The sequence below is a fragment of the Haliotis cracherodii genome, unplaced genomic scaffold (assembly GCF_022045235.1).
Source record: "Haliotis cracherodii isolate W230 unplaced genomic scaffold, xgHalCrac1.p SCAF_14, whole genome shotgun sequence".
Classification (NCBI taxonomy): domain Eukaryota; kingdom Metazoa; phylum Mollusca; class Gastropoda; order Lepetellida; family Haliotidae; genus Haliotis; species Haliotis cracherodii.
This window is the reverse complement of record NW_027266269.1, coordinates 30,046,679-30,190,857: the sequence shown is the minus strand read 5'-3', so window position 1 is coordinate 30,190,857 and position 144,179 is coordinate 30,046,679. Positions and strand designations below refer to the sequence as shown.

Here is a 144,179-nt window from a genome sequence, read left to right as displayed (position 1 = left end):
CCTGTAATTATAAAACCTTTAGTTTAAGGTTTTCATATCAGCTGGTGTACAATATATGTCAAACAAACCGTCCACAAGGAGAGCAAATGACATCATGTGGAATTTTATCATTGATAACTATTCTGCTGTCCCTTGGATCTTCCTCGCAATGTGAGCCTATTTCCTTCATATTGGCCTCATAGACTACAAATACAGTCTGACCGCCTCCGTGGTGTTGTGGTAGAGCGGCCGCCCAGAGAGCGGAAGGTCCGGGGTTCGATCCCAAGCCGCGTCATACCAAAAGACGTTAAAAGATGGTACTTGTTGTTACCCTGTCTGGCGCTCAGCATTAAGGGGCTAAAACAAGGACTGGTCGGCTCGGAGGCAGTATACTGTGTCAGAATGGGGTATTCATGTTAAACTGCGGCATGGTATCTCAGTGAGCTAGCACTATAAATTGGCATCAGTCTGGACTTTTACAAGCAGCCACACAAACACACACACGTACATGCACATGGCTATATAAGTGCAATAATCTTGGACGCGACGTTAAACCCCGTTTCACCTCACCTCACCTCACCTCACCTCACCTCACCTCACCTCACATATACAGTCTGGTCTAAAAGCTGCAATAAAACAAAAGTTTTGTCTAACTTAGCCACTTCTTTTTCCGAGTACAGGAAGCTGAAAAAGACACAAGATGTATGCACTAAATCTATATTTTTTTTAAAATATATCTCACACAAAATCATCCTATCACAGCTGCCAGATCTCTCAATCTGCATTCAATCTTTCTCTACAAAAGCTGCTGGCCGAACGACAGATTCTTATTTAGTACAGAAGAACCTGTAGACTGGAGCCGGTGTCCCGGTATAAACTCTCCCCCGTACAAATTCTCCCCCCGGAGAGTTTATACCGGTACAGACTCTCCCCCGGAGAATCTGTTCTGAAATAAAATCTCCCCCGGGCGGATATATTTCGCGCCCCCCTCAGTATAAAGTCTCCCCCCTGATTATTCGGTTTGTTGCAATGTCTTTAAGTACTATATTCTTTAAATAGATATCTCGCTGTCAGAGGTGTAGAGTATGTTCATTCTGAAACCAGTTTGGACTTCTTCAATGAAAGCAGTAAATCTGTTTAATCGGTAAATCTTATAATAGAAGTAAAAGCTTATCCAGGCAGCTTACAAGTGTAATTGGTTTAAAGTTTTCTGGTAACTTAGATTTACAAGTTTTATAAACTGGATATATAACTTTCCATTCAAAGATGCTTTTGGTTCTTTTTAGATTATAATATAATTTTAAACAATTGAACATTAACATTCATTTCTTTGCCTTACAGGGGCCGAGCCGAGGAAAGCCGTCTTGGTCCGACCCGCAGCTCCGTCATCGTCCAAATTCAGTAACCTTATTTGGTTTTAAACACCTAGACATGCAACCGCCCTTACATGTACATATTTGAGCCTTAAAGCTGCAATAAAAACACCAATGATGGCTAGCTTTGACACTTCTTTTTTCCGAGTACAGGAAGCTAAACAAACGATCACCTTCTCCACCAAATGTCACCTGCTTTACAATATATACACATGCACAAAAGTTAAGCGCCACCCACCATATTTGTGAGCTGTTACTTTAGGGCACTTAATGATGACTATTATAACGAGATGTACGATTGTTATAAGCCGTATATGTAAACCTCATATGATGCAAAGGTTGCCCCAAAGCAAGTTTATCTTGTGTTCCAAAAGAATATGAGCAGAAAGGAATTTTACCGAAGACCAGAAATTGAAGGATTAGAAAACATTGAAAAACCTTTTTTGTCATGTAACTGTCATGATATCAGCAGACCATATCACGTGTTACATAGACACCCTAGGGAGTGCAGAGTCTATTGCAAGACAGAAACGTCAGTAACGTGTGTATGATCCACGGACATTAACCACAGCTTCAACCCTACGCCTCACACTCATTACAAGTCGTTGAATGCTTCTCTGAAGCAAACGGATCCATTCTTCATGAAGCACGGCTTCAAGTTCAGCGAGGTTTTGAACTGGGGGATCACGATGTCTGATTTTCCGACCAAGAATGTCCCAGAGATGCTCAGTCGGATTAAGATCCGGGCTTCAGGACGGCCAAGGAAGAGTGGCAATAGCTTCTTGACGCAAATAAACCAAAACTGCCCGAGATCTGTGTGGTCTAGCATTGTCGTCCATGTAAACAGGAGGATGGTTGTCAAAATGAGGGACTACCACTGGACGAAGAACGGCATCTTGGTATTGTTTGCCATTCAGGTTTCCACGAATTGTCACCAGCGGAATTTTGCAGCCGAAGGAAACACAACCCCATGTCATGACAGACTCCCCGCCACATGCTAATGTCTTCTGGATGTTCCTTGGTGCAAAACGAGTGTTACGTTGCCTCCAAACACGTATTCGACCATCAACAGTTCGTAGCAGCACTCGACACTCGTCAGACCAATGGAATCTTTTCCAGGTGGCCAAGTTCAATCGACTACACCATATCAGACGATTCCGTATGTGTCTCTCAGTCAGTTGAGGACGTTTTACTGGTCCCCTGAGGCGACGCCTTACGGTCATCGTCGAGAGTCTCTGATGGGTAATCCACTGCAGTCTTAAATTTGTTGAAGTTGCAAATGGATTTCGTCTGACTATCCTGAAAAGACATCTATCCGCTCTGTTAGACTTCTTTCTTGGCCTACCAGACCCATGCCTGTCATTGACATCATTGGTTTGACAATCAAACGAGTGATAACACTGTGATGACGACCCATTTGTCTTGCAATGGCCCTGCATGACATGCCAGCATTTTTCATGCCTATCACTAGCCATCTTTCAGAGTTCGTTAACTTTCTCCTCACCATGGCTGATTTTCAGCCTCTATTGGAAGGAGAATCTCACACAGGAGCAAAATGCACCCACGTGTCTGAAATTTGAATTTCACTATTCATAGGGAAGGGGAACTGCAGCAACACGTAAAGCATGCTTTCCTTGTTGTATCTGGACAAATTTGGGTTCATGAAACTATGGAAGCCTAATTCAGTCATACATCATCATAATTCGTATTTCTGATTCCCACACGTGAAATCATGAGACCATGAATATGGTGGCGCTTAACTTTCGTGCATGTGTATATATAGACACATTCAGCAAAAGTCGTCATGTCAAAAAAACCAGCACTAAATATTGAAAAACATGCTCAGTTTTAATTTAGTGAATGGATTTACATTTGAAAGACATTAAAAAATCTCACACCAAATCATCCTATCACAGTTGCCAGATCATTAAGATTAACAATAAAATATACATTGTTCGTTACAACATTCGACATTTTCATGATGCCACATGGTTTTTTTACGTTATGATACATTTGAAAGACATTAAAAAATCTCACACCAAATCATCCTATCACAGTTGCCAGATCATTAAGATTAACAATAAAATATACATTGTTCGTTACAACATTCGACATTTTCATGATGCCACATGTTTGTTTACGTTATGATGTTTTTTTCTTCACAGAGCGGGGTTGACAGTCGTTTGGGACCTGCATTGCAAGATCTACAATGTATCGGTAATGTGACACCACAGAAGGTCAGTCTCTCGCAACCGATCATTTCAGCAGGCCGACTGATTACCACAACTGCAGAATAACCTATATTTCTAAGGTTGTACATGGTGTCATTCCCTTCCAAATGTAACCCTTGAAGTGAGGTAATCGGCATTTCTGTGGCTGAAGTGAATTATCAAGTTTTGAAAAAATGAGATACATTCAAAAAGATTTACTCTTTTACTTCAAAGATCAGATAAAGATGATGTATACTTGCAGAGATATGCTGGGGACAGGTCTTGAATCTCGGATCTCTATTTTGATATCACTTTATGATTTGTCTGGGCTAATGTGCTTATCCTTGTTTCTTCAACGTTTCATGTGAGAAACAGTTTCCCACCTATCGCTCCTATGCTGTTAGAGTCAACACAAAATGGGATCGGGCGTATAGATCAATGGTTTGGCTTATTATGTGTCGCCATACACTGTTGCTAGACAATCAACCTCATGGTTATTGGGAAATAGAGAATCTCACCCGAGTATCAACGAGTGTTGATATATTTGATATCAAAAGACACGAGGGTGAGATTTTATTTATCATCCAACATCATTCTTTCAACTTTTTCAATTTGTAGACAGTAATTAGCAGTGTCTTCAGTGTAAAAGTACTGCAAACAGCTTCAGTAGCAGAGCCATTAGTGATGTCATTTGATTGTGAAGTCAGGGTAACAGTGACGTCACAATGGTCTGCAAAGCATTGTGATGTAATTTCATTGCAGCGATATCTCCTGTGGGAGCCAGTTTTGGATGATAATAAGTGAATAATGTTGCCTTAATGAAGTGAACAGGAACATTAGTAACTTCATACTTTCTTTGTTTTACAGCAAGGATTGTCGTCTCCGGGGACTTAAGTAAACAGCATCCTGAATGGAACACACAATCAACCTAGATGTGTCCGAAGGATCCGTTACATGGCCATTGATTATTTCTCCATTTCTGTTAGACAATCTTGCTCATGGTAACCGCGCTGAGCCAACCTTTCATAATACATTTATAGCAAAGTATGTTTATTATTGGGAGTCTTGGAGTAGTTGTGTCCCAGGTTATTAACTTCCACGACGGGTATTATTGCAAGAAGAAATCAATTTGAGTTTGTAAGATATTCTGGACTGAAACGTACAGATGTCCCTCGAACAACATTATCTGCACGTGAAATCGTAAGTCCGTGTTTGTGGCGGACAGGGTTACCACAGGTGCCAATGCAGAAGCAAGTGCTTGGTAAACAGGTGCTCTCGTTTGAAATCGGGGTTGAGACACAATAGTGCATGCAATAGCCAAAGATCCTGTTCAAACTATGACTGAACTGAGCGGTTATGTGGTTAAGGCACTCTTTATATGCAGAAAACACTGCATGCTACGTTTTTTTATTTAAAAAATAAATTGTGTTAATATCACATATTTGTTTGGTTGTTATTTATTACAGTTTAATCACTTAATAATGAAGTTTACTCAATTACAAACCAAACATTTAAAACAATACCAATTTCAATTGCGTGCCTTTGGCAGAACTACCTGCCCGTTGCGTTAAATGAGCAAGCTGGTAGCCCTTATTGTAAAATATTTGTTATCAATGAGCAGATACGTGTTTGCACAATGCGTGCATTGGGCAATCATTGGGCAATCATTGGGCAATCATCTGGCCAACTGCCTGCCTAATGCAACGCAATGGGGACTTGCAGATTGGGTGTAATTTTAATACATATATATATTGATCCATGCAATGCCAGACGTCATGCATCTTTTTCACCAGCTCTGTTGTAAAACGAATTGATCCATGCAATGGCATACGTCATGCATTTTTATCACCAGCTCTGTTGTAAAACGAATTGATCCAGGCAATGGCATACGTCATGCATCTTTTTCACCAGCTCTGTTGTAAAACGAATTGATCCAGGCAATGGCATACGTCATACATCTTTTTCACCAGCTCTGTTGTAAAACGAATTGAACCAGGCAATGGCATACGTCATGCTTCTTTATCACCAGCTCTGTTGTAAAACGAATTGATCCATGCAATGCCATACGTCATGCTTCTTTATCACCAGCTCTGTTGTAAAACGAATTGATCCATGCAATGACATGCGTCATGCATCTATATCACCAGCTCTGTTGTAAAACGAATTGATCCATGCAATGCCATACGTCATGCATCTTTATCACCAGCTCTGTTGTAAAACGAATTGATCCATGCAATGCCATACGTCATGCATTTTTATCACCAGCTCTGTTGTAAAACGAATTGATCCATGCAATGCCATACGTCATGCATCTTTTTCACCAGCACTGTTGTAAAACGAATTGATCCATGCAATGCCATACGTCATCCATCTTTATCACCAGCTCTGTTGTAAAACGAATTGATCCATGCAATGGCATACGTCATACATCTTTATAACCAGCTCTGTTGTAAAACGAATTGATCCATGCAATGCCATACGTCATGCATCTTTATCACCAGCTCTGTTGTAAAACAAACTGATCCATGCAATGCCATACGTCATGCATCTTTTTCACCAGCTCTGTTGTAAAACGAATTGATCCATGCAATGCCATACGTCATGCATCTTTATCACCAGCTCTGTTGTAAAGAGAATTGATCCATGCAATGCCATACGTCATGCATCTTTTTCACCAGCTCTGTTGTAAAACAAACTGATCCATGCAATGCCAGACGTCATGCATCTTTTTCACCAGCTCTGTTGTAAAGAGAATTGATCCATGCAATGGCATACGTCATGCATCTTTTTCACCAGCTCTGTTGTAAAACAAACTGATCCATGCAATGACATATGTCATGCATCTTTTTCACCAGCTCTGTTGTAAAACGAATTGATCCATGCAATGCCAGACGTCATGCATCTTTATCACCAGCTCTGTTGTAAAGAGAATTGATCCATGCAATGGCATACGTCATGCATCTTTTTCACCAGCTCTGTTGTAAAACAAACTGATCCATGCAATGACATACGTCATGCATCTTTTTCACCAGCTCTGTTGTAAAACGAATTGATCCATGCAATGCCAGACGTCATGCATCTTTATCACCAGCTCTGTTGTAAAGAGAATTGATCCATGCAATGCCATACGTCATGCATCTTTTTCACCAGCTCTGTTGTAAAACGAATTGATCCATGCAATGGCATACGTCATGCATCTTTATCACCAGCTCTGTTGTAAAACGAATTGATCCATGCAATGGCATACGTCATGCATCTTTGTCACCAGCACTGTTGTAAAACGAATTGATCCATGCAATGTCATACGTCATGCATCTTTATCACCAGCTCTGTTGTAAAACATCTTAAGAGATATTAGATTTTAGTAACAATTGTATAATGATGAACGAACGAACCGGTAGTGAAGTATGACAGTTGATGTTGTGACTGCCAACGACCATAAAGAACGACATGGGACAGATGGGAAATTTAAAAGTTAAGGTTTGTTTGTAAGCAGTGCGTAATACCGTCTCGATAGACGAGGCATTCTGCATTGACGTTCATTTTTTGACGTCACCAGACACGACCACGCCTATCAAGGAAGTGCAAAGTAAATCGGGAATCATCTTAAAACGTGACACGTGACCAGGGACGATTACCCTAGCTCCGACGTTGTGAACACATAGGACGTCTGGCAAAACACAACACGTGGCCGTCGAGCTTGGAGATGAGTTGCATATAGACGATTTCTAATCGTCTGACTTATAATCCGTACTCCATTAGCATGATGCATCAGTTTGATTCGCTGTTTGAGCTCGATTTTGTTGAACTTGGTTTCGGTGAACGAGTGGCCCAGTCGTCTAAGGCGCCGAGATTCGCTGTGCAGAGTTGCGTCCTTAGGGCACGCCAGGAACCTATAATTGTGGGTTCGAATACCGGTTCGCCCTGATTGTGTTTCTAGGTTTGTCAGCACCATACCCGTGCTCCGTGGGTTTCACCGAAGTGGTAAGCGTCTGAAACCTGCATCACTTCGGGCTTTCCTCCCACATTAAGGTAACACGCCGTGATATAACTGTAATACTGTTAAAAGCAGCGTTAAACCCAACTCACTCACTCATTCACTCTCTACTCGTTCACCTGGAAAGCCCTGACGAATTGCCTTCATTTGACATAGTAAATTGCACCGCCTTGGATGACTGGGTTAGCTCTTGGATGTATCAGCTCGTAGCTGTTAAACCATGGGCTTATCCTTGTTTCCTTGCCACATGGCGGATCAGTTCAACTGGCGCCCTGACGGGGTCGAACATCAACATTTAGGTTTGTTAGTCACAGACTGTGGAATATTGAACGTATTGGCCACAACACGCTAGCTTCTGCCTTTTTTCCACCATGCCATCAGTCAATAGAGGTGAGGAGAGGTCAGGTGAAATTGGGTTTAACGTCGCGTCCAAGATTATTGCACTCATATAGCAACGTGCATGCACGTGTGTGTGTGTGTGTGTGTGTGTGTGTGTGTGTGTGTGTGTGTGTGTGTGTGTGTGTGTGTGTGTGTGTGTGTGTGTCTGCTTGTACTAAACGGACTGATGCCGATTCATAGGTACCATGCCGCAGTTTAAAACGAATACCCCACTCAGACACAGTATACTGACTCCGAGCCGACCAGTCCTTGTTTTAGCCCCTTTATGCCGAGCGATCGGACAGGGTAACAACAAGTACCATCTTTAAACGTCTTTTTTTTAACGGATCTTCCACTCTCCGGGCGGACACTCTACCACTAGACCAGGGAGGCACAGACAATGAAGAACAAAAGAAACAATACAGTAAACTACGGATATAACGAACTCAAAGGGAACAATAATTGTAGTTCGTAATAACCGTAGTTCGTTATAAGCATGTATACAGCATATATACAACAAATGGCCGGGACCAAAAAATTAAGTTCGTTATATCCGTCAGTTCGTTATAAACGTAGTTTACCGTATAATGATAATGACCAACAGAGATCTACCGTGAAAATGTCAATATCAGGTATGACACCCTACACACCTGTGTGGCGTTACTGCATGAGACTAGTGCAAACTATAGTATTTGTGTTGGCGTTATGTTTTATCTTAAACATTTATCTTTGTTCTAATGTGTTATAGTAACAATAACATGTCATAGCTCTACTTTTTTCAAAGAGTATATTAAGAAACCGATACTAGTATTCAGCAACAACACATGTAATATAATAGTATCATCCTATTTATAATTCCATCTTTCTTAACGATAGTCATGTTTAGTATTGCGATGTTGCGAAGATCCGGATAAACAAACAATATATCACAAATCTCAACTTAATCGACAATGATATGTTTGATATTGTTTTCTGCTATCACAACACACAAAGGCGCTCTTTTGTCTGGCTTTTTTCATCTCCATTTTTTTTAGAGCGTCAGACGTAAAATGTCTTCTATGGATGAGGTAGTTCGACGGTTGGCTGTTTTGTTTCTTCTGACCTGCTTAAGAAGCAGCTGTACCGACGGCATTGTCATACGATCTTTCAAAAATGTTGGTACTAGTTACGGTGTGCGGGACATGTTCTTAGTACAGCTAAATCGTACTGATAAACTGCAATGTTGTCTAAAATGCCTCGAAAAGCCATGGTGTCTGCAGCTCGGGGTATCACCACATGGAAAGTGTTTGCTTCTTGGCGGTCACGTCGAAGGAACTCGAAACCAGTCTCTGATCACCGAGGATGTATATGTATTATACGGTGAGTTGCCTTTAGTTTCCATAGTAAATTGCACCGTCTCACATGACTGGGTCAGCTCGTGGATGTATAAGCTCGTAGCTGTTAAACCTGTATATTTTATTTTATCATCCAAAACTGGCTCCCAAAGGAGATATCGCTAGGGTGAGATCAAGCGATATCTATACTGTAGATATCGCTGCAATGAAATTGCATCACAATGCTTTGCAGACCATTGTGACGTCATTGGTTACCATGACGTCACAATGAAATGACATCACTAATGGCTCTACTAATGAAGCTGTTAACAGTACTTTTTACACTTAAGACACTGCTTATTACTTTCTACAAACTGAAAAAGTTGGAGGAATGATGTTGGATGATAAATAAAATCTCTCCCTCGTGTCTTTTGATATCAAATATATCAACACTCGTTGATAAAAGTGGAAAAAAATCCTCGGCAAGCCTTGGAGTTTTTCTACTTTTATCAACTCGTGTTGATATATTTGATATCAAAAGACACTCGGCCGAGATTCTCTATGTGTCTGTTATTTTACCCAAAGGAAAGATTAGGCCCATTACTACCCACAACAGACACATAGCTATATCTCATCATACAGGACATATATAGTCAAACAGTAAAACTGAGTATAGGTGAATGAGAATGCTTGAATTTCAAATGTTAGTCTATTACCTTTGATGTATTGCCTTAAAAAACCTTAACCGCATATTTTGAAGATGAAGTGTATATTATGTACTTGTTAAGGTATATTTCATCAATGTCAAGCATGTTTTTTTAAATATATTAACGCCAAAAGCAGACAGATTCTTCAATTAATTAGCACCAATTTCATATATATTACACAAACAAGATAAAATTGAACACACAATGTATCACATAGAGCTTTATTATTTCAAACTATTTTTCTAATTACATTTTACTCAACTACTTTATTCAAAACCCTCAAACAACTCTTTATTTGGCACAAATACATAGCCACTTTAAATTGGCATGTTAACATTTAGAGACACAACCACCATCTTTAACATTAACATGCTCAGTCTGTTACAAATGAATTAATTAGCATTGTTAGTATTAGTTAGAATTAATGTGTGTATTTTTTTATATTAAAAAACTTACACGTTCAGATCATTACATATTTGTATCAATTATTATTATGCATATATATATATATTAAAGTGATATAATGATAAGCACAAGTGTGTAAATAATCAGACACCAAGAAACAGTTTCATTTACACGTGTTGTTGACCATTCAAAGGTGTGCAAATTAGTACATATTACTAAATATAACAGGTATGCAATTGTAAGTCATATAAATTCTATTTTGAAATGATCATTTTTGGGAGAATGTTAGTGTTCTCACCAAGATTGAATGGTGCTATAATAAAAATTTATGAATACCCATTTTTAAAAACGCTAGTCATGTCTAGGATTGCGATGTTGAGGGGATCCCGATAAACAAACAATATATCACAAATCTCAACTTAATCGACAATGATATGTTTGATATTGTTTTTTGCTATCACAACACTCAAAGGCGTTCTATTGTCTGGCTTATTTCATCTCCATTTTTGTGAGAGCCTCAGACGTAAAATGTCTTCTGTGGATGAGGTAGTTCGACGGTTGGTTGTATTGTTTCTTCTCACCTGCTTATTCGCTGTGCAGAGTTGCGTCCCTTTGGCACGCCAGAAACCTATGATTGTAGGTTCGAATCCCGGTTCGCCCCAATTATGTTTCTAGGTTTGTCAGCACCATACCCGTGCTCATGGGTTTTACCGAAGTGATAAACGTCTGAGACCTGCATCACTTCGAGCTTTCCTCCCATATCAAGCTGACACGCCTTGATATAACTGGAATTAAAAGCGGCGTTAAGCCCAACTCACTCACTCACTCACTAAGAACCAGCTATCCCGACGGCATTGTCATTCGATCTTTCTAAAATGTTGGTACTAGTTGTAGCTAGTGTACCGGACACACAAAATCGTTCAACTAAATCGTACTGATAAACTGCAATGTTGCCTTAAATGCCCCGAAAAGCCATGGTGTCTGCAGCTCGGGGTATCACCACATGGAAAGTGTTTGCTTCTTGATTGGGTCTGCTCCTGGATGTATAAGCTTGTAGCTGTAAAACCAATTGCTAATCCTTGTTTCCTTGAAATATGGCGGATCACTTCAAGTGTCACATTCGAATATCCGTCCATAAGGCCCTAAACCTTCCATTAAATCAGTTACTTTCTTTGGCGGGAAATGAAGTGAGTGAGTAAGCGGGATTTAACACCGTTTTAGGGGGAACATCCCAGAAATAGTCATGGTGGGGGACACTAGAAATGGGCTTCAAATGTGGAGAATGGAACCTGTGCCTTCGGGGTGACGAGAGAACGCTTTAATCCCAAGACCCCCCGCACTACTGGAAACTGGCTCTGAAACTCCGGTTCTATTCCCTGAACTGGTTCAATATTTGAAGCCCGTATTATGTTTATTCAAGGTCAAGGTCAATCCATGACAGGGACCTCAACCGCTTCCCTTTCTAATGGCGAGATTACAAGATATAGCCAATTGTACCTTAATGGACACACATCATACATCCAGGTCCACTTGAACAAAACGATCTCACCGCACAGACAACTGTTGGAAAAGACTTTAAAGGGGCATTGACACGGTACAACTAGTTGTATCCAATTTGTTGTATGCAAGAATTAGCACGAACTGAGGTTGTATACAACTTGGCATTCACACGGCGGCGAGTTGCATACAACTCGGATCTCGCGAGATCTCGATTTTTAAGACGATGTTTAATTAGGCGTCTATCTGTGACCACTATAGCGATGACGATATACTTGAGATTGCCACAGTTGCGTTTTCAACGGAAATGTATGATTTCATAATTTTAAAATAGAGACATTTGCTTTATAAAGACACAGATTGTGATCATTTCTGTAAGTATACATATTTTAACCTCTGTATGAAACGTTAATTAATTCTTTTGGAAAATGCACATGTTGTTCACACCAAACATAACCAAAGTCAGTGGTGTACATTAATTCCTCATGATATCAATCTGTACTGCTGAGTGCGGCATGATATATGATATATACATGGGAAGAAGGCTAGTCAACCTTTGATACAACCTTCAGCAAGTTCATCCTCTTCAACACATTTGGGCAATAAAACATCAGAAACTGTTTAATTTTATGTCAGATTTGAACGGAAAAGAACGTCAATGTCCTGAAGAAAAACCTGTACGTGTTTTGCTCCAACTTTCAAAGAAACATGACACACATTAACACATGGTCTGTATCTGCATGTTAAGAAAGAACCAATTGTCAAGATTATGCCTGGCCTTGCTAACATACACAAATTTACCCTTTCAGAGAACGGCGGTAAAACACCACACGCTGAATCGAAAGACGCAGTGACTGTCTCGTCATCTCACGAAGGTCAGTACAGACCAGTCCAAATGTAAGCTCAACCTAGCAACGTCATTTGCATCCCCAGATGTATTCTCATACATTGTCAAGTGAATATACTTTAGTTCTATTGACAAAACTATGAATTTAAGGATGCTTGATAAGAGGTGCAAAACCTGCTTCAAATGAAGATTGCATATCTGATACGAATAATGTTAAAACAGTCCAACATTTTGGTATTACTAAGACGATGTTTTAGAGGAGGCGATTCACAAAGTATTCACCACCCAATATTTCTGTCGAAAGATGTTTTATTTGCTGTACACTCGTGTCAGATTCTACACCGAAACGTTAGTAAATGCAGTAAACCAGAGGTTGTTATCCATAAAGTTATATGTTTTCTTGTTTGTGATCTACTTTTTACTTTTACATGGAATTCGGTAGACGCTCGTTGCATTGTATTTGGACTATGATTAGTCGTCAGGAATATAGTGCCATTTAATGTAAGCAGTCGTCAGGAAGTTACTATCTTTAGATGTTAGTGTGATGTATAAACGTCCGACCCGCTTTACCGCGGGCGGTGATAGTATGTTTTCGAAACATGTGGAATTTTCAAGTATTTGGTGAGATGATGTAAGGGGACAATAGCTTGTTTACGTATCTCTCACACATTTCGTCTCTCAGGCATTTCATCCCTTTTGGAACCAGCTTTCATGGGAGGATCGCTCTTCATCCCTGAGTCCCTGCTTAGCCCATCTCGGAAGCTTGAGCAATGTCACCGCTGGGTGTATATATTTTATTGTCACTGACTTTTGCTATCACCACTATAGATTTGAAATTGATAGTGACCATTGCCATCCTGTTATATACTGCCATTGAATATTGCACTACCACTCTATTGTGTACTGCCTTTGTAATTCCTGTGCAGTAATTTGCATTGATTTGTAAACTCAGTGAAGTTTGTAATGCATTTGTTGATAGTGTACCACTGGTTGGTTGTTTGTTGGTTTCACACTAACTTCTTTTTCATACCGATTTCTGGGTTAACATATTGTTTCAATTTAGGACTCGATACGTAACAATATGTATATGGCACACGTTAACAAATGGACTGTATCTGCATGTTAAGAAAGAACCAATTGTCAAGATTATGCCTGGCCTTGCTAACATACACAAATTTACCCTTTCAGAGAACGGCGGTAAAACACCACACGCTGAATCGAAAGACGCAGTGACTGTCTCGTCATCTCACGAAGGTCAGTACAGACAAGTCCAAATGTAAGCTCAACCTAGCAACGTCATTTGCATCCCCAGATGTATTCTCATACATTGTCAAGTGAATATCCTTCAGTTCTATTGACAAAACTATGAATTTAAGGATGCTTGATAAGAGGTGCAAAACCTGCTTCAAATGATGATTGCATATCTGATACGAATAATGTTAAAACAGTCCAACATTTTGGTATTACTTAGACGATGTTTTAGAGGAGGCGATTCACAAAGTATTCAACACCCAATATTTCTGTCGAAAGATGTTTTATTTGCTGTACACTCGTGTCAGATTCTACACCGAAACGTTAGTAAATGCAGTAAACCAGAGGTTGTTATCCATAAAGTTATATGTTTTCTTGTTTGTGATCTACTTTTTACTTTTACATGGAATTCGGTAGACGCTCGTTGCATTGTATTTGGACTGTGATTAGTCGTCAGGAATGTAGTGCCATTTAATGTAAGCAGTCGTCAGGAAGTTACTATCTTTAGATGTTAGTGTGATGTATAACGTTAGTAAATGCAGTAAACCAGAGGTTGTTATCCATAAAGTTATATGTTTTCTTTTTTGTGATCTATTTTTTACTTTTACATGGTGGAACAATCTTCAGTTTAGTTTGGAATATTTCCCCATAAAGGCGATTAAAAACTAACAACCTTTTAATACTACACTATAAATTATGAAACTTTAACCCACCTTTGAGCGGAGAAGTGATATGTACATGTGAAGAAGGCTTGTCAATCTTTAATACAACCTTCAGCAAGTTCAACCTCTTGAACAAATGGGGCGGTCGGGTAGCCTAGTGGTTAAAGCATTCGCTCGTCACGCCGAAGACCCGGGTTCGATTCCCGACATGGGTACAATGTGTGAAGCCCATTTCTGGTGTCCCCCTCCGTGATATTGCTGGAATATTGCTAAAAGCCATACTCACTCACTCTTGAACAAATTCGGGTAACATCTGAAGATAAGATGTTTACGATGGACGACGGACAAATGTTCCATGACATAAGCTTACATAACTGTCAGTCAGATGAGCTAAAGATGAAGACAAACGGATAAGGTGACCTTGATGTGTTTCAAGGTCGTTGGTTTTGTGTCTTCCATGTATCTACTGTTGGCAAACTATTGTTGGTCAAGTAAATGTTCTACCTCAGTTTAAGGGCTATTTATGCTATAAAATACAAGAAACAGTTCAATTTGGTGTTTATAAAGGAAAAGAGCGTCAATATCCTGAATGAAAACATGTATGTGTTGGCTCCATTTTTCTGCGGAAAAAGTGTATATGACACACGTGAAAATATGTTCTGTATGTGCATATTAAGAAACATGGTTTTTTTATAGATTTTACATGGCTTCGCTAAAATACACAAATTTATTCTCCAGCAGACGGTGGTAAAAAGCGAATACCCGCTAAAATGTGCAAGAAAGATGAACATGAAAATGTTGATGAAATGAGTGACTCCTCATCTCACAAAGGTAAATATTGTACTCATCAAAATGTATTCTCAACCTAATCGGGGCGGTCGGGTAGCCAAATGGTTAAAGCGTTCGCTCGTCACGCTGAAGACCCGGGTTCGATTCCCGAGACAATGTGTGAAGCCAATTTCTGGTATCCCTCGCCGTGATATTGCTGTAATATTGCTTAAAGCGGGTGAAAACCATACTCGCTCACTCAACCTAATCATTTCATTTTCATCCCCAGGTTCATCCTCATACATTGTCAAGGGGATATAGCTTAGATGTGTTGAAATTAATGATTATTGCAGTGACGTACACAACTTGATTTAAATGTTTAAACAGTACAACGTTTTGATATTACACTAAAATAAAACCATTTCCATATTCAATACAAATGTCTGCTGAAAGCAGAGTCGATTGTACGTTTCCAACTATATCATGAGCATGTGTTTATGAATCACTATCAAAAAGTGATGGGGGGCACGGGTGGCCCAGTCGTCTAAGGCGCCGCGATTCTCTGTGCAGAGTTGCGTCCCTTGGGCACGCCAGAAACCTATGATTGTGGTTTCGAATCCCGGTTCGCCCCGATTATGTTTATAGGTTTGTCAGCACCATACCCGTGCTCGTGGGTTTCACCGAGGTGGTAAACGTCTGAGACCTGCATCACTTCGAGCTTTCCTTCCATATTAAGCTGACACGCCGTGATATAACTGGAATACTGTTAAAAGCGGCGTTAAGCCCAACTCACTCACTCACTCACTCACTAAGTGATGATACAAGGTGGTTGCAAAAACGCAAGCGTATCGTGAAATGACCCGTGAAGATTCCGGGGTAGAATTAGTCTTCAGCTACCCATGCTTGCCGCAAAAGGTGACTTTGCTTGTCGTAAGAGTCGACTAACGGGATCGAGTGGTCAGGCTCGCTGACTTGGTTGATGCATGTCATCATATCCCAATTGCATTGATTGATGCTCATGACGTCAGTCACTGGATTGTCTGGTCCAGACTCTATCAATTACAGACCGCCGTCATATAGCTGGAATATTGCTGAGTGCGGCGTTTAACAACAACCAAGGAAACACTGTTTGATAGTGATACATATGCTCATGATGGTCGGTATCGTTAATCGACTCTGTATTTGGCTGATATTTCTTAGGAATGTGGAATGGGTTTTGTCGCTTTTTCTAATTGAAAAGCTGATGTCAACATTTGACAAAATTAAGGTCAAGCGTTTAGTGTGTTTTGTACATATCCATAGTCAGGTAGAATCCATTGCACGATTCCGATTTTATTATTCATATGTGATTTGGTTGATGCATGTCAACGTATCCAAATGGCGAAGATCGACGCTCATATCAATCAACTGGATGTCTGGTCCTGACTCGATTATTTACAGACCGCCGTTATATAGCTGGAATATTGCTGAGTGTGGCGTTTAACAACAAACAAACCGAGACAACATGCCGCTGTTTAACATAGATACCCATCTCAGAAACACAATTCCTTGTTTAGTCCACATAGTGGCGAGCGCCAAGGAGGGTGCCACGTACCATCTTTTGACATTTTGTGGTGTGACGCGGCCAAGGGTGAGTGAGTGGGTTTGATTTGACGCCTCTTTTAGCAATATTCCAGCAATATCACGGCGTGGGACACCAGAAATGGGCTTCACACATTGTACCAATGTCGGGAATCGACGTCTTGACGAGCGAACGCTTTAACCACTAGGCTACCCGACCGCCCCACGCGGCCAGGGACCGACCCTACTGCGATATACTCAACAGCACCTATCAATTAGATATGAATAGTTGTATAACTTTGTACTGCAATGTTTCAGATCCATCTAACGAGACGGGTGATGCTTTCGTTGAAAGCAAATATACAGTATACACCCAAACTGGAACTGAGAAGGGGAGTGGCACACAATCTTTGGTGCATCTTTATTTGACTGGAGACGATTTTACTATATCTTTATACCTGAACAACATAAAAGATGAAATGCAGATTGGACAAAATGATACGTTTCTGGTAAGAGTGAGTGAGTGAGTATGGTATTACGCCGCTTTTAGCAATATTCCAGCAATATGACGGCAGGGGACACCAGAAATGGGCTTCACACATTGTACCCATGTCGGGAATCGAACCGGGGTCTTCGGCGTGACGAGCGAACGCTTTAACCACAAGGCTACCCGACCGCCCTTCTGGTAAGAGTCATTAGCATCATTGTGTTGTATGATCCATACAGTAAACTACGGTTATAACGAACTCAAAAGGACCACTAATTCTACTTCGTTATAACCGTAGTTCGTTATAAGCATATACATATAGCATATATACAGCAAATGGCCAGGACCAAAAAAAGCAAGTTCGTTATAAGCGTGTTCGTTATAAACGTAGTTTACTGTATTTTGTTTTCCATTACTGTGTACACGGTTTGTTTTGAAAACAGAAATCGACTGAGAATGTATACTTACACGCAAGAGAAACGAAAGTCGAGTATGCAGTATACATGTTATGTATTTTCAACAGTAAAGACAAGAAATACTAATAGGGCGAGATTGACAAAAAATTGACTGAAGACAGCTTAATGGATTAAAAGGCAGATGACATAATTGGTTTTTTTTCAAATGTTAAGGGCTTACACAGTTTCGGGTCATTACCCAAAATGTCAGTCAATACCTGGTGTGACCACCATTAGCATTGATCACTGCCACACATCTCCTGTACATTGAGTCGATTAGACGATTTGTGAAGGCCCTAGGGATCCTCCTGCACACATCCAGAGCACCTGTGCGTAGTTCATCGGCAGTTGTAGGGACTGGGCGCACATTGTGCAGACGCCTTTGAACCTCATCCCACAAGTGTTCGATGGGGTTCAGATGAGGGCTGAGGGCTGGCCACGGTAGAACACGGTAGAACACGGATGTTGTGTTGTTGCAGAAAGGCCATGGTAGCTCTGGCAACACGGGGACGAGCGTTGTCCTGCTGGAAAATGTGTTGTTGATGTTGTGCAAAAAATGGAACAACGTGGGGTCTGATCACTTGGTCGATATACCGCTGAGCAGTGACGCCGTGTCCCCGACCTTGACCAACATTCAGAATGGGTCCAAGTCTCGCATTAAGTACAATCCCAGCCCATATCATGACGCTAGGTCCAGCCCATGGATCCCTTTCCACAACGTTTCTGTCAGCGAAACGATCACCTCGACGCCGCCAAATTCTGACTCTTCCGTCTGCATGGAAGACACAAAAGCGACTTTCATCAGAGAAGATGACACACCTCCACTCACGATGACGCCAATTGTGATGACCCTGTGGCCACTGAAGTCGTGCTTGTCGGTGCCGTGGTTGGACGACGTGCTGGTCGGCGACCACAGAGGTTGTTGGAAAGGAGACGTCGGATCACAGTGTCCCGGCTAATGTGTCGATTATGTGTTCCTATGGTCTGTCGAGCACTTTCACTTGCAGTTAGGAACGGATGTCGCTGGTGTTGACGGATAATCTGCCGATCTTGTCGAGGTGTGGTGACCCTAGGACGACCGCTCCGAGGAAGGTCATCTGTGGTCTGTGTAGCATTGTATCGATGCAAGAGACGGTAAATTTTGGTTATGTTAACGTTGAAACGACGGGAAACATCTTGGACAGACTCCCCAGCTTCCAAACGTCCGATCTCTGAATTTGAGTTAGGCGTGGCATTGTTGACCAAGGAGTGCTAGGTCCAAGAATCGGCCACAGTTTTATACCCCCAACAGTTCGTGACAGTTCGTGCATTTTCGATTTCGCGAGAAATGGGTGCATGACACCCAAATATTCATTGAAATGGTGCGTTTTGGCGATTCGTTTTATATGTTGCGTTTTTACTCGGGGCTTCCAAAATGCAACCAAAAATATTGATAACAACATCAGGCTTCACTACATGCTAAAACTCGTATCAATTTATGGTTCCGTGTTTGTTACCTATTTGCTTAAAACTACTTGCGTTTCTTTTGCGTGTGAGTATATTTTAAATTTGGGGACAGAGAGCTTGTTATTCTGTAGCCGACTGTGACATCACATTTTCGGCAGTGTGACATGACAGTGGCGTGTGGTGTAGAACTCAATCTTGCTAGACTTGATTACTCTTCTATAGGGGTGCCGACTTCATGGTGGCTACACATTTTCTGTGCCTGCCTCATTAGCGAGTAAAGCATATGCATGTTCAAGAATATAGTTCAAGAACATAGAGCGTTCAGAGGTTGGTATTCCCCGATATGAACCAGGTACGAATTGGTCTTCAGCAACCCATGCCTCTGAGAGGTGACTAACGGAATAGGGTGGTCAGGCTCGCTGACTTCGTTGATGCATGTCATCGAGTACAAATTGCGTACGTGGATGTTCATGACATCAATCACGGAATTTTTCTGGTCTAGATTTGATTATTGACAGGCCGCCCATACAACTATAGTATAGCTGATTGCAACGTTGAACAACACACAATATGTCATACTGTCACATAGTCTTTGAGCACGAGACCGCCTCCGTGGTCTAGTGGTAGAGCGTCCGCCCGGAGAGCGGAAGGTCCGGGGTTCGATCCCCGACCGCGTCATACCAAAAGACGTTAAAAGATGGTACTTGTTGTTACCCTGTCTGGCGCTCGGCAATAAGGGGATAAAACAAGGACTGGTCGGCTCGGAGTCAGTATACTGTGTCTGAGTGGGGTATTCATGTTAAACTGCGGCATGGTATCTCAGTGAGCTAGCACTATAAAATCGGCATCAGTCCGGACTAGTACAAGCAGCCGCACAAACACATACACGTACATGCACGTCGCTATAAGTGGAATAATCTTGGACGCGACGTTAAACCCCATTTCACCTCACCTCACCCTTTGAGCACGAGCACTTGTACGGCCACAACAATATTGTACAAAGCCCATGTATTTGTGACTATAATCTTAACTCACTTGTTTCACTTTTCCAGTTCACTTCACATTGCAGCATTGGCAAAATAACAGGGATGTCTTTGAAAGCGCAAAAATATCTTCTTGAAAGTGGCTGGCTTTGTGTTGGAGTGAGTAATCATACACATTGTTGTCAGTAGATAATGTGCTGTTCTGTTCCAAGCTGCTTGACTCAGCTATGCTGCTACTAGTGCGGGGACGGGTAACTCGGGTACCCGTCTCGGGTGGGTCCTGAGTAGGACCCGGGTACCCACAGGACTACCCTCACCCGTTGTTAGTCAGCGAGCCTGACCACCCGATCCCGTTAGTCGCCTTTTACCGCAAGCATAGTCGCCTTTTACGGCAAGTATGGGTTGCTGAAGACCAATTCTACCCCGGAATCTTCACGGGTCTCATTTATAACAGTCTCACGTTGGACGATTAACAAGGTGCGTTTTATTGACATCTCATTGATGTGTGAAACCTTTCTTCAACATTGTACATGATAACCTTTACGATGTTCTCATTCTCATATGTTCTCTCGTCAGCAAGCCATGCTTGCCGTAAAAGCATTCGTGACCAACTCGTGTTATTCCGGGACAAGCCAAATAGCGACTCGAGCCCCTCTCGTGGCCATTTTTGCGACCGGGTTCCGTCTTAGCGCAAACGCGCATACCTAAACCAATTGTCAACCCATATATTATATATATTTCAGATGCAATTTAAAGCACATCGGGACGTGCGGAATTATACAGTATGATTGAACACATTTAACTGTTTCTTTGGTATATTTTTAGATGCAAGACATATGTGAATTCAAAAATTATTCCTGATTAATCATACGCGCATTCTGATTGGTTTGTCGTATTTTCGCACATAACATTGATCGATAGGGGGACGAGTCTTCTTGCAGGTTACGGAAAGGGGCGAGTGGTGACGAATGGCCGTAAAAGGTGACTATGCTTGTCGTAAAAGGCGACTAACGGGATCGGGTGGTCAGGCTCGCTGTCTTGGTTGATGCATGTCATCGATCCCAATTGCGTGGATCGAGGCTATTGAAGTCAATCACTGGATTGTCTGGCCCAGGCCCGATTATTTAAAGATCTTATGTTCTCTCATTGCAGATAGAGGTTCTGCGAGAACTGAAGTTCACTCGGTACTCAGAGGTTGACGTGTTTCACATTTCTATTCACAGAAGGTTTTGTGAGAATTGGACGCTTTTGGACAAAGAAGAGTTATCGTTCAAACGCACAGAGTCATACAGAAAAAACTTTTGATATGGTATTTTGGTCATGACTAAACATAACCTTCAACAATTGTCAGCACCAAAAGTAAATTACCTGCTATTTATAACAAATTATTTCTGTTTCAGACAAAGGCGCTTTGATAATCTGTCATTCGTCTGACACATATTTGTTTAGGAAATGTGAAAAGTTCAAGGCAGAAAATATGCATCATACTCGAGTTTAGCACTAATGGGGCTTCCCGATTAGAATTGTTCACCAACAACCTATGCTGGTTGTGAAAGGCTACCAAATGGTGCTTGTGGTTACGGCAATAATTGGTTGCTGAAGACCTACTCCAACCCGGATCTTCACCGGTTGCAAAGCTAGTCATTCTAACGTTTTCATTGGCTGGTGTGGGATTCTTAGCGTTACACATATCTGCGAGTCCTGTTAATCCTACAAAAAGGACAACATTGCACACACTGTTGAATGTGCGACACGTCATCTTTGGTCGTGATATTGTGAACAATTATAATTAACAATTCGCAATCTGTAACTAACATTTTATTACCAAAGTACTCACGGAAATGAAAAAAAAATGTTTTGCTGGATTTAATAATCGACACAAAGCATTACGTAGATGTAAATACGAAATAACAAAACAACTGGATTTGCTAGTTTTATCTCAGTGCTCAATACAAAATGTACTTTACAGGAGGAAATTTGTAGGCACTTTCAACATTCAAAAATAAAACTAAGTCCAAATTGACATGGCAGAAACAGGCTATAGGCATTATGCAAATTAGCCTGGAAAAAGTTATCAAAACAACAATAAAAATAACAGCTATGTTTATGTACATAATAATAATGACACGTAAGTTGTTGTTTGAGAAGGGAATATGTTAACTTTACGTTCTGATATTTTAACGATGATTCACTATCCCACAATGTCACTCACAAATCACTAACCACTGACAAATCACATGCACGTGGGTTTCAAGTACCTGTTTTCACCTGTCGTCAAGGTGTCATAGGTCATGGACATTCACCTTGATCTACTAACACATGGTCATGCTCAGTTTCACAAAAGTCTATTTTGTTCATATTTTTACACACTTTTACGTGTAAAAAGACATAAAAACCTTTGATACGCTATATTTGTGCCAAGGCCCAATTAGTACTAATTGAGTTGTTTGAATATTTATATATTTTGTACATAAACTGCATTTATTTAAAATCTGAGCTCGAAAAAACAGTTTTTTTCATTTCCGTGAGTACTTAAACACCCTGTTTGGCCCATGGGATGTAAGTGAAATAAACAGAGACTTCCTACTTGTCAAGCAGCTAGCCAAGGAATAATACCCATCGTGCTTGTTTACGGTGGGGGGCATATCAAACATTGTGGGGGACAATTTATGGATAACAACTTCTTTAATATTGGAATGGCGACATTTAGGTATAGTTGTCAAGCTAGACTGAATGAGGAACATTTACAGAATATATATGGCGAGTTAAGTGAGTGAGTTAGACTTTAACGTTGCATCGGCATAATTTCAGCCATATAGCGACGAGACCAAGTTAATTTATTCAGAATCGAGTCATTTATGAGTGCAAAGTTATATTTAAAAATTCATTTTACATTTTGGAGCATACTATATTTAAAAACAATTCATGAAACATAATTGAGCATAACAATATCATTAATACAGTTTAAAATACGGGCTATGGGCCACCAGTAACAAAAGTTAGACCACCTCGCTGGGGATCATTGAGACTTACAGTACCTCGGCTTCCTGCTTGCTAGCCACTATTAAAGAATACTCAGCAATGACTTGGCTTAAAAACACTGGTTGATGATAGTTACATCGATTATAGTCTTACGTGTCACACAGGGGGGAGTGTGGTCTCAGTGGTCTAATTGTAGAGCGTCCGCCCGGAGAGCGGAAGGTCCGGGGTTCGATCCCAAGCCGCGTCATACCAAAAGACGTTAAAAGATGGTACTTGTTGTTACCCTGTCTGGCGCTCGGCATTAAAAGACTAAAACAAGGACCTGTCGGCTCGGAGTCAGTATACTGTGTCTGGGTGGGGTATTCATGTTAAACTGCGGCATGGTATCTCAGTGAGCTAGCACTATAAATCGGTATACGCACGCACGCACGCACGCACGCACGCACGCACACACACGTGCATTCACGTCGCTATATAAGTGCAATAATGTTGGATGAGACGTTAAACCCCATTTCACCTCACCTCACACAGTGGAGGGGGGACAATAATTTTACGATACTTTAACACTTACTTACTTACTTACTTTGGAGATTTAACGTGCGCTTTCCGACTGATGCGTATTTCGCACACGGGCCCGGCCAGGCCATTTAATGTGTTTCCGAAAGGGGCGAAGGTGGCCTGTGCAACCCTAAGAGGGGGCTTTAGGGGCTGCTTATATATAATTTGGGAATTTTGAGATTTGGATTAGATGCCGATGGGGTTGGGGAGGAGAACTAAGGGAGCTGGATATGGTGGATGTTTGTTTGTTTATGTGATTTTGATTTGGTAGGTTATTATGTTTTTAGATGCGTTTTATTAGTTCCGTTTTGATTAAGAATACGCCTAAGGCCTTGAAGTTTTCTAGTTTATTTTGTGGGTTTAGTATTGCTTCTAGAGTGAGAGCCTTGTTTAGATTGAGGGTGGTTTGTAATGCGGTTCGATGTGTGAGGTAGTGTGTGCAGTGGATGAGTGCGTGTTCTGGGGTTTCTAGTTGTTTGCAATGTGGGCAGTTACCTGTAGTGTGTTTTTTATTTTTTTTTAGGTGGTTATTTAGGTTGGTGTGTCCTGTTTGGAGTTATGTGATTACTCTGTCGATTTTTTTTGATGGATGAAGAATTTTTGGTTTGGTTAGTGGTTTGCTGAGCACTTTTTTGATTTGGCTATTTGAGTTTAGATATAGGTTATACCATTTTTTGGTGATTTTTTGCTTGTTTACACTTTTAATTTCTGATTTTGAGATGGGTAAGTTTAAGCTTATTTCTGGGATTTTGAGGGATAGTTTAGCTGCTTTATCGGCTTTTTCATTACCGTATATTCCTACGTGGGCGGGGATCCACAAGAAGGTTATTTGTTTGCCTGCCTTAGTTTGGTCGTTGGAGTTTTTAAGTATTTGATTTATTAATTTATGTCGGTTTTTGGTATTTTTGTTTTGGAGGGCTTGCAGTCCACTTAGGGAGTCGGTAAGTATTAGGATTTTTTTGTGGTTTTTGGATTCTTGATTATGGAGGGCTGAGGCCATGCCCATTAGTTCTGCCGTGAATATTGATTGGTTATTTGGGAGTTGGAAGGATTGTGTGGTTTTAGTTGGTTGTGTGGTATGGACTCCGAAACTTTAACACCCTGGACAGAGCCTTTTAGTATGAGGAGAATTAAGAGTAGAGTTTTAACAGTTACAACAATTGCATACATGAGTGGGATAACATGACTAAGTAATAACAACAGAAGGGTAATACTGTGACAACATGGTGGACAGAGAAACCTTAGGAGGAAGCCAATGATGCACGAAGCCAATTAAACAGGATAAGTTTGCATAGATGTGGTGATAGTTGCTTAATGAGTTCATAGTTGGCGAGTGGGATGAAATAGCCTTGATTTCTGTTGATTGATGGCTTGTGGCGGCGAATGTGGACTGCTTCTGTTAGTTTTCTTTTGGTAAAGTCATGGAGGTTGTTGGAGAGGATTTGGACGTTGTCCCAGTTGATGTTGTGATAAGGGCAGTTGCTGAGATGGTCCGAGATGGGGGACCGGCGGATGTTTGTAACACAAAGATAACGATTTGCATAAACAATAGACATCTTTTACATAATGTCTAAAAGTTAAACAAAATTGTGCTAACGGCTCACTGGTTTCTGGTTGGCAAGTAGTTGTCTCTTCTCTCTCTAGGTCATGGTCCATATTTCGAAACTTCTTCTTCTTCTTTGGCGACATCAAACTAAATGGATTGTGATTGCACTCTCATCCATCTTCCCGAGGCAAGGGAGTTAACTGACTATAAAAGTCCAGTTTCCACACTTGGCGAACTAGGCTGGTATTATGGATTTACATTTTGGCTGGACTAACGAGTCTGTGCATAGTCCAATCAAAATCGCGCAACGAAACCGAAATCCGGTTTGTAAACTGTCATTTCGGTAGATTGAAGGATTTGCAAGACATGTGCACCCCCAACTCGTTGTCAACAGATCTTTTCTAAATCTTTTTATGTTTTTAATAATGCTTGCGTGTTTTGGTGCACTTCGTGATGTAAGACTGGTTTTATCACAATATAGATCTTGATTATCGCTCAGATCGTCTTGACTGTGCGCCGCCATTTTATTTGAAGCAAATGCAAGTGATACGAGGGGTGGAATCTGATTGGAATAGGATTGGATTGGATTGGAATAGGAGAGGCATGGAAGGGACATAACTCGTAATAGCCACAGGTGGCGCTACGATCGAGCGCAGGAATTGCAGCCCAGTTCGGCAAGGGTGGAAACTGGACTTTTAAAGTCAGTTAACTCTCTTGCCTTAGGAAGATGACTGTCATCTTGCTCGCCCTGCAGTATCCCAATTAATTTGTACAGATGAGGATGCAACTCCTCCAGGTGATTTGTTGACGTTGACCCACTGCTATTATTGTGCATCGTGAAAAGGTTATCGTTCGTGTAAATGGGGGTGGAGCATCCTCTTGGGAAGATTTCCAGTGAATGGAGATTTGATGTCTTAATCATGAACCCAGGTGCCGACCCTTCTTAGCATTGGGAACAAACTGTTAATCATCCTGCACATTTGCTACAGTGGAATGCCTTTTCTTGTCTGTAATCCTTTTATAGCCCAAATCATATCAAATGAGTAATATTTTCACTCATTGATATATATTTTGAAAGTTTTCACTCAGTGGAGAGTACGTGAATGTAGTTCATCAATTAGTTGTGTCGTTATATTTTGTAAGATATTCACCAATCAATCGTGAATATATAAGATGACTCCTTAATCCCCAATTGTCTCACCAGCCACCAGGTGAATATGTACCTGACAAAAGGTACGACCCACGATAAACCACCTGCTGCCCTCGGTCCTAATTCCACACCATGAATGCCTGTCAATGTTGTTACTAATAAGGCACTGAGGATTTGGTAATGAAACAGATGAGCAGACAGAAGTGAATGAGTTTGATTGTACGCAAATATATTCCAGCAATATCACGGTGGGGGACACCAGAAATGGGCTTCACACATTGTACCCATGACGGGAATCGAACCCGGGTCTTCGGAGTGACGAGCGAACGCTTTAACCACTGGGCTTCCCGCAGACAGAAAAAGCCCCGTAATGCGATTAAAAAATCCGAGTTTGAAGCAGGTTGACAGGGTACCGTCCCGATCGTTGAAATTGCGTTGTGTTAGTATCTATGCCAAAACGTCGCATTCATTGTAAAAAAAAAAATTGCATATTCATATAATTATCTTCCTTGTTCTTCATACCATCTGAATGCCACTTAAAATAGTTGACATATTGAGTTTACAAGCCGTTTAACAAACCCCAATGTGAATATCTAAAATTTGGGGATGCAATGTCCGCTCTCAGAACCTTTGTGTATTTCCGTATTTGTAATTTGATATTATTAAATGTGCTGAAAGTCCGTTCTTACACAATTCGGATATTTACGAACAATCACAAATCAGTAAAACAAAAAGAATCGTGTCTTATATAAGCGCTACAACAAGAATTTCACTGTCCTAAGACAATCGAACTGTATCTATCTGAAGAAATACTAAAGCTACATGTATGTTATGCAGCACAATGCCAAAACATGACATGCAATGCAATACAAAGAATAGCCTTGTGTATAGTAACCTCAGAATGTTGGAGGCCATTCCTCAAATAGAAAGTTATTGCTCTGAAAGAGAGTAATTGTGACCATATTCTTATCTGTCATATTGTGATTTGGTATTTGGACATATCTTTGACTTTTCGTCAAGGACAAATATATATACACACACAGGGAGTGGGTGAGTGAGTATGGTTTTGCGCCGCTTTTAGCAATATTCCAGCAAATCACGGTGGGGAACACCAGGAATGGGCTTCACACATTGTACCCATGTCGGGAATTGAACCCGGGTCTTCCCCACAGAGAGAGAGAGAGAGAGGGATGGGGGGGGGGGGGGGGGGGGGAGAGACACAGAGAGACACAGAGAGAGAGAGAGATTAGGATTTCCACATTTTGCACTTTTGTCACACTATGCAACGTCAGTTACTGCCCGTGGTGTTCGGTGGACCATATAAAGGTCTTTTTGCACCTTCACATGAAATGGATTTCAACGGGTTTTTTAACGAAAGCCATGGCTAAATGATTTGTGTAAATGAGGTTTTTAATCTGCAGGATCGTATGATTTAAAGGAAGTTGAAGAATTAAAAGAAGTAGCAAGGATGAAGAAAGAACTTGGGCCCGGGATAATTTTAAAAAATTGATTTCTGAAAAGTGAGCTTAAATTATGTTGTACGGCCAATAGTTTTGTTTTGACAGTACACTGATATTTTCATGTGTCACTGTATAACTGTACTTATTTGCAAGGAAATAAAAACAACCCACCTTCAAAACTGTTTTGCTTTTGTTGTAATACGTTTAATAGGACTGTGGGCTAGTTTCGTCTCGGAATCCAAATCAGCATTAAATAATGAGCTGATAACACTAGTCTGGTCTTTCAGCTATTAATATTTTTGGGTTTTTTTAACGCCGCATTGACACCATGAAAATCAATCTATGCAATTGGGATATGATCACATGCATCAACCAACTCAGAGAGCCTGATCACCCGATTCCGATAGACGCCTCTTGCGACAAGCATGGGTTGCTGAAGACCTTTTCTCTACTTAGTCAAGGACCAACTAAGCCATTTTCGATTTTCAAGGCCAATGTAACCCTTTTTACTTTTAAAAGTTGCTTGGTTGCATTTGTCATGTCAGAAAACATATTATTAGACACTTAAATCATGACTATCGGACAATGTTAACTGTGTTTGTGAATTTCACCGACTGCCAAAGTGCGTTGACCTTTCAACGTTTTTGGGCATAGCTACCCCATTTAAGGTCGAAGTATAACAAACTATATATTTCTAGGTTCCTTATGACTGGACGAGTAATTTGATATGCATATCGACACAATTTTGAATTTTGACCCCTGTGTGACGTTTGTTGACCCTTCCCCAAAATGCCCGGGATTTTCAACCGGGCAGCCCCAGTCAAAATTGTGCAGTATACATCAGAAAACTCAAAAACACTTTCAAACCTTTGTTTCCATGATTTGGTCACGGGACCTACAGGTTGGTCTTCTAGTAACTCGGATCTTCACGGCTGTCTTGATATATGAAGCTCTGCAATAGCTAAAGCTTAACTGTAGATCTATATTTTTCACAATGTTATGACATTCGAAAATTGTATTGAATATAATACCCACGTAAATCATAATTTGTTAATCTTAGAATATTAAGACCACTATTTAGCTACACTTTAAAGATTAACTTTTGACACAGAGATGCTAACAGGTGTTCTCAGATGGGTTAAAGAAATAACTTCATTTATAACGTTATTTTGTCATTATAAAGATATAATTAATAACAAATTCGAATTTTTCACATTAATACTTCCAATCCCAACACAATTACTGATCTCATGGTATCATCAAGCCTAGGTTGTGTATTCAACATTCCTACAGTATAGGACGGTCGGGTGGCCTAGTGGTTTAAGCGTTCGCTCGTCACCCCGAAGACCCGGGTTCGATTCCCGACATGGGTACAATGTGTGAAGCCCATTTCTGGTGTCCCCCTCCGTGATATTGCTGGAATATTGCTAAAAGCGGCGTAAAACCATACTCACTCACTCCTACGGTATAGTCTTCAGCAACCATGGTTGCCGTAAGAGGCGACTATGCTTGTCGTAAGAGGCGACTAACGGGTGGTCAGGCTCGCTGACTTGGTTGATGCATGTCATCAATCCCAATTGCGTGGATCGATGCTCATGATGTCAATTGTCTGGTCCAGACTCGATTATTTACAGACCGCCGTCATATAGCTGGAATATTGCTGAGTGCGACGTTAAACAACAAATCGACCTACGGTATATCGTTAAAGTGCATGGTTTATAAAGTAATGAAGTTCCTAGAGCATGCTCTTTCTACCAAGATTTCAAAGACCGTCATACGAGTCTTGCTCAGAAGTTATTTGATCAAGGTTACAACATTCAAGGCATCAGACAGGTTTTCAAAACGTTTTATGGAAGACATTTGGAGTCCATTTCAAACTTTGACACTTCGGTGACAAGAATAATGTCAGATGCAATTTCCTATTATGACTTGTACCATATGTTGAACAATTGACGTGCCTTTGCATGTGTTTGTGATGGGTGCCACCGGTGGGGCAGGATACACTCACCTTTTCGCGAAAATCTGGTATCATCACTATGTAATGGTGATTCATAAACACATGCTCATGATATAGTCAGAATCGTACAATCGACTCTGCTTTATGCAGACATCTCTTTTGGATATGGAAAGGGTTTTGTCGTTTTTATTTACAGAAAATTACATCTTACATCTTACAAAAAGGTTTAGAACAGAAATTTTAATTTCAGAAATTGCGAAAAATTCGTAAAGATATTGCACGTAGGTGTGATACGTATAACACAACCGTGCTTTGATCTACATTCATAGCTTAAAACACTGACAATTTATGTTTTCCACAAATAGTCCCTGATGAAAAACTATTCGTACAAAAATATCGCCCACTTCCACACTCAAACAGATTTAGTCGCTGCACTGCCGCGCTGTCTTTATATTCCAAAAAAACACGTGCACCTACAATTTGAAAAACCTCAATAGAAACTGTCGGGAACAATGTGACATCTCTGGCATTACTGTACTCTATTACGATTAAATATTGAATCAGTTAAGCTTTGTGCTTCTGTTCATAACAAACGTGAAACATGTTTTGTACCTTATTAGTATTTGGAAACGTCTAGTGGCATTGTTTTGACAAGACTGATCAGATGATGGTTTCGGTGTAAGCATGTAAAGCATTATAATTGACATTTGGATCGTGTGCAGTGAGTGTACACACTAGACCAAAATAGACTTGAGTTATTGCAGATGGATGAGTGAGTGAGTGAGTGAATGAGGTTTTACGCCGCTTTTAGCAATATTCCAGCAATATCACGGCAGGGGACACCAGAAAAGCAGATGGATGAAAGACAAAGAGTTCATATGATGAATGTGTTTCTCTATATTTGTATTCAAATGTGATTACTTGTATCATGGAATACGTTTATTAAGTACTTGCAAATCTGTGGAAACTAGATGATTACATATGAGTGGACAAATGATGGAACACTATGTGTTTACTTGGTCCTCGATGAGGTTGTGATGGTGAAATTGGGTTTAATGTCGCGTCCAAGATTATTGCACTTATATAGCGATGTGCATGCACGTGTGTGTGGCTGTTTGTACTATTCCGGACTGATGCCGATTTATAGCGCTAGCCCACTGAGATACCATGCCGCAGTTTAACATGAATACCCCACTCTGGCACAGTATACTGACTCCGCGTCGACCAGTCCTTGTTTTAGTCCCTTAATGCCGAGCGCCAGACAGGTGGACAACAAGTACCATCATTTAACGTCGTTTGGTATGACGCGGCCGTGGATCAAACCCCGGACCTTCCGCTCTCCGGGCGGACGCTCTATCACTTGACCACAGTGGCGGTCCGATGAAGTTGTCATGCCTTAATGGCTATAGTCCTAATCAAATCGTAATACAATCAGGAGATGGGTCTACTGTTTTAAAATTGCATCGCTGATTTGATACCTCTGCCTTGTTATTTGCTTCACGACGAACTCAGCAATGTTCCAGCTATATGACGGTTTGTAAATAATCGAGTCTGGACCACACAATCCAGTGATTGACATCATCAGCCCTCTACGCGGTTGAGATACGATCAACCAAGTCAGCGAGCCTTACCACCCGATCCCGTAAGTAGCATCTTACGACAAGCATATTCCTTGTAATGGGAACGGGAATAATGTTTAAAGCAGAATTAACACAACCCATTCACTTCTATAATATACCCCTGAAGATACGGGGTAGAATAGGTCTTCAGCAACACATGCTTGGTGTAAAATGCGACAATGTTTGTCGTAAGAGGCGACTAACGTTATCGAGTGGTCAGGCTCGCTGACTTGTTTGATGCATGTCAACGTATCCCAATTGTGTGGATCGATGCTCATGATATCAATCACCAGATTGTCTGGTCCAGACACATTTATTTACAGACCGCGTCATATAGCTGGAATCTTGCTGAGTGCGTCGTTAAACAAGGCTGTGAAATTTCCATCTCATTGGGTCTCCTTTTAAATTCAAATGCACTTGCTAGTTTCTATCAATATACTGTTTATTTGGCATCGTGATTTCAAAGAAACGACCAGTTATTAATGCACTTGAAACCTCGGGCTAAGACGCTAGGTTTCAAATACAAAAGGGGTATCTAATCCACTGTTACCTGAAATTCAAATTCACAGAATTTTTAGCTGCTACTAAGCTGGTCGGAAATCATAGAATTTTAAATAAAAGCAACAATCTCTTTCCATATTCATCAGAAAGTCGATTTGCCGATTCCGACTAGATCACAAGCATATGTTTATGAATGACTATGGAATAGTGATAATACCACGTGTTCGCGAAAAGGTGAGGGTATCCTGCCCCACCGATATCACCCGTCACAAACACATGCAAAGGCAAGTCAAGTGTTCTGGAAAAAACACGGGAACATATGGTACAAGAAAGAGGGAATTGCATCGGGCATCATTTTTGTCACGGATGCGTCGAATTTGGAAATGTCCTCCACATGTCTACCATAAAAAAAATTTAATACTTTACTGAGGCCTTGAAACAACTTCTGAATATGATTTCTATGACGCTCTTTGCAATCTTGGTGAAAAGAGCATGCTCGATTGTACCTCAAAAGGGCTGGATAGGCAGGAATATTGCTCGACATAAAGGGAAAGATTACTGTCCGAATGTTGAACTCACCCTCTTGTCCTGGTTAACCTCTGGCTAACTCCGTGGGTTCCAAATGCAATTTCCTGGCATTAGCTAAACAGGTTGTTTTCATTGAAGAGATAGTTCAAGAGTTGAAGAGAGGATCAAACCACACTTTAATGACTTTGAAACCAAACGCGCAAGGTGAGGTTTGCATTGTTAAATTAAGCGCACGATCCTTCCACAAAACTAACAACAAATTCTTTATGACAAGTGTTTTGAGTGGGCTGTCGATCTGAATAAGGGAGACAAATGAATGATACTAATATTTAAATTAAGCGTGGTCTTGAATATGCTCTAACATAACTTTTTCACGATGCCACTTTACTCGTATATATGACAGTGTATTAAAGTGTGTTCCATAGATACTTCTGAAGCAAACATGAAGTGGGCACCTTTAAAAAAGTATAATCTCAAGTTTGGGTTGCTGTTCATGACGGAAAAACACTCCCTGTGTATGCATTCTGGTGTATGCCCACAGTGCCTTCGTACCCAGGCTTTTAATTTTACACAAGTATTTTCACAAATCAGTAGTAGAATTAGAATAGGTAGAACAGTGCAATTTATCGCTGAATACACTTTTCCCTTTACGTAGTAAATAATTATGTACATCAGCATTTTGTGTGAATCCTAGTGTAGATCAAATTACATCCCTCCTATGATAAGTTCTGCTAGAAATGTATGCATTTTATATACGGTGCTATGATATTTTATTCCTGCAAATGAATTGTTGGTCTTGTCAACTCCGTGGTCTAGTGGTAGAGCGTCCGCCCGGAGACGTTAAAAGATGGTACTTGTTGTTACCCTGTCTGGCGCTCGGCATTCAGGGGCTAAAACAAGGAGTGGTCGGCTCGGAGTCAGTATACTGTGTCTGCGTGGGGTATTAACCGAAAGTCAAACAGTACAGTGTAATGTCCAATTTATCACATTTTCCAAGGTGTATGACACACTCTATGACACAGTGTACATGACAGTAGGAGCGTATGTAGCCATGCTTCTAGCAAGATACGTGAGAGCAAAGATGTGATCAATAATACCAATATGCAGAAACGACTCCACAGCAGGTAACATGTTTCAACTCAAAACCATATTTCACGGTAATCATATATATTATCAACATTAAATACTTTTCAATCAATCAACTTTATTCTTGTAGTATTGTAGGCCATGATACAATCGCACCACAGGTAGTTAGAAACACAGGGTGCCAGTTTGTTAGTGGGCGATTACGTTTATAACGAACACGCTTATAACGAACTGGCGGATATAACGAACGTTTTTATTGGTCCCAGTGATTTGCTGTATATGTGCTGTATATATGCTCTTTTAACGAACTAAAATTAGGGGTTCCTTTGACTTCGTCATAACCGTAATTTACTGTATTTTAAATTTGTGTCTTGTAGTATATACATTATATGCTGATGCTAGTTCTTTTTACAAATAACACAATTTGTATCTTATAAGTTTTCTTAAGTAAACCTTCCCGATTCAGATCTGAAGGCGACGAGGACGACTCTAAACTATGCTACTGAGTTTCTATATTTACAACATTTTAGAGCTAGTGTTCCACCTTGAAGTTAAACTAAACAAATAGTAATCATATGATTTTGTGCCACCAGCTAATGCCCAATGAAAAAAAAACAACAAAACAATGACGGTGATCAAATGGTCATTATCACAGATTATATATTCTTTTCTGAGAGTATAATTCTTAAAGATCTTCCCCTCAGAAACCACTGGACCAATGAAACGGAAATTGCACTTGCCAGCCCCCACCACCAATGCGCACTGTGTTCAATAGCCATGGTATGCATACTTAAAAGTCTATTTATGGTGATTATTAATTAATAGAACTTTCGAACATGCTTGGTAAATAATGGCACTCAACCAACATTCTGCTTTAGCGACATTTGAAATTTTGACATGGATTTGACCTATGCAGTTCGCTCCTAGGTCAGTCAAAATACATTTTTGGCTCTGTAAATGTTTTCTCTTGATCTAGGAAGTTGAACTTTGGCATGTATCTTTCTTTTTTACAACTTAAGTCCTAAGAATATTAATGCAGAACATCTGCCCTACAGTACCACTTGACACTCATTTTTGACAAAAAGGTATTCCCTCTTGTCTGGCTTTGAAAACCATGTCTTCAGCAAAATATCCTTGGATTTCTTTTACGTGTAACACATACGATTATTAATATCTGTAAGTATAAAACCCCGGACCTTCCGCTCTCCGGGCGGACGCTCTATCACAAGACCACAGTGGCGGTCCGATGAAGTTGTTGTGCCCTAATGGAAATAGTCCTAATTAAATGGTAATACAATCAGGAGATGGGTCTACTGTTTTAAAATTGCATCGCTGATTTTATACCTCTGCTTTGTTTGTTGCTTCACGACGAACTCAGGAATGTTCCAGCTATATGACGGTCTGTAAATAATCGAGTCTGGCCCAGACAATCCAGTGATTGACATCATCAGCCCTGTACGCGATTGAGATACGATCAACCAAGTCAGCGAGCCTTACCACCCGATCCCGTAAGTAGCATCTTACGACAAGCATATTCCTTGTAATGGGAACGCGAATAATGTTTAAAGCAGAATTAACACAACCCATTCACTTCTATAATATACCCCTGAAGATACGGGGTAGAATAGGTCTTCAGCAACCCACGCTTGGTGTAAAATGCGACAATGTTTGTCGTAAGAGGTGACTAACGTTATCGAGTGGTCAGGCTCGCTGACTTGGTTGATGCATGTCAACGTATCCCAATTGTGTGGATCGATGCTCATGATATCAATCACCAGATTGTCTGGTCCAGAAACATTTATTTACAGACAGCGTCATATAGCTGGAATCTTGCTGAGTGCGTCGTTAAACAAGGCTGTGAAATTTCCATCTCATTGGGGCTCCTTTTAAATTCAAATGCACTTGCTAGTTTCTATCAATATACTGTTTATTTGGCATCGTGATTTCAAAGAAACGACCAGTTAATAATGCACTTGAAACCTCGGGCTAAGACGCTAGGTTTCAAATACAAAAGGGGTATCTAATCCACTGTTACCTGAAATTCAAATTCACAGAATGTTTAGCTGCTACTAAGCTGGGCGGAAATCATAGAATTTTAAATAAAAGCAACAATCTCTTTCCATATTCATCAGAAAGTCGATTTACCGATTCCGACTAGATCACAAGCATATGTTTATGAATGACTATGGAATAGTGTAATACCACGTGTTCGCGAAAAGGTGAGGGTATCCTGCCCCACCGATATCACCCGTCACAAACACATGCAAAGGCAAGTCAAGTGTTCTGGAAAAAAACACGGGAACATATGGTACAAGAAAGAGGGAATTGCATCGGGCATCATTTTTGTCACGGATGCATCGAATTTGGAAATGTCCTCCACATGTCTACCATAAAAAAAATTTAATACTTTACTGAGACCTTGAAAGTTGTAACCTTGATCAAACAACTTCTGAATATGATTTCTATGACGCTCTTTGCAATCTTGGTGAAAAGAGCATGCTCGATTGTACCTCAAAAGGGCTGGATAGGCAGGAATATTGCTCGACATAAAGGGAAAGATTACTGTCCGAATGTTGAACTCACCCTCTTGTCCTGGTTAACCTCTGGCTAACTCCGTGGGTTCCAAATGCAATTTCCTGGCATGAACTAAACAGGTTGTTTTCATTGAAGAGATAGTTCAAGAGTTGAAGAGAGGATCAAACCACACTTAATTGACTTTGAAACCAAACGCGCAAGGAAAGGTTTGCATTGTTAAATTAAGCGCACAATCCTTCCACAAAACTAACAACAAATTCTTTATGACAAGTGTTTTGAGTGGGCTGTCGATCTGAATAAGGGAGACAAATGAATGATACTAATATTTAAATTAAGCGTGGTCTTGAATATGCTCAAACATTACTTTTTCACGATGCAACTTTACTCGTATATATGACAGTGTATTAATGTGTGTTCCACAGATACTTCTGAAGCAAACATGAAGTGGGCACCTTTAAAAAAGTATAATCTCAAGTTTGGGTTGCTGTTCATGACTGAAAAACACTCCCTGTGTATGCATTCAGGTGTATGCCCACAGTGCCTTCGTACCCAGGCTTTTAATTTTACACAAGTATTTTCACAAATCAGTAGTAGAATTAGAATAGGTAGAACAGTGCAATTTATTGCTGAATACACTTTTCCCTTTACGTAGTAAATAATTATGTACATCAGCATTTTGTGTGAATACTAGTGTAGATCAAATTACATCCCTCCTATGATAAGTTCTGCTAGAAATGTATGCATTTTATATACGGTGCTATGATATTTTATTCCTGCAAATGAATTGTTGGTCTTGTCAACTCCGTGGTCTAGTGGTAGAGCGTCCGCCCGGAGAGCGGAAGGTCCGGGGTTCGATCCCCGGCCGCGTCATACCAAAAGACGTTAAAAGATGGTACTTGTTGTTACCCTGTCTGGCGCTCGGCATTCAGGGCTAAAACAAGGAGTGGTCGGCTCGGAGTCAGTATACTGTGTCTGCGTGGGGTATTAACCGAAAGTCAAACAGTACAGTGTAATGTCCAATTTATCACATTTTCCAAGGTGTATGACACACTGTATGACGCAGTGTATGACACAGTGTACATAACAGTAGGAGCGTATGTAGCCATGCTTCTAGCAAGATACGTGAGAGCAAAGATATGATCAATAATACCAATATGCAGAAACGACTCCACAGCAGGTAACATGTTTCAACTCAAAACCATATTTCACGGTAATCATATATATTATCAACATTAAATACTTTTCAATCAATCAACTTTATTCTTGTAGTATTGTAGGCCATGATACAATCGCACCACAGGTAGTTAGAAACACAGGGTGCCAGTTTGTCAGTGGGCGATTACGTTTATAACGAACACGCTTATAACGAACTGGCGGATATAACGAACGTTTTTATTGCTCCCAGTGATTTGCTGCATATGTGCTGTATATATGCTTTTAACGAACAGCGGTTATAACGAACTAAAATTAGGGGTTCCTTTGACTTCGTCATAACCGTAATTTACTGTATTTTAAATTTGTGTCTTGTAGTATAGACATTATATGCTGATGCTAGTTCTTTTTACAAATAACACAAATTGTATCTTATAAGTTTTCTTAAGTAAACCTTCCCGATTCAGATCTGAAGGCGACGAGGACGACTCTAAACTATGCTACTGAGTTTCTATATTTACAACATTTTAGAGCTAGTGTTCCACCTTGAAGTTAAACTAAACAAATAGTAATCATATGATTTTGTGCCACCAGCTAATGCCCAATGAAAAACATAAAAAAACGAAAAAAACAATGACGGTGATCAAATGGTCATTATCACAGATTATATATTCTTTTCTGAGAGTATAATTCTTAAAGATCTTCCCCTCAGAAACCACTGGACCAATGAAACGGAAATTGCACTTGCCAGCCCCCACCACCAATGCGCACTGTGTTCAATAGCCATGGTATGCATACTTAAAAGTCTATTTATGGTGATTGTTAATTAATAGAACTTTCGAACATGTTTGGATAATAATAATGGCACTCAACCAACATTCTGCTTTCGCGACATTTGAAATTTTGACATGGATTTGACCTATGCAGTTCGCTCCTAAGTCAGTCAAAATACATTTTTGGCTCTGTAAATGTTTTCTCTTGATCTAGGAAGTTGAACTTTGGCATGTAGCTTTCTTTTTTACAACTTAAGTCCCAAGCATATTAATGCAGAACATCTGCGCTACAGTACCTTGACACTCATTTTTGACAAAAAGGTATTCCCTCTTGTCTGGCTTTGAAAACCATGTCTTCAGCAAAATATCCTTGGATTTCTTTTACGTGTAACACATACGATTATTAATATCTGTAAGGATATAACCCATTGCATACATGGAATGGTTTAGACAAAACTGATATCTCTAACAAACAGATAGGGATGGCTTTGAAATGGAAGTCTTGAAAGTTATTGTATTCAAAGGTCCTTTGTACATCGTATAACCAAGCATTTATTTGCAAATATGTCAGCTGATGAATATTTCACTTCCTTAATTATCGTTTAACCTTTGCGAGACATAAGATTTCCCTGTAGTCCGTTCTCTGTGGTATATCCCCATATTTTATAGTGCTTTTCATGATCGCGACGTCAAAGCTGAATGATCTGTCAATGGCCTTTAAAATTGGGTACAGTATGTTCAACCAATGGCATTTAAGTTTGCCAACCTGGAAAATACGGGTTGATCTTCGGGAACCCATGGAGGCGAATAACGGGACCGGGTGGTCAGGCTCGCTTACTTGGTTGATGCATGTCATCATATCCCAATTGCGTTGATTGATGCTCATGATTTCAGTCACTAAATTATCTTTTCCAGACTCGATTATTTACAGACCGCCGTCATATAGCTGGAATATTGCTGAGTGCAGCGTTTAACAACAACCAAAGAAACACTGTTTGATAGTGATGCATATGCTCATGGTGGTCGGTATCGTAAATCGACTCTGCATTTGGCTGATATTTCTTATGAATATGGAATCGGTTTTGTCGCTTTTGCTTTTTGAAAAGGTGAAGTCAACATTTGACAAAATTAAGGTCAAGCGTTCAGTGTGTTTTGTACATATCCATAGTCAGGTAGAATCCATTGCACGATTCCGATTTTATTATTCATATGTGATTTAGTTGATGCATGTCAACGTATCCACATTGTGAAGATCGACGCTCATGATATCAATCAACTGGATATGTTGCTGAATGTGGCATTTAACAACAAACAAACAAATACACAAACCTTAATTTTGTAACCAGATCCTCACCATTTGTTGGAACGACTGATTTTTAGAGCTATTGGGTACAATATAAGTTTTAGTGAGTGAGTGAGTTGGGTTTAACGCCAAAGTGGCGTTGAAACACACTCAGCTTTGTCAGGAAATGTTGACACAGATAAACGAATTATGGTCTTGTGAACAATACTATATTTCAATGTTCCTATGGAATATGAGTTATAGATCCGCTTGGTTGTTAAACATGGATGAATATATAAGTAATATTCTTTTACATCACATGCACGCATCACATTTCAGATTGGCAATTAAAATAAGCGACATGCGTTAATCTCCACAAGCACATCAATGACAAATATAATATTTCCACATTTTATTTCCAACTAGCCTCAAGCAGGATGGCAACATCTGCTGAGCTGCACATACAGTTCGGGATCCGTGTTTGACAGCGCTGTTGGATGTAAGTATGTCATAGTTGTAGTTTTTGCTTTGAGTGTTTAAGAGGTCGCCTTCAGCCTTGGCAATTTGGGCTGACCTGTCCCTCTTTTGGACTCATGTGTGTGAGTAGGGTACAGACGTCTGTTGTGATTTTGGTATTCACATAATTTCTGTTTTTGTTTTGATATGATTTCTATTTTCGGACATTGATATAATTTCATTTTTATCTTTGGCTGCTCTGTTTATATACGTTCAAGTAGCTGTCCATCTGTCAGAAATAGAGTTAATCTGGCCTTTGCTATTGTATCTCTTCGCTTTAGGAGATCTATGACAGATAGCGGATCTAACTGCAATTCTTGTTTTAACCGAGCCCGGGCTGGGGCATGGTCTTGACTTTCCAGTAACAAGTGAGCAATGTATACAGCCTGATTGCAAGATGGACAAACCTTGTCAAAGTGCTATTTGTAGGTCTGAGACGTGAGATGGCAATTTCAACTTTCCTTTCATTTGACTATGAGTTTGGCCTTTGGTAGATCTTGGGTTGAATTTTGTATACTGCCGATCTTACTTGCGTCCCACTGGACTCGTCATCTTTGGACTATGGAGGCTTTGATTTTGCTTTTTATTATCTAATTTACTAACGGGAATAGGCTGTTACTCCGCTTTGTCTAGAGCTAGCTTTGTCAGTGTGTCTGCTTTTTCATTTCCATAAATATCTATGTGAGAGGGGATCCAACACAGCTCCACCTGCCCTCGGTCCGATAGTTTTCTATATTCGTATAGAATATTACTGACTGTGTTTGGCCTGGAGTTTGAGTTTCTGCCGCTTATGGCTTGATGTGCACTTGGCGAGACAGATAGGATGACTGCCTTTGCTTCCGGTTGTTCGGGTATGAGTTTGAGTGCATGATGAATTGCCTCCTATTCAGCAGTGATGACCGTCAGGCAGGCGAACCGGATGTGCTTGGGGTTCGGAGCTGTGGATATGGATCCCGTTACCAGCACTGTTGTTGATAGGATTCTTGGATCCATCAGTTTCAATATGGGCCCAGCTGTCCCAGGTAGTTTGAATTTTAGTGATAGCTTCTGATCGTAGTAGGGTTGGGTTTTCTTTTTTAGTGACTTCTGATGTTAAAGCAATGTCAACTTTGGGAGTTTTTAAAGTCAAGGGCTTCATCTCGGGTGTAGTGACATTTTAGTGGCTGATTATCAACACAATTGTGACTTCGGATGAGTTTTCGTACTAATATCCCAGATGGCTTTAGTGAGGGATTTTTCCGAGCTAGGGTTTCATCTCGGGTGTTTTTGTCTTGCCATATCTTTTTCACCAAATAGTTTGATGTTCGTCCCCAGAACGATACTATTGCCTGCTCCCTGCTTGGTTTCAATGGGAGTTCTCCTGTTTCTACTTGTAGTGCTTCTAGTGAAGTGCCTGTTGCTGCACCTGTGGCTTTGTATTGTATTCTGTCGAGAAGGCAGTATTTGAAAGGCCTCAAAACCATAGCCTATTTTTGATCTGATAAGTGATTTGTAGACTTCCAGCTGAGTGTCCCTCGATGTGCCCCAAGATATGCCTGCAATTGCCCGTAATACGTTAAGGTATTTTTGACATCTGTTTTCCACATATTCTACATGTTTGCGCCAAGTGAGGTGTTGATCAAGGATTACCCCAATAATTATTGCGGATTTTTCGAATTTGATTGGTTTCCCTTTTATGGAGACACAGAGTATCGTAGCATCTTTCCCCCTGCTTATGAATAGAACTCCCACAGTTTTTTCGGATTTGGGAAATATCTCTATGCTTTACCCATATTGCTCCGTCATCAGTAGTTTAGAAGTTTGGGTGGGAGAGTTGACATGATCAAAAAGATCATTTATCATGATGTGAAAAAGGTTTTGGCTTATAATGCTGCCTTGTGGCATGTCATTGTCCAGTAACATAGGATCTGCAGGAAGCTGTCTATGAAGTTTGCCATGTTCCCTTCTACTCCATTTTGTGCTAGTTTTGTGAGGAGCCCGTCATGTCATACCATGTCGAATGCTTTGCTGAAGTCCAGATCTAGACATACTGCCGCTTGGTATTGTCGGTTTAATTGAGCTTGTTTAATTTCATTTACCAGTCTTAGAATATGATCTAGACATGAGTGTCCCTTCCTGAAGCCACTATGCCCAGGTTTGAAGTAGTTGCCAGTTTCAAGGTGATCCATGAGCCTTTTTGTAACCATGGCTTTGCACATGTTTGAGGTGATGAGTGAGATAGGTCGATAAGAGTCTCATAGGGCTTTGTCTTTCCCTTGCTTTTGAAGCGGGATAACTGCAGCATGTTTCCATGCTTTTGGGACTTCTCCATTGGACAATATCATGTTATACAACTCAGTGAGTAAGCCTTTGGTTTGATCAGGTAGGGTTTTCAATATCTCGTAACTGGTTGTGTCAAGACCAGGTACTGTGCCTTTTCTGTGTTGTGTCGCATTATCAAACTCTTACTTGTTTTGCAGCGGTTTTAATATCTTGAGCACAAGCATTTTTTCCTGTTTGAATGTTTTGCTGCAATTTTTCTTGCTGCTGACAGGATGAGAAGTACTCGGCTAGAATTTGGCCTTTTCTTTGATTTTATGGGCGTTGGATAACTTGGGATTTTTTGTTGGTTCCGCTTCCCCTTATTGTGTGTATTTTGCTACAGACTGTTTTAGCAGAGATTTGCAGAAGGTCTGCCATGACTCTTTTTTAATCGTCTATGAGCTGTCTTACTTTTGTCCTGGCTCGGACTTGGGCAAAGGCTGATTTTATCCCTTTTTGACCTATTTATCGCATTCTTTTTCACTCTCATAGCTTTTACTATTTCCCTGTTCCACCATCATACCGGAGTTTTGCTAGTTTTTTTGTCTTTCTTTGGAGTTGATATTTCAGCTGCGGCAATAATTGGTGTGCTGAGATTTTGGCTGAAAAGATCAGAATTATCCGAGGCAATTTCTGAAGATTTGAATGATATACATTCCTTCCTGAATTTAGGACAATCAGCCTTTGCATAGTCCTATGTGGGTTGAGGATTGGGCTGTTCCTCTAATTGTTGTGGGCGTCTATGTAGGTGAGTATAGAAAGGTGATCGCTTCCCCAAGTGTCATTATGGACTTGCCATTGGCAATTGTGAGGTAAGTTGAACTCGACGTGTTCTGGACTTGGTCATAACATGTGTAACTGTCGTTATTCAGCGTTATGAGATTGTCGTCTTCAACCCATTTCTCTACCATTTTGCTGTATGTGTATATATGAATCATTCCTGTCTTCCCATAAGGGACAGTGGGCATTTAATTCACCAAGGATTATCCCATTTTTTCCTACTATTTGAACAAGTCTCGTTAGCTCTTCGGTGTTTGTTTCATGGGTAACCCTGTGGTTTATGTTGGCTATGCGTAATTCATTGCCATTTGCCAGTTTTAGAGAGATTACTTGGGTTTCAAGGTTTCCTACATTTGATTCGATATTTTTTAGGTACGGCTGTCTTGGACAAGGGTGATTATTCCTCCTCCCTTGTTGCCCGGCATAAGTCGTTTGTCTGTCTTTTCTATAATGAGTACGTGTACTCAGGTTTGGCTTTTGGCTTTTTCGCTGAGTTTCGCCTCCTGTATCAGAATGACATGCGGCTTTATCCCCTTTTTTGACGAGTGCATTCAGTTCATTGTCGTGGCTCTTAAGGTCATCTGCGTTCCACTGTAACAAAATCAACTTCATGCTTGTTTAGATGAGAGCTTATTGAATTTTAGGACATACCCCAAATTGGAACTGTTTTTTTGTTCCTTTGTGTTTCACGATTTTGGAAGCCAGTTTGAGGATGCAGGTGGCTTTGGCACTCATTTTCCTGCTTGTAATCTGGATCATTGCCGTAACAATGTACTCTACAACTTTGTTATTGTTCTGAGCCTTTTGATTACCATGAGCTGGTGTTTTGTTTGCCTGGCTGATTTGTTGGTTGTGTGCCTCAGTTTGAGAATTGGAAGGCATGGGGTTTGATTTGGGGGCTTGGGTCTTTTTCACCTTTGCGTTTAGCAGTGGCTTTGTGTCTGTGGGCAGGCGGATCAGTGCTCACAGATTCCATTGTTTTCTCAGTAGAGTGATCAGTAGTCTCTTGTTTGTTTTTTCGACCTCGGGGGTTGATCAGATTCGGAGTAGGCATTTTATTTATGCGTTTGCTGATGAACAAGCGTTTTGGACATTTTCCGCGCATATGATGAATGACCCTCTTCCTTGCAGTTTGTACACCATGTGTTGCAGTTTTCTTTGCAAAAAACTCAGGCGCATTTTGTGCGCTTGGGTGGCTGGTTGCATGATGTTTTTGTATGTTTGTGCATTGGGTTGGCTTTTTCCTGTATGGCATAGTTTCTATGTCTTTACCACCTAGATTAAGAAGTCGGGGAATGACTGGCCTAGATAAACGAATTATGGTATTATGCATATGTACAATACTATTTCAATGTTCCTATGGAAAAAGAGTCATAGATCCACTTGGTTGTTCAACATGGATAAATAAATAAGTAAGATTCATTGACATCACATGCACACGTCACATTTCAGATTGGCAATTAAGATAAGCGACATGTGTTAGACTCCACAAGCACATCAATGACAAATATAATGTGCGCATGATATTTCCACAGCCTCAAGCAGGATGACAACCCCTGCTGGGCTGCACATACAGTTGGGGTTCCTGTGTTTGATAGCACTGTTGGATGTAAGTATGTTATAGTCCACAGCGTTGTTTTTAAACCTACAATGTGCTCAAACTGTAAATGTGTCTAATTGAAGGCAATGTCTCTCATCCGCATCCTTAACTCGGATAAGTGATTATATTGTCTACTCCCGACGCTGAGCAGATGCATGAAATAACAGGAAGAGTCATGGGTTATATAACATCAGATATGTAGAGGGTGAAATTCACCTTCTAGTAAGTTGTAATCATACTGTCAATCAGAGAGACGCTTGTATATTGAAAAAAGGGTAGACTCAGCTGTTCAAACCATTGAATGATAGCGTTAACCAATGGTATTAAAGATGTAAGACAAAAGACATGTTGAATTAATACTTTTACTGAATCGGAAAGATTGTGAAGCGAGGGGCGCACTGTTGGATATGGAAACAAAAAAAATAACTTTAACAGACAGATATACATTATTTTTTCGGGTCTCCCCTGTACTAAAAACAAGATTCATAAAATAAATGCTATACAACATCATGACAAAAGATGACACGCTTGACGTCCTTTCGCAAAGGCATCGGCATGTGAAAGCCCCTCTATTGTCAAAGAAGGGATTGGATAACAATGACTTCAAACACATTACACTAAGAAGTCCTTTGATCATCTTGTTCTAAACATCCCTTCACTGCAATAGGATTGGTACGCAGTATTTAATTAATTTCAATTTACTTTGAATTCGAGACCAGAGGGTAATGAAAATGTTGTGTAAACAATACCAGCTCTCTGTAAATTTTCTCAAAAGGAAGGGAGGCTAAAATTGAAACATTCTCAAATCGAGTTATTCATGTGCGCCTGCACCAATGAAGTAAGTGAATATTGATGACATCACATGTATACTGCATCACAGAAACAATGGAGGGTATACTCAACACATGGTTTGACTCGTTTGTTAAAAACGGATAAGAAAAACAAGCCAGTGCTGGCTTCTCTTAGTGCCTCTCCGAAGATCTGAATATCAAGGTTACCATACTCATCGCATATATTACGAGTAGTAGGTTTTGTGGATCTACTCCACCTTCCGCAGGTGCCCTATGAATATTCATGAGCCTAGTGTTATGCTCATAGAAATGCATGACTTCACAATGTGAACAGGGTCATTATGCTTGAATGTTAAGAATGTGAAGAAGGCGGCCTTTGTTAAAATGTCTTAGTTGAGGAATTCTTTAGGAATGCCAGTTATTTGGAATGTAGTTGGGGTAGATACCTTCAGATACATATTAGAATGATCATCAGCAAATGGAATGTCACCCTATCATGAAAGAATGTGGACATGTGTTAACATCTTTCTCTGCTTAGCGTAGTAAAACAGAACCAATCATTTTAAATGTTAATTATAAACATGCTAAGTAAGGATAGGAATTTATGGATGAACAACTTCTTTATTACAATTAAGAGCTATAAGTTGTTCATCCATAAATTCCTATCCTTACTTAGTACTCCAACTTCTAAATGCCTATCAAAGAAGTTATAAACATGCTGCCAAAAGATTATCTAACCAATCAGCTCACTTTTCCCTTTCAACAGCCAATGAATTTAAAACTTCTTCTTCCAGGTAAAATGCATGCGTACATTCGTTTGTCCTTCCATTTTCAACTACCGAGTTGTGTTGAGAAAAGGTCTGTGCTTGTGTGTGTGCGTGCGTACGTACGTGCGTGTGTGTGTGTGAACGTCTCATCGTGGCAGCAATGATAGCAGATAGGTTCTTATTGTTTTATTCCAAGTTCTCTCCATTCAGTCAACACTACGCTACTGTCATTCATATCGATGATACAGAATTTAACTGTGCTGAACAATATTACATGTACAGCAAAGCAGTGACGTTTGGAGATTGTGACACAGCTGAGGAGATTTTAAAATGTTCATCACCTGCAGAACAGAAACGACTGGGTAAACGTGTTAGACAGTTTAACCAATGGAAGGTGGGGCAGTGTTAACTGTGATGTAGTGTGAAAAGCATCTCTTGCAAAATATCGTCAGTCTGCTAACTTAAAAGATATTTTAATCAACTCTTATCCTAGAATTCTCATAGAGGCTAGTCCTTTAATAGGCGATGGGGTGTTGGACTATCTCTACATGACTCGAACATTGTATTTGAATCGAAATGGAGAGGAGAGAATTTATTAGGGAAACTATTATTGGTCAGAGACATTATCATGTCAGAAAACATTTGTTGCATTGTACAGAAAGACCACTGAAAAGGCCCCCTTTTATACATGGCGCGTTCATGACGGCGCCTCCACACCCTCACCCTACCATCAGCAAATCGAAGATTAAATTGGGATTCATCACTGAAGACGAATTGATTCCAATTCCTCTGAGTCCATCGTAAGTGTCGCTGTGCCAACAATTGACGTTGACGTCTTTGTAATTGAGTCAGAATCGGCCCGCAGTATGGCCGTCGTGCTTGAAGGTGAGCAGTTCTCAGACGGTTTCGAACAGTTTGCGCACACAGTCTACCCCTAAACAGTTCATTTCTGGTTGATGTAGCCGTCAAAAATCGGTTCCGGAGGTGACCAAAGACAATCTGACTATCCTCTGCATGTGACGTCACACGTGGTCGACCTGGTCGAGGGCGATCAGCGGTAGTACCCGTTTGCTGTAGACGCGTCTGTAAATCATAAACAGTCCGTCGACTACAACCCATCGTCCTTGCAACTTCATCTACGGACGTTCCCGTCTGCAACATGCCGATGGCACATTCACGTTGCACATTTGAAAGTCGTGGCATGACAAATGGCCGTAAAGACTTTTGTTTTCTTGTGTTTTTTTGTTAATGACTGCTAACAAGTATGGCTGAAAACACGTGCGGTATTATGGCCACATGACCAGTTGCACGTGAAAAAACAGTGTTGGCACTATAGTGCTGCGCACATGATTTTGATTGATTCACCTGCACAAAAACGGGTGTTATCTGAAAACAATACGTGGCCATTACTGTTCAAATACACAATAAGGGCCCACAATGATAACTAGTCAAAATGTTAAAATTTTGGGATTGTGAAAGTTTTAATTTGGTTCTGTATATATCTTGATCTATAATGTCTGTACTGACTCAGACAGACTTAAGGAAGCTTAAACATCGAGTTTGGATGATTTCGAGATGCCACTTTATTTCAAATGCCCATTGTATTCAATAACCTGTTATCATAGAGTCCTATGTTTCACATCCTCCTCACATCCCTCCACTACCTCCTCCTCCTCCTCACACCCCTCCACTACCTCCTCCTCCTCCTCACATCCCTCCACTACCTCCTCCTCACATCCCTCCACTTCCTCTTCCTCACATCCTTCCACTTCCTCCTCCTCACATCCCTCCACTACCTCCTCCTCACATCCCTCCACTACCTCCTCCTCCTCACATCCTTCCACTTCCTCCTCCTCACATCCCTCCACTTCTTCCTCCTCACATCCTTCCACTTCCTCCTCCTCACAACCCTCCACTACCTCCTCCTCCTCCTCACATCCTTCCACTTCCTCCTCCTCACATCCCTCCACTTCCTCCTCCTCACATTCCTCCACTACCTCCTCCTCCTCACAACCCTCCACTTCCTCCTCCTCCTCCTCACATCCTTCCACTTCCTCCTCCTCCTCACATCCCTCCACTACCTCCTCCTCCTCACATCCCTCCACTACCTCCTCCTCACATCCCTCCACTTCCTCTTCCTCACATCCTTCCACTTCCTCCTCCTCACATCCCTCCACTACCTCCTCCTCACATCCCTCCACTACCTCCTCCTCCTCCTCACATCCTTCCACTTCCTCCTCCTCACATCCCTCCACTTCCTCCTCCTCACATCCTTCCACTTCCTCCTCCTCACAACCCTCCACTACCTCCTCCTCCTCCTCACATCCTTCCACTTCCTCCTCCTCACATCCCTCCACTTCTTCCTCCTCACATCCCTCCACTACCTCCTCCTCCTCACAACCCTCCACTACCTCCTCCTGCTCACATCTATCCACTTCCTCCTCCTCCTCACATCCTTCCACTTCCTCCTCCTCACATCCTTCCACTTCCTCCTCCTCACATCCCTCCACTTCCTCCTCCTCACATCCTTCCACTTCCTCCTCCTCACATCCTTCCACTTCCTCCTCCTCACATCCTTCCACTTCCTCCTCCTCACATCCCTCCACTTCCTCCTCCTCCTCACATCCCTCCACTTCCTCCTCCTCCTCACATCCCTCCACTTCCTCCTCCTCCCCACGTCCCTCCACTTCCTCCTCCTCCTCACATCCCTCCACTTCCTCCTCCTCACATCCCTCCACTTCTTCCTCCTCACATCCTTCCACTTCCTCCTCCTCACATCCCTCCACTTCTTCCTCCTCACATACCTCCACTTCTTCCTCCTCACATCCCTCCACTACCTCCTCCTCACACCCCTCCACTACCTCCTCCTCCTCCTCACATCCTTCCCCTTCCTCCTCCTCACATACCTCCACTTCCTCCTCCTCCTCACATCCCTCCACTTCCTCCTCCTCACATCCCTCCCCTTCCTCCTCCTCACATCCTTCCACTTCCTCCTCCTCACATCCCCCACTTCTTCCTCCTCACATCCCTCCACTTCCTCCTCCTCACATCCCTCCACTTCCTCCTCCTCACATCCCTCCACTTCCTCCTCCTCCTCACATCCCTCCACTTCCTCCTCCTCACATCCCTCCACTTCCTCCTCCTCCTCCTCACGTCCCTCCACTTCCTCCTCCTCCTCACATCCCTCCACTTCCTCCTCCTCACATCCCTCCACTTCCTCCTCCCCACATCCCTCCACTACCTCCTACTCACATCCCTCCACTTCCTCCTCGTATTCACATCTCTCCACTACCTCCTCCTCCTCCTCACATCCCTCCACTTCCTCCTCGTATTCACATCCCTCCATTTCCTCCTCCTCCTCCTCCTCACATCCCTCCACTTCCTCCTCCTCCTCCTCACGTCCCTCCACTTCCTCCTCCTCCTCACATCCTTCCTCCTCCTCCTCACATCCCTCCCCTTCCTCCTCCTCCTCACATCCCTCCACTTCCTCGTCCTCCTCACATCCCTCCACTTCCTTGTCCTCCTCACACCCCTCCTCCTCCTCCTCACAACCCTCCTCTTCCTCCTCCCCTTCCTCCTCCCCTACTCCTCCTCTCCTCTGTCTTCAACAGATGCATAATACTGCTATACCATTCAATTTTTCTATTCAATCTAATGTGGTCTTGGTTGGGCCAAGTGGTTGTGGAAAGACTATGTATGTTTATCAGATACTGAAAAGAGGACTCATCGAACGAATACCTAACAACATCATATGGTAAGTGGCAACCTCTTTATAATAATATTAGTAAAACTATACCATATATAACATTTATGAAAGGCATTCCTTCCAATCTACGGGATGAACTTTTTTTCATGATTGTTTTAGATCACTTGATGTCCGAAACAAAAGATAGCAAACGCATATCTCAACTGTTTACACAAACCTCCCATCACAAACATGTGATTAATGTTCTGTTTTTGCAAAACCTGTTTCCTAGAGGTAAAGAGTCACGTGACAGTGCTCTGAACTATTTTATGTGACTTTATTCAATTCTCCTGTCGATAGACAACAGTGTAACACCCTTATTGGAATTTAACTGTAGACCAAAGACCTTACAGTAGTGAAAAGGAACGACTACAACCTAATTTTTAACAATGAATCTGAACAAAAGGCAGACAAACCTGTCAACACAACCCAACAGTACTGTAAAAGCGCTGATTCAACAAAATAGCACCCAGATGTATGAAACTCTCACCAACATCACACCACTACATCGGCACGTGCAGCAAACGTTCATACAAGCCAGAACTTCAACAGCAACAATTTTGATGACATAACAAGCGACTCTTCTGACAATGACACAAGTTCCCACGTCATGGCTACTGCTTGTACCGATTGTGGAGTCTTGATAGCCAACATGCAAGACCTACAGCATCATATCAGGGCGTGGTACCCCGAGAAGAAATGCAAGTCATTAAAAAAACGTGCGAGGTTTGACGAGAAAAGCGACGACGACAAGGAAGACGTACCTATCCAGAAAGGAGACAGAGACCAAACTGCACATAACTAGAGTGAGTGAGTGAGTGAGTGGATGAGTTTGGTTCAACGACGCTTTTAACAGTATTCCAGTCATATCACGGCGTGTCAGCTTAGTTTGGGAGGAAAGCCCGAAGTGATGCAGGTCTCAGACGTTTACCACTTCGTTGAAACCCACGAGCACGGGTTTGGTGCTGACAAACTTAGAAACATAATCGGGGCGAACCGGGATTCGAACCCACAATCATAGGTTTCTGGCGTGCCCAAGGGACGCAACTCTGCACAGCGAATCGCGGCGCCTTAGACAACTGTGCCACCCGTGCCCCCTCACATAACGAGAAATGAATGGCAAGAAGTCGGCCTGCATCGCGTGTGGGATCGAGAGGACGTGAAACTTAAACCGCAAAAGTATCGAGAGCAAGGAAAATCAGAGGCGTGGACTGATAGGAAACTGAAAAAATCATTGGAAGACATGTTTGCCAATACATTGAAATCTATCCTCGAATTTACTGCCCATTTCTCCGAGGCACCATTGTTTCGTTCCATATAGGATAGATTGAGTGACATGGATCATACCACAGATCAAACACAGTGATCAAAGACAAAATTCAAGTTCTCATGAAGCCAGCCATAAAAGACATTTTATCCCATGTCGATATGACAGAGGAAGAAAGTGACTCTGACTGAATCTGATAATGCTGGTGATGAAATGAGTGACCATGACTACCAACAGCAGAAAAAACATTTCTTTAATTGTTGGACGTTGTTAGTCTTTATTAGTTGTGACTGACACACTGTTCTCTCAAAGTTTTGTGAGAACACATGTCATCAACCAACTTTAAAACATATTACTTTTAAACCATCTGCTTTGAATAAAACTTTTTTCCACACGGGTGACCCGCAACGTTAACTTTTAGCATATTTCAATTTTCGACAGTCGCTGTAGTATATTTACTTCAAAACGAGACGATAAAGTCGTTTCTACCTCGGTGATTGAATACATAATTAACGACCCAGCAGTTGTATAGCGTGTGCGTTCAAGCGATGTCCAACGACGAACAAGCTGCTTTTAAATGAAAAAATGTGTACACACACTGTATCAGGAAATATAATATATACAAAAGATGTGAAAGAAAAAATATTCCCAAGCGTGAATCAGTGACTCGTGATTGAATAACGAGAGAGGTTTGTCGACGTTGAAATATGGCATAATAGATGTAGTCGGTGATTCAACAATAGGCTTTTGTATATTGTCTTCGCCAAGAGGTGGTGGAAATTGTGCACAATTGTTCACAGTGTGCTACATTCCATCAGTGTGATTGTAGGGTGCTTAACATTTCAATCTAACATTGTGTCAACACGCGTTTCCTTGCAGTGATTCCTTTTAAAGCCATATCTCACATTTTCTCTACTACTAGCGCAACGGTGGCTTGACTATCGCGGCAAAAGGAGTTACAAACGAGGTAATGTTTTGACTGATTGTCTGATCACAATATGCAGTTCAAAGAGAAAGGGACGAACACATTGACGCTGTGTACACTTATGTGTAGGATGCGTATCTAGGCTAACAGTCAAGACACTGACACTTTAACACATTGACGCTGTGTACACTTATGTGTAAGATGCGTATCTAGGCTAACAGTCAAGCCACTGACACTTTAACACATTGACGCTGTGTACACTTATGTGTAGGATGCGTATCTAGGCTAACAGTCAAGACACTGACACTTTAACACATTGACGCTGTGTACACTTATGTGTAGGATGCGTATCTAGGCTAACAGTCAAGACACTGACACTTTAACACATTGACGCTGTGTACACTTATGTGTAGGATGCGTATCTAGGCTAACAGTCAAGACACTGACACTTTACCGTAATGTAGTAGGTGAGATTCAGCGTTATGGTTGTTGAGATAGGGGTCAGTGTTGCATGTGATGGAAAAGGAAGATGAGTGACAAAAACTTAGATAACTGGTCGATCTCATCATCAGCTTATGATGAGGTTTACATTTTCTTCACGTACATAGCGTGTGTTGAATATAGCTGTGTAATTAAACTGTGGATACACATTCCCGACATTCTATAATAAATCAGCTGCGTTAGAACATTATAAACACTCCAGACACTTCTACAACATCCCTTAAAAGGCCAGACGTGGTAAAACATTCTAGACTTGCCAATACCCATTTCTCAACATTCCATAAAAGAGCAGATGTACTATACGATTCCAGACCTTCTACAACATTCCAGACATGGCATAATAAACCAGATCTGCCATACCACACATTCCCCACATTCCAGACATTCTTCCTCAACTCCCTTTGTTAGAACACCATCCCTTGTTCTCATGGGGGAATGCAATACCTCGCAATGTGCTTCAATTGTCCTATTACCACAAAGGGAGGGTTTGGGCTTTGTTCTCACCATCTACTAGTTCTCTTACTAGTTAAGGGGGGCACGAGTGGCCCAGTTGTCTAAGGCGCCGCGATTCGCTGTGCAGAGTTGCGTCCCCTGGACACGCCAGAAACCTATGATTGTGGGTTCGAATCCCGGTTCACCCCGATTATGTTTCTAGGTTTGTCAGCACCATATCCGTGCGCGTGGGTTTCACTTCGGGCTTTCCTCCCACATTAAGCTGACACGCCGTGATATAACTGGAATAATGTTAAAAGCGGCGTTAAACCCATCTCACTCAGTCACTCACTTACTAGTTTAAAGTAGAGATTTATTTTATAAAACTATACTATTTTTTATTCATATATTCTAGTGAAAATGATTGATGGTATTGGTTTAATCATTTTTTTTCCATTAAAAAATGAAAGGTACGTCTGTATATATATATTTCCTCACAGTCGACTGGGATGATCAAATGGTGAATGAGTACATTCTACGTATACATTTAGTAGCTATATCAAGAGATCCAGGACTGTTTCATTCTTTCACGATAGGGTGAGATTTCATTTGATGACGATCATTCTACTATGTACCTAAAGGTATATACCCCGACTACATTCCAGTAGATTCAATGCCATTCCTTAAGAATTCCAAATTTCTTCACGAAAGGGTGACATTCCATTTGCTGACGTTCATTCTAGTATGTATTTGAAGGAATCTACCCCGACTACATTTCAAATAGCTGGCATTCCTAATGAATTCCTCAACTAAGATATTTGAACAAAGGCCGCATTCTTCACATTCTTAACATTCAAGCATAATGACCCTGTTCTCATTGTGACGTCATGCATGTCTATAAGAATAACACTAGGCTCATAAATATTCATAGGACACGAACCTGCTACTATTACGTACTAAAATTATATATTTCATTTTTATTATATATCTATGTTTGTGAACTGATAGACTTTAGGTACAATTGTATTTAACTGGAAGTTTACCACTGCTATGTTTTACTACGTTTGTGTAAGATGGAGTCTATGTACTAATTTGCTCAAGATAAAGGGAAAGTTGATTGTCTGGGAGTCGAAGTCATCCCTCTTGTCATACAGTCTTGTGGATAGTTTCTGTCACTTGACTTTTTTACATAGATTTTAAAATGAAACAGACAAGGTCTCTCTGGTCGCCTTTATTTCTATTTCAGGTGGGTAAGTCTGTAGAATGTAATTGGTAAATTGACAGTTTTTGGAACACTTAAACTCCAAAATAACTAAAAGTACCGTTATTTGATAAAGTATGTTGAGAAATAAACGACTTTGTTTTTGCTTTTTTAGACAACGAGCACACTTACAATCAAGATTTGATGCAAACCTCTAATATTAATTATGCCCTTTGTGTTTATCCACAGGGCATACTTGACAGTGCGTTTGGACCAGCACTTCGAGATCTACAATGTATCTATAAAGTCACATTACAGCAAGTCAGTCTATTCCCTCCAGTCATTGCAGCAGGTAGGGTGATAGGGGCCCTTTTATTCTTGAGAATCCGTGGTCACTTCGACCTCTATGGCGTCACAGCAACAGCTATGACCACAGCATGCTGTCTCTTGGCCTTGGTGCCTGTTGTGCCCTCTTTCTGGATGGCTCTGGTTGTGTCTGGTCTGGTTGGATTGGTCACAGGAGTTGCAGTGCATGGTAAGACTTAGGTCGTCATCCAAGCTGACCCTAGCATTGTGCACAGCATTGGGGGCTCAAACAAGGACTGATTGGCTCGGATTCAGTATACTGCATCTAGGTGGGTTATCCATGTTAAAATGTGGCATGGTATTTTGTGGGTTAGCACTTTAAAACCGGCACAGACGCACATGCATGCATCTACATGCACGTCGCTGTATAAGTGTAATAATATTGAACATTACGCTAAACCCCATTTCATCACCTCATGCAATATATGCTTGAGTTGCATGCATTTCTTTGATGGAAAAAAAAAACAGTCACCGAAATAAATTGTCTACATAACTTCAGTACACGATGTTCGGTATAATTAAAGTCACCTCTTACCGTGGTTAAAGGGTTCGCTCGTCACGCCCAAGACCCGGGTTCGATTCGCGACATGGGTACAATGTGTGAAGCCCATTTCTGGCGTTCCCCACCATGATATTGCTGGAATATTATTAAGATGTAAGAGCTGAGTAAAGGGATCGGGTGGTCAGGCTCACTGATTTGGTTGTCAGTTGCGTAGAGCGATACTCATGGTGTCAATGCGGCGTTAAACAACAAACAAACAAAAGACCCGGCTTTATTTAATGTTTTTTTTGGATTCTGAGACGAAACTAGCCCACAGCCATATTAAACGTATTACAAAAAAAGCGATATAGATTCGATTATTCACAGACCGCCGTCATATAGCTGGGCTATTACTGAGTGAGGCGTTAAACAACAAACATACATGTTGAAAAGGTTTTCAATAAGATCAGTCAAGGGCAATGGTTACAAGGAGACGAAAATGGCGATGATGCTTCCGTTCTATGTAATTAATGTGGACACTATCGTTATGTTGTTGGCATTTCATATTGCCAAAGGGACGGTCGGGTAGCCTAGTGGTTAAAGCGTTCGTTCGTCACACCAAAACCGAGTTCGATTCCCAACATGGGTACAATGTGTGAAGCTAATTTCTGGTGTCCCCCGCCGTGATATTGCTGTAATATTGCTCAAAGCCGCGTAAAACCACCCTCACTCACTCATATTGCCAAAGCATGTTTTACTTGTGAAGAAAAATTATAACAGTCTTTCTTTTGCAGCAATGATGGTCTTGTCCGGCGAAATGAGCAAAAGGTGTGTGGCATCCATTCATATCATCGACCTCACTATCTATGTTGGAGAATTTACAGGACTGTTGATTATATCTCCTTTCCTAAGTGACAATGACTACAATCGTGATGAAGACAGCTACATCACTGCGTCCAGGTCTCTCAATGACAATGAGACATTTGCTTCACTGAATAGCAAAGACGAAGTATGCCAAAATTTCAGATCCAATGTAATGTTTGGACTCCTTTTCATCGCAAGTTTAGGAATGATCGTTTATGCAGGTTATGTATTCTCACAACAGATGCTTCAAGGCGGACTTCACGTTAATGACGACCCACAAGAATACAAACAAATTCAACCCTTTAACAAGTTCGATGTAATAATGTTAATCACGATGATGGTATACACTACGGTCTGTGCACCAATGATCTTTGTATACGGTCAGTTTTTGCCAACCTTTGGAATTTATTGCAGATTAAATGCCAGCACGAGAGAGGTTAAAAATATATCATTATCTTTTTACGCCTGCACCATAGTTGGCCAGTTGCTAGGTGTGTTTAGTAGCCTAGTTATTACCCAAACGGTTCTCATTAATGTCTGCACTGCTGGGAGCATAGTGATATCTATCATGCTCATTTTTGTAACAGAAATAAATACAATATGGTTATGGGTAGGAACAAGTGCTTTAGCAATAGTGTGTGCCCCTATGTTCTCGGCAGTTGCAACGTGGGTTCTTAGTACCAACGAGCACAGGCATATTGTGTATGGCATATCATCTATAGCTGATATGGTAGGATTTTCCGCCATGTTACTTCTGACTGGACAACTGATGGCTCTTGTATATGTACAAATGTTAAACTATATTATGGTTGCTGTATCACTTCTGCAACTTGTACTGATCGTGTTGTTATATATGGCTGCCAAATTAGGTAAAGAGACTGCATTGGGATAGAGTTTTCTTATATTGGAGTAGATATGTGATGACTGTTTAAAACTATGTACACTGTCCACATACATAAAGAATAATGCTTGTTACTGTTTAAAACTATGGACACTGTCCACATACGTAAAGAATAATGCTTGTTACTGTTTAAAACTATGTCCACTGTCCACATACATAAAGAATAATCCTTGTTACTGTTTAAAACTATGGACACTGTCCACATACATAAAGAATAATGCTTGTTACTGTTTAAAACTATGGACACTGTCCACATACATAAAGAATAATACTTGTTACTGTTTAAAACTATGGACACTGTCCACATGCATAAAAAAATAATGCTTGTTACTGTTTAAAACTATGTACACTATCCACATACATAAAGAATAATCCTTGTTACTGTTTAAAACTATGGACACTGTCCACATACATAAAAAATAATGCTTGTTACTGTTTAAAACTATGTACACTGTCCACATACATAAAAAATAATGCTTGTTACTGTTTAAAACTATGGACACTGTCCACATACATAAAGAATAATGCTTTGTTACTGTTTAAAACTATGTACACTGTCCACATACATAAAGAATAATGCTTGTTACTGTTTAAAACTATGTACACTGTCCACATACATTAAAAATAATGCTTGTTACCTTCTGATAAACAGACTTCTAAATATTGACAAGGTGTATTTTGTTCGTTTCTTTTAACTTTCAATTTCAAAATGCATTGTATACTGTCACAGCAGTGCTTTCAGGTCTGTTTTTCAAGCATATGAATCGGAAAGAAATCTCGTCATGATCCCGACCTATACTGCTTGACACTTATACGCATCGTCGCTTTTAATGATAGAACAAGTGTTCAGAAGTTTTGTATGCCAATTTGTGATTTTCCCTACAATGGACGGCCGGACTTTTTGTGGGTTTGTTATGCTGTAATAAACGACTATGGCGGTTTGACCACGTTTTCTACCTTGCTTTTGCCGAAATGCCTTTGCCAGTTCAGTGCAATTGCCTTTGATTAGGTCCTTTGTTTCATGGTCCTGCGAGCCGGATGCCAAACCTTATAACCTAATAACCCCAAGTACAGATTCAGGCTCATATTCAGTACATCCCTCATGTACCTTGTATGTATGTTTAGTAATGAACGCGAGAAGGAATTTAGTGAATGTACACCCATATTTGAATGAGAGACACAAGTATCAGATAGTGTTAGGTCAGCTGGGGCGTAGGGCGAAACGGTTAGCCGAGGCTGACATATTCGAGTCAAAGCCCATCTTCCCGAGGCAAGAGAGTTAACTGACTATAAAAGTCCAGTCTCCACCCTTGCCGAACTAGGCTGGTATTATGGAGTTACATTTTGGCTGGTCTAACGAGTCTATGCATAGTCCAATCAAAATCGCGCTCCGAAATTGAAATCCGGTAATTCCAGCCTAGTTCGGCAAGGGTGGAAACTGGACTTTTAAAGTCAGTTAACTCTCTTGCCTCGGGAAGATGGTCAAAGCCATATACCACAGCCCAAAAAGGCTTTGCAGGACAAGTATGGACAACTTCGTCAGATTGTGCAAAGTGAGCTTGGTGCAAGTCTCCGTTTGCAGTTTGTTCTTACTGGGGATAATGAAGGATTCGATAACTGTCAGCTCTGGCACTGGTTGGTGTGATGAAGTCAATTGAAGGGGGAAAAGGAGCTGAACTGAACCGTGGCTGTCGTGTGGACAGACTGGTAGATATGTTCTAAGGTCTTAGTGTTCGGTTTCATTGGACAGTAAACTACGGTTATAACGAACTCAAAGGGACCACAAATTTTAATTTGTTATAACCGTAGTTCGTTATAAGCATGTGTACAACACATATGCAGAAAGTGGACGGGACCATGAAACAGTTCGTTATATCCGTCAGTTCGTTATATGTGTATTCGTTACAAACGTACTTTACTGTCAAGATAAAAGTTACGTATGATAATCACGTAGTGTGTCATTCGTTTATGTGTATGACCTTCATTCTTAGTACTAAATATGTTCAAATACTCCATGCTGTACCTAGATCTTCAGCAACCGATGCTTGCCGTAAAAGGCGACTATGCTTGTCGTAAAAGGCGACTAACGCTGACTTGGTTGAAGCATGTCATCGATCCCAATTGCGCGGATCGATGCTCATGATATCAATCGCTGGATTGTCTGGTCCAGACTCTATAATTTACAGACCGCCGTCATATAGCTGAAAGGATGCTGAGTGCGGTGTAAAACAACAAACCAACCAACGAACAACCAAATCCATGCTGTACCCAAAGAAAATATAATGTCCCATTGTGGAATTCAGGGTAACGTTGAAACTATTGATTGACATAAAAATATGGTAATGGAAAGTAAATATGACCTGCAATAACTGTGACCCGGGGCACTATATTTTAGCTCGAGTGAGTGAGTGAGTAAGGTTTTACGCCGCTTTTAGCAATATTCCAGCAATATCACGGCGGGGGACACCAGAAATGGGCTTAACACATTGTACCCACGTCGGGAATCGAACCCGAGTCTTCGGCGTGACGAACCAACGCTTTAACCACAAGGCTACCCTAGGTGACCCTGACCCCATCCGTTACTTGGCTTCAGACAAAATATGGGTATGGTGCTGACAAACCTAGAAACATAATCGGGGCGAACCGGGATTCGAACCCACAATCATAGGTTTCTGGCGTACCCAAGGGACACAACTCTGTATAATGAAAAGTCAAACTGTGATGTTTCACCCATAAGGTCCCTTATCTCATGGCTGGTCACATTTGGAGAAAACAATTACGAGATATAAAATACAACATTAAAGGTACCTGTTGAATAAACCGATATGAACCAGGAGTCGCCACATACTTGACCTTGGTCGCCTGAACATTGGCGCCTACAGTTATCCTCGGACGGCTGTGTGTCATCTGCCACAGACAACCCACACCAACACTCGTTGCCATTCTAGTAAAGAAATGTCCATACATACATCATCTGTAGACAATTCCTCAAGTCTCATCTCATGTTCGTCTATTCTTTGTATGTTATCGTAATTATTTGCTCTTCTAAATTTTAGGATTAATTTGAATCAATATTATAATACATTTTATTTGCCGCATATATTTTAATTAAAATACAGTAAATTACGGTTATAACGAACACGCTTATAACGAACTAACGGATATAACGAACTAACTTTTTAGTCCCGACTATATGTTGTAGTTATGCTGTATATATGCTTGTAACGAATTACGGTTATAACGAACTAAAATTAGTTGTCCCTTTGAGTTCGTTATAACTGCAGTTTACTGTAGCTTAACCTTATTGTGGGTAGTTTCGGTCTTTTTGTCAGAGGGAAGGTGGGTTAGCCAAGTGGTTAAAGCGTTCGCTCGTCACGCCGAAGACCAGGTTCAATTCCTTACATGGGTACAAAATGTGAAGCTATTTCTGGTGTTCCCCGCCGTGATATTTCTGGAATATTGCTAAAAGCGGAGTAAAATCACAATCACTGCTTGTGAGAAGAATTATGCTTAACCAGTTGATAACATCCATCTGACATTGATTGAATGAAGGGCAATGTTAAAGTTTCTTCATGTCTTGATTCTACATTTTCCATAGATGTCCATGCTTATCCTAATATTTAAGAGTGAGTGAGTGAGTATGGGTTTACGCAGCTTGTAGCAATATTCCAGCAATATCAGGGCGGGGGACACCTGAAATGGGCTTCACACATTGTACCCATGTCGAGAATCGAACCCGAATCTTCGACGTGACGAGCGAACGTTTTAACAACTAGGCTAACCGACCGCCCCTAATATTTAAGAAATAAACGACAAGTGGGAGTTCTTTATCGAACAATAAAACACTGCAGGAGAATAAACCATGAGGGGCACAGATCATTGTGACAAACAAAAACATTTTGTATTCGCCCTTTGTCAAATGATATCTAGTGAATCTTTCTAAATATTGTCAAACAAATAAATTTAATTTAATTTCTATTTCTTTAAAATCATAATATGTACGTTCCATCATAACGCGGTATATTATCCACTCACCTCAACGCCAGCATATGGATATGCATGACACCGGTTAATACACGACTCGACATTCATGTTGGTAGAGGTCGGTTTCTCATGGGGCAGGACACGCCTATCTGAGTGATCTGTGTAGCAGCCCACACAGGCTGTCGGGGAAACGGGTTTGCTTTAGCGTTGTAGCAAGACGTGGTTAAAGGGAGTGAGTCAGTATACTACTCAACGTTTGATAGGGATAGTCTGAGTGGTGAGGTGAGGTGAAATGGGGTTTACCGTCGCGTCCAAGATTATTGCACTTATACAGCGACATGCTTGTACGTGTGTGTGTGTGTGTGTGTGGCTGCTCGTACTAGTCCGGACTGATGCCGATTTATAGTGCTAGCACACTGAGATACCATGCCGCAGTTTAACATGAATACCCCACTCAGACACAGTATACTGATTCCGAGCCGACCAGTTCTTGTTTTAGCCCCTTAATGCCGAGCGCCAGACAGGGTAACAACAAGTACCATCTTTTAACGTCTTTTGGTATGACGCGGCTGGATTAATAAAAGTGTAACATAGTCTTCGCCAGGTCAAGGGCTGTCTTCGCCATGTCGAGATGCTATAACCGCCTGTCCGGTGTCCTGGCTGGTACCCTGATGGACGATTGCTCATGGGAGATAACTCTTTCAAGACTAGACACTCAATTCGTCGGAACTCGCATCCAACCGTCACCTACAATATGTTTCATTCGTGACCAACTCGTGTTATCCCGGGACGAGCCGAATAGCGAGTTACGGAAAAGGGCGAGTGGGGACGAATGAATATGTTTGTCCCGGAATGAGACGAGTTAATTACGAATGCCAGACAACCGTCGGATTCACTCGGGGCTCACTCAGAAGTGTCGGATCTTCTCGGTCGACCGAGTTTTGCGTGTGGGTTCAGTGGTAAAAAACCCAAACGAACAGTTTTTGTGACGTATTGAAAGGGAAAAAAAGACTTAACGTAACGTGAGTGATATTTATCTGACATTACTAAAACCAGGCGAGGAAATAATGGGCGTCAATAACAGATGCGTATACAGGAAATATGTACCGAAAGAGAAACGAACGTGCTATTTGTAGCACAGAGGGCGGTTCTAGATAGGGGGGGTTAGGGGTCTCTTTCACACACACACACACACACACACACACACACACACACACACACACACACACACACACACACACAAATCAATCCCTCCCCTTTTGAAAACCAAATTTAGTAAAATTTATCTGAGAGATATTTTGATATTTTGGATCCGTCCTTGTGTTGTAATAGGTAATAACGTTGCCTGTGAGTTTGTTAGTTTGTTAATCCGGGCCTGTGGTTAAGCCTTTATTTATTTTTTATTTACAGCGGTGTCGGGTATTACCGAACAAGCGGCTATTACCGAGCACAATTTAATTTTCTCTCAAATCGCTGATCGCGACAGCTATTTATGCGCATACCTTGAAAGAGAAACTTCCTCTTCCGGCAGAACAGCAGTCAGCTTTGAAATGTAAATTTTAAAAAAGAAGACAAAGACCCAACTATTCTGGTCAAACCTGGGTAAACCTGGGATACCACTTTATAAAAATCACATCATAGACTTTGTCGGCCTTACATGGGCTGCACAACCCGACCCAACGTTTACCTTTCAATAGTTCGCCCTTTTCACGAACAAGTCTCATTTAATTAAATACAGCAGAAATAAGGTGGGACATTGTGCTTACCTTTCGGTAATATTTGTACCCGATGCCGCTCTATGCCTATTTCAGTAATGTTCTGACCCGTGGAGATCCGGGGTAGAATAGGTCTTCAGCAACCCATGCTTGCCGTAAAAGGCGACTGTGCTTGTCGTAAGAGGCGACTAATGGGATCGGGTTGTCAGGCTCGCTGACTTGGTTGATGCATGCCATCGTATCCCAATTGTGTGGATCGATGCTCATGATGTCAATCACTGGATTGTCTGGTTCAGATTCGATTATTTACAGACCGCCGTCATATAGCTGTAATATTGCGACGTTGAACAGCAAACAAACAAACAATAATGTTCTACCAATATAATACTGTGATATTTTTAGTCATAAAACAAACGTTAAACTATACAGTAAACTACGTTTATAACGAACATGCTTATAGCGAACTGAGAGACATAAAGAACTTATTTTAGTCCCTGACATTTGCTGTATATAATGGTCACTTTAAGTTCGTTATAACCGTAGTTTATTACTTGCCCGTGAAGAGATCACCCGTTTAATAAACATACAGCTTTATTACACATTGTGTAATACCAAAACGCGTGCATATGTACTCTCGGAACACGTTTCACGAACAAATATTGAAAGCTCTCAACATCCCTTGGCGTATTCAACGACATTGTGTGTGGAGATGATAGATCACTGGGAGGAGCTTATGCACACTCGATGACCCCAGCAACCTTGTTGCTAGGCTGACGTCACGTGGCATTGTTTCGCCGATGGAACTTGCAACAAAATTCCACAATTACGTCATCGGGTATTGTGACGTCATTGTAAACTTTGAGCTGCAAGGCCCCGTTCCACAAGGCGATCGTACTCTAGCGCAACGACAGTCGTTAGTCTAAGTTAAATTATGTGAGTTGTGATAGCCTTAGCACTACGATAATTTTGTAGGACGAACGCCTGAATTCTAAAGGTGGACTATTGTATGATATTAAATTCATACGTTTCAACTTTTGACGTGTTTGAAGTATTATTCTGTTAAACTCAATTGGATTATGCCATTAGGATCGTGTAGGTGTCAGCCTATTTACACTCAACAGTATAATTCTAAAAACATTATAAATGACAAGTAATAAATAAAATACTAAACTCGCTCTCGTGTAAAACCAATTTTATGAAACTCGTGAATAGTTGTGGTATCTGACTCGCTTTCGCTCGTCAGATACCACAACTATTCACTCGTTTCATAAAATTGGTATTACACGGGAGCTCGTTTAGTATTCTATATTTATTAACCTTGCTTGGCAATAACCTCTTTGTCACTACGCAACTAATGTGGTTGCAACAGTGTAAAACGTCACAATAATATCATTGTCCTATTACCACAATAGCCATGACGTAACGTAATCATAAATGACGTCATGTTCCTTATGACGTCATCCATTTATCAACTGGTGGAGTTTTGTCAACGGTAAAGGCAGAATACTCATGATACGTTGTGGCTTCCGTACTTTTCACAAGGTGAGCGAGGCAGGGACTGGAGCCGTTGTTATACAGATTTTCATAAAACCCCTGTATGACCCCGACCCTTTATTGAACTGCAGGGTCAACTGCAGTATTTGGGTCCTTCAGCCCACCCAAGGGTTTTCCCACGAACATTCTCAGACTATCTTTTTTTTCTAATTTTAATTCTGAGGAAGTTCAGGGTTGAATAACTACGGGCCCAGATCTTAGTCAAATAATCGTTTGTTCTTCGGTCCACATGCATTTCACCGTCATACTGATTTAGCGGCATACTACGGCTTGATTATGGGGGGTAAAGCTCAAAATAAGCAAAACAATGACTTCGCATACATTTGCGTGCGTGCGTGCGTGCGTGCGTGCGTGAGTGCGTCCGTACGTGTTCGCGTGATGTTATACCGTTATCAAACCGGCGGAAAGTATCGAGTAAAATTAAAATGGGCACACCTGAGGTACACATTTTAACAAAAACGTTGAGTTTTTTATCTTCTTTGTACAATAAGAATAACAGTTACGCTCGATAGCAAGAATGCAATGTGCCGGACACCTTCCACCATTTTGATAAGGGATCATAATCCCGAGGCAAGAGCCACGAATGTACTAGCCTTTTTATCAAAGTCCTGTTTCCTGTCACAAGTATATGAAAAGTTTAATTACCAAAGTAAATAGAAAATACAAAGTTTTCCTGAAACGTGGCTCCGACGGATGTCACTGATGAGGTTGTGGCACTCCATTATGGAACTTCTATTTTCGAGAACTTTTTCGATGTTGATTTCCAATTACCGACGTTTATGCATCGCTTTAATATTCAATTTCAATGTTAAATCTTTGTAAACCATACAAATGCAAGCGGGAACATTTTTTCTGCTTATTTTGAGTTTTATCGCCCTATTTTTCAAATAGTGATGCTGTCGCGTGCGGCTTGATTAGTAGCATCAAACAAACACGGGGGATTGGTATAAGTATAATGCATGTGTACCCCAAGCTACACTTGAGCATGGAGGGAACATATATCATTTAAGATTGTGAAAAAAATAATCTAAATAAACACAACAATGCATTCACCTTGATCTTAAACAAGATTCATTTTTTTACAATTCTATTTTAGAAAAGATGATACAAAATGAAATATGACTAAATACGTATATGACCATGTAACTAATAATAATTAGGAGATAAACATAGTGTGTTTTCAATGTAGAGCTAGGTTACCTGTAGATTTAACCCCCGAACGCGCAGCGATTGTTAAATTTAACATTTGAAACCTCACGCTGCGCGGGGTTACATCTACAGGTAACCTGGCTCTACATTGAAAACACACTATGTTTATCTCCTAATTATGGGTTACGTGTTCCTGTGCTTGGACCCATTTTGACATATTTCTCACTGCATTCCATTCCCTTACTCAACTATATGTAGAATCTACATTCGTTTTTTGGAGTATCCCGTCTTGAAACAGATATGTATGTCAACATACCAATTGTTTTAATGGGTCAAATTCTAATGGTGTTAGTCAAGCGATTAACGGTCTCATTAAGTCGTCGGTCGCGATGGAAATCTTCCCAATCATGATGTACTAGATCTTCGTTCCAGTTCAGATCGGTGCGGTCGGGTAGCCTAGTGGTTAAAGCGTTCGCTCGTCACGCCGAAGACCCGGGTTCGATTTCCGACATGGGTACAATGTGTGAAGCCCATTTCTGGTGTCCCCCGCCGTGATATTGCTGGAATATTGCTAAAAGCGTCGTAAAACCATACTCACTCACTCACTCCAGTTCATCAGTTCAGACAAAGAAAATATATCAGGCCTCAGACCACAATTAATTTCCTCCTTTGCTATCTTCAGTGTCATGACAGCCCACCATAATTATTATCAGTGGTAGGCTGTTCTCCTGTTGCATGCTGACCAACCTGCCACTTGTCACTTAAAACGCAAAGTTTCGGCCAGCATCCACCAGCTCCCTTTGGCAGTAACCACTGTCAACAATGCTCACCGGAAGTTTCTACTTTCGAGCCGAAACACACACAGCGGCCTTCAACTTGGGGTCAAATCATGGGAAGCTGGAATCAAAACCTTCACAGATTGGGGCTAACAAAAAATTGACAGCAAACTACAATGTCTTATCTTTCATTTAAGCTATCACAAGTCACTCCCAAAATATTGCCACAGAGAACAGCCAATTTAAACAGGGCACTATATTCTCCTATTTTCCTTCCGGTTCATGCTAAACTTAGTGGGGATAACTGTGGTCTGAGGCCATAATTATTAAGGAACTGACATCACGTGCGTCCTTTAAATAACCACAACATAAGATCATCCACGTCACAACAGGCGAAGTCAAACCAGGCACACCTGTCCAGACAACAAATTCAGAGCAGGGGGAAATCACCGACCGTCTGTTAGCCTACACAAATATAATTGCACATTGTAACGTCACTGAACGAAGAAAACAAAATGTTTACTCATTGCTGACACTACAGATAACATATCAAATATAAGTTAAAGCCTTGCGATAGATTATCATACCATAATCGAGAGTAAATCTACATCAATAATTTGTAAATCTAAAATCAATTACATCTAATATCCATTGCAGAATGTTGGAAATTCGATCCCTTTCATATGACAATAATACAGAGCTCCAGATAAGCTGCGTATCTGCGTAAAATACGTATCAGAAATGCAGAAAGACGCAGTGAAATGATATTCAAGCGTATCAAATACGCAACGAACATTACAGATACACTACAGAAATAAAACTTGTGCGTATCATCAAAATATTGTGAAGTAACCCTGCCTATTCGATTAGCAAATCAGCAACTTATTTTGAAATTATAAACGGGCATTCCGTCAACCTTGCCAAACTCCACGATGACAGTTACATCATGATCATTTGCCATCACACTTTCTTGTGGAAGTATCGTGGTATTTTTAGTCCTATAAAGCTCTCGAACCCACACGACACCAGTATGCAGGGACAAGATGAATAGTGTTTTTAAATATTTAACTTAAATACCCACATGTGTAAAAACTAGAGGGTAACAGAAATTTGAATACCCAGATAGAATTACTGATACCCAATGATTTTAAAATGCATGGGTAAAATACCCACAACACCAAAAGCTTATCTGGAGCTCTGCTAATATATTCCTTTTTCTGAGATTGACAATGCATATTTGATAATATTTACATATTATCTATACTATTGCTGATCGGTTATCTTAAAGGCCTACAATCACAGCATGTTACATGTAAATTAGACACACGGAAAATACCCATCGGATTGTGGCTTGGTTAAGGGACGTAACTCTGCACAGACAGACGTGTCTGAATCAATAAGCACAACATCCACCAGTAAGTTGCTGACAGACCGAGGATCATAGCCTTTGCGTATCCGCGAAAGCCCACCCTTCGGATCGTGGCTTGGTTAAGGGACGTGACTCCACAAACACCCGTGTCTACTTCCTAAATGTATAACAAACATTGACCTTTACTTTGGACTGTTACTTCTTTTTTTAATAAATACCGTATTCGACTTAATAAGCGCCCAGGATGCGCTCAATATTAGAAATAGGGAGCTCTTATTAGAATATTAATGTTTTTAGCCTGAAAAGTTTATATACGACAGATATATTTTCCCAGGATTTAATTGCCCATAATTAAGGGTGCATATAACACACAAGTGCGTATTATACACGAATAAATAAGTCTTGTGTGCATTGATCAATCGGAAGGGGTGCTAATTGGGATTGTTCACTAGCCAATATATTAACAAATATCGCCGTGGGCGCTTATTAGAGCGGGGCGCTTATTACGTCGAATACGGTAAACAATATAGATAATAAGTGTTCCAAACATCTACACCTGTGTTTGTATGTAGATGCTTAATCCGCACGGTAGCGTACTGATTACCATATTCACGATAGGAAGACGTTTCTGTGCTGTTTAACGCCGCTCTACATGTATATTACGATCGCCTGTAAATAATCAAATCTGGACCAGACAATCCAGTGATCGATATCGTGAGCAGCGATCCACGCCGTCTGGGTTTGTTTGTTTGTTTAACGCCGCACTCAGCAATATTCCAGCCATATGACGACGGTCTGTAAATAATCGAGTCTGGACCAGACAATCCAGTGATTGACATCGTGAGCATCGGTCCACGCCGTTGGGAGCCTAACCACCCGTTCGTCACTTCTTACGACAAGCAAAGTCGCCTTTTACGGCAAGCATGGGTTGCTGAAGACCTGTTCTACCCAGGATCTTCACGGGGCGGTCGGGTAGCCTAGTGGCTAATGCGTTCGCTCGTCACGCCGAAGACCCGGGTTCGATTCCCGACATGGTTGCAATGTGTGAACCCCATTTCTGGTGTCCCCAGCCATGATATTGCTGGAATATTGCTAAAAGCGGGGTAAAACCATACTCACTCACTCATCACCTTGGCTTTATTTCGTGATGTTTGGTATCTGAGATATGTTTGTAACTGTAGCGGTATTCATGAAAGATCTTACCCATAAAGATCCGGGCTGGATCACAGTTTTTATGTTTTACTTGAGTCAATTCACAAAGCCAGGACTGTTATGTACCAGACTAGACCTTCATGTTTATTTATAGTAACCATTGAGGATATATATACTGTATATTAAATAATGCTGTGGTGTTGATAGTTCAGTTTATGCTTGATATTGTAAATAAATCGTTTTAAGTAGTGTTTTATTGTTATTGTACGCAGTTGCAGTCATGTATTCGGCTTTAGTTACAACCTGAATACACATGAGTCATGCGTTCATAGTGGGGTCCGTTCTTGTCGTAAGAGGCGACTATGCTTGTCGTAAGAGGCGACTATGCTTGTCGTAAGAGGCGACCATAAGAGGCGACTCTGCTTGTCGTAAGAGGCGACTATGCTTGTCGTAAGGGGCGACTCTGCTTGTCGTAAAAGGCGACTATGCTTGTCGTAAGAGCCGACTATGCTTGTCGTAAGAGGTGACTAGCGGGATAGGGTGGTCAGGCTCGCTGGCTTGGTTGATGTACGTCATCGTATCCCAATCGCGTAGATCGATGCTCATGACGTCAATCACTGGATTGTCTGTTCCAGACTAGATTATTTACAGACCATCGCCATAAAGCTGGAACATTGCTGAGTGCGGCGTAAAATAACACCCCCCCCCAAAAAAAAAAAAAATCCAAAAAAATCATAGCAGCGGTACGCCGCAATTTGCTGTGCAGGGTTGCGTCCCTTAGACACGTCATAAACCTTTGATTTTTGGTTCAAATCCTGGACAACTGGAATACTGTAAAAAAGGCGTTAAACCTAACTCAACAGAAACAGAGTTACGTATTTGCATAAAGTACGAACAAAAAAAAGCCTCAACCAAATAAAGTCCTTACGTACTAATACGCATGCGATAATTATTTAAAAAACATTGTGTGCAATTTACCTTCATGTGCATGTAGGTGTCATAAGGTTTCCCCTACCCCCAGGTGTGGTGTAATTTCCTATACTTTGCCCCGAACTACTCCATTTGCATGCTACATTTCTGATCACTACCACAACCACTGTGACCACTACCACTGTGACCACTACCACTACCACTGTGACCACTACCACTACCACTACCACTGCCACTACCACTGTGACCACTACCACTACCACTGTGACCACTACCACTACCACTACCACTGCCAGTGTGATCACTACCACTACCACTGCCAATGTGATCACTACCACTACCACTGTGACCACTACCACTGCCACTGTGACCACTACCACTGTGACCACTGTGACCACTACCACTACCACTGTGACCACTACCACTACCACTGTGACCACTACCACTACCACTACCACTGTGACCACTACCACTGCCACTGCCACTACCACTGTGACCACTACCACTACCACTGTGACCACTACCACTACCACTGTGACCACTACCACTACCACTACCACTGCCACTACCACTGTGACCACTGCCACTACCACTGTGACCACTACCACTACCACTGTGACCACTACCACTACCACTACCACTGCCACTGTGACCACTACCACTACCACTGTGACCACTACCACTACCACTGTGACCACTACCACTACCACTGCCACTGTGACCACTACCACTACCACTGTGACCACTACCACTACCACTACCACTGCCACTGTGATCACTACCACTACCACTACCACTGCCACTACCACTGTGACCACTACCACTACCACTGTGACCACTACCACTACCACTACCACTACCACTGCCACTGTGACCACTACCACTACCACTGTGACCACTACCACTACCACTACCACTGCCACTGTGACCACTACCACTACCACTGTGACCACTACCACTGTGACCACTACCACTACCACTACCACTGCCACTGCCACTGCCACTGCCACTACCACTGTGAACACTACCACTACCACTGCCACTGTGACCACTACCACTACCACTACCAATATCACTGTGACCACTACCACTACCACTGTCACCACTACACTGTGACCACTACAAATACCACTGCATGGTCGCCTTTAACGGCAAGCATGGGTTGCCGAAGACCTATTCTATCCCGTATCTTCACGGGTGTCGAAGCTATAATGTAGTCCGATAACCCAAACAGCACTTCTCGTACAGAGCAATACTCACTCACCCACTCACTCACTCAAACATAGGCCCAGTTACGACAGACAAGACAAGACATGCTCCACGTGCTCATTCAACGGTAGACCGAATAAATGCTATCGATGTGACATACTATCTCAGCAGGTGACCCTGTAAAGGCTCAGCGTCCCATCACATCTGGGTATTAAAATAGATACATAGAGAGCGAAATAAGACACGAGGCGAGAACTAGGAAAGGTATGTTGTGAATGTAGGTTCTGGTGAAATAATAACCGATTGTTATAATAAACCTTATCTTTATAGTACATAATATGCACATAATACACTGCTGCGGGCGTGTTGAAGAGCCTATATATTATTACACCCAATAAGCTGTCATTTATTCTACAATCTGTATATAGTTTATTGTTTATATTGTGATTAAATACTTTATTCACCTGATAATGTCAAATTGACTGAGCGAGAGAGATATCACCGCTTTAGCAATATTCCAGCAATATCACGGCAGGGGGCGCCAAATATGGGCTTCACACAATGTACCCATGTGGAGAATCGAACTTGGGTCTTCGGCGTGACGAGCGAACGCTTTAACCACTCGGCTACCCGACTGCCCTGAAAATATCAATTATCAAAACTTTTAGATTGCCTCAAAAGCTATTGACCAGTAAGAATATGCATAAACATATCATCTTTGGCTTCTCTTTTCAAATATCATATCACCTTTGTTTGTTTGTTCGTTTGTTTGTTTGTTCTTCTTCCCTGCAGTGTGTCATTGTACGATAAACAACGACCACGAGTCGTTTATTTCTTATATGAGATATCATCATTTTGTACAACCTTTTAATAAAGTGTCCACGCTTTGAAAACATGTACCCGTATTTAAATAATGATAACTCCCGGTATACAATCCGACCTCGGCAATGTCGGACAACTCCATTTTATGTACAGGGGTGTTTCATTTATTTCTTATATGAGATATCATCATTTTGTACAACCTTTTTTATAAACTGTCCACGCTTTAAGAACATGTACCCGTATTTACATAATGATAACTCCCGGAATACAATCCGACATCGGCAATGTCGGACAACTCCGTTTTATGTACAGGGGTATCGGGGGGGGGGGGGTAAATTTGGTATTCTCACAATCTGCACGTCGATTATCTGTACCTTTTTTCTCAATACCAACTGTCATATCTCTCCCACCTTTTGAGTCGATGTTCGGCCATTGCGCTCATCTGCATTGTCCAGCTACATCTATGTGGAACAACTCACAAGAGACTTACTTCCCTCTTAAGAATAACGTCCTCCAATGTACGACGTCATCAAGACCCATGGCAAGACGTTTTCACGTTTATTACGGAATTACAGATATCTTGAATTGTTTTAAAGATATCTTGAATTGAATTGAAGATATCGTGAATTGAATTGAAGATATCGTGAATTGAATTGAAGATATCTTAAATACAGATAATATCTGCAATAACATTTAAGATATCACGAGATGAATTAAGGATATGGTGAAGCTTATTACTGATATCTTGAAAAGAATTGATATCCTAAATTCGATTAATGATGTCAAAATTTGATTTAAAGATATCAAAAAGTCATGTTTTGTTATGATGTCAGTAATTCAATTCCTGATATCTTAAAACTAAATACAGATATCAATAATTAATTATTGATATCTTCAAATGTTGCCATTATTAAAGACATCCGCTTTTTTACAGGACTCTTCAAATACTTCCGTCTGTTAAGTACTGTAGGTAATGTTTAATGGTAATTGTTTAATGATATCTTAAACACATTCAGAGATATCACGAAATATTTTGTTGATATCACGATAACATTTGAAGATATCAGTAATTGTAATTTGGATATCAGAAATGAATTCAATATATCTTTAATTAGTTTTGATATCTTAAACACATTATTGATATATTTTATATGAAATACCGATATCTTTAAAACAATTAAGATATCAGTAATTCCGTAATATACACGTAATATATATGTATGTAAAAACGGCTTGCCATGTTGTCACGTAGCTATCTGTCCAGTTACAGCTATTCGGAACAACTAACTAGAGACTTCCCTCTCTAAAATAACGTCATCAAGTTGTAATGTATGTAATCTCCAGAAATGACGTCATGATGGAACAATGTTTTATCGTGAAATAAACCACGCTTCGTCCTTCATTGTTCTTAGCGATTTATCGCGTAGCTATGCGGAACAACTTACAAGAGACGTCCCTCTCTAAAACAAGGCCGTCCAAGAGACTTTCCTCTCTAAAACAAGGCCGTCCAAGAGACTTCCCTCTCTAATTTAAAACAAGGCCGTCCAAGAGACTTCCCTCTCTAAAACAAGGCCGTCCAAGAGACTTTCCTCTCTAAAACAAGGCCGTCCAAGAGACTTCCCTCTCTAAAACAAGGCCGTCCAAGAGACTTTCCTCTCTAAAACAAGGCCGTCCAAGAGACTTCCCTCTCTAAAACAAGGCCGTCTAAGAGACTTTCCTCTCTAAAATACGTCGTCCAACATACGACGTCATCAAGTTGCGAGAGCATGTTATCTCCAGAAATGACGTCATGTTAGAACAATGTTTTATTTATTATGAAATAAACCACGCTTCGTCCTTCATTGTTCTTAGCGATTTATCGCGTAGCTATCTTATATTACTGAATACCTACTGAGTTTGATAGTGAGTGAGTTTGTTGTTTAACGTCGCACTCAGCAATATTCCAGCTTTATGACAGCGGTCTGTAAATAATCGAGTCTGGACCAGACAATCAAGTGATTGACATCATGAGCATCGATCCAAGCGATTGGGATCGATCACATGCATCAACCAAGTCAGCGAGTCTGACCACCCTGTCCCGTTAGTTGCCTCTTGCGACAAGCTTAGTCGCCTTTTACAGCAAGCATGGGTTGGTGAAGTCCCCGGATCTTCACGGGTCGAATACCTGTTGAACATCAGAGCAAAAGGCATAACCATAACCAGTCTCGATTATCAGCGTAAACAGGTTCCAACTGGCGTAAAAAATTATAAATTTAATTATATGAAGACATAACTGAAGGTCAGCGAAGACACCAGGTGGTCGCGAAAAGGTTAAACATGTCCTGCGCATGCCCAACCGGAAGTACTCGCCACTGACACAACTTGCATTTGTGCCATATGAGCGTTTGTTGGGGCTGTCACACCAACTCGCTCATATGACACCTGGTTCAGATACTCTCTGGAATGTTGGCACGGCACTCCTTGGCATACGAGTGTGATGACATGGTTTTTGACATAATTATATATTATGTCCTGTATGTGGGATAAAGACGCGTGCATGACTGTCGCGAGGAGTCAGGTATACGCAGACGATGTCAACTCTCCTGAAGGGAAAATAACATGTATAGGGAATAAAGAAAATTACGGGTAGAACCTTTTTCTCTCCCCGTGCAGATTAAGGGTGGAATAGGTCACTATAGCACTCATTCCTTCTCTCCCCCTGTAGTATAGGGGTGGAATAGGTCACTAGCTCTCCTTCCTTCTCTCCCCGTGCAGTATACGGGTGGAATAGGTCCTCAGTACCCCTTCTTTCTCCCCCCGTGCAGTATACGGGTGGAATAGGTCCTCAGTACCCCTTCTTTCTCCCCCCGTGCAGTATACGGGTGGAATAGGTCCTCAGTACCCCTTCCTTCTCTCCCCGTGCAGTATACGGGTGGAATAGGTCCTCAGTACCCTTCCTTCTCCCCCGGTGCAGTATACGGGTGGAATAGGTCCTCAGTACCCTTCCTTCTCCCCCCGTGCAGTATACGGGTGGAATAGGTCCTCAGTACCCTTCCTTCTCTCCCTGTGCAGTATACGGGTGGAATAGGTCCTTGGTACCCCTTCCTTCTCTCCCCGTGCGGTATACGGGTGGAATAGGTCCTCAGTACCCTTCCTTCTCCCCCCGTGCCGTATACGGGTGGAATAGGTCCTCAGTACCCTTCCTTCTCTCCCCGTGCGGTATACGGGTGGAATAGGTCCTCAGTACCCTTCCTTCTCCCCCCGTGCCGTATACGGGTGGAATAGGTCCTCAGTACCCTTCCTTCTCTCCCTGTGCAGTATACGGGTGGAATAGGTCCTAATTGGTACCCCTTCCTTCTCTCCCCGTGCGGTATACGGGTGGAATGGGTCCTCAGTACCCTTCCTTCTCTCCCTGTGCAGCATACGGGTGGAATAGGTCCTTGGTACCCCTTCCTTCTCTCCCCGTGCGGTATACGGGTGGAATAGGTCCTCAGTACCCTTCCTTCTCTCCCTGTGCAGTATACGGGTGGAATAGGTCCTTGGTACCCCTTCCTTCTCTCCCCGTGCGGTATACGGGTGGAATAGGTCCTCAGTACCCTTCCTTCTCCCCCCGTGCCGTATACGGGTGGAATAGGTCCTCAGTACCCTTCCTTCTCTCCCTGTGCAGTATACGGGTGGAATAGGTCCTAATTGGTACCCCTTCCTTCTCTCCCCGTGCGGTATACGGGTGGAATGGGTCCTCAGTACCCTTCCTTCTCTCCCTGTGCAGTATACGGGTGGAATAGGTCCTTGGTACCCCTTCCTTCTCTCCCCGTGCGGTATACGGGTGGAATAGGTCCTCAGTACCCTTCCTTCTCTCCCTGTGCAGTATACGGGTGGAATAGGTCCTTGGTACCCCTTCCTTCTCTCCCCGTGCGGTATACGGGTGGAATAGGTCCTCAGTACCCCTTCCTTCTCTCCCGGTGCAGTATAGGGGTAGAATAGGTCCTTGGAACCCCTTCCTTCTCTCCCCGTGCGGTATACGGGTGGAATAGGTCCTCAGTACCCTTCCTTCTCTCCCCGTGCAGTATACGGGTGGAATAGGTCCTCATTACCCCTTCCTTCTCTCCCCGTGCAGTATACGGGTGGAATAGGTCCTCAGTACCCCTTCCTTCTCTCCCCGTGCAGTATACGGGTGGAATAGGTCCTCAGTACCTCTTCCTTCTCTCCCCATACCCCTGTCTCTGATATGTCACTATTCCTTTTCATGATATCAGTTGAGAATTACTGATATCAATATTAATAAAACATATCACGAATACAATTAAGTAAAAATGGTTTACCATTATTCCCCGCTGTTATATAGCTGTAATATTGATGACCACGGATAAACTCCCTATCTTTAAGCTAAATATTTCCATTTCAAAACAATACCGTCCATAATTCCATTTCTAATTAAAATTCTCTGCAGACAGGTCCCTATACAGAAGTGCACAAAGAATAAATTAGAGATTGGTAAAATCCGTTAGACTAATTTGCTAGTTTAAATAATAAGTAAATGATAGAGTTAAAAATGAAATGCTTGTTTAAAAATACCCGTATCCATGTGACCATGGCGAAAAGGATTCTTTTATTTTCATTCCGAACACATGAAAAAGGACGAGTGTTATACGTACACTAGTTCGGGGCCGTAATAAATTTGCCTCCCATATTTGGCACTCACTGCTGAGCCCCGAACAATGCATAGTTAGCAGACACTCAGTTGTCTGCTGTCGGCTGTCATTCGAAGTTGGACTTATCGTGACTGCTAGAAAAGGTGACAATCAATATTTTTCATAGCTGAAATGGAATTTAGATAATCGTTAAGATTATGTATCGTAAATGTTCACTGTATGAAAAATAGGTTGGCATGTTTCCCACAAATTAACGAAATATCGAGTCTAGATACAGGCTATCAACCGCGTTGTTTCAATCAGCATCGGTCAGCGTATGAAGAAATTCTCGCCGCTTTTAATGAGAGTTTGTACATGATATAATAAGCTAGGTATTGTGTGAATTTGTTACCACGAACATAGTCTTTGTCAGTACCAAGCATGTGCCAGTTAGAGATACAATGTTGAATGTTTGATTGATTCATCGCATAATCAGCAGAACACATTTCCTCCATTCGACCTTGTAGAGCTTTCTCGCTTGGAGTTTAACAAAGCATGCATTCGTCGTTAGAGATGCATGGAAACCCGAACGACTGGGGGTAGCTATTTAATCGTATCTACCCTGTCTGTATTCACAGTGACCCATTTAATTCATAAATACCACCAAAGATATGCTGTTTGACAGGTGAGAGCGGCAAAGGCGAGCTGACATTTGACGATATCTGACATGCTATTTACCTAAAACCTCAAAGCAATGCGTGAAGTAATATTTCTGTGATCGAACAAAAAGACAGCTTCGTATTCTATCAATTATTTCTTTATAACCGTCTATGTTCAGAAATCATAGATAAATTATCAGATTCGTATAATATTATCTCCCAACTAGGCATGAATGTCGTTATGATGTCAAGGTCAGATTTGTTTTTAGGAGAATATCTTCTCAAGGTCGTTTCCGTGCACGTGGTGACATTGTGGCTGAAAGGGCATGTTATATCATATTAAGCAATATATATTTTACGTATTTTGATCTGCTAATTACCTTTAAGACAAATCTCCAAATAATCGACGACGACTTCTGTCAAAAGGAGGCAATGGCATCGAAAGGGAATAGCCAGGTAGTTATGACAATCTCATCTGTAAACGTTAGGCAACTTTGTTGACAGAGGTCGTGTTTGTACTTGGGACATGGCTGAGGTCAATCGGGATGTTGTCAGTCGTGCCAACCAGCTTTTGTTTGACTGTCAACTTAGATTTAATGTTACACACCAATAAAGCACTTGATGATACCAAATCGAAATCACAGTCAGTGCATCATCAGATCATCATCACTCTCTGGCTATTATCAGTTTGACAATCATTACGTCGATGGTAATACATGTAATTATTGCAACATCTTGTGGATGTGGCTGCCATATTTCATAACTCAGAATCTCCTTATACTTAAAATATAGTTTGTAGCCCAAGATGTATTACCTGCATTCAATACATGTAGGAAGTATTAGATTAAGACCACATGGAGCATTGACATATTGATTCAACTTACAACAATTCAGGGATAATTCTAGTAGGGCTGGGGCGAGTCCAAATTTACTACACGGGTACCCACCCTACTATTACCCGACCCTACCCATGTACCCACTGTAAGTTTCTAAAGTTAGGTACAAAATGTCTGATTCGGATAAGTTTGCCCATAGTCTTTGCACAATGTGTGTTGATACATGTATATAACAATCTGGGGGTGGGGCCTTGTGCTTTTAGCCCCTAAATTTGAAAAAGGACCACATTTTCAAATATGATGGGTCATTTTAACATTGTGCTGTATGGGCAAGTGTGGGTGTACCTCTGGAATATTTGAAATTTTCACACAAAGGGCCTAGTCAAAATTATAAGAGTGAACCCTGACAATTCTCTGCATGGAGGCCTCAGAATCAAGGACTCTGGATTGGCCTCATGTGGACCTGTTGGTCTTGTGTTGGGGTGGAAAAGCCGAGTGTTCTAGCTATTATATATATGTGCATTAGTCATGTTAACATCTTTTTGGTATAACACTACAAATGACAAAAAAAGTAATGAAATGTTTTGAAGAGGATATGTAGAAACTCTCCACCCTTGTTAGTTATCTGGTTATACATGTAGTAGCAATGCCCTGAGGTTTAGACTCGAAAGTTAGTGAACAATGTATAAAATGTTCCATGCTTCACTTCAGGGGTAGAAACTAACATATTTAAACCACTAGTCTGTATAATTATAACATATAGCAAAACCTTTAAAACTGGCAAATTTCAACTTGTCCTTATGATACCTTAACTATTGGGCAGTTTGGCAAGGACGACAAGAATAGTGCCAATTTCTAACGCTGCACTTGATTCAATGGGGCACGGGTGGCCCAGTTGTCTAAAGTGTCGTGATTCGTTGTGCAGAGTTGTGTCCCTCGGGCACGCCAGAAATCTATGATTGTGGGTTTGAATCCCAGTTCGCCCCGATTATGTTTAAAAATTTGTCAGCACCATACCCGTGCTCGTGGGTTTCACCGAGGTGGTAAACGTCTGAGACCTGCATCACTTCAGGCTTTCCTCCCACATTAAGCTGACACGCCATGATATAACTGGGATACTGTTAAAAGCGGTGATAAACCCAACTCACTCACTCACTCGATTCAAATATTTCAAACTTGTTTACAAATCTGAAAACACAAAATGTTTACTGACATTGTAAAAGTTGTCAGTTATGTTCTGAAGCCCTCTCTTTACGTGAAGACAGACATGACGTCATTCAGGAATGCTAAGACATCACCCATGATATCATGATACAGAGCATGACAACATTTGAGAAAATATGTTGCACAAAATTGTCAGTGAAATGCTAGTCAACTCTACAAAGCCATAACATTTACCGTATTCAACTAGTAAGCGCCCAAGCCACTCTCAAAATTAGAAATAGGTGACTCTTATAAGGATGTGATTTTGGTGGGGAAAAAACACCAAAGTTGAAAGACAAATTTCGTGGTTTATGCCTACAGCCTGAAATGTTTATATACAACAGATATATTTTTCCAGAATTTAATTGCCCATAAGTGTGCGAGTGCATATTATACACGAGTAAATAAGTCTTTTGTACATTGATCAATCGGAAGGGGTGCTAATTGGGATTGTTCACTAGCCAATATATTAGTAAATATTGCCGTGGGCGCTTATTAGAGCGGGGCGCTTATTATGTCGAATACGGAAGTACCCGTGAAGATCCGGGGTAGAATAGGTCTTCAGCAACCCATGCTTGCCGTAAAAGCGACAATGTTCGTCGTAAGAGGCAACTAACAGGATCAGGTGGTCAGGCTCGCTGACTTGGTTGATGCATGTCATTGTACATGTTGTATCCAAATTGCGTGGAGCGATGCTCATGTCAACAATCACTGCATTTTCTGGTCCAGGCTTGATTATTTACAGACCGCAGTCATATCGCTGGAATATTGCTGAGTGCGGCGTTAAACAACAAACAATACATAACATTAGTAATTAATATATAACGATTAACATGAATTGGGAATTTGTTTTATTCCAATGCATCTGGGATTTGTTTTTAACATTTGAAGCCGACTTGGGCCCAATTATCAGTCTCAGATCAGGTCTAGATAAATCCATGTGACATCACATGCTATACTCCCCCTGTGAAATATTGCTTAAAGTTTCGTAAAACCATACGCAGCCTCACTCTCACAATCACCCACTCCTTGATAACTACCAGGTTAGGAGAGAATGTGGCAAAAAAAATAAAAATTGCTTGAAGTAAATATTGATGAAACTTGATCTTTAATTAATATGGTATCCATTGCTTCAAGGCGAATGGCATGTTTTTAATATTTTGGATTGAGAGAACAGATACTTTTAAAAAAATGGGGCGATCGGGTAGCCTAGTGGTATAAGCGCTCGCTCGTCACGCCGAAGACCCAGGTTCGATTTTTGACATGGGTACAATGTGTGAAGCCCATTTCTGGTGTTCCCCGCCGTGATATTGCTGGAATATTGCTTAAAGCGGCGTAAAACCATACTCACTCACTCACTCACTCACTTTTAAAAAAAAGTGTTCTTACACAGTGACAAGTCCGAAAGAACTTCAAGGCCCATTCTGCAATAGAAATTAACAGTTTTGGTCCACTTGTCATAATGACAACAAAAGGCGAAACCTTTGAAAAAAGCAAATTTCTACTAGTCCTCATGATACCTTAACTATTGGGCAGTTTGGCAAGGACTATAGATTTAGTGCCAATTTCTATCATTGCCTTGAACAACATCTTCCAACCAATCAGATTGCAGGACACGCTCCCATTCATTTTACGACCCATGAAGATCCGGGGTAGAATAGGTCTTCAGCAACCCATGCTTGCCGTAAAAGGCGACTATGCTTGTCGTAAAAGGCGACTAACGGGATCGGGTGGTCAGGCTCACTGATTGGTTGATGCATGTCACCGATCCCAATTGCGTGGATCGATGCTCATGATATTAATCACTGGGTTGTCATGTCCAGACTTGATTGTTTTACAGACCGCCGTCATATAGCTGGAATATTACTGAGTGCGGCGTTAAACAACAAACAAACTCTTATGCACATGATGCAAGCAGTTCTTGTGACTGGCAGATGTTGACCACACAGGAAACACTGAGAAGCTCTATCGCCAAAGCTAATGCCACAGATTCGCTGCATGATGCTTCAAATCTTACCGATACATTGATTGTTTATTTCTGCAGATGGCACAACAGCTAGCTAAGCCAGGAGCATCAGGCCTGTTGCCACGGATACCATCACGATCAGGGAAACTAGGAGCTGTAAGTACTTAGTTCATGACCTTGACCTCTTTGCTTCCCAGAGGAAGTTGCGTTCATGACATCCTTTTGTTTCCCCCCAGAGGAATTTGTGACATTTTGTGTAATTAATATGAAGTGGAATCTGTCTCAACTGTACTTGGGGGATTGAAAAGATGGTTCGCTAGAATTGATGAACAGGTATACATTAAGTTACACTGCTCAAAAGATGTTAAGGAATACAAGATTCTTTCATGTTACTACAGTTAATCTGTCACGATACCTGATTCTTTCATATTACTATAAATAATCTACAGTAATAGGGGGCACGGGTGGCCCAGTCGTCTAAGGCGCAGCGATTCGCTGTGCAGAGTTGCGTCCCTTGGGCACGCCAGAAACCTATGATTGTGGGTTCGAATCCCGGTTCGCCACAATTATGTTTCTAGGTTTGTCAGCACCATAAGCCTGCTCGTGGGTTTCACCGAAGTGGTAAACGTCTAAGACCTGCATCACTTCGGGCTTTCCTCCCACATGAAACTGACACGTCACGATATAACTGGAATACTGTTAAAAGGGGCGTTAAACCCAACTCACTCACTCACTCACTCACCCACTCACTCACTCACTCACACTGAACTCTACTTGTGTGTGACTGGGAATAAATGTCTGGTTTAGACAGCTTTCGGGATCAGACAGAAATCTGATTTTAGTGAAGAGTTACATGACTTAGTATCTCTCCTGAAATGAAACAACAAGATCGAAGATCTGTGTACATGTACAATGATATTTATTTCAATAAACAAATGCTGACTACAACTGAATGCTGAACCCGGAGCTCCAGATAAGATATGCAATATGATAGGGGTGAAACAATACGATACGTATCACGATACATAGGTCATGATATGATATGTATCGCAATACACATATTTATGTCAAATCGCTTGGAAACTTCTGGACAATAAATATTTCAGAACAGGTTCAAAAGGAAAAGCTAGCTGTCGACACATGTTCGTAATGGCTTTTTTTAGTAGCGAACTTGAAACACCAATTAAAAGACATTTTCCTTTATCTGACTGATAAAAATGCCAGGGGCCATTAAACGAGTAGTAAGTAATTAATTAAAGTAATATTATTGTAAACACAAATAATACATCAAGCATCAAGACTAAATAAAATGCTGTAAAATGCATTTGTTGAAACAGCATGGTTTGAAATTAAGGCTACTTTTGTGCATCTGTCAGTGTGAGTTACTACTGCAGTTAAATTAGTACTTTGAAAAAACCGGGCATAGGTTCCTCGCACTTGGTTGTCAGCGGGGTCTAGGAGCAATACTGCCATAAACCCCCCCCAAATTGAGTTTTTACTCTAGGGTTTCTATTTTAACTGGGTTATTACATTTGTCATTGGGCAACCAATATTTGTTTCACCCATCTATTCATAACTCTGTTGGGTTGTTCCCCAAAAGAGTGAACATTTTAAGATTTTAAAAAAATTAAATAATGTTTTAGATGTATATAACCATGATAACTGTTTTAAATTTATAGGCTTGACTCGGAAAGTAAATTACAGTAGAACATGGATATAACGAACTACAAGGGACCGGAGAAACCAGTTCGTTATATACGTTGTTCGTAATATACGTTTTTGCTCGGAAATGTCCGCCATCTTGGCCAAAGCAAAACACAATACACACATACGCGTTTATACACGTTTCCTCCCACATCTACCGGTGATTCAGTTAAAAAGTACCCAATGATACATCTTCAAAACATTTTGATCCAATTGTAGGATCAATGTTTGTTTTACAGACAAGATTGGTCCAAATTACATGGACATGTAAGATTAACATAATGCAATTGTCAGTGACACTTAACACTGAGTGAGATTTCTCAGTTCACTATGTAGGCGTCACTAATTATTGGTAGATGGGCCTTGTCGGTGATCAGATATCAGTTCACTATATCAGTTCACTATATCCGTTCGTTCGCTGTAGAGAGTTTGTTATGTACGTAAATTATTATATATTATAATATATTGGAGATAAATCGGGGTTTTTTTTTAACAGTTCATTGTATCCGTTTGTTCACTCTATCTGTGTTCTGCAGCTCTTAATTGTGTTTCGGTAGCTCTTTTCTACGCATGCTGAAAAAGCTTCATTGGGTATTTACACATGCTGTTCTTATACATTTAAGTTTTTCATTTAATGCATGCGTTTCTGTACGCAAGTTAATTGAAAGCAATTGGGTTTTGAATATTTTTGGGGTCGTTTTTTTACGCAAATACGCTGCTTATCTATACCTCTGATAACAGACAAGCTGACTTGATAATATTGAAAAATATACTGTATTGATTCGCCTATCACAGATGTTTTGTTCAACAACAAAAATAGATTTATAAGGTACTTTATTTGCCGGTCCACAGAGACTGTCAGTCCATGAATTAACGGACCAAGCCTTAGCTTCATAAGCTTACGTGTTATTACCAGTAAATAGAAACACTGATGTAATATCTACATGTTATGAACAATAATAAGGACACGGTGCTGAACACGGATTGAGAGCAGGACGATGGCATTTGTTATTAACATTCTCAGAATGACGCAAATCTTTATTTGAGCATTTCATTGGTCATTAGAAAGGCTATTTATCAATCAGAAAAAAGGATACAAACCAAACATATTTACGATCCAGAAGTTAACTCAAAAGTCGGAATAAGTTTTAAGTGAAAAGTGATTTTGTAAAAGGAGTAAGACATCATGCCTAGCTTATGCACCCTAAGGGCCAACGATATCCAGTTTTGATGTGTCAGTGCTGCAGAAACACAGCCTAGATCTAACCCTGGGAAAGAATGCGAACTAAAAATTAAATAATTGATTGTTTTGAATACCTGTACATTTTGTACTGGCAGTATTTGTAAACAGGGAGACACATCAGTCAGTTCGGTGTGGTGTGGTGTGGTGTGGTGTGAGATAACGGCGGCCTGACATGTGTGTCAGGGCCCATACCATTGGTGATGTGGCCTTGCATTGCACGCAGTGACAACTTGACTTGGCATTCTACCATTGGGTCGACAGGTGCAGAAGGAGTGTTGTTCGATACTGGCCACTTGGGGAAGGTGCAATGATGGATGGAAGTGTGAAGGATGGTTGTGTGATGAATGTAAGTGTGATGGATGGTTGTGTGATTGGTGGTTGTGGGTTGGATGGTAGTGTGATGGGTAGGGCTGTTACGATTCACTCGCGTATTCTGTGAATCGAACCGTATCCATTCATGAATTGAATTCGTTATTCGTGGTCACTAGAATCAAATATTCATGAATATGCAGTCATGTACATTTACATACCCTGACCCTTAAAATATCGATAAGAACATGTTATATGCATAGATTTCATCAGTGATAGTATTTTAGTCACTGGTCATTGTCGCATTTGAGCAAACACTAGTACCTTGGTCAGTGAAGTATATTAAAGTATAATAAATTAATAATTAACAAACCATGTAAAATAATTTTTTTTGTTAATGTTTCACTGAATATCATAAATAATACATCAACTGCTGACTTGTTATTATTCGTGAATATATATTCGTATTCGTTACCCTATATTCATTATACGTATCGTATTCGCCTTATAGTGTATTCTTTGCAGCCCTAGTGATGGGTGGCTGTGTGATGGATGGTAGTGTGATGGATGGTTCTGTGATGGATGGTGCAGTGGTATAGATGGTAGTGTGGTAGATGGTTGTGTGATGGATGGTAGTGTGATGGATGGTAGTGTGATGGATGGTTGTGTGATGGATGATTCTGTGATGGATGATAGTGTGATGGATGGTAGTGTGATGGATGATTCTGTGATGGATGGTTGTGTGATGGATGGTGCAGTGGTAGATGGTAGTGTGATGGATGGTAGTGTGATGGATGGTAGTGTGATGGATGGTAGTGTGATGGATGGTGCAGTTGTAGATGGTAGTGTGATGGATGGTTGTTTGATGGATGGTGAAGTGGTAGATGGTAGTGTGATGGATGGTAGTGTGATGGATGGTGCAGTTGTAGATGGTAGTGTGATGGATGGTTGTGTGATGGATGGTGCAGTGGTAGATGGTTGTGTGATGGATGGTTGTGTGATGGATGGTAGTGTGATGGATGATGCAGTGGTAGATGGTAGTGTGATGGATGGTAGTGTGATGGATGGTAGTGTGATGGATGGTGGAGTGGTATAGATGGTAGTGTGGTGGATGGTTGTGTGGTGGATGGTAGTGTGATGGATGGTGCAGTTGTAGATGGTAGTGTGATGGATGGTTGTGTGATGGATGGTGCAGTTGTAGATGGTAGTGTGATGGATGGTTGTGTGATGGATGGTGCAGTTGTAGATGGTAGTGTGATGGATGGTTGTGTGATGGATGGTTGTGTGGTTGATGGTGCAGTGGTAGATGGTAGTGTGATGGATGGTGCAGTTGTAGATGGTAGTGTGATGGATGGTTGTGTGATGGATGGTGCAGTGGTAGATGGTAGTATGATGGATGGTAGTGTGATGGATGGTAGTGTGATGGATGGTTGTGTGATGGATGGTAGTGTGATGGATGGTAGTGTGATGGATGATGCAGTGGTAGATGGTAGTGTGATGGATGGTAGTGTGATGGATGGTGCAGTGGTATAGATGGTAGTGTGGTGGATGGTTGTGTGGTGGATGGTAGTGTGATGGATGGTAGTGTGATGGATGGTAGTGTTGTTGATGGTTGTGTGGTGGATGGTAGTGTGATGGATGGTAGTGTGATGGATGGTTGTGTGATGGATGGTAGTGTGATGGATGGTTGTGTAATGGATGGTAGTGTGATGGATGGTAGTGTGGTTGATGGTGCAGTGGTAGATGGTAGTGTGATGGATGGTAGTGTGGCTGATGGTGCAGTTGTAGATGGTAGTGTGATGGATGGTAGTGTGATGTATGGTACAGTGGTAGATGGTAGTGTGATGGATGGTAGTGTGATTGGAGGGCTTACGCTGAAGCAGTCAGTTGGAAAACACTGAATACAACTGCATGTAACAGGATACCCTGTCCTTGCCCGACACTGTCAAAACAATCCAGAGGTGACCTTCACCATGTTCACAAGCATTTCACAGGGAAGGATGTTTGTGGGGCGTTCCAACCTGAGTGTTCATGTACAGGGAAGGGTGTTGGGGGTGTGGTTAGTTAATGTAGAGTGGAAATGTTGGAGGGGTGTTTATGTTTATGTTTTTTTTGGTTTTGTAGTTTGTTATTTAACGCCGCGCTCAGTGACATTCCAGCTTTTTTATGTCAGTTTGTAAATAATCGAGTCTGGACCAGACAATCCAGTGATTGACATCATGAGTATTGTTTCACGTAATTGGGATACGATGACATCAACCAAGTCAGCTTGCCTGACCACTCGATCCCGTTGGTCACTTTTCAGCGAAATCGTATGCGAAGTGATCGGTCGATCGCACAACTCACCGTTATTTACAGCAACCATAGTCAGATTACCACTATTGATGCCTTGAAACGAACTGTAGTTGCAAGAGAATGGATACACATACCATAAATGCCATACCTTGACTTGTTAAAAGTCATATTTGAGGCAATTTGACCAGTGAATGTCAAGATAACATTTGCACAGCTGATTGCTATTTCAGGCTCAGTTTACATGAAAATCCACACGTAATCTTAATTTCTGCATATATAAAGAGCAGGAAATTCAATTTAAATGGTAAATGATCATGTCTAGCCATGTTTTATATCAAATTTCAAATTTTTGTTGACCAAGTTTGTTATACCTGTTCATTCACCTAAATTTGCTGAAGGGATGGGGTTTTTTAAAGTGCGTAACACTCGCTAAAATAGATTTTATACTATGAAACACAAACAACTTCTATTCTTATCTTTTTTTTAAACTCTAAAAACGTGCAATGTAGATCATGTTAGGTAGGCAGAGCATGTATACGGTTTTGTTGGTCATCTATTCCCGATGACTCCACCTCGGTCAAACCGCTGATCGTCTGTCAATTATTTGGATCCCGAAGACAGCATTGTCGTGAAGGATCACTGTATTTCATGTTTATTGTCCCATGCACATGATGCAAGGATTTACCTGAACCTTCACATTCCTGATGAGATCCCTTGGACACGCCAGAAACCAATGATTGTGGGTTCAAATCCTGGTTAGCCCCGATTATGTCTCTAGGTTTGTCACCTGTGCTCGTGGATTTCACCGAAGTGGTAAACGTCTGAGACCTGCATCACTTCGGGCTTTCCCCCCACATTAAGCTGACACGCCGTGATATAACTGGAACACTGTTAATTATGGCGTTAAACACAACTCACTCACTCACTCCTGGTGAGAATTGGTCCTCAGCAACCTATTCTGGTCATAAGAGGTGACCAGGTGGATCGATTGTTATGTGTCATCGTACCCGGATGATGTGGATTGTTGCTCCGAATAATTGCACTCATTCGCAGGGGTCCAGTAACCGTCATATGCGCCGGACATGTCCGATTGGGAATCTCAAATGTCCGGTTTAAAATATTGCTTACCGGACATTTAAATTTTTCTGTCCGGACATTTTAAAAAGTATTGTCCGGACATTCTTAAATTTTGACCGGACATGATCAACAGTTAGGACTGAGCAATTTCTGTCTGCAGTTGTGACACAATGAAGATTATCTACACTGACAAGCTTTGTTTGTTTTGATTGCTGTAAATACATCGTACCTAGAATGATAGTCCAATCGGTCAATCACTGTAATAGGCAATAAACTGAGTTGACACTGATTAATCGAGGATTTATTACTGAGAACATCTTGTTAATTTGAGTAAAATGTGTTTACAACTGTACATAAATACCTTGCATCATCGATGTACCTCATTATCCTCGCAATGCTACGATACGTAACCTCAGACAAGAAGCGAAAGCGTGACGACAGCCAGTCAACCGATGCAGATCAGTCGAGCGGATCTGCTAAACCCTCAAAGTCTGAATGATCATTTTGTAAGTCGTGGCTAACGACTTTCACTTGGTTTACATACAATGAGGATTTGAAGATTTTATTGTTTTCAGTAGCTAGTCGTATATTGAATCTTGATTGACCGCCATTTTGCTTTCTGTGACGATCGATATCAAATTTTTTATGGTCAATAATTAAGTAGAGATGAAAAAGTATTCAAATAACTATTGCTATCAACGAGAGTTTAGGATTTATGGTTATATTATCTGTCTTGTTTTTAAATAATCTTTATTTTAAAAAAAACACTTTTCCCGTGAGGTCACGTGATAACCAAATATGGGATAATAATCTCGATCCAAATGTTACAACGCGTACTCTTGAGCAGACTCATGAATATTAATTAGACCGTTCACAACGTTGACAGATCGTTATTATAACAGAAACAAACGTATGTTTTCCATGTATATCTAAAATGATATTATTTGTTATTAATTGTCTGGTGAATTAAACAATTTAAATTGAAACAATTCATAATTCATCATATTATGAATACGTAACAACTTGTAATTTGTGTGTAAAAAGTCGTACTAAAACACGCTGTTTGAAGGGGGCGTGGCATATATATATTTTGTGTGTATGGCGTTAGGGCCGGGATGGGTTATTCGGGTAATCGGGTCGGGTGGGTACTGAGCAGGACCCGGGTACCCACAGGACTACCCGGACCCATGGTTGGTCACATGATATATGTTTTTATGACAAAAACTATCTAGAATTCTATGGTTACACTACAAGTCACTAATGTTCGCATTTGGTGTCTGACTATGTACGCATTCCTTATGATGTTTATATGTTTAAATATAAATAAGGCTTCAGTCAACTTCAGTGTATGCCTGACCAGATCGTTTTTACGTGTATCTAAATACATTTTGCCAGGGCTCGGTCAAACTGTTCCCAATCAGACATTTTGTACCCAACTCTTGAGACCTACAGTGGGTACCCAGGTATTGTAGGGTTATAGCAGGATACCCGGGTAGTAAATTTGGACTTGTCCAGGCCCTATATAGCATGCATAAATGCAAGTATTGTGATGCAGGAATATTTATCTAGGGGTCATAGGGATAGTAACATAGGCATCTATCTTGCAAAGCCTGTGTGAAATAGGACAGTCTTGAGTAGTCCACTGGGGTGAGTTTGGAGAATGTAGATGTGATCATATGGAGCGATGATGTGCCTAGTGTCAGGCTGATTGGGAGGGGCGTGAGGTGGCACGTGCCCACGACATCACTGATACAAGCCAGCCTGGACATAACAGGATGTAACATAGAAGGTGTGGAGTGGTTGGGTTGATAAGGCCACTGGTTGATATGGTGTCATATTTACCATGTTTATGCATTGTAACATACAATATCGTGTGTACACTGGTTTGGAATTAAACGGGCCTATCACACACGTATGTGCTCATTAGTGGACAGAGACATAACCTGTGACATCCACAAGCCCAAATACTGATAACACATAGCGAGGGTGTGAGGTGTTGTAAGTATATGGGTTGGTTTGTTGTTGTTTAACACAGCACTCAGCAATATTCCAGCTATATGACGGCGGTCTGTAAATAATCGACTCTGGACCAGACAATCCAGTGATTAATATCATGAGCATCGATCCACACAATTGGGATCGATGATGTGCATCAACCAAGTCCGCGATACTGTGATATCGCTATTTGACATCACCTGGTATATAGAGCATGAAAAAATGATATCATGATGCATACTGTGGGTGCGGCGTTAAACAACAAACTAACATTGTCGAGTCATGGCACTCACATCACGCAAAATAGAGTCGACTTTTCATGCATCATTGGCTTGCTTTAGTAGGGTTCATTCGAGGAATTTTCTGACATGGGCCCTTTATGTGGAAATATCAAATATTCAAGCGGTACCCCATACAGCACAATGTGAAATTACCCCATTGTATTTGAAAATGTAAGGCTTTTTTCAAACTTAGGCCCCACCCTAGACTTATCCCTGCTGTAAATTATGCCTATTTTATTGCCTGATTGTCATACTCATAGTAAGTGGGAGTAATGTGGTTCTGTGTGAGAGAGGAAAAGTTCAATGCACTCGTGATTCTGTCGTGAAATGCCTGGTGATATTTCTGAAACTGGGAAAGAAACACTGTGTGGAGCTTGTGTTACATATACAGTATTTACAGGATCTGTAATCAGGGTTCACTCTCGGAAACAAACACTGTGTGGAGCTTGTGTTACATTTACAGTATTTACTGGATCTGTAATCAGGGTTCACTCTCGGAAACAAACACTGTGTGGAGCTTGTGTTACATTTACAGTATTTTCAGGATCTGTAATCAGGGTTCACTCTCGGAAACAAACACTGTGTGGAGCTTGTGTTACATTTACAGTATTTACTGGATCTGTAATCAGGGTTCACTCTCGGAAACAAACACTGTGTGGAGCTTGTGTTACATTTACAGTATTTTCAGGATCTGTAATCAGGGTTCACTCTCGGAAACAAACACTGTGTGGAGCTTGTGTTACATTTACAGTATTTACTGGATCTGTAATCAGAGTTCACTCTCGGAATTTCCTGACATGGGCCCTTAATGTGAAAAGTTCAAATGTTTAAGGGGTACGTCCATATAGCACAACGTTAAATTACCCAATTGTATTTGAAAACGTGGGCCTTTTTTAAATTTACGGGCTAAAAACTGAAGGCCTTACCCTAGAATAATTCCTGATCCAATCTTTAGAATGATTCCAAAACCATCATCTTGGGTACATGACATCTTGGTTTGGTCACTTTAAGCATTAGAGTTTTACCTCCACAAATAGAAACTTAGAGGAAATGGTTGTGAAGGTTGCGAAGAGGCTGCTCAGTTTTTGCAAGTTCAATAAATTCTGAGCCTCACATATTACAAGTAATTGTGTAATAGTGAAATATTTTGTTGTGGACATTATTTTCCACAAAACCTAGAGTCAGTTGAGCAATAATTTCAATTACCGAATTGTCTCGTCCGAACTTAATTATTAACAGGCCACCGTCTTGTAGCTGGAATATTGCAGAGTTTGGCATTAAACAGGAAACAAACAATTTCTGCAACATGTGACTAGGTACTAGGTCATTTCACTCGTGAAGATCCGGGGTAGAATAGGTCTTCAGCAACCAACACTTGCCGTAAAAGGCGACAATGCCTGTCGATTTATGCCTGTATGGGTGGCCCAGTTTTGTCAAGGGTGCCACAAATCTGCCCAGCAAATTGTGACACGTTCCACATGCCTGGATACTTTTGTTGTGGGTTTAAATACCAGTTTGCCCTGGTTATATTTGTGAGCCAATATACCTGTCTCGTGGGTTTCACCAAAGTCAGTGTTAAACGTCTAAGGCCAGGCTTTTATTTATTTTTAGGATTACGGATTTTTCAGCCCAACGAATTTGGGTGAACGAACAGGTATAACAAACCTGGTCAATAAAAATATGAAATTTGATATAAAATATCACCAAACACGATAATTTACCATCAAAAATTCTATTTCCTGCTCTCATAGGCATTGTTTTATATGCAGAGATTAAGATTATTGTGTGTATTGTCTCATAAACTACGCCGGAAATAGCAACCAGCTGTACACACATGTTCTCCCAATCTACCAGTCATTCAGTTAAAAAGTACCCAGTGATTCATTTGTAACATATGTATCCATCCACTGGCAACTAAAGTTTGTTGCAAAGCGTAATCTGACCGTGGTTGCTGTAAATAATGGTGAGTTGTGCCATCTACTGATCACTTCACATACGATTTCGCCGAAATTAATGTAAACAATATTGAATGAATAAATACACAATGCCATTTAGAAAGTGGTCAAATGTATCTAATGTGATATTTGGGATAACACTTTCTTAGTAAAGTACAGATTCTAGTATTTATTTTGGGTCGAGTCCCGTCCGGGATTCGAACCCTCACCTGCCAGGGTGAGGCACCTAATCGCCAGCACACAAAGTCCAATTTACACTTGTCAGGGGGGTACTCAAAGTACGTGATCTAGACTACCAGTTGTCGGACTTCCATTTTTGTGGAAGGCTCGGTGGCTGAGGGGGTTAGATCGCTGACTTTGTGTGCTGGCGATTAGGTGCCTCACCCTGGCAGGTGTGGGTTCGAATCCCGGATGGGACTCAACCCCTAAAAAAGTACTAGAATCTGTACTTTACTAAGAAAGTGTTATCCCAAATATAACATAGTTAAATATTGAATGAAATTTGGAATAAAATTAATAAAATGTATTACAAACATAAGTCCAGATATGCAATGAACACGTTTTTATAACCAGATATTATGATAATGGGATTGAATTGCGTACTTGAGTTCGGATTTATTGACTGGTATTTCCTGTGTTCCTGCTCGCGCTGATCAGCTGATGTTTTTTGGTGATTGGGAAAAACATTGTGTCAGTGAAAAAGCTTGAGCTTATTAAAATGTAAGTAAGTTTTGGGAGCCATGCGTTACCGCGCTCTATAACAGAGTTAGCGCTATATTGAAGGTTGCAATAGCGAGGGAACATTGTACTAAGATGTGCATTCTGTATCGTGGTGTATCGATAACGAGCCCACGTGTATCGTGTAACGTATTGTGGGTCAAGTATCGCAATACATCGGTATAGGTGTATCATTTCACCCTTAGTCATCGTAGTGTTTCTAGTGATGTAATTAAATTTGTTCAGGGTTCGAAATTCCCGTAAATCTGCTAGTCCATGACTATAATTCAGAAAGACTAGTGACATTTCCTTGTGGACTGCCACTTTTATCGGTTTGTTTGTTTGTTTGTTTGTTTAATGCCACACTCAGCAATATTCTAGCTATTCCAGTCTGGACCAGACAAACCAGTGACTGACATCATGAGCATCGATCTAAGCAATTGGGATATGATGACATGCATGAACCAAGTCAGCGAGCCTGACCACCCAATACCATTAGGTGGCTGGCCACTTTGTAGTAGATCATTTTTGTGGACTAGTAGGAATAAAATTGAGTTTCTAGCCCTGGGTACCAATGGCAAAGTGCGGCATGGTATATACTTTGGCCAGCACTATATAAAACTGAGACACGTTGAAACTTATGAGTTCAAGAGCACGCACACACACACACCACCACCACCACCACCACCTCACCACACCACACCACACCACACCACACAAAAAAAGATATAAATGCAGTAATCTTGAATGTGACGTTAAACCCTGGTCACCTCACTTACTTTCACCAGTAGGCAGATAGCAATTCTGAAGCAGATTATATTTGATATTTTCAGTGAAAATAGTAATTAATTTGGAACACTGAAAACTCATCCAAAGCCTGAACATTTGACACAGCTTGTGTTGTTGTTTGAAGTGGCCAGATGCATGCAAAACATTCAACCATGTTTTTAAATGCAATGAGCATGATCATGATGATGAAGCTTTTCAGCTGTTGTAAACCAAATTGATTTTATTTATCATTAATTATATCTGTTAGAGTTGTTTTGGAATTGTGAAAATTGCAATTTAAAACAAATATAATTTATTCAGTATCTAGAGTTGCTGTTTGTTTATATAATCTGTTGTGAAGAAAAACACCGTTTGACTGAAATGTTGGCCATTTTGAAATCCATGATTGCTGCCTCAAAAGTTCATGGAAAAACAGGCAACATGATTTTTCTTGATCCTTGATGTTGCCTTGTTGGCAACTAAACTTTAACTAAACTATCTAAACTTTTTCTCATTTCCTTTATTTATGACATTGACCCATATACTTTTTGTTTAAATATTTGTTTGTTTGTATATTAGTTGTTTAACCTTGCACTCAGCCCTATTCCACCTATGTGACAGCAGTCTGTGAATAATCAAATCTGGACAAGGCGATTCACTGATTGACATCATGACCATCGATCCACACAATTGGGATACGATGACATGTATCAACCAGTCAGTGAGCCTGACCACCCGATCCCGTTAGTTGCCTCTTATGACAAGTATAGTCACCTTTTACGGCAAGCATCGGTTGCTGAAGACCTATTAAACTAAATAACAGTTGAACCTGTGGTGTGACCATGGCAACAGTGTTGTTTGTGTTACAGTTCAACCTGTGGTGTAACCATGGTTACAGTGTTGTTTGGTTACAGTTCAACCTGTGGTGTAACCATGGTTACAGTGTTGTTTGCGTTACAGTTCAGCCTGTAAGTGTGTATTCACTACAGTTCAACCTGGGGTGTTACCATGGTGACAGTGTTGTTTGTGTCACAGTTCAACCTGTGGTGTAACCATGGTAACAGTGTTGTTTGTGTTACAGTTCAACATCGAGGATGAGGAGTGTAAGGGGGACTACTACCTGCAGACTCAGCAGCTGCAGGCTGCTCAGGCCACCTCCCACATCGACCACATGTGCTGCCTCGACATCGACTCCGAGCCCCACATGGTCAGGAAGTCCGGCATCATCTGTACTATCGGTGAGTCTGTCTGATTGATTGATTGTCTGTCTGTCTGTCTGTCTGTCTGTCTGTCTGTCTGTCTGTCTGTCAAAATGAAAAACGCGTAAGGGGACACGTGTATGTTTTGTTTTTTTGCGTCCTATCTTTTTTCAGTGCATATTTTTGTATATGGGACGCTGTGAATGCAAACACTGCATGTGTGTGTGTGCAAGTGTCTGTATGTCTTTATATCCGAACGTGTGTGCGCAAGTGTCTGTATGTCTTTATATCCAAACGTGTGTGCGCAAGTGTCTGTATGTCTTTATATCCAAACGTGTGTGTGCAAGTGTCTGTATGTCCGTCCATGTGTGTGTTCAAATGTCTGTCCATCAGTGTGTGTGCAAATGTCTGTATGTCCATCCATGTGTGTGTACAAATGTCTGTATGTCCACCCATGTGTGTGTACAAATGTCTATGTCCATCCATGTGTGTGTACAAATGTCTATGTCCACCCATGTGTGTGTGCAAATGTCTGTATGTCCATCCATGTGTGTGCAAGTGTTTATGTCCATCCATATGTGTGTACAAGTGTCTGTATGTCCATCCATGTGTGTGTACAAATGTCTATGCCCACCCATGTGTGTGTACAAGTGTCTGTATGTCCATCCATATGTATGTGCAAGTGTCTGTATGTCCATTCATGTATGTGTACAAATGTGTATGTCCACCCATGTGTGTGTACAAGTGTGTATGTCCATCCATATGTGTGTGCTAGTGTCTGTATGTCCATCCATGTGTGTGTACAAATGTCTATGTCCACCCATGTGTGTGTACAAGTGTCTATGTCCACCCATGTGTGTGTACAAGTGTCTATATCCACCCATGTGTGTGTACAAGTGTCTATGTCCACCCATGTGTGTGTACAAGTGTCTATGTCCATCCATATGTGTGTGCTAGTGTCTGTATGTCCATCCATGTGTGTGTACAAATGTCTATGTCCACCCATGTGTGTGTACAAGTGTGTATGTCCATCCATATGTGTGTGCTAGTGTCTGTATGTCCATCCATGTGTGTGTACAAATGTCTATGTCCACCCATGTGTGTGTACAAGTGTGTATGTCCATCCATATGTGTGTGCAAGTGTGTATGTCCATCCATATGTGTGTGCAAGTGTCTGTATGTCCACCCATGTGTGTGTACAAATGTCTATGTCCACCCATGTGTGTGTACAAGTGTGTATGTCCATCCATATGTGTGTGCTAGTGTCTGTATGTCCATCCATGTGTGTGTACAAATGTCTATGTCCACCCATGTGTGTGTACAAGTGTGTATGTCCATCCATATGTGTGTGCAAGTGTCTGTATGTCCATCCATGTGTGTGCAAGTGTCTATGTCCACCCATGTGTGTGTACAAGTGTCTGTATGTCCATCCATGTGTGTGCAAGTGTCTATGTCCATCCATATGTGTGTACAAATGTCTATGTCCACCCATGTGTGTGCAAGTGTCTATGTCCACCCATGTGTGTGTACAAGTGTCTGTATGTCCATCCATGTGTGTACAAGTGTGTATGTCCATCCATATGTGTGTGCAAGTGTCTGTATGTCCATCCATGTGTGTGCAAGTGTCTATGTCCATCCATGTGTGTGTACAAATGTCTGTATGTCCATCCATATGTGTGTGCAAGTGTCTGTATGTCCATCCATGTGTGTGTACAAATGTCTATGTCCATCCATGTGTGTGTACAAATGTCTGCCCATCCATATGTGTGTGCAAATGTCTGTATGTCCATCCATGTGTGTGCAAGTGTCTGTATGTCCATCCATGTGTGTGTGCAAGTGTCTGTATGTCTGTATATCCAACTATGTGTGTGCACAAGTTAGTCAGCCTGTGTGTTTCTTGTGTGTGTTTCAGTCTGCCTGTCTCCTGTCTGCTTGTCTAACTGTCAGAGCTGTATTATGTATGGCGACATGCACAACACCTGATCATGCGTCCCCCTACAAACAGTACAATGTGTGTTGTGTTGTAGGGCCTGCCTGTCTCCTGTCTGGTTGTGACCCGTGAAGATTCCGGGGTAGAATAGGTCTTCAGCAACCCATGCTTGCCGTAAAAGGTCGCCATGCTTGGCGTAAAAGGCGACTAACGGGATCGGGTGGTCAGGCTCGCTGACTTGGTTGATTAATGTCATCGATCCCAATTGCGTGGATCGATGCTCATGATATCAATCACTGGATTGTCTGGTCCAGATTCGATTATTTTACAGACCGCCGTCATATAGCTGGAATATTGCTGAGTGCGGCATTAAACAACAAACCAACCAACCAACCTGTCTGCTTGTCTAACTCTTAAAGCTGTATTATGTATGGCGACATGCACAACACCTGATCATGCGTCCCCCTACAAACAGTACAATGTGTGTTGTGTTGTGTTGTGTTGTAGGGCCTGCCTGTCTCCTGTCTGCTTGTCTAACTCTCAGAGCAGTGTTATGTATGGCGACATGCACAACACCTGATCATGCTTCCCCCTACAAACAGTACAATGTGTGTTGTGTTTTAGGGCCTGCCTGTCTCCTGTCTGGTTGTGACCCGTGAAGATTCCGGGGTAGAATAGGTCTTCAGCAACCCATGCTTGCCGTAAAAGGTCGCCATGCTTGGCGTAAAAGGCGACAAACGGGATCGGGTGGTCAGGCTCGCTGACTTGGTTGATTAATGTCATCGATCCCAATTGCGTGGAGCGATGCTCATGATATCAATCACTGGATTTTCTGGTCCAGATTCGATTATTTTACAGACCGCCGTCATATAGCTGGAATATTGCTGAGTGCGGCATTCAACAACAAACCAACCAACCAACCTGTCTGCTTGTCTAACTCTTAGAGCTGTATTATGTATTGCGACATGCACAACACCTGATCATGCGTCCCCCTACAAACAGTACAATGTGTGTTGTGTTGTGTTGTAGGGCCGGCCTGTCGTGAGGTGGATACCCTTCAGAAGATGATGAACGAAGGAATGAATATCGCCCGCCTCAACTTCTCACACGGAACCCATGATGTATGTGAGATTGTGATACGTATTCATTAGTAATGGTATTTCATTATCCCCCCCGGCATATAATGCGGGGGGATATAGCGATCAGCCAGTCTGTCTGTCCGTCCGTGTGTAATCATTTCCTTTTCTGGGGCAGAATTCCAAAACTATTCGGTGTATTTGATCGAAACTTGGCAAAGCTATCAGGCACATACTGAAGTGGTGCCTTTTGATATTTTGGGATTTTTCTAATTTTTATTTTTTTAAATTTTTATGGAATGAAGTTGGACATAGACTCAATTGGGGATGAGGTTCGTTTCCGGGGCAGAATTGGAAAACCATTCAGTGTATTTGATCGAAACTTGGCAAAGCTATCAGGCACATACTGAAGTGGTGCCTTTTGATATATTTTTTTTTACAATTTTTATTGAAAGAAGTTGGACCTATACTCCATTGGGGAACGGGTTCTTTTCCGGGGCAGAATTCGAAAACCATTCAGTGGGTAAACAATGTATGCTTCTCAAAGAACATTCAACTGTTGATTTCATAGAGAATTGCACATTTACTAGTGGTTACTTTACAGACAGCTGCCGGGGGGATATGTCATCTTTCTGATGACTCTTGTTTAAGAATTGACTTTCACTTTGTGAGATTTCATTGGAGTATGAACCTTCATAGAGTGAGGGCCAAACTGTATGAACGTCGGAGCTTGCGATCTAAACACAATTACATTTAGTTTTAGTACGTGTGACTTTGTGTTTACACTGACAGCCATACAACAACTAGCTATATCGCGGAATAAAATAGTTCCTCAAAAAGAGAGGTGACATGAGAGTATGGATGCATAACTTGCTCTTCAGAAACATCTTACACAACACATGTTTTCAAGTAATATTACCATTAGATGAGAAAGGTCTGTAAAGAACTACCTCAGTAAGTCAGTCACAATCACAACGTGTCGTACTACATTTACATCAAGTACAGGACGTCAAAATGACCGACACGATAAACGTGACGGGAGAGATTTCCGAAGTTGTTAATGAACCTGTGGCAGTTACATGTGTTAGGCATCATTGATCAACTGGCCAATCATTGAAAGGTGATTAAAGATGCGTCAAACAGACACTAAGGTAAATTCAGAGATTGCTGGAGACGGTCACTGTCAGCCTAGGCACGGATCGAGTCGATACTATGATAGTTTGGATGTGCGTTTCTTCGTTTGCTCATTAGGATTGGCGTGATTATTCGTGATCAATCATGCAGTCATGCATGAAACGCTGAGACCAAGATTAAAGGTTCTAAAAGATCAGAAAGAACGCTTATGTATGTTTTCATGCTAGGGAATTCCCAGGGGTTTCCCCAGGAATGTGGAAGTAGTCCATCAGTGTTTACATCATTTCAAGAACAAAATCTTGTTAAAAACGTATGAACGTCAAAATGTGTTATTCATACACTTATGAACGTCAATATCGCGGTCATGTGACCGACCTCTCGTCCATTGGAAAAGCTGTATATCGTGTAAACTTCAAATTAAAAAATTATATCGTGTTATACCGGTATACCGGTTTAGCACTTTCCTGCGCTAAATATGATTGGACTCTTGCACATATCGATTGTCCAATCAGAGAACTTTTCCCAAAATCAACATCCAGGCTCCGAAATCATGGCTGCTGACCTAGCTAGTTGAATTAACACTGTTCAACTGTTTTCTACCATGAAGCGAAAGCCAAGTATTTTCTAAGTCTTTCCAAGTTTTTAATCAGGTCGCCCAAGTACTGCGCTTTTTAAGCGGTATTTAAAGTTTGAGAGTCGCTTTGTGGAACGGGGCCCTGGGCTTGACAAATACGCTGGCCAACGTGACAATAAGACTGTGCCTAGACATTTCTTCTGTGTTCTACTGGCACAGTAGTGGCAAGTGCATTTATAGGAATCTAAAATCCATATTTCCTTGCACTGTGTGTTCGCGAAAAAGATTGTATAACAATTGATTGGATACAGATACAGTGTTTGACTGCAGATGCAGTTTTCTACATAGTAAAGTCAGTGTTACGTTTTCAGTTGTCGCCATTTTGAAACCATGGATACAGGGGAGATAACAATGTGAGAGTAAAATCACTTCTGCATTTCTGCCGTTTTGTCAATCAATTCTGAAGGAAAAGTCATTTGTAAAATAATGTCTGTGTGCACTTTAGGTTAAATATTTTACCCAATTCACCAGAAATAATATTGCAATAAGTTTCGTTTGAAAAATGTGTTGCACTATACCTGTATAACGGTAATACCATCAGCCCCCTAATATTTCCTGCATCAGATGTCGGACATCCAATAGACGCTGGCTTCCATTTGACTGCATATGTTCATTGCGTATACAAGAACTGTTTTGCCATGAAAATGCGCAAAAACACTTAATCTTGCACTTTGTAACTTAAAGGAAGATTTATTCTAACTCACTCACCCACTCGCACACTCACCATGCTCACTCACTCACTCACTCACCCACACACCCCTCACTCACCCACACGCTCACCCACTTACTCACATGCCCACTCACTCACTCACTCTGTGTTTCAGTATCACGAGGGCACCATCAAGAACGTAAGACAGGCCGCCAGTAGTTTCTCCCAAGCTCGTCCCATCGCCATCGCTCTGGACACCAAGGGGCCTGAGATCCGGACAGGTCTTATCAAGGGGGTGAGTTCTGTATAAGTACCCCATGTAGGGCCCCAAGGGGTGAGTTCTGTATAAGTACACCAGGACAGGCCTCAAGCAGTGATATCTGTATAAGTACACCAGGACAGACCTTAAGGGGTAAGTTCTGTATAAGTACACCAGGTCAGGCCTCAAGGGGTGAGTTCTGTATAAGTACATCAGGACAGGCCTCAAGGGGTGAGTTCTGTATAAGTACACCAGGACAGGCCTCAAGCAGTGATATCTGTATAAGTACAGCAGGTCAGGCCTCAAGGGGTGAGTTCTGTATAAGTACACCAGGACAGGCCTCAAGGGGTGAGTTCTGTATAAGTACACCAGGACAGGCCTCAAGGGGTAAGTTCTGTATAAGTACACCAGGACAGGCCTCAAGGGGTAAGTTCTGTATAAGTACACCAGGACAGGCCTGAAGGGGTAAGTTCTGTATAAGTACATGCGGACAGGCCTCAAGGGGTGAGTTCTGTATAAGTACACCAGGACAGGCCTCAAGGGGTGAGTTCTGTATAAGTACACCAGGACAGGCCTCAAGGGGTGAGTTCTGTACAAGTACATCAGGACAGGCCTCAAGGGGTGAGTTCTGTATAAGTACATGCGGACAGGCCTGAAGGGGTAAGTTCTGTATAAGTACACCAGGACAGGCCTCAAGGGGTGAGTTCTGTATAAGTACACCAGGACAGGCCTGAAGGGGTGAGTTCTGTATAAGTACACCAGGACAGGCCTCAAGGGGTGAGTTCTGTATAAGTACACCAGGACAGGCCTCAAGGGGTAAGTTCTGTATAAGTACACCAGGACAGGCCTCAAGGGGTGAGTTCTGTACAAGTACATCAGGACAGGCCTCAAGGGGTGAGTTCTGTATAAGTACATGCGGACAGGCCTGAAGGGGTAAGTTCTGTATAAGTACACCAGGACAGGCCTCAAGGGGTGAGTTCTGTATAAGTACATGCGGACAGGCCTGAAGGGGTGAGTTCTGTATAAGTACACCAGGACAGGCCTGAAGGGGTGAGTTCTGTATAAGTACAGCAGGTCAGGCCTCAAGGGGTGAGTTCTGTATAAGTACACCAGGACAGGCCTGAAGGGGTGAGTTCTGTATAAGTACACCAGGACAGGCCTGAAGGGGTGAGTTCTGTATAAGTACACCAGGACAGGCCTCAAGGGGTGAGTTCTGTATAAGTACATCAGGACAGGCCTCAAGGGGTAAGTTCTGTATAAGTACACCAGGACAGGCCTCAAGGGGTGTGTTCTGTATAAGTACACCAGGACAGGCCTCAAGGGGTGAGTTCTGTATAAGTACATGCGGACAGGCCTCAAGGGGTGTGTTCTGTATAAGTACACCAGGACAGGCCTGAAGGGGTGAGTTCTGTATAAGTACACCAGGACAGGCCTGAAGGGGTGAGTTCTGTATAAGTACACCAGGACAGGCCTCAAGGGGTGAGTTCTGTATAAGTACATCAGGACAGGCCTCAAGGGGTAAGTTCTGTATAAGTACACCAGGACAGGCCTCAAGGGGTAAGTTCTGTATAAGTACACCAGGACAGGCCTCAAGGGGTGAGTTCTGTATAAGTATAATTCTGACTCACTCACTGTGTCTAATGCAAGGGATTTAGCTGTGTCCAGCGTCAGCACAAATTCACAAATCGTGTTGATATCCAATGTTTTGTCTTTATATACCCGTGAAGATCCATGGTAGAATGGGTCTTCAGCAACCCATGCTTGCCGTAAAAGGCGACTGTGCTTGTCATAAGAGGCGACTAACGGGATTGGATGGTGGATCGATGCTCATGATGTCAATCACTGGATTGTCTGGTCAAGACTCGATTATTTACAGACCGCCGTCATATGGTTGTAATATTGCTGAGTGCGACGAATGAACAAACAAACAAACAAGTTACGGCTTTGTAGGGGTCAGCTTCATGTTTCACTGATAACAGGACCAATAAAGAGAATTGAAAACATTTTTGTGCCCAGTTTCACACAACTGCATTCAATGCTATTTGAAAATACCTCCTAAAATATATAAGAAATTGAGAAAATAAGAAATTTAAGGAAATGAGTTTTTCTTAGTTTTCCTGCCAAGGACACTAAGTTTGGAGTCGTAGATCTATCCCTGTATGTTCCAGGACCCATCTGCAGAGGTTGCTCTGAAGACCGGCAACACAATCAGACTGACAACCGACCCCCAGTTCTACGAGCAGTGCTCCGAGGAGAGACTCTACCTTGACTACGTCAACATCACCAAGGTCATGAAGGTCGGGGAGAGAGTCTACATCGATGATGGCCTCATCTCTGTTGTGGTCAAAGAAATCGGTGAGATGAAGCTGTGTGTGAAAGTAGGGTCGGGTGTTAATGGGTCTTACGGCCTTTGAAATTTTCACTAGCCCACTGGCTTGAGACTGCTAAAATGTGCTGAAGACAAGTGATTGTAGTCCTCATTAACCAGTAGTGTTTAACATGTTTAAGGACTGTAATTCTGAACCCGTTCTCAATGGTTCAAATTTGCTACAAAACCAATCTCATTAAAATCAGATCTTAGTTCTCACTACCTCTAAACAAAGATCTGAGGACATCCCATTACGGGTCACGTCAGAACGACCTTTCGCGAATATTGACAGACGAATGAAATGATTGACAAGAAATTGACATTAGCCAATCAGAAGGCAGCTTTCTCGAGCTTTATGACACTGGTTTCAAACTGGCGACTATGCTTCAAAACATATTTTGACGTATTCTCGTTTGAAAAAATTAAAACTGATAAGAAGAACATTCTTGAATGGCTTATAGATAGCCTAGATTGTATGGATATAATCATAAAACCCGTAACTGTCGTTTGGAATACCCCGTGTTAAATATTTCGTGGTTGCATGATTAGAAAACACATTCCTGATCATTTTCATGATCTGGTAAGCGACGCTCTGATTGGTTGGATGAAAGGTTGCTATGAGATTGCTACAAAACTGACAAACAATGTGCACTTAATCAGGGATGTATCTAGACCTGCTCAGAACCCTGCTACTTGGCCCTAAGTCTGCAGCTAATAGTAAAAATTTCCAATTTGAATTAAGAAAATTCCCAACTCCTCAGAATTTATGATTATATTAATGTATTATATATATGAACAGTAAAGATACAATTTTGAACCAATCCCAATTTGTCTGCAGGGCACTTACTGACGAAATTTGGAATCCTCGATCAATCCCTCATAGTTAGCAAGTCTCGTTTAAGCACTGAAAACTAGTGAAATAAAGTTTCCACTGGTCCTATTAAAATAAATTTCTAGTTTCTTTATGATGACTTAAGTGTTGGAAGCAGATGTGTGCAGTAGTACTTGGTATAACGCTATAACATAATTGAAAAACTGATGAATTCCGTTTTACCGTAATTGTGCGTTTTTCAAAATCATGCATATTTCATCATAACATAAGTGACAAGTAGAATAGAAATTTTTATCTAAAAGGCAAAACTATTCACAACTGGTCAGCTTCCTGTATATAATTGTTTCGTAGAGTGACGAACAAAATGGCAGACAACTACGAAGGTGTCAAGTTGTGCCATTATTTAGGGTTTTGCTATATGTTATTATTATAATGACAAGTGGTCAAAAACTGTTAGTTTCTATCGCTGTGCAATTTGTTGTAAGTATCACAATACAGGAATCATTGTTGCAGTAAATTGCAATACCAAAGTCAGGCCAGTTATCAACAATATTTTGTTTCAACAAAGATCTATAAGGTACAAAGTATGGCATATATTATAAATGTATCCATTCTCTTGCAACGAAGGGGGCACGGGGGCCCAGTCGTCTAAAGCGCCGCGATTCGCTGTGCAGAGTTGTGTCCCTTGGGCATGCCAGAAACCTATGATTGTGGATGCGAATCCCGGTTCGCCCCGATTATGTTTCTATGTTTGTCAGCACCATACCCGTCCTTGTGGGTTTCACTGCCCGTGAAGATCCGGGGTAGAATAGGTCTTCAGCAACCCATGCTTGCCGTAAAAGGCGATAGGCTTGTCGTAAAAGGCGACTAACTGGATCGGGTGGTCAGGCGCGTTGACTTGGTTGATGCATGTCATCGGTCCCAATTGCATGGATTGATGCTCATGATATCAATCACTGGCTTGTCTCGTCCAGACTCGATTATTTACAGACCGCCGTCATATAGCTGGAATATTGCTGAGTGCGGTGTTAAACAACAAACCAAACCAAGCAGCGGTAAACGTCTGAGACCTGCATCACTTCGGGCTTTCCTCCCACATTAAGCCAACACGGCAAGTTACAACTGGAATAATGTTAAAATTATTGCTGAGTGCGGTGTAAACACCAAACAAACAAACACAGCGTGTAGGTTGAACACTGGTTGCATTGCAGGTGCGGATTATCTGGACTGTGAGATCGAGAACGGAGGAGACCTAGGATCTAAGAAGGGTTGTAATCTCCCTGGAGTGGCAGTCGACCTCCCAGCTGTGTCTGAGAAGGATAAAGAAGATCTGCTTTTTGGTGTAAAACATAAGGTAGGTTTGTGATATCTTTAATACTCATTGTACTGTGATGTGATACCGAATATTGCTGTGTATAAGGCGACCCCATGTATAAGACGACCCCCCTGTACATGCCTTCAAAATCAACCCCAAATCCTATACTCTGTGTAAAAAGCGACCTGGAATGAAGCACATCACAAGAGCGCACACAAATATGCAATAAAAATATGTTTATCTTGCGTTGTTTTTTCTACGATGATTGGTCGCGTGTGTAACTCAAGCACGTGTTGATTATGTTTCTAGGTTTGTCAGCACCATACCCATGCTCGTTGGTTTCACCGAAGTCGTAAACGTCCGAGACCTGCATTCACTTCGGGCTTTCCTCCCACATAAAGCTGACACGCCGTGATATAACTGGAATACTTTTAAAAGCGGCGTTAAACCCAACTCACTCACTCACTCACTCCCCCAAAAGACTGTGGAATTAAAAAAGGACTAAAAAAAACAGACGGTTGTCATCCAATCAGATTGCAACACTGAATCCCCTTCGTTTCACAGATAAACGATGACTGTCATGGTTGTGTGTTGCTAGGTGGACATGGTGTTTGCCTCCTTCATCCGAAGCGGGGAAGGCATCAAGGAGATCAGACGCATCCTCGGAGAGGAAGGCAAGAACATCCGCATCATTGCCAAGATTGAAAACCATGAGGGAGTCAAAAGGTAAAAATACAAACTTTCTTTAGACCGTGAAGATCCGGGGTAGAATAGGTCTTCAGCAACCCATGCTTGCCGTAACAGGCGACTATGCTTGTCGTAAGAGGTGACTGACGTGATCGGGTGGTCAGACTCGCTGACTTGGTTGGTGCATGTCATTGTATCCCAATTGCATGAACCAATGCTCATGATATCAATCACTGGATTGTCTAGTCCAGACTCGATTATTTACAGACCGCCGTCATACAGCTGGAATATTGCTGAGTGCAGCGTTAAACAACAAACAAACAAACACTCCCCAATTACCACTGGGATAAAGCTGTTTTGCAACCGTGGCAACAAACAAACATACAAAATTTCTTTCAAATCTTTCCCAAAGATGTTGAATTCAACTAAAGGCCCTTAGAAATTTGGAGCATTATGATTCCCTGTGCATAATGAAGCAGTGGGCAAAGTTGCTGATGCGACCGAAAGCATTGTTATACCTTTATTAAGAATATTGCGATTCCATTGGTTAATCCATACCACGTGATGAAACAGTATTTTTCGATGTAGATCCCCAAAATCACTTGACTGACACTGACCTCGAATATTGACTCTTCACATTATCTGTATAGACCTGTCATGTGATGAATATTGACTCATCTCCTAGACAACAAGATGGCGTCTGGTACGAACATTTTACAGTTAGCAGTTAAGGTGCTTTTACAAAACAGATGACTGTTTTAGACTTCAGAAACTTTAAAACGAATTTCGGGATAACAAAATTAGTGATTACTCTTGATGAGGTAAATATGCAAAAGCAAGGATCATCTGACTTGAACCCATCAGCGTTCTGACCGGACCAAGGCCGAAGTCCACCTTGGGTCCTTGTTCTTGCATATTGACCTCGTCAAAAGTAATTATTTGTATAGTATTCACTGGCTCCTGTAACCATGGTAGCTAAAATGAGGACTGAGTGATGCCTGGTCACATGGGATTGTTAATTTCTTAACCGCTGTTTTTTTTTGGTATGCAGGTGATGTCCAAACACAATTTTTTTCATCTTTTCACCACTATTTGTTTGTCTCCAGGTACTGATCCATCGAACGTGCTTGAATACACAGTGCTGATGGGTCGACCACTCTTTGCTTATTCTTAGCTATAGTCGACCAATCAGGATGACACTATTACAAGCAGCTGTACATTAATTGACTGACTTTGTCTGCAGGTTCGATGAGATCTTGCAGGAGGTCGATGGCGTGATGGTTGCCCGTGGCGACCTGGGTATTGAGATTCCAGCAGAGAAAGTATTCTTGGCCCAGAAGATGATGATCGGCCGTTGTAACCGGGCCGGGAAACCTGTCATCTGTGCTACTCAGGTAAGATCGGTTGGTTGGTTGGTTGGTTGGTTGGTTGGTTGGTTGGTTGGTTGCTGCACTCAGCAATATTCCAGCTTTGTGACGGCGGTCTGTAAATAACCAAGTCTGGATCAGTGATTGACATCATGAGCATCGATCCACGAAATTGGGATACAATGACATGCATCAACCAAGTCATATAGCTGGAATATTGCTGAGTGCGGCGTTAAACAACAAACAAACAAACAAACAAACAGAGATGTCTGATTGTGTTGACAGGCGTTGGAGAGTGTGACTGTGTTAACAGATGATGTAGGTGTCTGATTGTGTTGACAGGTGTTGGAGAGTATGATTGTGTTAACAGATGATGTAGGTGTCTGATTGTGTTGACAGATGTTGGAGAGTATGATTGTGTTAACGGATGATGTAGATGTCTGATTGTGTTGACAGATGTTGGATCTTTTTTTGTGTGTTGACAGATGTTGGAGCTATCTTATTGTGTTGACAGTTGTTGGAGATGTCAGATTGTGTTGACAGGTGTTGGAGATGTCAGATTGTGTTGACAGATATTGGAGATGTCAGATTGTGTTGACAGATATTGGAGATGTCAGATTGTGTTGACAGATATTGGAGATGTCAGATTATGTTGGAGATGTCAGATTGTGTTGACAGATATTGGAGATGTCAGATTGTGTTGACAGATATTGGAGATGTCAGATTGTGTTGACAGATATTGGAGATGTCAGATTGTGTTGACAGATATTGGAGGTGTCAGATTGTGTTGACAGATGTTGGTGATGTCAGATTGTGTTGACAGATGTTGGAGATGTCAGATGTTGGTGATGTCAGATTGTGTTAACAGATGTTGGAGATGTCAGATGTTGGTAATGTCAGATTGTGTTGACAGATGTTGGTGATGTCAGATTGTGTTGACAGATGTTGGAGAGCATGGTGAAGAAACCCCGTCCCACCCGTGCAGAGACAAGTGACGTCGCCAACGCCGTCCTGGATGGTGCTGATTGTGTGATGTTGTCCGGAGAAACAGCCAAGGGAACCTACCCCCTTGAGTCAGTCAAAATGATGCACCATGTGAGTGATAATTTATTTCAAAGGTCCTGTAAGGCTAGAAAAATAGAATCATCTTGGTTCTCAGGCACCGCCTGCATCATTATAAAGTCTGCCTCACGATTCATTTTTATTTCCATCTTCCAAAAGAATACATAAAAACAATGCGATCAAATAGAGCATGCCATTACTTCCCTCTACATGCACACTGCTTTACTGTGGGGCGATCGGGTAGCCTAGTGGTTAAAGCGTTCGCTCGTCACGCCGAAGACCCGGGTTCAATTCCCGACATAGGTACGTCGTGTGAAGCCCATTTCAAGTGACCCCCGCTGTGATATTGCTGGAATATTGCTAAAAACGGCGTAAAACCATACTCACTCGCTCACTCACTGCTTTACTGCGCATCTCGTGTTATGGTAATTGCGGCAATAGGAGTTTGTGTGCTTGTTTGTGTAGGGAGGCCCTTTCCCAGGTTGATGGTACACAACTGTAATTTGGTTACTGGTACATACTAGTTTGAACAAGCAAAAAAATACAAACCAAAAAACACAGCCCGCCCACACTATATTTTCAAAAGTCATTGTCTGAGAACCAATTCTTATATTTTTTAAGCCTTAAACAAGCTTGAACAGATCTCATACAGACAGGTCACACATGTTGCTGTGGGACGTCTCTCAAACATCGAACTGAAAGAAGCTGATGTGATTCTGAATCTACTACTCTCAAAAAAATATAGTCTTGGTTTTTTTAAGCCTAATGTAATGAAATGGTGTAGTCTTTGGAGAGTAGCAATGCACCAAACTATCGATGTATTGCAGTTTGTGCCCTATGATAGCACTATATAGTACTCCAGATTAGAGTTACTTCCCTTTGGTTTAAGTGGCATCAGGGATGGAACAGGCTGACTGTGAGACTGTCGACAATATTTTATTCATTTGGGGACACGTGTGGCCCAGTCGTCTAAAGCGTCTCAATTCGCTGTGCAGAGTTGCATCCCTTGGGCAAGCCAGAAACCTATGATTGTGGGTTCATATCCCTGTTCGCCCCGATTGTGTTTCTAGGTTTGTCAGCACCATACCCGTACTCTAGGGTTTCACCCAAATGGTAAAGATCTGAGACCTGCATCACTTCGGGCTTTCCTCCCACATTAAGCTGACACTCCACGAAATAACTGGAATACTGTTTAAAGCGGCGTTAAACCCAACTAACTCACTCACTCACTCACTCACTCACTCACTCACTCGAATCCTGGTCAGCCCCAGTTATGTTTCTAGGTATGCCAGCACCATACCCCTGCTCGTGGGTTTCACCAAAGTGATAAGACCCATGAGGATTCTTCAGCAACCCATGCTTGCCGTAAAAGGTGACTATGCTTGTCGTAAAAGGCGACTAACGGGATCGGGTGGTCAGGCTCGCTGACTTGGTTGATGCATGGCATTGATCCCAATGGCGTGGATCGATGCTCATGATATTAATCACTGGAGTGTCTGGTCCAGACTCGATTATTTACAGACCGCCGTCATATAGCTGGAATATTGCTGAGTGCGGCGTTAAACAACAAACAAACCAAACCAAACCAAATCCAAAGTGATAGATGCCATGAGGACAAACTTTCACAAAGATCTTAGTCATATTGCACCTGTAGGCTCTGTCCATCACTGTCAAAATCAATTTACACTTGAAAACTTGCATGTGTGACTAAAGAACATTCATGAATTCGAAATTTCATCTGAAAAATCTACTTTCATATCAGTTGAATTTTCCTTGGCAGTCATCATACATATAGGCAATTGAAAATTCAAGGTTTCCATTTATTGTTCAGAGAATAACCTGATGAGAAATGAGGAATTATAGATTACCTACTGTCTAGGGCTGCAACAAATACACTATGAGACGAATACGATTCTTATCACGAATATATGGTAACGAATACGAATAGCAAATCACGAATACAATAACAAGTCAGCAGTTGATGTATTATTTGTTATATTCAGTGAAACAATAACAAGATAAATTTTTTGACATGGTTTGTTAATTATTAATATATTATACATTTATATACTGCACTTATCCAGGAACTAGTACCTGCACAAATGGACCAGTGACCACAATACTGTCAAATTAAATATTACGAGAGTGTTGTCTTTTGAAGACATCTATGCATACAATATGTCATATGGATATTTTTAGGTACAGGGTATGTAAATGCACATGATTGCATATTCATAAATATCCAATTCTAGTGGCCACGAATAACGAAATCAATTCATGAATGAATATGGTTCGATTGCTACTATCACCTGCTACTGTTACCTATCACCTGCTACTATTACCTAGCACCTGCTACTATTACCTGTTGTAGATCTGCAGAGAAGCTGAGTCAGCTGTATTCCATAACCAGTTGTTTGAGGAGCTCCGTAAGGAGACTCCCATCTTCACTGATGCTGCTCACACCATCGCCATCGCTGCTGTAGAGGCGTCCTTCTCAGCCATGGCAGCCGCCATCATCGTCATCACAACCTCGGGCAGGTGAGTTCATGCAGGACGCCCACCGACTTGAAAGTCCTTGAATTCAGATTCGGCCTTGAAAGTGGATAATGTACAGCTTTGAGATTTGACGACTATCCAATGACTAAAAAACAATTTTTACCTTACCTGACGCTACACAGTGCTATAGGTGTAGAGTCAGGTAAGTCTAAAAACACTGCATTTAATCAGAAATGCTCATAATCAGGTTAAGTTCAGTGATATTAATAAAAAATGAGCTGACATCCAGAGTCATTTTTTTCACCCCCTCTAACATGCAACCAAACAAACAATCTTATTAAAATCAGATACTAGGTCACATCAGAACAACCTTTCATCCAACCAATCAGCGCGTCGCTTACCAGATCATGAAAGTGACAGTCAGAATGTTTCTAATCATGCAACCTCGAAAACGTCAACACGGGGTATTCCGAACGACAGTTACGACCCGTACAACTGATTCCATCAAAATTATAGTCTATCTCTCGCTTCAGTGGGATAAACATTTGAACGGAGGAGACGTTGACCAGTACGTGGGAAGCACTGCTGTACAATCTCAACCATATATTAGACAATCCGGAATGTTCGTTTGTTTAGTTTTCCAAATTTTAATCAAGAACTGTGTCAACTTATTTTTCAAGCGTAGTCTGAAATGGAAGTCGCCAGGTTGAAACGAGTGCCTTAAAGCTCGAGAAAGCTGCTTTCTAATTAGCTCATGTTTGTCATTTCAGTGGTTGGTCAAAGTTCGGGAAAGGTCGTTCTGACGTGATCCATAATGGGATGTCGTCAGATCTTTGTTTAGCGGCAGCGAGAACTCCGATCTGATTTTTATGAGATTGCCAAACAAATGTGTGTACATTTAAAAAAAACTTTTTTTTAAAAGTGTGCTTATATTCATTCTGATTTCCCCAGATCTGCCTACCTTGTGTCAGCCTACCGCCCCCGTTGCCCGATCCTGGCGATCACACGCAACGCGCAGACTGCACGACAGTGCCACCTCTACAGGGGCATCTTCCCCATCCACTACAGCGGTAAGTCAAGGGAGATAACCCATGCTACACTGTGGTACACCTCTATAAGTGTGACTCGCCTGCAGTCACCCATCATTGCATGTACGTAGCACAAGTTTGGTGACATGTCTTGCAAGTGTTTCAGGATGTGATATTCACGAAATTCCGTAAGTAAGTAAAAAAGTTGTTTCAACATTTTTTTGATTATAAAGACTGAAAACTGTGGCAAGTTGAGCTGCAGCGAACGCGGACAGAGGAGGCTGAGCACACTAGTCCTGTCCCTTGTGACATACGTTTGCAAATAAACTGAGGCCATCTTCATCTTCCTAAGGTTACAAGACAATATGAAAAAAACCCACTGAAATTAGAAAAATAAAATACGTTTTATTTTTACGGGTGGGGGCGACTCTATTTTGCAATTAGGTGAAATGAAAAGATTTCATCACTACTGTTATTAGGAAATGGAGAATAATATGTAGAAACATCTTTATTTTAACCAAAAAAAACCAAACTAGTAATTATTCAAAACTTGTTTGTTTTTCATTCATTAGTACCAATCTGAAAGTTTGAACGCCGACATTGAATTTTAGGCTACAATGTTGACAAATCAGCCAACAAAATGTAAAAGGCCAGAGTTAGATTTTCTTCCCTGTTTGCCTCTCTGCACAGCACCTGCCTTGCGTCATACAATTTCCTCAGGTACCTTGAGACGAGGGCGGTCGGGTAGCCTAGTGGTTAAAGCGTTCGCTCGTCACGCCGAAGACCCGGGTTCGATTCCTGACATGGGTACAATGTGTGAAGCCCATTTCTGGTGTCCCCCGCCGTGATATTGCTGGAATATTGCTAAAAGCGGCGTAAAACCATACTCACTCACTCACCTTGAGACGAAGAAGAGCCATGCAATACTCACCATTTTTCTTAGCTTTGTGAAATAAACTACATATACATAGTCCCTCCAAGCACAGCTATCAACAGTCAGTGTTCAAGGACCTGTGAAAATCCGGGGTAAGATTTGTCTTCAGTATCCCTGAACATGGAAATGATTCAGAAAATAAACTGAAATAACCAACTGTGCAAAGTGTATTGACGAGGTCAGTGGCTGAGTAACTTCAGAGGTATGCCTGTTTTCATTTAAATCATGATTTTTGCATCATCATCAGTGCCGTACATCCTTGATATAACTGCTGAATAATTGTTTCTTTCTTTCAAGGTTGTTGACGTTGTGTATGTGCAGGTTGAACGTTGTTAGAACACATTTGAAGTTAAGACACCTGGGCCCCGTTCCACAAAGCCATCTTAGCGCTAAGGTCATCTTAACTCCCATACTTTAACACTGGCTTACAATAGTCATAGCGCTAAGATTGCTTTGTGGAACAATGCCCTGGAACTCAACATAGATTTGTTTCAGTGGATTTGCCATGGCAGCTCAAGCCGAGAGGATACTAACTGGGTTTTGTTTCAGCTCATTGCGCCTTCACTCACTCCTAGCAGTGCCTTTATCTTTACTGTACAGATCCAACATCCAGATGTAACTGGACCTGGACCGCCTCCGTGGTTTAGTGGTAGAGTGTCCGCCCGGAGAGCGGAAGGTCCGGGGTTCGATCCCAGGCTGCGTGATACAAAAAAAACCTTTAAAAGTTGGTACTTGTTGTTACCCTGTCTAGCGCTCTGCATTAAGGGGCTAAAACAAGGACTGGTCGGCTCAGAGTCAGTATACTGTGTCTGAGTGGGGTATTCATGTTAAACTGTGGCATGGTATCTCAGTGAGCTAGCACCATGAATCGGCAGCGGTCCGGACAAGTACAAGCAGGCACACTCACACACACACGTGCATGCACGTCACTATATTAGACTAACGTCTTGTCTCTGAAATGAACATATTTTACAGAAAAAAAGAGTTATAGTTATAATATATTATAAAAAAGGAGTCCAGAGACTTTCTTCATATTCCTGATACTGCAGTAATCTAGACTTGCCAAACATTATAGACTTGCATGGGCCTGATTGGATATATTTGTTTCAGGGTCTGTATTAAACATTAAACCCCATTTCACTTCATCCATCTCACCTCACCTCACCTCACCTCATCTATCCTCACCTCACCTCACCTCATCTCAGACTAGTCGCCATAAAAGTGCAATGATCATGGACACGACATTAAACCCCATTTCACTTCATCCACCTCACCTCACCTCACCTCACCTCACCTCACCTCGCCTCGCCTCCCCTCCCCTCAGATACAACTTTTGCATCTTTGTGGAAGGCTGAGGAGAATGCGACATTTACGTGTACAGTTATAAATTCAGTATTTTAAAGACTGGTCCTAGGGACTAGCTGGAACGTTTCACTAGTCCACGGATTTTGTTCTGGTTCTGTTTGAACGAGACAGAAATGTTTACTGTTTACATTTTATCACAGTCCCAGTTTGCATCAAAATTGAAGCACTGAGTCCTGAAATGCCATCAGTGAGTCAGTGAGGACGACCGTGTCCAGCTCAGGTCAGTAGTCTCAGTCTAGTGGACAAGCATAAACTGGAAAGGATGGGCATTTAGGGGTTTTTATATAGGCATCTTCGGGGGACGTTATTCGGCAAATTATTGAAAAAAATCTATATTTCAAAATTTAAAAATTCAGATAATTGTCATAACAACCCTATTGTTTAATTTCTTAAAGGGGAAGGAAGAGTGAATTTAATGTTAAGATACATATTTGGGTTCCCCTAGTCGTGCAAGGTGCTGCAATTCGCTGTGCAGAGTTAAACCCCTCAGCTTCCTGGTCCCTTGGCATGATGAAGCTGAAGATCCGGGGTAGAATTGGTCTTCAGCAACGTATGGGTGCCATAAAAGGTGACTACGCTTGTCGTAAGAGGCGACTAACGGGATCGGGTGGTCAGGCTCACTGACTTGGTCTAGCATGTCATCGTATCCCTATTGCGTGGATCGATGCTCGTGATGTCAATCACTGGCTTGTCTGGTCCAGACTCGATTATTTACAGACTGCCGTCAGATATTGGAATATTGCTGAGTGCGGCTAAACAACAAATAAACAAAAAAACAAACAAACCCTTGTCCCGGACAAGGTGGAGGTAACTGCTGTATTTCTATGGCATGTGAAGTGGAAATTGCCATTCTGACAAAGCGGAGGGATGTGGAGTCGTCCGTATGACCTTCAAGAGCGGGTGGATATGTTCAAAGGGAGGGAATCACTTTACGGTTCAAAGGTGTGGTTTTCCTCTGCTTTCAACCGATGCCTTTTCCATACAACGTGCAACTTGTTGAAATATTCACCTCACGTTATCCTTTCATTTATTGATTTGATATAAGGTTGTTTTACAGTCTGTGGTGAAACTTTCTATGCATGGAGTTACATTTTGGCTGGACTAACAAGTCTATGCATAATACAATCAAAATAGTTCACCGAAATCAAAATCCGGTTCGTAAACTGTCGTGCAGATTTCGGTCGATTGCAGGATTTGCTAAGCATGTGCACCGCCAACTCGTTGTCAGCAGATATTTTCCAAATCTGTTCATGTTTTTAACCAAGGTGCTCACGTGATTTGATGCATTTCGTGATGTTAGACCCGTTTTATCATATATATAACTGGATTACTGTTAAAAGCGGCGTTAAACCAACTCATTCACTTACTCAATTGCTGGATTGTCAAGTCCAGACATGATTATTTACAGACCGCCGTTATATAGCTGGAATATTGCTGAGAGCGGCGTAAAACAACAAACCAACCGAAGTTGTGGGAAACGGGTGCAGGGTGTAAATAGAATGGAGGTAAAATACAGGTATTCGGGGATGGGTAGTTGGTTTGTTGTGCTTCAATGGTGCCTGCTTTCCTCCTGTAGTGCTGCTGTAATTATTCTGTGAGACATGTTTGATGTTATTAGTTTCTCAAGAATGTTTAAACCACAATGGGGGCGGTCGGGGGGCGGAATGGGGGCATGGGTTCAATGTGTGAAGCCCAAGTCTGGTGTCCCCTGCCATGATATTGCTGGAATATTGCTTTAAAAAAAAGCGGCTTAAAACCTCGCTCGCTCACTCACTCACTCACTCACTCACTCACTCACTCACTCGCATTTGTCCAGTGGACCAGTGCATTTGTCCAGTGGACCAGTGTATTTGTATGGTGGACCAGTGCATTTGTCTAGTGGATCAGCGTATGTGTCTCATGTACATTATAGCTAAAATGGATAGAATTATCATTAAACCGCCCACATGTAATCATAAGATAAGTGACGTCACGTTGTGTTTCTTTTTATTTGATATAAAATTCCATCCATTTTAGCTATAATAACGGTAACGCTACTTTTCAGGGCATTATCATTTGTAGAAGTCCTCGGTCTTTTCAACTGCCCTCCTTCGCCGGACAGTTAATTGAAGACCTCAGGCTGCTGAAAATGATCATGCCCTGAAAAATAGCGTTACCGTTATTATAGCAAAAATGGATGGAATTTTTTATCAAATAAAAAGAAACACAACATGACGTCACTTATCCCTATCCTCTGACGTCACCTAACAATGGGCGTGATAATGGCCCGTCGTCAAACAATATAAGGGCATTATCAAGTTACAGTGGCCCGCTCATTTCTGATAGAGTATTTTGTAGAAGTCCTCGGTCTTTTCAACTGCCCTCCTTCGCCGGGCAGTTAATTGAAGACCTCAGGCTTCTGAAAATGATCATGCCCTGAAAAATAGCGTTACCCTTTTACGAGTATTTTGTAGACCTGCATGTGTGTTGCCTCTGTAGAAGTGGATAGCGTGTGTTGCACCTCTGCTGTTGACGTTCTGTCCTCAGTGACATAGTATTGTGTGTAGAGCTTTAAAAATGTTGAAACATCAGAATAATGATCACATTGTAATAATGTGAAGTCAAAATTACTCTTTTTTTTTTGTCCACACTTCACTGACTAAACAGATCCAGTGATGCTCATATCCAGCCTCTGTCAGGTCATTTATCCATTTCCAAATGATATCAAAATTTCTAAATATTTTATCGTTCTGCTTTGAACATGTCCTGTCATGCTTATTCTGATGTACATCCTTTGCAGGGTTAGATATTAACTTAAATTCACCAGTCCGTAAAATCTTCTACACGCTTGCCCTCTAATTAGTGTTAATTTGGTAGTCCACAAGGAAATGTCTCTTGTCCTTCCTGACTGATTGTTGTTAATCTCGGACTGGCGGACTTGTGTTAATTTCGAACCCTGTTTTTAGAATTCTTGCATGCCTGTGTTGTATCTGTCTGCCAAACCCACTGTAACCATGGTAACCTTGCTTGTTGTGCCTCAGGAACTGCTTCGAGCTGTCAAGTCTTTTTGAATAAACTGTCATGTTAACAAGAAAAATCTTATAGCTGCTAGTGAATTATTCCTGAACACGCCTTTAAACCCCTATTTCACCTTATCTAACATATGCATAGCTACCAACCGTCTTTTTTGTACTTTTTGTTAATTTCCAACTAAAAATACGAAATATGATTACTTCCTTTCCAATCTAGAAAAAGAAAATCACAAGGACTAAATTTTCCTAGACACCGATAAAGGGAGGGTATATATTATTTAATATTACACAGCGTGCTACAGCCATGAGCGCGTCTTGTTTTCGACTGGTATGAAGTCTTTGAGATACTCCACTCTTATGTTTTGGAAGTTGCTGGAGTCAAAATAGTGATGAAATATTGTTGGGCTCTGGCGTCCCAACCAGAAGATCGTAACAAAATACACATATACTGATTGAAATTTTGGCAAGTTGGCCGCTATGCCTCTGATGAGATGCACAGGCATTGCAAGATTTGCATAACCTGACGTGAATGTTGACGGCTGAAGAAAACCCATCCCACTCCATTAGGTGGTTGAATGTTCTCAAAGACCAGGGTACGATTCCCAAGTAGGCTCCATGTGTGAAGTCCATTTCTTGTTTCACCGTCATATTGTTTAGATTTTGCTAAAAATTCAGTGAAACCATCCCAACTTTCTGTTAATGAGAAAATGGAGCTAGATCTAGACGTTAATGTTGCCTGAATCGTTATTGCTGACACTGCACGTTTGCCATCGTCAATGCTTCACGGTATTGTATACACTACGTTCCTCCATCATCCATGAATACACACCGCCACCGCCACCGCCACCGCCACCGCCTCCGTGGTAGAGCGTCCGCCCGGAGAGCAGAAGGTCCGGGGTTCGACCCCCTGCCGCATCGTACCAAAAGATGTTAAAAGATGATACTTGTTGTTACCCTGTCTGGCGTTCGGCATTAAGGGGCTAAAACAAGGACTGGTCGGCTAGGCGTCAGTATACTGTGTCTGAGTGGGGTATTCATGTTAAACTGCGGCATGGTATCTCAGTGAGCTAGCACTATACATCGGCATCAGTCTGGATTAGTACAAGCAGCCACCCACACACACGTGCATGTACATCGCTATATAAGTGCAATAATCTTGGAAGCGAAGTTAAACCCAATTTCACCTCACATCACCGCCATGAATACATATGTCCGCTGTTTGGCGGACATATGTTTCTATTATTTACCAAGTAATCAAGCGACCATCAAGAGGCAAACAAACATGTATTTGGCCCACCTGTGATTTACCTCAGATTGTCTTGACAGTTTCTTGTCCAACAAGAAAGGTAATTTTTCTCCACCTACCCAACTGTCTGGCAGATGATTTTAAGACTGCTTACTTTATTGTAGTCATCATCTGGTCTGTCTGTTACATGGGGCACAAGTGGCCCAGTCATCTATGGCAACGCGATTCGCTGTGCAGAGTTGCTTCCCCTGGGCACACCAGAAACCTATGATTGTGGATTCGAATCCCGGTTCGCCCCGATTATGTTTCTAGGTTTGTCAGCACCATACCATGCTCATGGGTTTCACCGAAGTGGTAAACGTCTGAGACCTGCATCCCTTCGAGCTCTCCTCCCACATTAAGGTGACATGCCGTGATATAACTGGAATACTGTTAAAAGCGGCGCTAAACCCAACTCACTGTCTGTAACAGGATGATGACTTGAAAACTATGATTTTTTTTTTCATCCAAACTGTTTACATGTATTAACCATGGGCTGAGGTAATGGGCTTTGCTAATGTAGGGGCCGGGGGGGGGATTTGTCATCTTCTGATGTTATTCTCAAGAAGTTGCTTGCATTATTTCATCCAAATCAAGACATGATTTGTCTCATATTTTGGGGGGCGATTTTTCAGTATTTATTACGTCTGAACGGGGCAGGTAGTTTTAAACGTGGGCAGGCAACACTCATGGGTCACCTGCCCGACTGTCTTGTTGGTTTAAACGTTATGTCAAACATTGTACATGTGCCATTGCCTTGCTGCCATCTACCCATTGTTTTAACAAACAAACAAACAACATGATACATGTCATCGATCCCAATTCCGTGGATCGATGCTCATGATGTCATTCACTGGATTGTCTGGTCCAGACTCGATTATATAGCTGGAGTATTTATTGCTGAGTGCAGCATTAAACAACAAACAAACAAACAAACAAAACAATGTGGCTGTATGTATTCATAGGTAATGGAGGGATGTAGTGTATACAAATCCGTGAAGCATCACTGATGCACAGTGGCCGACATCCAGTTTAGTTTACGAGAAAAGACTGACATCTCGGGGCAGTTCCTGGCTCGGCACTGGCCTGGCCTCCTCCTTCACCTCCTTCCTTGTGTCTGCTTGTTACACTAGATGAACGCACGCCTGTGTGGACCGAGGACATGGACAATCGTATCGCTTGCTGTCTCAAGGTAGGGCGCGGCCGAGGATTTTTGCACCCTGAAGACTCTGTGATCATTGTGACGGGGTGGAAGCAGGGGTCGGGGTACACCAACACCCTGCGCATCATCACCGTCCCCGAACAGGACGGGATGCCCATCGTAGGAACGCCCATCATAAAGAACTACAATGATTAGCGCACCAGGAGCTCGGGCAAAGGAGCGAGACCTGGGTGGGCGCAGTTGCGAACGTGAAAAAGTGTATCTTGCCTGGAAATTGTCGATGCAGAACCGTCTTTGAAAATGACTTTGAAGAGTATTGAAATGCAGACCTTGAATGTGCGACCAAACTTCTTTTGTTTCTGGGCGGTTGGGTAGCCTAGTGGTTAAAGCGTTCGCTCGTCACGCCGAAGACCCGGGTTCGATTCCCGACATGGGTACAATGTGAGGAGCCCATTTCTGGTGTCCCCGCCGTGTTATTGCTGGAATATTGCTAATAGCGGCCTAAAACCATACTCACTCACTCACTCTTTTGTTTCTTGTAAGGCACTGAGTTTTAGTCCACTCTTCTATTATATCATGATTATGGCTAAATTGGATAGAATTATCTCTCATCTTATCGGATGTAACCCATGCGGCTGTTTGTTGTTGTGTTCATATTGGGATTGTGTGAAGCCCATTTCTGGTGTCCCCCGCCGTGATATTGCTGGAATATTGCTAAAAGCGGCGTAAAACCATACTCACTCACTCACTCACTCACTCATATTGGGATTAGTAACAAATTCTGTCTTTAGCTGTAATAAAAGTAACATTATTTTTTAGGGTGTTATCATTTTGTAGGAGCCCCCGATCTGTTCAACTTCTTCCTTCGTCGGGCAGTTAATGGCAGACCTCGGACTTCTGCAAATGATAATGCCCTGAAAAATAATATTAATCTTATTGCAAAACCTTTCAAGATGTCAAATTTCTACAAGTTTTATGATTGCTTAACTATTGGACAGTTTGACAAGGACTATAGGACGAGAGCCAATTTCTGTTGCTGGTAAGGTAGAATTAATGCACTAACTTGATGTATATTTTGGTAACCATTGAAAACGGGTCAGTTGTCCCCTGTTATTATATAGTAATGAGAGAACAATGGAGATAGATTTTGCATCCAAATCAGAAGGTGTTGATGCTGCAGTTTGTGGAGAGGCATCTGTTGATTGACTCGATGGCAATGGTATTTGGTGCCATATTGTTTGGATGTAGAATACTGCTTTAGTGTCTTCAAAGGCAATGCTTGACAGATCGGAGATTAGAGTGAGCATTGAAACAGCGACAGCTGAAGGTGGATGTCTTTAACTAATGTTGTTGAGGTCCATGATCGTTTACAGATTCACCGATTCTGTTTTCAGCAAAACCTTGTTTAGTCGATCTTCATTTCTCTGATAGCTTGATGTTTTACTTCAAGTCTGGTGATGTTGTGGTTGTTTGGGGTGATGTAAGCATGGGTTGGGATCACATTTTAAACATACATCTGCATTTCACCAATAAAAGGCCAGGTGTGTGTGTGTGTGTGTGTATGGTCTATGCCTGTGTGTGTGGCAGGATGTTGTGATGAAGGCTGCGGTACTCTGGGTAAATGGTGCATACCTGTGTGTGTGTGGCAGGATGTTGGTGACAGGAAATGTTATTTATTAGAGATTCCAAACTTCAAGATCGCCTCCTTGGTCTAGTGGTAGAGTGTCCGCCCGGAGAGCACGGTTGGATCCCCGGCCGCGTCATACCAAAAGACGTTAAAAGATGGCATTTGTTGTTACCCTGCCTGGCGCTCGGCATTAAGGGGCTAAAACAAGGACTGATCAGCTTGGAGTCAGTATACTGTGTCTGAGTGGGGTATTTATGTTAAACTGCGGCATGGAATCTCAGTGAGCTAGCACTATAAATCAGAATCAGTCCAGACTAGAACAAGCACACACACACACACACACACACACACACACACACACACACACGTGCAAGCACATCACTATATAAGTGTAATAATCTTGGACACGACGTTAAACCCCATTTCACCTCACCTCCAGACTTCAAATTATGCAATTGTTTTTGTTGCAATTTGTTAATGAATATGCTTTAATGAAATGACAAATGTAATGGATCCATTGTGAAGAATCCTTTCTGCATTGTCAAAAAATAAAAAAGGGACTGGTCATTTATTGTATGGAGGGTGGGTGGGTTGGTACGATTGTGTGTGTGTCTGTGTGTGAATGTGTGTCTGTGTGTCAAGGTGGGGGGTGTCATGAAAAAATTAGTCCTATTAAAAATATTTGAACATTATTCAGGGACCGGTTAAATAAAATGAGGGTGGGCAGCAAAATATGACACAGACCTACGAACAACAATTTCACTACCCCCTTTCCCCATAATAAATTACCAGTCCCTAACTTGTTTGTTTTGAGGCCTTGTTGAGAGATCTGTCAGATCTATGATGTTGAGATGATTCTGTTTGTTGGTTGCAGGTCTAACTCGCCTTGAGTAGTTCAATGCATTTTGTTTAGCATTACTGTTTTAGTGATCATTTAGATCAGATTTCTTTTCTTATGTTATTCTTTTCATTGAAAATATTTTACCAGTGAGTTTTATATGAACACATTTATTGATTAAAATAAACTTGGAAATATCTATTTTTCTGATGTTTCAATTTGAGGTCCTTAGTAGTCGTGACTGGGTTTCCAGTTGAACGTGATTCGGGGTCACCTTTCTGAGGTTTCAATCTGCTGTTGATATACTGTGTTACTTTAGACTGGTTCTGAGGTGCCAACTGGTAGGGATTCCAGGTAGAAACAGGGCCCCGTTCCACAAAACTCATATACTTTAATATGGGTTAATGATAGTCGTAGCGCTTAGATGATCATAACTCACATGCTTCAACATGGACTTACCATAGTCATAGCACTAAGGTATTCGTAACTCCCATACTTCAACATGGGCTTACGATAATTGTAGCTCTAAGGTATTCGTAACTCCCATTCTTCAACATGGGCTTACGATAGGCGTAGCACTAAGGTATTCGTAACTCCCATACTTCAACATGGGCTTACGAAAGTAGTAGCACTAAGGTATTCGTAACTTCCATACTTCAGCATGGGCTTAAGATAGTTGTAGCACTAAAGTATTCGTAACTCCCATACTTTAACATGGACTTACGATAGTCGTAGCACTAAGGTATTCGTAACTCCCATACTTCAACATGGGCTTACGATAGTTGTAGCACTACGGTGATCATAATTCCCATTCTTTAACATAGACTAATGATCATATTAGCACTGCAATGGTTTTGTGGAACTGGGCCTAGGTCCTCAGCGACCTATGCTGGTCATAATTGGGATCAAATGGATCAGGGTTACGCTCCGTGACTTGTTTCACCCACGTGATGGCGTGGATCGTCGGCCACATTATTGATCACTGGTTTGTCTGGTCAACACTTGATTATTTACCAGCCACCATCACGTCATACTGCTGGAATATTGCTGAGTGCGGTGTTAAACAACACACACAAAAAAAAGATCAAGAAAACTTTTACATTTTTCAACAGAAGTCCTCTTCAATGTCAACTATTTATTATCAGTTGTACAGATACCAGTGTCCTCCTGCCTAATGTTCCTACTCAAGGCGGGAAGTCTTCCTTCTTTCCTGCGTGTGATAGGGTTAACAGCTGTATATTATCAGAGAGATGTTACACTGTACCCATCAGTAGTCTGTCCGACGTCACTCGGAAACTACCTGTGAAGATCCAGGTTAGAATAGGTCTTCAGCAACCATTGCTTGTCTTAAGAGGTGGCTCGCGTGATCGGGTGGTCAGGCTCGCTGACTTGGTTGATGCATGTCATCGTATCCCAATTGCGTGGATCAATGCTCATGATATCACTAGATTGTCTGGTCCAGACTTGATTATTTACAGACCGCCGTCTTATAGCTTGAATATTTCTGAGTGCGGTGTTAAACAACTAACAAACAAAACATTTGAATGGTACTGCCAGACAAAGAGAAATTTCCCAAATTTGGACATTAGTATCCTTAATTGTGCACTGATCTTGGGAAAGAACCAATATGAAATATGTTATATATTTCACTGACAGTTCTCAAATAAAAAAAAAAAATTCAGAATAGATTGTGTGAAGAATCTGTTCACATGCTGTAAAACTTGGTTACAGCGAACGCCAAGGCACTAGGGAAATGTTTGTTTTGTTATTTGTGATCCCCTCATTGTTCAAAGTGTTTAATCACTGGATTGTCAGGTCCAGACCCTTGTATTTACAGACTGCTGTCATATGGCTGGAATATTGCTTTGTTCAGCGATAAACAACAAACGAATAAAAAATGTGATATGTAATTATTTGAGGGACTTTCATAATATTTTTATTATAATTGTTTGTATGATTGCGTTTTTTAATCATGTTCTATTGTAAACGTAGTGTGTGACAGAAGGTTGTATCATTGTATAGAGCTGAGGGAATTCAGTGTGCACACAAAATTATTTTGGTGTTTAAAATGCCAAGGTCATTGATTATCCATGTTTTGTGCTGTTGTTTATTAACCCCCGTCACGAAGTGGAAGGGGGTAATAGGAATGGGTGCTGTCTCTCCGTCCTTCTGTCTCTCCATCCTTCTGTCTCATTTCGTTTCCGGCGCAGTACTCAAAACCCATGAGAGATATCTTAACCATGGCTCATAGATAGGTCTCATGGTGAACTGGTGCCTTTTGATAGTTTGGAATTTTTGAAAAATTCATTTATTCAAGTTTCCTTGGCAAGTACTTTGACTTAGACCGAGAATGGCGGTAGTGCTCCTTATCAGAGCAGATCTTGAAAACCATGCAATATTTCTTCACCAAACTTGGCATATAGGTAGGTCTAGTGGTAAACTGATGCCTTTTGATAGTTTGGGATTTTTTTAATATTTATTATCCAAGTTTCCATAGCAACGACTTTGATTTAGACTGAAAATGGCAGTGGTGCTCATATCTGAAGCAGAACTTGAAAACTGTACAATATTTCTTGCCTTGCACACAACCGGACATGTCATATTGGCAGGTGATATATCACATATGAGTATTTAATGCTTGTTGAATGAGTGTGATTCTTGATTTCTATACTAAACTTATCTGGTTGTTTTGTTCAGCAGATCGAGACTGCAGCCTGGAGGATCTTGACCCCCTCACAGGTCCATAGCGTTGTACTTGTTGTTGTGAATTTGTATTGGCTGACTGATCATTCTATTCCAGCATGGATCACATGACCATCTCATCAACCAATCAGAATAGAGTGTTTCATTGCATTGCCACATGGTCTTCAGCATCATAGATTTAACGTGAACTAAGTTTTGGGGTCAGGGTTAGTCTGTATTGTATAATTCATATCGTTCTTGATTAAAATACAGGAATAGCTTGAATATGACCAGTTTGACTCAAGTATTTAAGCCACTGTCCTAAGGTCAGCATGCCCGAAGTGAGGATGGAGCCACTATTTGATACTCTGGGGTAGGAGGCTGGGATTGTTCTCTGAGGCACCAAGTGCACGATGTTTGTTCAATCACTGTGTAGAAACGCCACCTATTTTCGAACAGCCGCATCGATAGTGATTTGTCGCTTTCTGGCGAGAAGTGTGACATCATCAAAGCTGCAAGCGTGAGAGTGCACATGTTCGGCTTGTCAACTTTGGGTTCATGTGAAGTACTGTACACTGAGAACATTCCGTCGTCATTCAGAATTTGGGTGCCCATGTCGTGATGAAAAGGAAGAGTAAAATAGTGTGAACACTTTAATTTGATAGATATTCATGTTTATGTATAAGTTTCAAACTTTAAATTACGTTTCGAGTTTTAATGCCAAATATTGCTGAGTGCGGCGTTAAACAACAAACAAACCAACCAACCATATATTTCTGGAATAAATGTTTTGGTAAAAAAATCCCAGATCCTCTTGAAGTATCAAATGGTCAGTGCCTGACAGAATAATTCTCCTCTTTTGTGCCCTGGCACTGTTAAGGGCCCTTTTTATGGAATAAATAGTTCATTGTTTTGGGTTGTTGTTTTTCTAAATTGACTTCCAATGGCAATGGATTAAATGATCACCATTAGGAGTAGTTGAGTTGGAACTAATGTGCATCATGCATCCTTGTGGACATGGTTTGTGCTGCAGCTCGTCGTGTGGTCGTGGAGAAATGGGCATGCTGACATGTGGTAGTGTTAAGCAACATGACCCGTTGTTCAAAACAACCTTAGCGCTACGACTGTCGTAAGTCTGTGTTAAGGTATGGGAGTTACGATCACCTTAGCGCTAAGATCGCTTTGTACAACAGCACCCTGAAAATCAACTCAAGCTTATCCTGAGCCATTAAACCAGTGTTTCAGATTACCCAGGGTTGTGGGAAACTGACCCCCAAAATTTGTTATGAGCCTTCAATCGTGGGACCCCTTTCTCAAAGCAGTGGCAGAGCTACGAATGTCTATCCCCTGTTTCAAGATAGCTTGCTGCATCATAATCTTCATCATCATTATCATCATCTTCATTATCATCATTATCTTCATCATCATCATGCCACAGCCTTGTTCCACAAAGCAGTCTTACAGTGTTGTTACAGATATACTTTCACGCTTACCCTTCTCACGAACACCCAATCTCATTAAAATCAGATCAAAGTTCTCGCTGCCGCAAAACAAAGAACTGAGGACATCCCATTACGGGTCACGTCAGAACGACCTTTTGTGAACTTTGACCGACCACTCACATGACTAATAAGAAGTCGACATCAGCCAATTAGAAAGCAGCTTTCTCAAGCTTTTCGGCACTCGTTTCAATTGACACAATTCTCAATAAAAAAATTGAAAACTGAACAAACGAACATTCCGGAATGTCCAATATATGGTTGAGATTGTATGGCAGTGCTTCCCACGTACTGTGCAACGCCTCCTCCGTTCAAATGTTTATCCCAAGGAAGCGAGAGATAGACGATACATTTGACGGAATCTGTCGTACGGGCCATAACTGTCGTTCAGAATACCCTGTGTTAACGTTTTCAAGGTTGCATGATTAGAAAACACATCCCGGCTGTCGCTTTCATGATCTGGTTAGCGAAGCTTTGATTGGTCATATGAAAGGACGTGACCCGTAATGGGATGTCCTCAGATCTTTGTTTAGCGACAGCGAGAACTAAGATCTGATTTTAATGAAATGGCACAAACACCTTGTGTCATCACTGATTTTCAGTGATCCATATGTCCATCCTTGTTTTGCCTGCCTATTCCGTCCTATGAAATCTGTTCAATATTTTTTACACTGATGATACTCTGGTGTTGACGGTTTGAATTTGTGGTAGACTGAGATGGCTTTGTGGAATGGGATTGTCCATTGCCAGTGTGTTACTAATTCATGCAGAGCCTGAGTTGACATGTTATGTGTGTTCACGCATGGAGTTATGCCCTCCGTGACAAGATGCTTCCCTCACACCTATTGATATGTCCTTGTTTTTTTTTTCCCCTATCAAGATGAAGCTGCCGGCTCGGGTAACTAGACCTATATTTTTTTTTCGTATTTTAGCCTTAGCATACTGTCTTTCCATTAATCCTTTGTCTTGGATGCTCTAATTAATAAGATTAATATTTTGAGTCTTGCCTGCTTAGAACTAGTTTCACGATGTCACAGGAACAGTCTTGTATATGTATGCTTGTTTAACACCACATCCCAGGAGTGGGTCATATTTAAACTTGTGTTGTGTGGTAGGCTAGCCTAGTGTTTTAAGTGTTTGCTTGTCACACTGAAGTCATGGGTTTGATCCCCACATGAGAACAATGGGCAAAATTCCACTTCTGTTGTCCCCCAATGTGATACTGATGGAATAACTCTGAAAGTGATGTGAAACAATACTCAGTCACTCACTCACTTGTGAAGATCCGGGGTAGAATAGGTCTTCACAGCAACCCATGCCTGTCATAAATGGCGACTGTGCTTGTCGTAAGAGGCGAATAAGGGGATTGGGTGGTCAGGCTCGCTGACTTGGTTGATGCATGTCATCGTATCCAAATTGCGTGGATTGATGCTTATGATGTCAATCACTGGACTGTCTGGTCCAGACTTGATTATTTACAGACCGCCATCATATGGCTGGAATATTGCTGAGTGCGGCGTTAAACAACAAACAAACACACACTCACTCACTCACTCACTCATTGAATTCATGTGGTAAGAGGACATACATTATGCTTGTTTTAACATCAGACTGAAATGAATGAGTTAGTGAGTGAGATTGATGGAAACAAAAACAGTTTAAAACTCGATTCAAACTCATGATCACCGGTTTCTGGCACATCCCAAAGGACCCTGATCTTCGGATGCTGGCATGACTAAGGGAGACAAATCTGCACAGTGAATGAGTGGGTGGTCAAGTTGAGTATGTGGTGTGATGGGCAAGTTGGGTTTAAGACCGCTTTAAACAGTATTCCAGTTATGTCACGGCTTGTCAGCTGGATGTGGGAGGGAAGCTTGAAGTGATGCAGGGCATAGTGCTGACAAACCTAGAAACAATCTGGGCGAACAGGGATTCAAACTATCATAGGTGACTAGCGTGCTCAAGGGAGGACCACTCTGCACAGTGAATTTGCAGCACCCTAGACGATTGGGCCACCGGTAGCCCCTTAATAGAGTATGTCACTGGATGCGACCACCAGGGTACTGTTGTACGAAGCGATCTTAGCGGTAAGGCGATCGTAACTCCCATACCTTAACATCTACTTACGACAGTGGGGCGGTCGGGTAGCCTAGTGGTTAAAGCGTTCGCTCGTCACACCGAAGACCCGGGTTCGATTCCCGACATGGGTACAATGTGTGAAGCCCATTTCTGGTGTCCCCTGCCGTGATATTGCTGGAATATTGCTAAAAGCGGCGTAAAACCATACTCACTCACTCACTTACGACAGTCGTAGCGCTAAGACTGTTTTGACCAACGGCACCTAGGTATGCCTACCTTGGCTGTGACCTTGTGACCTTGTGACCTTGTGACCTTGGAGCCTGCTGAAATGGGTATTAGATGGACACATGACTGATGGTCTGTTTCCTCTTCCAGACTTCATTATTCACAGGGGACCAAGATATTCTTCCTCATGGAGATTAGAATAGGCCAACAGCAAGCTTGTCTTAAGACTTGATATGATTGGGTTGTCAGCCATGGTGACTGTTTAAACTCATATCATCCCTCCCTAATCCGTATAATAATGTCCGCTGAGCATAAACTGGTGTCCATGGCAACTTCTACCGTGGGTTTCACCAAAGTGGTAAACATCTGAGTCCTGCATCACTTTGGGCTTTCCTCCCACATTAAGCTGACACGCCGTGATATAACTGGAATACTGTTAAAAGCGGCCTTAAACCCAACTTGCCCATCACACCACATACTCAACTTGACCACCCACTCATTCACTGTGCAGATTTGCCTCCCTTAAGCATGCCAGCATCCGAAGATCAGGGTCCAGTGATATAACTGGAATACTGTTAAAAGTGGCGTTAAACCCAACTCACTCACTCATTCACTTTACATTTATCAACAATTCTGTAATATACACATGACAAGGAAGACTGTCATGTTAATTTTTGGTCTTAGTAGGGGGCGCTTATAAAGATTAATTACAGATTGGTCTGTCATATAGTGAGGGGCGCCTAGTACGGCAAATGCGGTAGGTACACTTGCATCCCCCTCCCACTGCCACTGCTGGAATACTGCTTAAAGTGACATAAACCTCTTGGAGCTTTTTTCACTTTGCGTATCTGACAAATAATCCAGTACCATTTAATTTGTGACTTTGCCATCACAACAGGCGTAATTTTTAAATAATTTTTCACCTTAGTAATGTACACATGAGCCTTCATATTAGCATAGTCCAAAGTTGATGTGTTGTCTTACCGAGCAGACATACTTTGGCAATTGGGTTCCAGTTTTCACACAAATTTTCAATCATCAGTAGAGATGGAACAAACTCATAGCTACAATTACAGCTCATGGAAATTATAGGTGTCCATGCACACAGGTATACGTATTGCCGCTCACCCAGGGTGATTGGACCCGTTTGTGTTTTTCCTGAGGACAATGGGATTTTCTTATTTTCGCCAGTTGCTAAATATTAATATATTTTTTGAATGTCTGGTATGATATGGTATGGTATGCCGTGGAAGCCCCAGTTCTATTATGCCAACACTGTAATAGGACAGATGCAAGATGTTATGGCCTCTCCTGACGGACAGGGACTACTCGGTTTAATGTCTCCTGACAGACATGGACTACTCGGTTTAATGTCTCCTGACAGACATGGACTACTCGGTTTAATGTCTCCTGACAGACATGGACTACTCGGTTTAATTTCTCCTGACAGACATGGACTACTCGGTTTAACGTCTCCTGACAGACATGGACTACTCGGTTTAATATCTCCTGACAGACACCGACTACTCTGTTTAATATCTCCTGACAGACACCGACTACTCTGTTTAATATCTCCTGACTGTCATAGTGCTGAGTTGGCATGAGCAGAACTGGGCCAACTTGCAAAGCAAACTTAACATCTTGACCACTGTATCTATTTCAGTGCCCCATTCCACGGCTGTCTTAACACTCATCCTTTAATATGGACTTACAACAGTCTTAAAACTATGGTCGTTTTGTGTAAGATGACCTGTAAGCTGGGTCCAGCTGGAATGTACTCCAACTCCAAAGCAATCACATCACTCCGATTATCGTAACTTTACCATGTTTACCATGAATTTACTACAGCAGAGATTACTTCGAGGAGGCCCAAACAATTGTAGATGCGTTTTGGGAATCAGTGGTCTGAGATGCTAAGCTTGCCATGTGTGTCCTCTGTTGATCTCCACACCTTGTCACAGCTGTAGTGTGTTGTACTGTCATTGTTCTTTGTGGGTCAATGGATAAGTTGCCTTATTACCGTATTCGACCTAATAAGCGCCCACGGCAACATTTGCTAATATATTGGCTAGTGAACAATCCCAATTAGCACCCCTTCCGATTGATCAGTGTACACAAGACTTATTTATTCGCGTACAATACGCACTCGTGTGTCATATGCACCCTTAATTATGGGCAATTAAATTCTAGAAAAATATATCTGTCATACATAAACATTTCAGGCTGTCAGCATAAACCACGAAATTTATCTTTCAACTTTTTTTTCACCAAAATAATATTCTAATAAGAGCCCCCTATTTCTAATTTTGAGAGCGCCCTGGGCACTTATTACGTCGAATACAGTATATAATTTTGGTTTTGGTTTTGTTTTAACTTCTACTGCTAATGAGAGAAAACCTTCATATTGAATAAATAAGAAAAATCTTTGCTGTATGCAATAGACCAGAAGTACACCATAAAGTTGTATGCAAACTTCTAGAATGCCAATCAAACAGTTATATTTAATGAAGTTTATTCAGATCATATAAAAAAGCGACTCTAGTACCAAGATGCTGAAGTCTTGTACCTCCAGATAAGGGTAATGATTTAATGACATTCATGTTATGTTGAAGAAGAAAAGCAATTGGTTCTCAGGTAAAGGCTTTTGAAAGGTTGGAGAAAGCTAGAATAGGTCTTCAGCAACCCATGCTTGCCGTAAAAGGCAACTATGCTTGATGTACGAGTCGACTAACGGGATCGGGTAGTCGGGCTCGGTGACTTGGTTGATGCATGTCGTCGTATCTCAATTGCGTGGATTGATACTGATGATGTCAATCACTGGATTGTCTGGTCCAGACTTGATTATTTACAGACCGCCGTCATATAGCTGGGATATTGCTGAGTGCGGCGTTAAACAACAAACAAACAAAAGTTGGAGCTGGTTGGCAACATTTCTCTTTTGAGGAGTGTGAAAAAAAGTCAAAGAAAGAGTCAGAATTTAAATATTTTGTGTGAAAACAAAAAAAATTGCTTGCATCCAGGAGAGTTTTGAATAATTTGCTAAAGACATTCTTAGAATGTAAAAATGTTTGATGTTTAAAATGATTAATTTGTTTTATGATCATTGGGGAAATAACTTAATGATTGAATGTCATGACAATCAGCTCATTATTTGACTGAATAGCTTTTAATATTATTTTTTTGACAGTGCCATTAAATTGTCTACAATCTTCTGTGGAACTGTCATTTGGGATCAGTCTGTGTTATTTCTCTGATTTGCTCAAGAATGAGGATTTATCTGTGTCGTAACTTTTTAATGTGTCATTTGTTAATGTTTTGTATTAATAGTCCTGATTTGGATATTGATAGGTTTTCAGGTTCAAGTTGATTTTAGATGTGTAAACGAATATGATAAAACACTAATAAAGTTTATTGTTAAATGTTAACTTTAATATAATAGTATGTTTATTGAGGTTTATTGTTATATACATAGTGTTTATTATGACTTTATGGTACCGGGTATATTGTTTATTACTGTTTGAAAGACTAACACTGATTTTCCAGCATGTCTTGTTTATTAAACCTGAAATCAACCCCCGTGCTTGACAACCCGACTATTGAATAATGGACCCGTGATATTGTCAATATGGCACGGATTTGTACAATGTGTTTCACCATCACTGGTGCATGACAACCCGACTATTGAATAATGGACCCGTGATATTGTCAATATGTCACGGGTTTGTACAATGTGTTTCACCATCACTGGTGCATGACAACCCGACTATTGAATAATGGACCCATGCTATTGTCAATATGTCACGGGTTTGTACATTGTGTTTCACCATCACTGGTGCATGACAACCCGATTATTGAATAATGGACCCATGATATTGTCAATATGTCACGGGTTTCTACAATGTGTTTCACCATCACTGGTGCATGACAACCCGACTATTGAATAATGGACCCATGATATTGTCAATATGTCAAGGGTTTGTACAATGTGTTTCACCATCACTGGTGCATGACAACCCGACTATTGAATAATGGACCCATGATATTGTCAATATGTCACGGGTTTGTACAATGTGTTTCACCATCACTGGTGCATGACAACCCGACTATTGAATAATGGACCCGTGATATTGTCAATATGTCACGGGTTTGTAGACAATGCGTTCCTCCATCATCCCAAATTTCATACAGATCCTGTGTCATGTAATAGTGACATGTCTAATTTTACTGTTACTGTAATGAAACAGGATGGTTTAAAGACTTTTTTAACTTAAAAGTGAATTTCGGTATAACAACGATTGATTACTATTAATGAGGTCAATATATGAAAACAAGGACCCTCGTACCCGACTCCTTCGGTGGTCTGACCACCTCAGGGGTCAGGTCCTTGAGTCCTTGTTTCCACATATTGACCTCATCAAGAGTAATTATTGGAATAATATTGACTACTCTGGGAAACTGCTGTGTGTGGTCGCCAGTGATGGAGGAATGTTGTGTTTACAACCCTGTGAAGCACTGACAAGGTCATGTTGCATAGCTGCCAACTGTTCTGATATATGATTTCTTCCTAAATTCATGCAAATAACATGCCAAAAAATTTACACGGAATACATTTTCAAAGACACAGGTAAATTGAGGTTATTATTTAGCCTTTAGCTTCGATGATTTGACTATCGACTGGTATGAAGTTTATTTATGGTGTTTGCACCTGTCCAGCCGAGGCACTCCACTTAAAATATCAGTGGGGGCACGGGTGGCCCAGTCGTCTAAGGTGCCGCGATTGGCTGTGCACGCCAGAAACCTATGATTGTGGGTTCGAATCCCAGTTCGCCTCGATTATGTTTCTAGGTTTGTCAGCACCATACCTGTGCTCGTGGGTTTCACCAAAGTGGTAAACGTCTGAGACCTGCATCCCTTCGAGCTTTCCTCCCACATTAAGCTGACACGCCGTGATATAACTGAAATAATGTTAATAGCGGCGTTAAACCAAACTCACTCACTATAATATCAGAATTTGCTGAAACTACACGATAACCTTTTCCTTTATCGTTGAGCTTTGATGTCCGACCAGAAGATCGAACAAATTCTAATTTTCTAGTTTGGGACCTTTGGCAGCTATAATACCTATCTTAACCTGGAATTCCAAAACCTGAAGAAGTTGGTCTTGCTATCAACCGCTAGTTTGTCTGGTCCAGACATGATTATTTCCGCATGATAGAGCAGATATCTTGTTGACTGGGGATTCATTCATTCACTCATCAAAATAAGGTATAATGAGTACTAAGTACTGTTACATGAGAGAAAAAGTATACCTTCCCCAATTATGAAGATGAATATAATGTTTTGCAGATAGCCGCATGAATGAGTGGACTGCCGATGTTGACCGTCGCATCTGGATGGCCATCAGCTCGGGGATGGGGCGCGGGTTCATCCAAGAAGGGGACTCGATTGTCGTGATGACTGGGTGGAAGCCCGGCTCCGGCTCAACCAACACCATGAGGATCATCACCGCCACAGAGATGAAGGACAAGGAGCTCCTGCCCCCAATTGTCGGCATCTCCAGCATTCCTTGTTTCAGCAAGGAAGGTGCAGGCGCCAGTGACCAGAAAGGCGATGGGAAAGATACCAAGTTCTTCTAATGGAGTCATCCTTTGTAGGTTGAAATTTGGCTTGAGGATGTCTTGGATGGTGGAGCTATATCCTCTATGATAATGGGTTTTCTTTCAGCACAGAATATTCTGTCAGTGTAAACATTATTCAGGTGTCCTATAGAGGTCATGAAGGAAGGGTCTGTGAACCACTGTTAATGTCGTGAGGCACATCATTCTGCTTGCCATGACATCCACTAGCCACTTCCATGACCTGCTTCTCCCCGCCTGCCCTGTCGTGGTTTAGGTTACTTGTGAGCTAGTACTGTTAATGTTTACTCAAGGATGCCTTTTGTTGTAGGTTCTCTGTTAAAGCTGTACAGAGAAGAGGTTTGGAGGAGTGTCACGCCTATGTTGTAATGTGTATCTGAGGGGATATGTCAAGTTGGATCAGGTTCTCTTGTCTATGTGTTACAATGTCTGTATGCTTCCTTCATTACTGGAGTTAGCAGTGTTATAAGCATCACAGTAAAAAGGTTTGCCTTCCAGTGAAGAATACTTTCCTGGATCATTTGGGTTTTTTTAACGAAACTACTGTTTATACATTCTAAAAGAAACACTGATAAATATGTAATGAAGTATGTGAGATAGATTTGAAGGTAACTATTGCATCCTACTATTTATACGTTCTAAAAGAAACTCTAAAGAATGTTTTGATGTAAGTGAATAGGCTTGAAGGTTGAATATTGTCCTGTTGATTAAAGATTCAGTTTAAGTTGGATCTTTGAAGTGTTGAAACAAGTAAAATTATACCTCTGGCCACAAGTGAACCTGATTTCTTCGTGGCCCGTCCCCATGCCCAGATGATCCTGTTTGACTCACTGGCTGAGTCTTGCATCCCGACCAATGAAAGTAATATACAATAGTTGATCAATTATCTTGTTAAGTTAATGTTGTTGGTAACTGATGATAATATTGCTCAGTTGTGGAATACTTGAACCTGGTGAGTAGCTACACCATCTGTGATAGAGGATTGTTGAACAAGATTTAGGGTGAACGAATCAGTCCCAAGGGAGACATCTTTAAGCAAAGCAACACACATGTAAATGTTTATTATATATATTTGAATATATATAATGAATCTTAATGAATCATTATATGTGACCATCCATGAGATAAGAGACCTTATGAGTGAAAAATCACATTTTGACATCTTAATATTTTTTTTAACTTTGTCATCTTAAAAATACAATTCATAAGCTTCAATTCATAATTATTACTGAGACGCATTGGCATCAAATGTTTAGACTCATTTTCTGCAAAGGCCCATTTATAACTGTTGATGTAATAGTTGCAGTTTCGAAATATAATGTATGCTGAAATGTTTTGAAATTGTTTTATTACATTACAAACTAACGAGAGAGAAAATAGCCTATTTTTGTAGTCCAAACACGGCAAATTTTACGGAAGTAAGATGACATCAAAAGTCTATCTTTATGACGTCAGAGCACAATTGTGTCCTGGTACCAAGAAGGTACATTTCTCCTGGTGGGTCACATATATAACTCGGTACTTGCTGAGGACCACACCTTTGACTAAAGATGACTATTTTGGTCCTTTGCAAATGTTGAGTAGTATGATATTGATTACTGCACTAAAGGGTCACTGAGCAACTGATTCAGTAACTGTTTTGGGCTTTTTGTTTTCAGTTTTCTGTGTTGACATTATTTTGCAGCCCCGTGAAACAAGACTTTTAATTTTGTGGAGGGGGGGGGGGGGGGGAATTGTACCGCTAATGCCGGTATTTTTTGTAATGACTACTACACCAGGGTGGTTGATGTCAGAGCTTGTTCTTCCAGGGACTTCTTCCAAAATGGCCCTGGGGAATTCTTTTGGCACATGTCTATCATATGTACTTAAGGCATTTTGCCTCTTCTGTACTGAATAACAAATGACTGATTGAGTCTAAGCTTTGAGGAAATGGAAGGGATGGAGATGCTTCTGGTTTTGCAAGGAAGTGCGCACACTTCTTGTTTTACGTTTTTCTGTTTTTCTTCAAATTTATTCTAATTGCATTTGGCAAGACATTGGTGATGGTTAGAGATAAGGATGCGTAGATTAGTGTGACCTCTTTCTTTCATGACACCAGCTGGTTTGTAATAGCTGTGTCTTCTTCTCATTCTTTGTGCTCTAATGTCTAACCGACCTCCTCGTTGAATAACCCTAATCATTGCCAAAGTTTTTGTATCTAATACCTCAGAATGAAGAGGTCAGTCCATTATGAGAACGTAGCCTGTGTGTGAATGGCATGAGGAAATATGAATGATAGTGAAACATTTGGAATGTTTTGCTGAAATGTATGTTCCAAAACAATGCCCTTTTTATGGGAGTTTGTTGATTTCCCAACATTATTGCAGCTTATCAGCACCACACTAATGGATATAGCATTGTAGTCTGTTATGTATCTGTAGTAACCTTGCTTTTATTTATCAAATATTTTACTCTTTATTTGTCTTGTTTGTTTTGTTGACAGTCTTGACTTGAGATTATCGGAATGTGTGTTGGCCATTATGAACAAATAATTTGTCTACGTAGGTTTACCTGCAAGAGTTTATTTGTTCTCCTAAATAAGTAACATAGTCAATGCTGTCTCCATCAATACCATGCTCACAGTCTGACACTCTTCACAAGCAAAAAAGGGGGCACGGGAGGGGGGCCCATGTATCTGTGGCGCTGAAATTCGCTGTGCAGAGAAGCATCCTTTGGGCATTAAAAAACATGAACATTGGTTCAGATCCTGGTTCACCCCAGTTATATTTCTAGGTTCGTTAGCACCATACCTGTGCTCGTGGATTTCATCAAAGTGGTAAACGTCTGAGACCTGCATCACTTTGGGCTTTCCTCCCACATCAAGCTGACACTCACTAACTCACTCACACCCAGAAAGTAAGCAGCGTACATTAAACAGAAGGTGTAGGACAGTCACCATCATAAGAAACATCAAGTATATGATATTAAAGACAGACCGATTTCATTTCATTTTTTCCTTGATACTTCTGGAGACAAAGGCAAAACAATACTTCAGTATTTAACTACTTTGAAAAAAATATATTCTCTACAAGTGATTAAAGAATACATGGAATGACTTCTTTAATTATGTTGGTAATTGTTGTACTTTCAAGAAGGGTCTTGAAATAAGGTTGGTCTGTTGAAAGATAATACTTACTGAACCATGTCTTCCTGGTATTGCCTCAAAGGAAACCAGGATGGGCTCAGATGATTTATTGTTATCAGTATCTAACAGAGCTGTTCTTATCAATACAAGGTCATCTATTGAGTGCTATTGGTTATCTTATATACTGATGTTTTTGTTGTGTTTGATGCTGCCCAGGAATCTCCTGTCATTCACCACACAGCAGCAGGAGAGAAGAGTTCACCAACACTAGGGTCAGGTTGTCAGTCTACTTAAAGAATACACTCTAGTTTGGGGTCCAGCTCCTGTACCTGTGTTTGTGTCTCTTCCTCTCAGCCTGTCTTTCTTAGCGGTGCAATGTACAAAGCTGTGAACTCCCTATACTGTTTTCCCCTGTTTTAGTCTAACACATCTGGACATGAATAAACATTATAGTGAGTGGCTAGGATGTGCGTTTGGTCTTCTGTTCAGTGGTTCTGTGGCCTCAGGATGACATCAGAGGAGCTTAGTGCTTGCCGTAAAAGGTGACTATGGTTGTCGTAAGAGACGTCTAATGGGTTCGATGGTCAGGCTTGATGACTTTGCTGATGCATGTTATCAATCCAACTTTGCAAGGATCGATGCTCATGATATCAATTACTGGATTGTCTAATTCAGACTCAATTATTTACAGATTGATGGCATATAGCTGGAATATTGCTGAGTGCGGCGTTAAACAAACCAAATCATGATGTCAAACACTGGATTGTCTGGTCCAGACAGTAATGTACAGACTGCCGTCATATAGCTGGAATATTGCCGAGTGTGGCCTTAAACAACAACAAACAAACAAAACCAGTTCGCCCTGATTATGTTTCCAGGTTGGTCACCACCATACTCCTGCTCGTATGTTTGGTTTCACCAAAGTGGTAATGATTCTGGGTCCTGTATCACTTCAGGCTCTCCTCCCCACATCAAGCTGACACACCTGGAATACTGATAGAAGCCGCTTTGTAGAGCCCAACTCTTCCTCGTAAGGAAGTCATCACTCAAAGTGTTCCAGCAAAAGCATCACTTATGACTTGCTATAAACTGCTGTTAGAAGATGAAAGTAATGTCTGAATGACCATACTTAAAGGACCAGGTACTATTCCTCACACAAAAACAGCAAAACTTAAGAAATTAGACAGTTTAGCCCACTGAGATACTATGCCACAGTTTGAAATGGATACCAGGTAGGGTAATAACAAGTACCATCTTATAACATCATTTGGTATCATGTGGCCAGGGGATCCAACCACTGACCTGCTTTCTGGGCAGAAATGCAATCTACCATAGAGGCGGTATCCTGGCAGATGCTCTGCCTAGTAGACAAGGAGGCTGTCTCTGGCGAGATGGTATAGTCAACGGATGCAGTCTCTGTGCTGATGTGCTATCCACTAGACCACCAAGCCGATTTGCGGGCAGACGCTCTATCCATTTGACCACAGGGCGGTCCTCAGGCAGGTGCTCTATCAACTAGACAACGGAGGCAGATGGTCTATCTTTAGAGCGTGAAGAAAAAAACATTGCCCAAGAAACTGCTTGAAATATACACTGCAAAAAAAAACAACACAAAACTAGTAAAATCGTAAAAATATGACAACGTTTCCAAAATCCATACAAAATGAATACCCAAAATGAATGAAGCACTGCAGAAATTTGGTGAAAAGATGCAAAAAATCGGAAAAACACTTTGTCGTGAGAGCCTGGCGCCAAAGCACACCAACATGAAATGCACGAGCAACATCACTTGTTGAGCTGTTAAAACGTTGGGTTTGCATTTGCATACAATCACAATCTTACAGTAAGTGAACAGCGAAAACATGCCACGACTGACGAAGCCTACCGAAACAACGCCATCCACTGCAAACAGAAGAATCATCTTCTGAAGACCGGTTTGTCCACGTAGAACCAAGCACCATTACAAGACTGGAACCGTTATTAGACACGAGACCTTCAGAGATCCGGTCGACCACGTATCACTACCAGAGCACAGGACAGATTCATACGGCTACGTCATTTACCCACCAGGACAACCTCTACAACTACGGCAATACCAGGATTGCGTAGGATATCAGCCCAGACCGTGTGGAACCGTTTACGCGTTGGAGGTATTCGCGCTAGAAGACCAATTCGACGTGTCATTTTGATGTCGGCTGCGACGTCAATGATGTCAAGGTCACAAAGTACGGCCACAACTGCAATGGAGACAAGTTTGGTTTAGTGACGAGTCACGTTTTGTGCCACGGATGGTAGACGTCGTGTTTACAGGCACAAACTGCATACAGAAAGTGGACTCATTTTGTGGTGGCAGCGTGATGATGTGGGAGGGTATCTCCTACACTGGTAGAACAGACTTGGCGCAAGCTCTGGGACATCTAACGGCACAACGTTACACGTACATGTGTATGAGGTTCTTTGGTCACAATTCCTTCCCATTTGTTTTGTTTCACACCGCACTCAGCAATATTCCAGCTATATGACGGCGGTCTGTAAAACATCGAGTCTGGACCAGACCAGGCGTTAGTGAAATCTTTTTTGGTCTATTTCATATGATGTCATAGAGATATATCCACACAAAGTTGAGTCAACTGTTAAGGTGTGAGAAGTCGTTGTTTGTTTGTTGTTTAACGCCGCACTCAACAATATTCCAGCTATATGACGCCGGTCTGTAAATAATTGAGTCTGGGTCAGACAATCTAGTGATTGGTATCATGGACATCGATCCACGCCATTGGGATACGATGACAAGCATCAACCAAGTCAGCGAGCCTGACCACCCGGTCCCGTTAGTCGCCTCTTACGACAAGCATAGTCGCCTTTTACGGCAAGCATGGGTTGTTGATGACCTTTTCTATCCCGGATCTTCACGGGTGTGTTTAGTGTAATAAGTTACAGTTAGGAATGTTCGAAACAATATTTTCAAAATTATTTATGTATTGTGTATGTGCGCATATTATTATACACATGTGAGACAAAGAAAAAAATTCTTATGTAAGTGTGGTTACATCGTTCCAACGATTACTCGTCACCGTGGCCCCATGCCCTCATGTAAATTTCTCGAACCAATAACAAACAAGTCACCGCGCCTGGCCCTGTGTTATATCTCGACAACTATTGTCACTGTCATAGTCGGGGCGGTCGGGTAGCCTAGTGGTGAAAGCGTTCGCTCGTCACGCCGAAGACCCGGGTTCGATTCCCGACATGGGTACAATTTGTGAAGCCCATTTCTGGTGTCCCCCGCCGTGATATTGCTGGAATATTGCTAAAAGCGGCGTAAAACCATACTCACTCACTCACTGTCATAGTCGAAAATACCCGTTACCTGTGGTCAGGATACCTAAAAAAGGAAAGAAGTAAGTACGATCGGTGTTTCATCATTTTATACACAGATCAGCGAATATTTTAAACACAGAATAGTCACACAACAAAATAAAAGAATGTCAAGAAACTCGAACAATAAACACAATTGAAGAAATAGTACGTTTCGCACATTGTTTCTCACCGAATAGTGATCTCAGTTGTGTGACGTAAATGACCCTTGTCACATTTCCGTTTTTGAAAGATAAAGGAGTATATTTCAATAGACCTGTGAAGATCCGGGGTAGAATAGGTCTTCATCAACCCATGTTTGCGTAAAAGGCAACGATGCTTGTCGTAAGAGGAAACCACTGGATTATCTGGTCCAGACTCGATTATTTACAGACCACCGTCATATAGCTGCAATATTGCTGAGTGCGGGGTTAAACAACAAACCAACCAAATATTTCAATATTTTAAACCCACTCGTACTCATACACTTGCGTGCGAACGGAGGGGTGGGCTTGTAAGCGTGTAATTTTGGAAGTAATTTCCTCCAACAAGATCATGTATGGAGCCTCTGTCTATAAAGGATCCGCCTCGTTGTAAAGACAGGTGCAAGTAAGCCATATTTACCCAAATCTGCAGTTGTACATAGCCATGAGACTTGAACTTTAACATTGCCCATCTTATCGTATACTATTGGTATACGTTTGATCCACTATTCAGATGGACCCGTGAAGATCCGGGGTAGAATAGGTCTGCAGCAACCCATGCTTGCCTTAAATGGCGACTATGCTTGTCGTAAGAGGCGACTAACGGGATCGGGTGGTCAGACTCACTGACTTGGTTGCTGCATGTCATCGATCTCAATGGCGTGGTTCGATGCTCGTGATGTCAATCACTGGCTTGTCTGGTCCAGACTTGATTATTTACAAATCGACGTCATATAGCTGTAATATTGCTGAGTGCGGCGAACGAACGAACAAACAAACAAACACGTTATGGCTTTGTAGGGGTGAGCTTCATATTTCACAAACAAACAAACACTATTCAGATGCAACTATACCTTTGAACTTCACTTGCAACTCTTTCATGAATTTCATTTTACCATCATAGATACGGATCCTGGTATTAATACCAGTAGAACAGGTCAGATACCAATACCTGTTGTGTCTCCCAACCGTTGCAGTGGACTTCACTGGAGTTCCACATCGCGTAACACGCCTTGACACGTTCCGTTCAAAGTCAGCCACCGACAGTACACCTTGGTCATCCGCCCAGTACACCTCAGTGAACGGGTAGAGGTAGGCACTCCTTGTTTGAAGCTCAAGTTGGACCGGTTTGGCATGTTCCATGGTGAAGTCAGCCATATACAACAGTACCCTTTTGCGAGACTTCGCAGTGTGCCAGTATAGCTTGTTGCGAATTGGGTCCACGTTTAAGCTTTGCATACTGTCAACATTTATGTCCTTGGGAAAGGTGAAAAGTGTCTTGTCGTGTTCCATGTTTCCAGTGTAGACCAATTCCCTTTTTATCAAAATGATTCCCGTATAGGTTTCTGTGACCACGTAGAGACCATTATCATCTACATTAATATCCACCATACTTGGATGGGGTATTTCAAACAGACGCATCTCATCAAGTGTCTTCAAGGAAGTTGATCTCACTGTGAAGCCCCGACTTATCTTATTGTACTCCACTCGATATATCAGATACGTCTTTGGATCAAACACAACCTTAATGATCTTGCTTTCAACAGTCATTCTGTGCTGCTTAAACGCCCAGCTCCCAGTATCTAAAGTATACAATGCATTTCCTATCTGTCTGTGATTGTATTGCTGAATTACAACCAAACCAGATAGGTTTATTGCCAGATCTTGGTATTGTTTTTCGGTCTTCTTCGTGGTGGCAAGATGTGAAACCAGGGGACTTCTTGTGACTGTACTGTACGGGTTTGATGCGTTTGTTCCTCGCCCACCTGGGTGTGCTGTAGATGGGAGTTCATCAAAGGTGTTCTCATGTGTGCTTGGTGAGGCTTTGTTGATGACCTCCGTTGTGAACATTGAGGGTGGGTTCTTTGGCGTGCTATCGGTGATGGTCCGTCGAGGCACAAAGACAAGAAGGTCTTCAGGAGATGGTTTTGGGTTGGTTGGAGATCTGTGCTTCAGAAACACACACAGTCGGGCTCTTGGTTTGGTAGTGGATTTGGTAGCTACTGCGTTGCACTCCGTAGAGTGTAAGCACATATGGACACACTGGATCAAGGATGTATTTGAACCATTCCAGAACCCTCCCACAGTGCTATCTCGTTGTCTAGATACAACGCTCCATTGACTTGTGATGATACACTGGACCCCAGGAACCAGGAACACTAGAAATGCGAAGCTCATCCTCCTTACTTCACTGCTCGAACCTTTCACTGAAACACTGGTGCACAAAGTAAAGATATATATAGTGTTCACTTTATTTTAACTTTAGGTAAATGTCATATGGAAGACGAGACAATAGGTGCGCCAATCCAATCCTCTTATCTTTAAAACCAAAATACCTGCAGGAGGTAAACATCGCCTCTTGAAGGAATGTCAATACCATTTGGTTGTATTTACTTTATTTAGAATGACTGTAAACAAATCTGTCAGAATGATAAGAATCGATTTTACAGAAACGATTTTATTTATAGGGTATGCATTTCTTTTCCAAAGGTGATAAGAGGGAGAGAGAGGACGGATTAGTGTTTTTGTTAGAGTGATTGAGTATGGTTTTACGCAGCTTTTAGCAATATTCCAGCAATATCACGGCAGGGGACACCAGAAATGGGCTTCACACATTGTACCCATGTCGGGTGTGTGGGTGTGGGGTGGGGTGGGGTGGGGGGTAGGGTGTGGGTGGGTGGGTGTGTGTGTAGGGGGGGGGGGGGGGGGGGGGGGAGGGGGATGCGTGTGTGTGTAGATATGTGTGTGTGTGGGTGTGGGTGTGGGTTGTGGGTGGGTGTGTGGTTTGGTCTGGTTTGGGTTTTGTATTGGTGTGGGTGTGGGTGTGGGTATTGGGTATTTTTCTCTCATTGAGTTCATTCACAAATCCAGGGCATTCATTCACATGTTTTACGTGCTACAATCTCACTGATTCGAGATTTTTAATACAAGAACATAGTTTCATATCAACGATATGATTTCACATTATAATCAATAAAGCCTTTATTTCGCATCAGTTTCAGTTTACAATTAACGTAATTTCAAACACTTTTGTAAACATAGATGTCTGACCATTCGACACCTGTCAGAGTAAATGACCTCTTTAAAGTATACGGAGATCTGACAGGAAGAGTCATTCGCATAATTCAACCTCTGAACACATTTAATGTCTGTCAAAACTGCATATGGCCAGCTTGAAGTTCCAAGATTCAGAGTTTGGCCAGAGACTGCCCCTGTGCGCCAAGATCAACACCACCAAGTCCGGGATTTCCAGCGTCTGTGCAAGAGGACTTACGACCTTTTCGTCCCCCGAATCCAAACACCGGACTGAATGCAGAGAGGTTTGCCTTTGTGAACGATGATGATATCGAAAAGTTCTTAACTGCCAATGCAAATGAAAACACAATGAAAAAACTAAACTTGACATGAATTTAGAGCACAAGTGTATACAGGAAAGTTAAAATGACACAAGAAAGGTAGAAGAAATAAGCCACAGTGAACTTAACATTAAGCGACACAATTACAAACATCTGCTAGCGGAATCTATGCACTTACCCAGCGAGCTGATCTTGTGTCCGATATTGAACTGAATAAACTCCGTGAATGCGGATAGCTTGGCACTAAGTCTCCAGATGCTGTGGAACAATACACCCTACTTTGGACTGAGGTCGGCCACGCCCCACAGACGCATGCAGTGGGGCGACGCCACACATCACCCTCAAAACTGATTCCGATAATGAGGAATATTAACAGTAGAAACACGCTTGAAGGAGTGAACTGTCCACAAACAAAGGGTTGACGAACCACAGCGCTTGAAAAACGAATGATCCAAACTTTATCCGACAATAGTGTCCCAGCCCACCAGTTTCTGGTCACAAGAACGTCCAGTCGTTCGACAGATATACGAAATTAATGAATCACAACATCAAAATATCAATGTCATGTTTCCCATCAGTCACACTTGTCCAAATCACATATGA

General features: G+C 41.4%; 3 protein-coding genes and 1 pseudogene across 8 annotated transcripts; 2 read left to right on the top strand and 2 right to left on the bottom strand.

Annotated features, from left to right (window-relative positions):
* Positions 1 to 47,821: 47,821 nt before the first annotated feature.
* On the bottom strand, positions 47,822 to 48,535 carry LOC139460352 (uncharacterized; the record flags this gene model as incomplete). The annotated part of the gene is made up of 1 exon (XM_071241843.1): positions 47,822 to 48,535. A coding segment is annotated over one exon (714 nt), but the record flags the coding sequence as incomplete, so codon positions are not given.
* Positions 48,536 to 48,677: 142 nt separating this feature from the next.
* LOC139460351 (uncharacterized) lies at positions 48,678 to 50,752 on the top strand (the record flags this gene model as incomplete). Its single annotated transcript, XM_071241842.1, has 3 exons — positions 48,678 to 49,530; positions 49,614 to 49,802; positions 50,469 to 50,752. Coding segments are annotated over 3 exons (1,326 nt in total), but the record flags the coding sequence as incomplete, so codon positions are not given.
* An 11,009-nt stretch (positions 50,753 to 61,761) lies between these two features.
* LOC139461178 (pyruvate kinase PKM-like) lies at positions 61,762 to 134,017 on the top strand. 6 transcript variants are annotated; one of them, XM_071242764.1, is made up of 14 exons: positions 61,762 to 61,891; positions 80,898 to 80,975; positions 94,245 to 94,401; positions 97,322 to 97,413; positions 99,961 to 100,080; positions 102,213 to 102,399; positions 104,456 to 104,598; positions 105,158 to 105,285; positions 106,490 to 106,640; positions 107,556 to 107,708; positions 110,047 to 110,213; positions 111,123 to 111,241; positions 124,119 to 124,160; positions 133,253 to 134,017. In XM_071242764.1, the coding sequence occupies exons 2-14, from the start codon at positions 80,898 to 80,900 to the stop codon at positions 133,540 to 133,542; spliced, it is 1,827 nt and encodes a 608-aa protein (XP_071098865.1). In that variant the 5' UTR covers positions 61,762 to 61,891; the 3' UTR covers positions 133,543 to 134,017. The 6 variants fall into 6 exon arrangements, with proteins under 6 accessions (XP_071098865.1, XP_071098864.1, XP_071098863.1 ...); XM_071242763.1 differs by lacking the exon at positions 61,762 to 61,891 and adding an exon at positions 76,235 to 76,319; XM_071242762.1 differs by lacking the exons at positions 61,762 to 61,891; positions 124,119 to 124,160 and adding exons at positions 77,121 to 77,270; positions 126,483 to 126,500.
* LOC139461271 (uncharacterized PPE family protein PPE24-like) lies at positions 84,547 to 86,516 on the bottom strand (annotated as a pseudogene).
* Positions 134,018 to 144,179: the final 10,162 nt, after the last annotated feature.

Coding starts and splice junctions, on each gene's coding strand:
- LOC139461178 (XM_071242760.1), top strand. CDS start 77,247: ATGGCATCGAAAGGGAATAGCCAG. Junction 107,709..110,046: donor CAGTCAAAATGATGCACCAT/GTGAGTGATAAT, acceptor TACCTGTTGTAG/ATCTGCAGAGAAGCTGAGTC. Junction 124,161..133,252: donor GGATCTTGACCCCCTCACAG/GTCCATAGCGTT, acceptor AATGTTTTGCAG/ATAGCCGCATGAATGAGTGG.